General features: G+C 35.0%; 7 protein-coding genes and 1 long non-coding RNA gene across 16 annotated transcripts; 3 read left to right on the top strand and 5 right to left on the bottom strand.

Annotated features, from left to right (window-relative positions):
* Positions 1–37,319: 37,319 nt before the first annotated feature.
* LOC137719998 (uncharacterized) lies at positions 37,320–39,653 on the bottom strand. Of its 2 annotated transcripts, none has more exons than XR_015956378.1 (2): positions 38,808–39,653; positions 37,320–37,764 (listed from the first exon to the last, which is right to left on the bottom strand). It is a non-coding gene; the product is annotated as an uncharacterized LOC137719998 (long non-coding RNA). The 2 variants fall into 2 exon arrangements; XR_015956377.1 differs by having other exon boundaries at positions 37,320–37,761.
* Positions 39,654–42,462: 2,809 nt separating this feature from the next.
* LOC137717398 (vacuolar lysine transporter YPQ1) lies at positions 42,463–46,230 on the bottom strand. Of its 2 annotated transcripts, XM_088685205.1 has the most exons (13): positions 45,847–46,230; positions 45,642–45,684; positions 45,381–45,407; positions 44,809–44,907; positions 44,573–44,679; positions 44,297–44,471; positions 43,956–44,057; positions 43,693–43,788; positions 43,473–43,493; positions 43,316–43,374; positions 43,136–43,226; positions 42,978–43,011; positions 42,463–42,771 (listed from the first exon to the last, which is right to left on the bottom strand). In XM_088685205.1, the coding sequence occupies exons 1-12, from the start codon at positions 46,068–46,070 to the stop codon at positions 42,994–42,996; spliced, it is 1,062 nt and encodes a 353-aa protein (XP_088541331.1). In that variant the 5' UTR covers positions 46,071–46,230; the 3' UTR covers positions 42,463–42,771; positions 42,978–42,993. The 2 variants fall into 2 exon arrangements, with proteins under 2 accessions (XP_088541331.1, XP_068312865.2); XM_068456764.2 differs by lacking the exon at positions 42,978–43,011 and having other exon boundaries at positions 42,463–42,783.
* A 5,375-nt stretch (positions 46,231–51,605) lies between these two features.
* LOC148690768 (uncharacterized) lies at positions 51,606–52,915 on the bottom strand. The gene is made up of 2 exons (XM_088686600.1): positions 52,535–52,915; positions 51,606–52,301 (listed from the first exon to the last, which is right to left on the bottom strand). Exons 1-2 carry the CDS (start codon positions 52,736–52,738, stop codon positions 51,798–51,800), a joined length of 708 nt encoding a protein of 235 aa, XP_088542726.1. The 5' UTR covers positions 52,739–52,915; the 3' UTR covers positions 51,606–51,797.
* A 9,290-nt stretch (positions 52,916–62,205) lies between these two features.
* LOC137742872 (putative calcium-binding protein CML41) lies at positions 62,206–63,049 on the top strand. The gene has a single exon (XM_068482819.2). It carries the CDS (start codon positions 62,331–62,333, stop codon positions 62,910–62,912), a length of 582 nt encoding a protein of 193 aa, XP_068338920.1. The 5' UTR covers positions 62,206–62,330; the 3' UTR covers positions 62,913–63,049.
* Positions 63,050–83,668: 20,619 nt separating this feature from the next.
* LOC137715305 (cold-regulated 413 plasma membrane protein 4) lies at positions 83,669–88,864 on the top strand. 4 transcript variants are annotated; one of them, XM_088686956.1, is made up of 8 exons: positions 83,701–83,935; positions 84,986–85,093; positions 85,175–85,245; positions 85,351–85,500; positions 86,248–86,514; positions 86,596–87,341; positions 87,458–88,274; positions 88,415–88,864. In XM_088686956.1, exons 1-5 carry the CDS (start codon positions 83,805–83,807, stop codon positions 86,418–86,420), a joined length of 633 nt encoding a protein of 210 aa, XP_088543082.1. In that variant the 5' UTR covers positions 83,701–83,804; the 3' UTR covers positions 86,421–86,514; positions 86,596–87,341; positions 87,458–88,274; positions 88,415–88,864. The 4 variants fall into 4 exon arrangements, with proteins under 4 accessions (XP_088543081.1, XP_088543083.1, XP_068310690.2 ...); XM_088686955.1 differs by lacking the exon at positions 88,415–88,864 and having other exon boundaries at positions 83,669–83,935; positions 86,251–86,514; positions 86,596–88,274; XM_088686957.1 differs by lacking the exons at positions 84,986–85,093; positions 88,415–88,864 and having other exon boundaries at positions 83,669–83,935; positions 86,596–88,274.
* LOC148690767 (protein LYK5-like) lies at positions 87,300–88,484 on the top strand. Its single transcript, XM_088685009.1, has 3 exons — positions 87,300–87,570; positions 87,697–87,943; positions 88,415–88,484. The coding sequence occupies exons 1-3, from the start codon at positions 87,300–87,302 to the stop codon at positions 88,482–88,484; spliced, it is 588 nt and encodes a 195-aa protein (XP_088541135.1).
* Positions 88,865–90,279: 1,415 nt separating the features above from the next.
* LOC137714127 (Tetratricopeptide repeat (TPR)-like superfamily protein) lies at positions 90,280–92,656 on the bottom strand. Of its 2 annotated transcripts, XM_088686989.1 has the most exons (2): positions 90,563–92,656; positions 90,280–90,464 (listed from the first exon to the last, which is right to left on the bottom strand). In XM_088686989.1, the coding sequence occupies exons 1-2, from the start codon at positions 92,477–92,479 to the stop codon at positions 90,438–90,440; spliced, it is 1,944 nt and encodes a 647-aa protein (XP_088543115.1). In that variant the 5' UTR covers positions 92,480–92,656; the 3' UTR covers positions 90,280–90,437. The 2 variants fall into 2 exon arrangements, with proteins under 2 accessions (XP_088543115.1, XP_068309515.2); XM_068453414.2 differs by having other exon boundaries at positions 90,280–92,655.
* Positions 92,657–93,190: 534 nt separating this feature from the next.
* Positions 93,191–98,636, bottom strand: LOC137738183 (protein DA1-related 1). Of its 3 annotated transcripts, none has more exons than XM_068477822.2 (12): positions 97,927–98,636; positions 96,987–97,125; positions 96,682–96,751; positions 96,001–96,334; positions 95,237–95,357; positions 95,006–95,089; positions 94,754–94,873; positions 94,427–94,639; positions 94,277–94,339; positions 94,051–94,169; positions 93,910–93,968; positions 93,191–93,809 (listed from the first exon to the last, which is right to left on the bottom strand). In XM_068477822.2, exons 2-12 carry the CDS (start codon positions 97,089–97,091, stop codon positions 93,472–93,474), a joined length of 1,626 nt encoding a protein of 541 aa, XP_068333923.2. In that variant the 5' UTR covers positions 97,092–97,125; positions 97,927–98,636; the 3' UTR covers positions 93,191–93,471. The 3 variants fall into 3 exon arrangements, with proteins under 3 accessions (XP_068333923.2, XP_068333915.2, XP_088542022.1); XM_068477814.2 differs by having other exon boundaries at positions 96,987–97,131; positions 97,927–98,634; XM_088685896.1 differs by having other exon boundaries at positions 96,987–97,144; positions 97,927–98,281.
* Positions 98,637–144,179: the final 45,543 nt, after the last annotated feature.

Genomic DNA, 144,179 nt, shown 5'->3' with positions numbered 1-144,179 from the left:
ATTAAAATATTAATATCTTGGAGGGCCAAAGGGCAAACGAGCCTTCTGGTCAGCCTTCGGTTGGAGATGGCCTAATATCATTAGAAGTGATGGTAGAGACTCAAAAGTGAAAGTAATAAGACTATCTCCAACCAAAGGCTGGCCAGATGGCTCGTTTTAGCCCTCTGGCCCTCCAAGATATTAATATTTTAAGGAACAGTATAGGGCCATATTTGCCTCCATCTCCAATCGAGTGCCAAAGGGCCATAGGGCTCGTTTTAGCCCTGTCACAAAAACGGTCTCCAACTGTGGGCCAAAGGGCCATAGTGCTAAACATAATTTATTATTTAAATTTAAAAACAACAACTTAAATTTAAAAACTACAACTTATGTTTAAAAACTACAGCTTAAATTTAAAAACAACATTAACTTAAAATTTTTAAATTCATAAAAAAAAATTTGGCCCCAAAAAAAAAAAAAAAAAAAAATTGAATCCAACGGTATCTAGCCGTTGAATTTGAAAATTTGGCCTAGCATTCCTATCGGTTATATCTGACAGAAATGCTCAAATTTCTGGCCCAGCCCGGGCCTGGCTGGTTAGCTCATTTAGACTAGCTGGTTGGCCGTTTGGCCATTTTTTGTCCAGTGGGGCCCATGTGCCCTTTGGCCTAGCCCTCGGTTGGAGACGGTTTTGGGCGTTTTTCGGCCCTCTGGCCCTCTTGACCATTCGGTTGGAGATGGTCTAATTTACGGCTATATAGTGTAGGACACTCATGGTTTAACAATCAACATTGGTAGTACTATGATAAACATATCATTCTAGAACATCACGATTATTATGTCACGTGGAATAATAAATTTTGACAATTTGTAGACATTGAAATTTCAGTGAAATAAATGTTGACCAATGTATTAAAATTACACACTTATTTCACCTACATCACACACTTACTTCACCTACCAACTCCATTTATTTCACCTACAACATCCACTCACTTCACCAAAAAATGGATGGTGGTGATTCACTCTCTTGGCCTATAAATAGCCTTCTCCATCAAGAGGAAAAGGGAGGAATTTACATACACACCAAAAACCTTGAAGCTTTGAAACTCTAAGGCTCTCAAGCAAATCCCGAAGGATCAGTAAAATCCTCTTCGTTCTTCGTCAAATCACCCTTCAAGACCAAGCCCCGACGGCCTTTGAAGAAAGTGTTCATCGTTCATCATCTGTTCATCCTAAGATCAAGCCCCGACGGCCCTTTGGATTAACAACAAATCAACAAACCCATACACCCATTCTTCAAGATCAAGCCCAACGGCCCTTGAAGACCCATTCATCAACTGTTCATTACTAGATCAAGCTCCGACGACCTTTTGGATCAACAGCTCATCCACAAACCTACACCCTACGAAGATAGAATCAGAGGATCAAATTACAAAGATATATTTTGTACACATGTTCTTGTTTCAAGAAAATTCGTGTTTACACAATTACTATGTAATTTTATTAAAACAAAGAGTATTGGTACCCTTTTTTATGTAAAGGGTACCGTAGAATCGCGTTTATAGATAAGTTATAGGAATGTGATAATAAGTAGTCTCCTTTCTCTTCCTCTACAAACAGAAACCCTAACTCTGCAAAATTCTTAGCAACTGGTCCCTTACTTTGGCTCAGGGGTGGCAGCAACCTCTCCCCACTTCCTCTAGGGCCTCCCTCTTCCTAACCTTTCACCTTCCTAGCCTCTCCACTCCCCAGCTTCCATCCCCCCTTCCCTCGACCACTCCTCAGCGACCCTCCCTTTGTTTTTCCCTTTTCTCTCCGATCCTTGGTGTTGCACAACACCTTTTCACCCCCACCATTTTGTGGGCAACAAATTTTCGTGGCTTCAATGTAGCCACCATCCAAAACTCGAGAACTATTGCCTTGCAGGGCCTATTCCCTTAATTTGGGGCAAGATTTGCGGGTTTGGGTTGATGTATTAATTGGTTGTTGGTGGGTCGAATTCTTGCTTATGAGCGATATATGGTTTCGATTTGACCCCGCTTATGAGTAATGATTTTGATGTGGCCTCGTTTTTTAGCGATGATTTGATATGACCTTGCTTGGCTTTGCTGTAATATGCATGTCAAAATTTATGCAGTAATCAAGTTTTGGCCTTTGCCTATTGTGCGGCTAATTCAATTCGACATATGTGTTTTTATCGATTTCTGAATTGGGTTTGGAATGGTTGATTCATGTTGATATAATCATCTTTGATATTGGAATTATTGTATAGCAATGGCACCAACTTTGAATAACATACATTGACAACTCTTTTCCATCGGATTGGTTTCATAGATTGACATTTTGAATTAATATTTCGTGTAGCCCGTGAATAATCATTGTTCATACGTGAATATTTCGTCATTGTTACTAATTAATAACGATGGCATATAATTATAAGGACTTATGGGGTTAAGGTTTCAACCAACTACATAAAATAATTGAGATGTATTAGGTTCGATTTTCACCAAAAACGAATTTGAACCACATTATTGCTACCCATTGTGAGGCTAAGCCACATGTTCTCTCTTAGTGTAAGTAATATCGCTTGTTCAAAAAAAAAAAAAAAAAACAAAAATAGAGATGGATTATGTATTGGATGGTGTACTGGCATGTGAGTTTTCAAATTGCATTTGATTTGATCATTATCATTCAACCTTATTGTGGCTTCTACCATTGACACAATTTGTGGAGAACTGAAATCTATATAACACTATCCGTACAGATACTTGTCTATTTTTTTAGGCCGTACTTTAATTTATATTGATGCATGTATACAAGAAATGTATGAATAGATTTGTGTGTGCGTAAACCTACAGATACTTCTATTTTTTAGGCCGTACTTTAATTTATATTGATGCATGTATACAAGAAATGTATGAATAGACTTGTGTGTGCGTAAACCTACAGATACTTGTCTATTTTTTAGGCGGTACTTTAATTTATATTGATGCATGTATACAAGAAATGTATGAATAGACTTGTGTGCGCGTAAACCTTGTATGGAATGATATAGATTGTTGGGATGTAACCTTAATGGAAGCATGCATGATAGTGTTGACATGGAATTAAAGTCTGAGGAATTTTAATTTGGGTTACAGTCGATTTAATTATGTTATCATAGGATTAATTGACATATTATCGTTTATGATCTGTTTTATTGTATTGTGAAAATCATGGAGTTCAAGGTCTTGTCTTATGTATTGGGTTTTATGATTGTTAGGGCCGAAAAATTTCACCCTAAGCCCAAAGCCAATTGTAACATCCCACATCGACCAACGGAGAGGGGGTGATGTGCGTTATATGTACATGCCCACCTCCATATAGCACGATGCCTTTTAGGGACTCACTAGCTTCGGATTCCATCGGAACTCCGAAGTTAAGTGAGTTCGGGCGAGAGCATTCCTAGGATGGGTGATCCACTGGGAAGTTCTTATGTGAGTTTCCAGAAACAAAACCGTGGGGGCATGGCCCAAAGTGGACAATATCGTGTTACGGCGGAGCCGGCTTTGGATGTGACAGAGTGGTATCATAACCACTCTGCCATGTGGTGCAAGTGTGCTGACGAAAACATCGGGCCCCTAAGGGGGGTGGATTGTAACATCTCACATCGACCAACGGATAGGGGGTGATGTGCCTTATATGTACATGTCCACCTCCATATAACACGAGGCCTTTTAGGGACTCACTGGTTTCAGATTCCATCGGAACTCCGAAGTTAAGCGAGTTCGGGTGAGAGCATTCCTAGGATGGGTGATACAGGAACAATGAGGAGGGCAATGGCAAACTAAGGTAAGAGTGCACCATGCAGGGCAAGCTTTCTTTTACCCTGTTTGGTATTACTTTTTTTACCAACAACTGCTTTACTTTAAAGTTTAGTAATAAAAAAGTTTTTGACAAAAATGAAATATCATGCTTATTTTCAAAGCAATGCCCTCCAAACAATAGCTTTTAAAAGCAGCATGAGGGAGCTTTTAAAAGTTGCTTTAATAAAAAGCGGAGTTGAGTCTTTAATGAATATTTTCAATTCCTGTAATACCCTCTTTAATTTTCAATCCATGTGATATCCTAATTAGTTTAACCTTTCACACTGATTTTACCTCTTAGAGAACAAAGTGACCATCACTTACCATTACAAACACTCACCTTACACCACCACTGTCATTACCACAACCATTGTTGCTACCCCCACCACCACCTCTTCCACAACAGCCATACAACAGCTACGACCACCATTGTCACCACTATTGTTGCCACTGCCACTGTCCCCATTACCACCATAACCATAGTAGCCGCCACAACCACAATCAACAATATTGCCGTTGTCGCACGCTTCTACCACCATTGTTACCTTTACACACCAATCACCACATTGCACTATTGGCACTACCAACATACCTCCACTTTTGTTGGTGCCATCATCACTACCACCACCATCACCATAACCACCACCATCGCCACCAGCAACATCATCACCACTGCCCTGTCAACCATCCCCACAACCATGTCCATTTTTGTTAGTATATACATTTATATCATTTCTACAATACAATTTACAAAACCCTTTTATATTGCTTTTCATATTCATAACACTTTTAAAAATACAGTTTATTCAACACTCAACTATTTTATGTCACAGTTGATTATTATTAAACCAACATAAACATATATATATATATATATATATATTTTTTTTTTTTTAAGCCCAGCTCCCAAATTGGCCCTTAGTCTTTATAAAACCACAAAAGTATTAAAAATCCTAGATTAGCCATCGTTAAATCATGTAAGAAAGCACATACTCTCTCTCACACTACAAAAAAAAAAAAAAATATGAAACTAATACGATGGAAAATTGTGAATTTTCAACGAGTTATTCATAGGGTAAACCTCTCTCTATGTATTCTCATGAACGATTCTAGTCCTTATTGTATCAACAGAAGACACCTATCTTATGCAATATGATGATTTTCTTTTATTAGATATTAGTCACAATATATGCATGCTTGTATTAGATATTAGTCACTAAATATGTAATATGTGTTGCAATCCTACTGGATTAGGAATGTGTATGGACCTGATTTTACACTATCGGCCCGAGTAATCGAGACCGTTGAATGACAAAGTGGTTGAAATAATTTTCAATTATTATCAAGAAATAATGTTGTGATTTTAATCATCATTTTATCTCTTAATAATATATTAAATTATTTAAACTTAATATTTGTCTAAATCCCCATTGATTTGAACATATGGGATATTGGGATACGCACGGCAATAAAGCAGGCAAGGATGGGATTATGCATGCATACAACTACAAATGGATGAATGTATGTGTGAGTTAATGCGACATGATGATAGGCCTGGTGATGTAACAAGCCTAGGTGTTGTCTTTGTTTTTTTGAAAAGTCATGGATAATCATAAATGACCTTGAGATTTTGTCAGATGGGTTTTGGTAGAGAATGATTTCTTAAAGTGATCAGGTTGTGTTGCAGATAAAATGCAATTTAGTATGCATGCACGGTTGCACCTGGACTAACATGGTGGAAAAAGAGAAGTTTCAGTTGGAATGCGATGCTTTCATTTGGTGAGGTCACGTATGTAGAGATATATATTTATTTTTTCAAGGAAAATTAGGAGATAGCCTTTATCATATCTTAGAGATACTTGACAGCCAAGATGATTAGACACCAGTTCTGAAGTGATGTTCGACAGAGTTTAAGTTGCAAAGGGACTCTACACGATTATCTAGCCATGCCAAGCAAGCACGTTAGTCCTATAAATACAGATGCAATGGCAACGGAAAAGGGGCCTCCAATTCAACACATAACTGCCCCGCGCAAAACCTCTCAAAATTCTTGAGATTTTTTATTTTCTTTTTCCACCGACACATCTTCAGTTTGGATAAACAACACTGTGAAGGCAACCGACGAACACCTTCAGTTTGGATAAACAACACTGTTGCCGTAGAATCAGCCGACCAAGGAGCACCTTCAGTTTAGATAAACAGCACTGCGTCGAGGCCGACTGGTTACCTATCCAAGTCTCGGTCGAAAAGGGTTTCGAATCCTTATTGGTAGAGGTCATCTCATTAGCCTTCTCGGTGAAGTGAGGTGTTACAAGTTACTACATTTGGCACATTGAAAGTCGAATTTGATATTGAACTTCGTAGAACTAGTAGCCTTGTCTTCAGGCTCGAGAATCCAAAGGCCGAGATTTGTTTCTTCCTCGGCCGCAGTCGCAAGATAAAGAAGTCAGCAACACACTCAACGCAACGTCAACAAATTTTACTCCTCAGCCGAGCTCGACCGACAAGTTGGCACGCCCTGTATTCAACCGAAGGATGTAGTTAGCTTATTAGTTACTCGGCCTGCGCGCCACGTAGGTTTTGTAATTTTTAGGGTCAAAAGAATGTGATTGTGTAAATTCTAGTGTATCTAGGAGTATCTTTGTATATTCCCTTTAGTACTTTAATTCCTATTAGAGTTGTAATCCTAATAGAGTAAGTATTTAATCTTCCCTACTGCTTTAAATAAAGGCACAATGGGGTGATACAACACACACCTTAGAATTACATCTCTTTCTTCTCTCTCTGTTGCCACCGGCCCCGCTCCATCTCTGTCACAAATACAGTTTAGTCAAATAGGCCTACAACATGTTATCAACACACTCTTGCCAGAAGCTAAAGAAATGAAGGATCGTGGATGAGGCTTTCTTCTACAAAATCAAAGGCTTTCAATTATTTTCTGCCAATCAGGTTCTTATAAAATAAATTAAGATATTTGAAAAAACCTTGAAGCATGAAAACATTCCCCATGATGCATGAACCCCGAATATTTATATTTTCTTTCAATTACGTAATATATATATATATATATATATATATATATATATATATATATATATTGTATATGTGTTCATATATTTTGTCAATATATATACTTGTTTATGCAATACAAAATTATGCTATGCATAATTTATGAGTCAAAGCATCAAAATTAATTTAGAAGCAATTAGGGCTTTTAACCTTAGAATTCGAAAAAAAAAAATGGGATCCACTATTGAACCACCGCGCTGGCCTATAGCCTAGCCGCATGGAGAAAACTCTTGGAACGGTGTCATTCTCGACACCTTGGACTAATCGTAACAGCTTTTTGAGCTTGTTGCCATTAAAGTGCAACCAGGCCTAGGCCTGGGTTGAATTGCAAACGGACCTGAAGTCTCGGCCCACAACAGCATGCCTGAAGCTTGCTGGGCTTGTTCCCTTAACCCAGCTTGTAATACCCAGAAAAACAAATTAAAATATATAAATCAATTATTTATGTTTATGAATATGTGGAGAAAAATAAAAAATAAATCGATTTATGGTTATGAAAATTTAATTGAAATTTTTTAAAGTGTTGTTTCTGAAAAATTATAGTTTACGTTGTAAAATTTATCGATAAGTGGAAAAGATGAAGTTTCCCCTAGTTGGCTTAACGTAATTATACGAGGACGTCTTTTATCCTCAGCTATTTTATTGTATTTCTTGGCATATTTGGATAGAGCTCAGTCTCACGAGTGCGTAGGCAAAAACCGTTCGCGAAATGGAGTTACAATGAAGGAGTTATTAATGATCAAAGTTGAGGGCAAAATGGTCATTTGACCATAATCTAGAAGCCTCCAGATTTTCTGGAGCAATGAGGTGTGCCACGTGTTTGGTTGGGAGGAAAGGAAAAGAAGAGAAAGAAGAGAGATGAATGATTATGATGAAAAGAAATGAGAGAAAGGAGGAAAAGAAGAGAAGGAACGGGCCCAATCAGAAAAAAGAGGAGGGAGAGAAATGAGGGGGGAGAGAAACACAAAACTAGGCCCTTTTCTCTAGACTCGTTTTAAGGGTGATCGGGTCGTTCGACCCTAGCCTGTTTCTTGACCCGGTCGTATCTTTCCCGTTCGACGTCTATTCGAGGTGATTTTGGTGTCCATGGAAAGCTCTCGGCGAGCCCAACATCCCTATGTTATTATATTTCTCAAATTTTAACTCAATTTTACAGACCAAAGCCTTAATGTCCCCGGTTTTCTGATGGTTTTCCCATTTTTCAGTGATTTCGACAATGATTACCTTTGATCACCACCACCAATGGACTCCACTCAACCTCAAGAACAAAGTCTATGCATTGGTTAGGGCGTCGGAGTTGTTTTGGAGACAAATCAAGAACACCCAAAATCAAGGGTTTCCGGCGGTTTGAGGGCGATTTGAGGTGTTTCCTGACTAAATTGGACTTCGGCCCAGGTATGAAAGTTGTTCATCTCATTGAGGTCTACTTGCCTATAAAATATGGTAATTTTTAGTGTTGGTCGGAATTTGGGGTTTCCGTTCATTAGAAACCGCCACTGGCTGAATTGGACTTCGGCCCAGGTATGAAAGTTGTTCATCTCATTGAGGTCTACTTGCCTGTAAAATATGGTAATTTTTAGTGTTGGTCAGAATTTGGGGTTTCCGTTCACCAGAAACCACCACCGGCGGCAGTGCGTGGCTAGTGAGTCGATTCTACTTTTTATGTGAATTTTGATATTTCAATTACGTATTTGGTTTTGATGTGTTTTGATTATTAACACGAATGTTGGATATTTCGTTTAATAGAATACTTTCAGAAATGAATTTAAAGGAAATTGTGAACTATGAAAGCCTTGATCCCGGTCAAGGGTACGTAGGCAGTTTAATAGGGGTTAGATGCAGTCTTAAATAATTGAGTTTTGACCTTTTTTTTGGAATTTGAGTGAAGAGAAGAAATTGGCGATAAATAAAAAAAATTATAAACGTATGTTTTTGATAAAATGATTTTGGTTGTAGATTATGTGAGTAATTATTGAATGTTAAATTAAGAATAGTGTTTAAAGGTAGTAAATTAAACAAGAGTTTAATTGGGCCTATCATCGGAATTATTTCCCGAAAATAAATATTTCGGGGGCGGGGCGTTACACAGCCCACCTTCAGCAAGCTTTGCTTACTAGGCTTGCCAACAGTCTCAACCTTTGATCACCGTAAGTTAGCCCAGGCAGCTGGGCTTGCCTAGACCAGCCCAAAATCGAAGCCAGCTTTTGTTCGGCTTCGCATGCACCCACACCCCAAGTCAGCCCGTGCTGGGCCTATGCACCCGTGCCATTTTTGGCCCAAAAGCCAACAATTTTGCTGATGAGCTTATCCCAGACACGCGGTCCGTGGCCTGTAGCCATGTTTGGGCTGCTCTGCAGCCACCCGAGGCCCAATTTGCCCTTTAAGGCTTTGCCCTACTCACAGTACCCCGTGCCCACCGCAATTGGGCTATGATTTTTTGAATCTAATGCTATTTTTTGCATTCTCTATAATTTTAACCCGAATGTTATAATTATTTTTACTTCTACGATCGATCCCGAATGGTCCCGATCTATTGAATTAATTAAAGTGACCATCAGTACATTAATCTGACAATTAATCCAAAATTATTGGCTTTAAGCTCACTTTTTGGCAATTAACGATTCAATAAATTATTTCGTTTCTTTGAACCATTGACTATCTTTCGTCGTCTTGAAGCACTCACACTTGGGTTCCTGAAGCAATCCCTAAATCCACTACACTTTAAGGACTCACAACACCTAAAGCCATTCCATTGGAGGCTATGTGTGAAGCACGACCTATTATGAGCAAGGTTTTATCTTAAGCTATGGATAATATTGTGTTAGCTCCACTATGTACAATAATCCAGCATTGTATGAGCTCATATATTTACGCTTACAATAAATTCAATTAACCACATCATGTGGTTTTGCTAAAGTACTTTTTGTGACAAAAAAAAAATACCAAATTTGCTTTCTTTAGTTGGATTCTTCAAAAAGTTGTACTAGCCCCAGTTTAAGGGTCTTAAATAAATAATTGAGCCCTTAAAAGTTGTGTTGGCTTTAGTGAATGAATGATGATTGGACTCTCGAAAATTTGTGTTTCTTTTGTATATTGTATTCTGTGTTCTTGCAGGTACCCCTATATATGAACTGAACGTTCATAACTAAATCGAACATGTAGTTTCGAATTTAGTGCCTTTGAAACCTGAAGTTTTCATTCAAAACTTACCACATGAAACTTGTAGCTTTCATGCTTAAATTAAACCAATACATGTCTATAGAACCCGAATATTCTACGATATATATCTATGGCTTTCCATATAACTAATCATGTTTTGTTGTACCCTCTGTTTAGGGACATGTCGAACTTGAACAAGCTCGATTTCACAGCTCTGGAAGTCACTGGAAAAAACTACCTAAAGTGGGTTCAAGACATGAAACTCTATCTTACTGCAAAGAGTCTTAGAGCTACTGTCGAGGAACTAATCGACTATGAACTCGTCGACGAAGCTTAAAAAGCTACTTCTATAATCTTCATTCATAGACACATCCATGATGCACTACAGACGGAGTACCTCACATAGGAGGATCCACATACCCTTTGGCTCGCTCTAGCCGATCACTTCGATCACCAGAAAGACATTTACTTGCCTGAAACAAGACACCACTGGTAGCATTTACGCTTTCAAGACTTTTAAGTCTATGAATGAATACAACTATGAAGTTTGTAGAATCCAATCATACTTAAGTTCTGTAATGAGGACTTAACTGAATAGGATCTCCTGAATAATACCTATTCAACCTTCAATGCCACCAATATTGTCCTGCAGCAACAATATAAGGCACATAAGTTCATCAAATTTTTGGATTTGATATCTGTTTTACTTATCGCTAAAAAACAGAACCAGCTTTTGATCATAAATCTTCAAGCTCGACCCACTGGCTTGAACGTTGCACCTGAAGCATATGTGATCAATTCTAGCAGCCATAATCGACGGAAACCCCGTTGTGGCCGTGGAAAAGGGCGGCAAGCCCCACTATGGGCCCAAGGTCAACAAAACAAAGGCTCACCCAAGGGAGGAAATTTGACCCAGAAGTGCCAACCCTTTGCCCCTAAGGCCCCAAACTTCAAGAACAAGGGAAAAGCTACAATTTAATCAGTTTCCACTGAACTAGACATGTGCTATCACTGTGGATCAAACGATCATTGATGATGCATATACCGAGCTACCCTCGAGGCTATCGCCAAGTATCATTCACATCGTGAGTGTAACTTTGCGCTTGTAGAACTTCCTAAAGATACTACTACAACTCTGGTGGTTTCAGATTTTTAGGAAGCATCAGCTCCCATGGAAGAATAAAGTTTTATTTTTCTAAGACATGCTAGGGCGTTTTTACACCCCTAGTGGCCGAACCCACTAAGAGTGGCCAAACCCTCCCTAAATTTTAGAAGCTCGTCCAAGTAATCAGTATGCGTAAATTATCTAAGTTGAATTGCTTGTAGTTCTTTTATTTGGAAGTTATGTCTAACTCAGGGAGAGTATCCAGAAACATACTCACTTGATCTTAATGTATTCTTTTTCCTACTATTAGGAGCATTTTCCCCACTGGTTTTTGCTACCTAACGAGGTTTTGACGAGGCACCCATCCTGGGATGATCATACTCTGTTGAGTTCACTACTTTCGTCATGTTTGATGTTTGTTTTAGACATTATGCATACTTCTCACTTTTCTCCTTAGTTTATGGGTTTTTCCCCTGCCTTGGGTTTTACCATAGCGAGGTTTTGTGAGTTTTACTACCCATGCATACCTTCTTTTAAATTTGAGACTCGCATTCACCCGTTGTGCCAACGACTTCATCAACTGTTCTACCTTATCTGCTGAAGATTTGATGCGATGTTTTGTTTGAGTATTTACACACTCAAGGGGGAGTGTTGCAGTTTTATTGGATTAGAAATGTGATTGTGTAAATCCTAGTGTATCTAGGAGTATCTTTGTATATGCCCTTACATAGTTTAAGTCCTATTAGAGTTGTAATCCTAATAGGGTAAGGATTTAACCTGCTTTACTACTATAAATAAAGGCACAATGGGGTGATACAACACACACCTTAGAATTACATCTCTCTCTTCTCTCTCTGTTGCCACTAGCCCAATCTCCTTTTTTGTCCCAAATACAGTTCAGTCAAATAGGCATACAACAATATGATGATTTTCTTGTATTAGATATAAAATAGCGAAATGCTATAATATTTAACTAGAGAAAAACTTGGCTTCCATCACATGATAAGAAAAATAGATACAAGAGAACACACCACGAAAAATAGCTAGCTAAAGAATCTCTTCTAAGTCACTAGGTCACGCCTTGTTCTCTTTAATACATGATTGTATTTGATCTATATGTTTGATTACCAATGCTGATTCCTAGAGATTGCTAGAAATCTAGTCTGAAGACAAATTCAACTAGTTAGGAGTAGCAAAATTCCTGCACATCTTGTCGTCACTTTAATTGTCTTTGAACTCCTTTAAAATTCTAAGATACAAATATGGCTGACATGCGCGCGCGTGCACACATACATGTACATACATACATATTTATATATAACTGTACAAGAGCCAGTGGTTCATACTACTATACTATGGAGTCAATTACCAATACGATCTAATAAAGTCAGGGAGATCGGCTTCCATACACGCGTTTTCTTTTCTTTTTTTGTTGGCTTTGCTTTTTATTTTTGTTCCTTTTATCATTTTTTTATTGGAATCGTAAGAAAACATACATTCATCCGTCAACTGCATGTAATTCTGTAAGCGAGTAAATTGTCATAACATTTCACACGCATTATGGGAAAGTCACAGGAATTTTAGCTAGATATATAAAGCAAATATAAATCGAATAAGAATTAAAAAAAATAAAAAAAAATAAAAAAAATAAAAAAAAAAAAACAATAACAACAACAACAATTGGGGAAGAACCGGTACCTACATAGCAGTTTTTTACTAGTTTGATAATTACTAGAGAATTTAGAGTGCTGAAAATGAGACCACCTTAGATATATACGTGGGTTGACAGTCCAAGAAATGGTTTCCACATTTTTTTTATCGATTAACTGGATCCAGTGCATATGTTGTTCATGCCTTCATGTGTGATTTAAAAAACTATTCAATTAATAAAAGTAACTAATGATTTAGTAATTTATTTTATTGGGTTGCATAACAATCTAGCTTGTATGCGGAAAAGGGAATAGTTTTCATAGCAATAATGATAAATTCACTAATTATGTATCAGCATGCGCACATTTAGCTTGTTGAAACCGAAAAAATTGAAAACAAGATGGTAGAATACAAGCATAAATCTAAGTACTTTAGACTGGCACTTGTGATCTACATTGGTATAGAAAAGTCTTATTAAAAGATGATTACGTACTTATCCATTTGATGAAATTGATTTGAATATATATGAAAACTGATAATCTTGCCACTTAGAACTTAACAATGAGATTATGTTGGTTTTCTATATGAATTTTAATAAGAGAATCATATGGCTAGAAAAAGTGACATTTGCTCTCACACAAAGGTACTGTTGAACTAAAGCCTATTATTAGTTGAGCATAGAGCTTTCAGCTGATAGGGAAGAAAAGGACTACTTTGACCGATCATGATTTCATCTTCGTTGGCTTCTAAATGTTTGCTTCTTGTTCAATTGTTCATTCAACTCATGGCATGAATGTTTACTGTAGTTGTGATTTATTTAACATAATCTTCGATCTTGTGAAAGTTGTTTTGATATCACAGAAGAGAATTGAAGCTCCAAAATTCTAAAGCAAAACCACAAGAACGATAATGCTACTGGCTCTCAAAACTTGTGTGACCACCAACTCACAACATTTTGAAATAGGCATAAATTAAAAATAAATGATAAATAATACATCGTCGCATTAGTTCTGAACATGATTTGAGAGCAATCTAAGGCCCTTGTGAAGGAGAAATTAAATGATCTCCGATCGAGAACCAAGAACCAGTTTCTCCGGCTGCGGGATCTTGGAGTTGCAGCCATGCGCGGGACTATTATTAATTGCGTCCCTTTTATTGGGATTACATGTTTAATTAGTGAATTTGGATCACTTTTAATTAGTATATTGTAGATTGTCAAGCTTAGTCTGCTTATCAAAGTGTTTTTCTTCATCTAAAAACCACGATCTAACATGGGAGGTTAATGTGAACTCCGAGTGTTATATTTGTATATTATGAGTTACAAAGTCAATTGTCAGGTGTAGTTAGTCAAATCCTTATATTGAGTAAATCTTAATCGAACAGTGGATGGTCTAATAGAAAATGTAGAAATCAAGCTTTTTATATGCATTTGGAACATGAAATAACACTGACCACATAGCTACCAGACCCCAGTAGCTGAGTTACTACGTGTGGATGCAAATTTTCGCCGTATTCTCATTTGACGAAAATGCATCTACAAAATAATAACACCTAAGATTAACGCCAAAAGCCTCACGTGCCCACAATGAATAGGGGGTGGCTTTTGCCGAAGAATCTCAGATGTCAAAATTAGAATTTTGAAAAGAATGTGTTTAGGAGTTTGTAGATAACAAATGGCTTAGCTTTTTAGTGGGAGAACATAACTATTTATTGGGGAGTGGCCGACCCTATTTGGAGAATAGGGGCCGGCCATATATGGTCAAATTGTGAGTATAATTGTAAGATTTTATGTGAAATAATATCTTGCAATTAACTTGACAATTAAACCTAAATTGAAAAGGAAAATTGGGAGTTACCTTTTGAATAAGGATTTGATGAGAAGTGATGAGAGGGATTTGAATAAGTACCATTTTGATCATCTTTCACTCATCCTTGATTGAGCCGTTATTGTCCGTTGCATATGCGTGGGAATACCGATGTGCCTCAAGGGTAAATTTGTCATTTTCATCCAAAATTTCATGTGTCACCTCCATAATTTTCTTTCTTGTTTTTGGTTCTACAAATGCCCCCACACCTGTTGGCCTACTTGCAGGAAAAGGTAGCAGGTGTAGAGATCTTCCTATTTTGATGTAGACTCCCACATTAATTGGAAATTAGATCCTTCTAGGAAAGGGAAATAAATCACTTCCACAGTCTATTTAAGTCTACCTTAGGTAGATGATTAAACCAACTTCGGAGAGCAATTTATTCTACCCTACAAGAGAGAGAAAGCTAGAGGACATTTGTTCCTCCTTCCCTAGCAATCTTTTACACTTGCCCATGCAAATGACCGTTTTTCGTTGCTTTCTTTGCCTTCACGCCGCAGTAAGGTGAAAAAAATTAATTTTTCCTTGTCTTATTAATTTTTGGGAGCCTCGGGGCTTGAAATTTGGCTCGATGGGGGTCGAGGATGTTTCAAAAAGTGGTTTGGAGGGGCCACGACATTGTTGCCATAGGTGACTTGGTACGGCGGTGGCTCTGTGTGGGTTGAGGCCTGGGTGTAGCGACGAGTTGGGGCTCAACTCGGGTCAGGACTTGTCAGCTTGGGTTGAGACTATAAGGCACTAGGGTGCTGAGCTTTAGGCCGCTAGGCTTGGGACTATGTGTGAGATGTGAGAGAGGGAGGCGCACGGGCGCCAGCCCCTTTCTTTGGATTAGGCTGTGAAGCCTTTAGGCCAAGAGAATGGCAACCTGGCGAGCTGGGCTACCTGGCGTGCTAGGTCTCTTTGTGTGCTGGGCCGCTTGGCGTGTTGGGTCTCCTTGTGTGCTGGGCCGCTTGGCGTGTTGGGCCAATAGGGAAAATAGGAGCCAACGCAGGCTGGGCTCCCTTTGTTGTTGTCTTTGGGTTGTGGGGCCTAATGTTTCTCTTTTTTTTTTTTTTTTTTTTTTTTTAGCCATCTAATAATTATTCTTTGCGTTTTTGTAGAATTTCTTCAAGCATGTCTTCTTCAAGCCATAAGAGTGACGATGGTGTGTCGTCGTTGTATCGCCAAGGTGGGCCTTTGAGTAAAGTGGGCTACTTCAAGGTTGTTCACTTCAAAATTAATTCTGATGACTCGTTCAGAGATTTCCTCAAAGCGTATAGGCATGCCATTCTGTTGGAGGTGTGTGTGAAGAGTGTTAAGGAAGGTAGCAGCCATGAGCCATGTAGTGGGGCTCAGAGAGCCATCAAGTTTTACCCCTACTACTTCATGTTGGGATTTACTTTTCTCATGCCACATTTCTTCCAAGAAGTGCTTTACCCCATGAAGTGTGTTGCTGCTCAATATTCTCCAAATGTTGTCCGTGTGATGGTGTGATTCCTCAATATAAGCCAATTCTTTGACTTGGATCTGACCGTCAACAAATTTTGGTACTTCTTTGACATAGGCCACGTTGATGGAGTTGGGCAGGTACAATCCCACCATAGGCTTTTCGATCATTCGAGCAAGGGAGATCATGACTAGGCCAAAGAGACTTTGAAGATAAGTAGAGAGTGGGAGTTTGACTATTCCATTGGATTACGCGTTTCGACGATTTTCATCACTGGTAAGTAGACTGCTTAGTCTCTAGGTTGCTTTGTGCTTTTGCTGAGATGCTTTCTGATTTGTTGATTGTCCTCTTCTGCTTATGTAGATTCGAAATTTGGCTCAACTCCCAAGACTTTTCCATATATGAAGAAGGTGTATATTGCTTTGGGTATCCCTACTATGTACCTTGAATGGTGATGGTTGCTTAGTCCTCTTCGTTGGGAGAAATGTGGGCTGCTCCCGAGAGAGGAGATAAAACGGATCAAGGCGGAGGCATTAGTTTGTCTGATCGCTATCGTGGAATCTACAGTGAATGAAGGTGGAAAAAAAAAATCTTCTTCACCTGCTCAAGAGATGCTGGCTGAGAAGAAACTGAAGATTTCCTCCACTGTTTGTGAAGGTCTGCCTGTTGCCAATAGGCTTTTGACTGACTTGACTTCTTCCAAGGGGAAGAAAGATGGGGCTGATAGATTCGAGCTAGTGACGCCTGTCATACAAAAGGTGGCTAGTACAATTACTAATAGGATTGCATATCGTTGAGGTTATATCGTGCCCCCAATGCCAAGACGTCCGTTGAAAGCTAAGTTTGGTTCATTTTTGAAGAGGTTTGCTACTATAAAGAGTGATAAGGTGGACTCTGTTGCTAAAGTGGCACCAAGGCCCACTCTCCTTGCTGCTGAGACTGATTCGCCTGTTGAGAAAGAGGAGACTGCTTACGTGGATAGTTGTGAGAAATCCACAAAGCCTGTTTCTTGGGAAGCTACTGAGATTTGTGCGCTCTTGAAACCAAATCTGTTTGAAGACATGGACGTATGTGCCAAGCTTATCAATGGTGTTAAAGAGGTTGTTTGCCCAAGTTCATTTGCAAAGCATACGACCGAAAATAGAATGACTGCTCTGCTTGCTATGATGCAGAAAACGGCCATTCTGGCAACTGAATCTATGATCCTTGATCAAGAAGATACCAAGGCTACCAAGGAAGTGGTAAAAACTATGGTAGCTTAAGCTTATTCCTTTGTCGAGAAGATCAAGAGGTTGGAGTCTGAGCTCATCGCTGTAAAAGGATCTAATATCTCTACCTTTACTTCTTTGTAACTTGAGAACGCTTGCCAAGAAATCGTTGACTTGAAGACCAGGCTTGACGCAATGCAAGTTAAGCATGAAAGTGCAAAAAAATAGATTGGATGTTACATACCTCAGATTCAAGATCTTGAGCGTGCCGTTTCTGAGCTTCGTTCTGCTGCTTACACAAAGGATAAAAAGTTGATTGTTGCTAGTAATCTAGTGATCCATTTAAAGAAGATCGTTTATAGGCTTGAACCCCAAGTGTTGGAACTCCAAGGTGCACTGAAGATCAATGAAAGTTTGAAGAAGGAAGTGGATGAGCTACAACGCGTCTATGTTGGTCTGCTCAAGAAGAACAAGCAGCTAAAGGGTGAGAAGCTAGGCTCGAGGCTTCACTTGTAAAGATAGATGAAAAATTCCATCAAAGGTCTGCACTGTATTAATTGGATGATCCTTTTTTTTTTTTTTTTTTTTTTTTTTTTTTTTTTTTTTTGGCTTTCTGGATCAGTAATATAGGCTCTCATTCACTGTCTAATGTCATCCATTATCCAAACCCAAACCCTGAAATATTAGTATATTATTTACATGGGCTTGATACGTTTATGGAAGGTTGCCCGTTTAGGCTTGTTTCAACAAGGCTTTGAATGTCGGGCCCAAAAACTAAACTTTGCAAAATTTATTCCTAGACTTGATATGCAATCAAACGAATTTGGCTCCTCTCCAGATCTTGTTGTCCGGAGCCCAAGAACTAAAAAATTTGGGTCCTTGTTTTTGTGGAAGCTTTTGATATGTGTGAAGTAGGACAATAGAATGAGTTAATGATTAGTGACATATTCAATTTTAGTAGTCTAGATTGCCTGGTCCTTGACCTAAGGACAATACGATCTCAAAAAGATCTTTGTCCCAATCAAATAAAGAGCTCATAAGATCCTTTGTGAAAGATGGAGGCGAAATTTTTGTGAAAGATAGTTTAACTCACAATCCCATTTCTTTTGAAGCACTAGAAATGAATATTTCAGGCCATATATGTTAGCTTTTCTTGAGAAATTGAATTCTCTATAAAGTAAAGGTAAGATACAAGAAAACTACTTCATGTCTATTTAACTATATGCTAAAATCTATTTCATGTCTTACCTTTAGTAAGCTAACTGTTTTGTATAAGTTTGATCACACTATAAATCTTATTGCATTTGTAGCATGAATGTACTCATACCAGTCATTGCTAATTCCACATTTTCTCTATGAATGACATACTTTTACTTTGTAAATATTGGAGGAAACTAAAGGATTAAGGCCCTTGTACCAAAAAATTCGGTTGCGTACAATCCTCATCAGATGATACGGCTATAGGTCCAAACCCATCTCCTTCTGACCATTGTCTTCCTCGCTTGATGATTCACTTGCAAGTCCAAGCCCGTCTTTGTATCCATCTCCACTATCAGGTCTACTTGTGAAGCGATATCACCAATGTCATCTTAAAGGGTAGCTCCAATTCTTAATCTTGGGATGCTTGGTTGGCTGCTTCTAATGTTGGTGATTTAAGAATTGTGTTTCATCTACTTCTTTTAACTGAATCCTTATTGTAGATCGAAAATTTTCACATGTTGTTTAAATGTATTTTTCTTGCATACCAAATATAAAAGTTGTCAATGATTTATACTAATGATTGGATCGATTTCATTCGGGGTGAATATATGAATTGTAGTAGGTTTCATTAATTCTAGTTGTTTTCAGTATATCTTGTGGTTACAGTGACGTATATACCAAGATTATTCATATCACACACACACACACACACACACACACATATATGGGTTAATCTCAGTTTACTACCCTGAAGTTTCTTAGTTTTCAACATTTAATACATGAATTTTTTTTTTTTCATCCCAGAGTGGTACCTAAAGTCATAATTTTGGGACACTTTCATACATCTGTGAAGGTTGCTGTTAAATCAGTCATTAACTGGTTACATGGCGCCTATATGGACAATGATAAACATTAAAAAAATTAAAAATTTAAGAAATAAAAAAAATAAAAAGGGCGTTTTCTTCCTTAAGCCGCCTCCATTATCTCCTCTGCACCTACCCAACCTCTGCCCATTCATCCTTCCCCTTCCCTTTTCGACTCCACCCCACCCTCATCCTCTTTGATGGCCCTGTAAGCTCGAATGAGTATGCCCCACCTACCAGATTTAACGGCAAATCTTGAGAAAATCGACCGCAAATTTGGAGAAAAACAGTGGATCGAGCTGCATTCCCATCTCCGACTTCATTCTCGATCCCATTGAGCTTAAGCTTGATCGGATCCAAATGGTGCAAGAGGTTTTTGAGCTCGTCGCCATCCATACTAGGTCTCCTGAATCCTTTCCTCCATGATGAGCTCTTCCCCTCATTAAATGATTCCAACACTGTATCGGCAGTGACAATGTCCGTTACCTGTGAACCGGTGCAGGGAATCGAAGAGGAGATGAGGGTTAGGTGGGTGCAGAGGAGAGAAAGGAGGGGGGGCCGGGGGGGTGGGGTGTGGCGGCAGTGTATGTTACCCATGAACTGGTGTGGGGAGTCAAAGACGAGATAAGGGTTCGGTGTAGAGGAGAGAAGGGAAGGAGGGTCGGGGTGGGGTGAAGGAAGGATGGATGTGCAAAGGTTGGGTGAGTGCAAATGAGAAAAAGGATGGAGGGTCCCCGGGGAGGGGGGGTTGAGGAAGAAGACACTAATTTTTTTTCAATTTTTTCAATTATTTTTTATGTTATTTTTTTTAATATCCACGTGGGACCCATATTGACATGTGGCACACAATCATTGTCCACGTGGGCGCCATGTCACCAGTTAACGGCTGATTTAACAGCAACCTTGACGGATGTATGAAAGTGTCCCAAAATTATGACTTTAGGTACCACTTTGGGATGAAAAAAAAATCATGTATCAAATGTTGAAAATCAAGAAACTTCAGGGTATTTGTTAGAGACCTCCCTCCCTCTCGAAGAAATCAATCAAACAACTAAATGCAAATGAACGAAACATGAACAGAACCGTATCTCTGGTACCGGCGCAACTACTTTTCTTCAATAAAAGAGAACAATATTTGATTACAATTACACGGATCTGATTAAATTTCTCTCTTAAGTTACACAAGCAGCTCTGGCTTTAAGCATTAAAAGTTCGAGACTACAAAAAGAGTGAAAACAACTTAAATTGTTCACTGAATGATAATTCTTTGTCCAACTCTCAAAACCTCAGCAATATTGATTCTTCAAGGCTAATATATCTCAATATTTAGTAAAAATACTTTTCCACTTTTTCATTATTCCTAAAGGCAAAGAGTAATGCTAAGGGAGCCCAAACTCCACATCATAGAAAGACATGACCAGAGTAAAGAGAGTAGTCTAGGGTTTAGCTTATATACTAATAATCATCACATTATCAAATTCATTAATGATTACTACAGGGGTTTAATTTCTTTATAATAAAAGCGAATACATTTTTCTTCTTTTTTTTTTTTTTTCAGTCCATGGAAATTTGTAGGTATTGGGTGAGAAAACTATACTGTTAGGAACTGAGGCTTCTGGACTCTCTAGATGTGTCATGGCTCATGGTAATTGGTGAGTAAATCGAAGACTTGGTCGCTCGATCGAGGTTTTTGTTGTACATCATACAAAGGCATTAATAGACTTAACTTCTACAATTGTGTTTTTCATTTGGTTAAATTGGAAACAATTGAATCATAACAAAGAAAATTTAATAGTTTTTGTTTTTCCTTTCTTGGTTTCATGTATATGTGTAATTACTGTTATACTTATCTATTAATCACTTTTTAAAAACTATTATTAGTACCATTGGTGAGACGGTCTTCCTTTCCGCAACAGTGCTTACATTAAAAAGAAATTGTTCATTAGTATGTTGACAATCAGCTTCAGCACCCAGTTACTAAATCCAACTTCCACGTGGTAGTAAATTTCCCAAATAATCTTCTTCTTGTTTGCTTGTTTTCTTTTCTTTTTCTTTCTGGTGTTCTTTACCTTTCACGACTTGTTTGAACGCATCTTGTGCTTGGCTATTGCTTCTAGGGTTTGACCACTATTTTAAGTACTAAACGAATTATGCTCAACATTTTATTCATTGCAATCAAATGCGCCTGTTAATTATTAGTTAATTAATAACTATTTTAATTAGTTCTTTCAAACTTGTTAATACTGTGATTAAGTTCCATTTGAGAGTACTAGTGGCAAGTTTTGGTGAATGAAAAGTCGTCAGTATGCTATTTGTTGAAGGAGAATTAGACCTAAACTATAAACCAAATGTGTTGTTAGGTCAAGATGAGATTGGTGAGGTCATGCTTACACTTTCTCTTTTTAGTGAAAATCGCTTACATGATGATTACTCTCAAGTTTCTACCCCACTTCCCATTTAGATATTGAAATATATTTGTATACATAGTCTAAGGTACCTGTTAAAAATAGTATTGTACACTTCAATCGAACGGTGTTTTTATATGTTTTTATGCCCATGCACCTTGTTATGGCGTCCACTACGTACGTAAAAATTAACATTGTTATTACTATAATAACATTATGTGTTATTGGCTACAAATTAACTATATGGGCTGTGATTTTAATGTCATGTTGTAATATCATTAGAAGTGATGGTAGAGACTCAAAAGTGAAAGTAGTAATTTACGGCTATATAGTGTAAGACACTCATGGTTTAACAGTGAACATTGGTAGTACTGTAATAAACATATCATTCTATAACATCACGATTATTATGTAATGTTGACCACTCCTCCCTCTGCAATCAGAAACCCTAACTCTGCAAAAGTCTTAGCAACTGGTCCCTTACTTTGGCTTGGGCGTGGCGGCAGCCTCTCCTCCCTTCTTCTAGGGCCTCCCCTCCTCCTAACCTCTCACCTTCCTTTCCACTCCCCAGCTTCCATCCCCCTTCCCCTGACCACTCGTCCGCGACCCTCCCTTTGTTTTCCCCTTTTCTCTCCTGTCCTTGGTGCTGCGCAACGCCTCTACACCCCCCACCATTTTGTGGGCAACGAATTTTCATGGCTTTAATGCAGCCACCGTTCAAAACTCGAGAACTATTGCCTCACAGGGCCCATTCCCAGGATTTGGGGCAAAATCTGCGGGTTTGGGTTGATGTAGTAATTGGTTGTTGGTGGGTGCGGTTCTCTCTTATAAGCGATATGGTTTCGATGTGGCCTCGCTTATGAGTAATAATTTTGATGTGGTCTCGCTTGTCAGCGATGATTGGATATGACTTCACTTGGTTTTGCTATAATATGCATGTCAAGTTTGTGCAGTAATCAAGTTTTGGCTTTTGCCTATTGTGCGGCTAATTCAATTCGACATATGTGTTTTTATCGATTTCTGAATTGAAGTAATATGTGGTGCACTGCTAAAACTAATTATCAAGAGCATGTAAATATATTTTGGGTCACATTAAAAATTCAATTTGACAGTTTTGATTACACCATATATGTAATAAGATTTTGGGGTTTGCCGTATATATCAGTAATTGGGTTTGGAATGGTTGAATCATGTTGATATAATCATCTTTGATATTGGAATTATTGTATAGCAATGGCACCAACTTTGAATAACATACATTGACAACTCTTTTCCATCGGATTGGTTTCATAAATTGACATTTTGAATTAATATTTCACCCATAAGTCCAAAGCCAATCGTTGCGTATACATCACAAGCCGAGTTTAATTTCATGCACCAAAGTGCGAAATGAGGGGTATGTAATTTTACAATCACGGCATGCTAATAAAATAATAGTTTATAAATTGCGACAATTTATAAACTACTATAATAAATCTCACCAATCATGTATGCTTATCATGCCAATCATGCATGCTTATCATGCCAAGCCATATTATAATATTACTATTATAATAAATCTCACCAATCATGCAACGTGCTTAAGTGGGCCAAGCCATGTAACGGGGCTTGCTAATTGAATCGTGGTGTGGATTGTTACGTAAGTTCATTGGGCCTACATAAAATTAAGGTTGTGGAAGATTTTTGGCTGCTTTGGATCACCAAAAATCGAAGCCCATGATTCTAACTCCACATAGGAAAGCTTGAGAGAGAACTGACTCATCTTTACCTTTTCCCTTACAAACCAAATAGGACACTTAGAAAACAACCAAAACTCAAAGCTGATCTAACTAAATCAAACGTGATCACGTTTTAACCAAGAGCTACGCACCTCTTTAATAAGTAGAGAAATAACATTTCATCTCCAAGCTCATACAGGAACAACGAGGTGGGAGAGGACAAACTAGAAAAAGAATGCACCATGTAGAGCAAGCTTTCTTAGGCCCCGTACCAACAATTGTTTCACTTTAAAGTTGAGTGACAGAAATGATATATCCTACTTATTTTAAAAGCAATACCCTGCAGACAATAGTTTTTAAAAGCAGCATGTGGGAGCTTTTAAAAGTTGCTTTAATAAAAAACGAAGTTGAGTCTTTAATGAATATTTTCAATTCCTGTAATACCCTAATTAATTTTCAATCCATTTGATACCCTAATTAGTTTAACCTTCCATCCTCATTTTATCTCTTAGAGAACAAAGTGACCTCCAATTACCACTACAAACACTCACCTTACACCACCACTGTCAGTACACAATTATTGTTGCTACCACCACCAACACCACCTCCTCCACAACAACCATCACAACCGCTACGACCACCATTGCCACCACTATCGTTGCCACCACCACCGCCTCCATTACCACCATAACCATAGTAGCCGCCACAACGACAATCACCAATATTGTCGTTGCCGCGCGCCTTTACCACTATTGTTATCTCTACACACCAATCACCCCACTGCACTATTCGCACTACCAGCATTCCTCCACTTTTGTCGTTGCCATCACCACTACCACAATCACCACCACTACCACCACCAACATCACCACCACCACCCTCGCCACCATCCCCACTACCATGTCCAATTTTGTCAGTATATACATTTATATCAGTTCTACATTATAATTTACCAAACCATTTTATACTGCTTTTTATATTCATAACACTTTTAAGAATACAGTTTATCCAAGACTTTCATGTCACAGTTGATTATTATTAAACTACAACAAAAGTAGTCTTTTTTTAAAAGCGCAACTCCCAAACTGGCCCTTAGTCCTTATAAAACCACAAAAGTATTAAAAATCCTAGATTAGCCATCATTAAATCATGTAAGAAAGCACATGCTCTCTCTCACACTACAAAAACAAAATATGAAATTAATAAAATAGAAGATTGTGCATCTTCAACGAGTTATTCATGGGGTAAACCTTTCTCTATGTATTCTCATGAATGATTCCAGTCCTTATTGTATCAACAGAAGACACCTATCTTATGCAATATGATGATTTTTTTTTATAGATATTAGTCACAATATATGCACACTTGTATTAGATATATTAGTCATTAAATATGTAATATGATGATTTTCTTATATTAGATATAAAATAGCGATATGCTATAAAATTAAACTAGACAAAAACTTGGTTTCCATCATGATAAGAAAAATAGATACAAGAGAACATACCACCAAAAATAGCTAGAGAATCTCTTCTAAGTCACTAGGTCATCCTTGTTCTCTTTAATACATGATTTTATTTGGTCTATATGTTTGATTACCAATGCTGATTCCTAGAGATTGCTTGAAATCTAGTCTGAAGACAAATTCAACTAGTCAAAAGTAGCAAAATTCCTGAACATCTAGTCATTACTTTAATTGTCTTTGAACTCCTTTAAAATTCTAAAATACAAATATGGTTGACATGCATATACACACACACATATATATATATGTATATGTGTTTGTGTGTGAGTGTATATATATTACCAACTATAACCTTAGTCAAATACAAGTTGTCGACCTTTTGATCGCTGGATTCATAGGAATGCTTCATTCCTGGTGGGAAAAACATCTCACTGAACAATCTAGAAATGAAATTAAGCACGCAGTAAAAAAAGATGAAGATGTTCACCCATCTTTGATGAACACATTGGACAAAGAGTCCCAGATGCAGTCAATACCATACTATTTACCATTATAGAACAATTCATAGGTACTCCCAGTAATGTCACCTCCAGAATTCATGATCAACTTAGTAATTTAAGATGTCCAACCCTAAGTGATTTTAGATGGTACAAAGATGTTTTTATGTCTAGAGTCATGCTTAGAGAAGATAGTAATCAGCCATTTTGGAAAGAAAAATTCATCAATGGATTACCAAACCTTTTTGCCCATAAATTAGGAATGTTTTAGTTAATGAAGAAGGTATCATACCATATCATACTCTTACTTATGGAAATATAATTAATATTTTCCAGAAGGACGGATTGAAAATGTGTATTGATATGAAGATCTCAAAACAAGTTAATAAAGACAAATCAATAGCTAAATACGAATTAGGAACATTCTGTGAACAATATGGATTACCTCCTATTGCTCCATCCAACAAAAAGAAAAATCAGAAACCTATAATAGGTATACAAATAAGTACACCAGTAGGAGATATCTCAAATATAGCAAATTTAAAAATAAGAATTTTGAAACAAATAAATTTTATGAGAAACCTAGGTCCAATAAGTGGAAGAGGAAACCCTCAGGAAAAATTCACTCCAAAAAACAAGAACAAAAAGGAAATTGCTACAAATGTGGCAAATTTGGTCATTATGCAAATAAATGTAGAGTCAAGAAAACAATCAACCAATTGAAAATCTCTGAGGACGAGAAAGTCCAATTAATCCAAGTCCTAGAATTAGGAAACACAGACCATAGTCAATGCGAAGATGATTTAAGTTCTAATTTGTCTTCTTCCAACAATTCATCAAGTAGTCTTGCATCCCCCGACATCAAAATATGTTGCACTGACACTTGTTGTAAAAAGATTTCAGTATTCAATAAACAAGAAGAACAAGAAGATCTTCTTATCAAATTAATTAGCAAAGTAGAAGACCCTGAATTAAAGTCATTTTATTTAAAGAAACTTAAGAAACTAGTCTCCCAGGAAGAGACTAGTACTAATCAACCGCAAATATCCCAAAAAATTAGCCTAGATTCAATAAGTCTAAGAAAGAGATTACAGTTAAAGACTTACAAAGAGAAGTCAATAAAATCAAAGATGAAATTAGGTTTCTAAAATCAGAAAACCTAGAAATTCGTACATATCTCAGTAGAGTTCAAACACAAACACTTGTCAACAATAATGACGAAGAACACACTAGTTCTTCCTCAAGTCACAATTCAGATTCTCAGTCTGAAGAAAAATCATCAAAAAGTTTAATATTAGGATTAGTAGACTAGATAAGAATCCAGAAATGGTATTCTAAAATCAAAGTAATAATTGAAGATTTTCACTTAGAAACAATTGCTTTGATTGATTCAGGAGCAGATTTGAATTGTATTAAAAAAAGATTAATTCCTACTAAGTATTGTCATAAATCAGCAGAGATACTTAGTGCTGCAAACCAATTGCCAATGCAATTAAAATACGAAATTCTAAAAGCCCATGTCTGTCAAAACAATGTTTGTTTTAAAACCCCATTCGTTTTAATAAAAAACATTTTAGATCCAATCATTTTAGGTCTCCCTTTCATAGCTCTCCTATACCCCTTTAAGGTACACCATAATAGGATAACTACTAGAACATTAGGACAAAAAAATCACATTTGAGTTCTACACAGAAACAGAACTCAAAAAATTAAGACAATTACAAAAAGATAGCATCTCAAAAACCATCAATCTAGTTATCAAAAAATCACAACAAATTAATTTCTTAAAGGAAGAAATTAATTACAAAAGAATTGAAGAGCAATTAACAAACAAATCTTTGTTACAAAGCATTAACAACTTTCAAAAGAAACTTGTTAATGAAATTTGTTCGGATATTCCCAACTCCTTTTGGCATAGAAAACAACACATTGTTAAACTTCTTTACAATAAGGATTTTGATGAAAAGAAAATACCCACTAAAGCCAGACCGATCCAAATGAGTTAAGAAGTTATGGAATTCTGCAAAACAGAAATTCAAAAGCTTCTTAATAAAGGAATAATTAGAAAAAGTAAATCACCATGGTCAAGTCCTACTTTCTATGTTCAAAAGAATGCGGAATTAGAACGAGGAACCCCTAGGTTAGTTATCAGTTACAAAGCTTTTAATGAAGTCCTAGAATGGATACGATATCCAATTCCCAACAAAAGAGATTTAATTAAGAGACTCAGTCAAGCTGTAATTTTCTCAAAATTTGATATGAAGTCTGGATTTTGGCAAATTCAAATTCATGAGGATGATAAATACAAAACAACATTTGTCACTCCGTTTGGTCATTATGAATGGAATGTAATGCCTTTCGGTTTTAAGAATGCACCCAGTGAATTTCAAAATATCATGAATGAAATATTTAATCAATACAATCATTTCTCAATTGTTTATATTGATGATGTTCTCATTTATTCCAAATCGATAGATGAGCATTGGAAACACTTAAACATGTTTGTTAGGATAATTAAGTCAAATGGATTAGTTGTCTCAGCAAACAAAATCAAGTTGTTCCAAGTTCCAAACCAAGTTTCGTTTTTAGGATACAATATCCACCAGTCAACCATTCAACCAATCGATAGAGTAATTTAATTTGCAGATAAGTTTCCAGATGAAATCACTGACAAAACCCAATTACAGAGATTTCTAGGGTCATTAAACTATGTTGCCGAATTCTATCCCCATCTTAGACAGCAATGCAAACCTTTGTTTGATCGTCTCAAAGAAAATCCTTCACCATGGTCCAACACTTATACTTCCATAGTCAAGCAAATCAAATCACATGTTAAGACTTTGCCTTGTCTTGGCATTCCAACCCCCAATTCATTCAAAATTGTTGAAACTGATGCCTCTGAAATTGGTTACGGAGGTATTTTCAAACTGTCCATTTCTTCTGAATCTCCTGAACAAATTGTTCGTTTCCATTCAGAAATATGGAATTCAGCACAAAGTAATTATAGTACTATTAAAAAGGAAATATTATCTATTGTATTATGTATTAGCAAATTTCAAGATGATTTATTAAACTAGAAGTTTTTAGTCAGAGTCAATTGCAAATTTGCAAAACATGTTTTACAAAAAGATGTTCAAAACATTGCATCAAAACAGATTTTTGCACGATGGCAAGCCATATTAAGTATTTTTTATTTTGAAATTGAATACATTAAAGGCAGTCAAAATTGCATCCCTGATTTCCTAACCAGAGAATTTTTGCAAGGAAAGAATGACAGACAAAAGAATTGAACAGAGAAGGCTTCCAGCCACTCTACCACCACCAATTTAGACCAAATTACGAACCATCCCGTCCAAACTACCAAACGACATTAGTCAGTCAATATGATCCATATTCAATTTCAACTCACCCATCTTCATCATCTCAATCAACCAGTTACACTAAAACATTACCATATGTCAAGAAAAACCCTAGCGAATATCTTTTCAGCATCCTTTTCAACATTCACCAAGAACAAGCACCAGAGAAAATAGCCTAAATAGTTTTCCCTCCTAATTTTCATTATTAGTTTATTGAATCATATAAAACCCTCAAAAACTACCAAGTCATTCTCAGTGAGACTGAATCTATTTCAATTAAACCACTTTACAGCAAAACCCATGAAAACAAAATTCTTTATCATTCTCTGTACATTGGAAAGTTTTTAACTGAATCAAGATTGGGGACTCTCCCTTTATCAAACTAAACCACTTCATACCCAGCATGTTCTCATTCCCAATAACCATTACAATTATTTTGATTATATTCAATCTTGGACTAACATTTTCCTCCATCGAATAGAAGACTTTAGTCATTCATGGTTTATTAATTTTGACAAATGGTTCAGACTCAATTTTCCTGCATGGTTCCCAAAATGGCGGTCAGTTCACGACCCAATGGCCAGTCTTCTACCAGAAGAACTTATGCAAGTCCTCTCAGCTGGTTTCCAAAAAAATTTGACAGAAGCCGATTCAACTACAGGATTACACTTCTCCCATTATTCATGGCTAAGTACAAAGTTCCGTGGATTTTGAAGTGGAATTATGAAGTTGAAACAGGTGAAGTCTACCGTTCAAGATCAGTCAAATGGTGGGATAAGTTCAATCATTAAAAAATCATCAATTTGGTCCTCTCGGAGTTTCCCATCACTCTATCTCCAGCTATCCCAGCAACCCCAGTTCCAGCTATTCCTGTTCAATAAAAAATGGCACTGCCAACCATTCCAGAACAATCTTTATCGGACATTAGCCCGTCTTTATCCCTTAAAGGAACAACCAAGTCGTGTAAATCAGAAAGTTCAAAAAAGAAAGAAAAATCCACCCATCTTAAAGACCTAGCCCAACAAATAGTTGCAGAAACAGCGATGCTCTACACAGAAGACTCAAACTCGGAATCTTCAGATGCATCCTCGCAACAACCTGCCAAGTGGGCAAATTATCAGGATTCCCAAGACCTATTTGAATTGTAATCAGCCCATGTGATTAAACAGTTAATCAACATGTGATTCCAATAAGAAATATGTCAATCTCAGCACCGAAAACAATAGCAATTATCAGCAATCATTCCAGAAAAAACACTATTCATGAATAGTAAAATTATTTTTGCACTATTCATCAGCAGTAAAAGCAAATCATCATTCTGTTTCCCAACAGGAGCCGCGTGATTGAACAATCATAAGCTTTTATCATTATCCTTCAGCTCACAAGACAGCGGGATTCCCGGCCTCAATCATCTCATTCAATAATTCTCCAAGTCTATAAAAACAAAGCTCAAGTCTTATGAAGAGGAGGCTGAAACTTCTATGCACTCTCATATCAGAACAGAAGCAATATTCAACTATCAATTTCTCAGCACAAAATTTGTAAACACTTTTTAATTTTCAAATGTTAAGGATGCCTACGTGCACCAATACCTTTTTCATCAGTTATTCTCTCATTTACTATTCCAATCGTCAGTAAATCAATTGTAAGTTTCTAAGTAAGTTTTCAATAAAACTTAGTTTCAAATATATCCGCATCATTACTTTGAATTCATTATTTTCATCATGAAGAATATTTTCATAACAACTGATTTTAATTAGCATAAAATTCTTACTCACAGTCAATTCATTGAGTATCTCAAGTTCAAGGTAAACACCGATCAATCATTTGTCTAATTCTTTCTATTTGTTTATAACAGCTGGTTCCATGGCATCTTTAATCCAAGATATTCTCCTTATCAAATTTCATATAATTCCATGAATAATTCATTTAATAGTTCATTCAATCCTATCATCATTGCCCTTGGTATAATTGTCCTCGTCGTTATTATTTCTACTGGTTTCCGCCCCATTTGGTATCAGAGCCAAGTGAGTGGTTATTGAGTTGTTATCTATTTAATTGTCTTAATTGTTCATTACTCAGCTTTCCATTTGGTATATCATGTTCATTCATCTTCTAAGCTGTCTTGTTTCACTCTCAAACCAAACAGTGAGGCGTGGTTCAAATAATAAGTCCATAGGATTGGCATGAGTGGAGTGCATGAGCGAAGAGAGAGTTTAGCAAATACTCGAGGAAGGTAAGTCAGTAGGATTTATGTTTTGTAAGTCTGTGTTTTGAATAATATGAGTAGATTATTTAGATCCAATTCAATGGTCAGCACTAGCTCTAGATCCAGTCTAGGAACAATTCTAGATATAGTAAATAAAGAACAAAAGTTAGAATTTCAAACAGATGATAGTGTTAACTTTGGAGATTAGAATATCCCCAAGGTTTCTAGTAAAAACATTACAAAAAGAAATGGTCAGTAGCCTCTTTTAGAAACGAACATCATGTCAAAACAGTTGGAAAAGCATATGCTCTTAGCAAAGAACATGAAACTTTTCAATTATTCACACCAGAACAAATCAGAACTCATAGAAAAGATGGTTATAATTACATTCACATAGGCTTAGTCCAAATAGCAATCAAGCCCTTAACAAGAAAAAGCCTTAATACCTCTATTTTGTTATGTCTCCGAGATGCAAGATTCACTAACTTTAGTTATAGCATTCTAGGAATGATTAAGTCAAGTCTTTACAATTGACCAATTCATTTCCAGATCTCACAATAAGTCTTTCAGACCCCCTACATGCTGAAAGCACTCACATTAAATATCAAAACTTCAGGGTACTAAGTCCTTAAAGCAGTCCAACCATTAACTCTAATATTTAGGGTTTATTATAAAGTTACAGGAACAAACATGAATTTTCAAGCTTTAGTCAAAAGTCCTAAAGACCATACACACTTAATCTAAACAAATCAAGAAAATGCCAATATCAAAATACCCAGAACCATTAGGTGGTCAGATATCAATTTACCTTCAGACTGGTGTTTGATCAACAAAAGCAAACCAGTTACCATTCAAAATAGCTTGGTTAACCTAGACAACATAAAACAATATTTTGACGGAACAGTTAAAATCAACTTTGACCTTTCAGCCAGAAAATCAAATGTTCATTTACAAGAATTTCCTCAGCCCCACAAATCCTTAGCACTTAGTAGGAATTCTTTTTCAGGATCCACATCTGCTAGCATAGCAGGTCAAGATCAAGACTTAATCAATTCTTTAATCAACAAAAAGTTAAAGGCAATAGAAACAAGTTCAACTATCACTCAACAAGAATAATCAATGACTTCATTAATATCAAATTGAAATCAATAGAAACAACTTCTCAAGTTACTCATCCAGTTTACCAACCCAACACTCAAGACCAAGGAGAATAAACTTCTATAACAGCTTCGGACTTTGACGCAAGCCAAGCCAACCATCAATTACTCGTCCTCAATAAACCATTCAAAATTCGATGGAAGAAACTTAATGCTGACATCGAAGCAACATAAAACATTCATCGTAGGGACATTTTCCAAAATAAATATACCAAAGAACAAAAATTGGATATTTACGATAAATTGGCCAATTTCATGAAAACACACAGATTTGAAGTATTTTTCTTCAATTTCATTGAAAAGTATTATGAGTCTGAAAAGAAATTAGAAGTCATTACCAAAGAAAACTGGGTTAAAGAAGACAAAACCTTAATTTCTTCTAGCCATCCTCCACAAAAAACCATTTTAATCGCAACCGCCAATACACAAGTACCAGCTACTCCTTTAAAACTTCCAAAAGATGATGCAGGAGTCAAGCTAATCATTGAACAAAACAATTTCACAAACCAAAGCCTACATACCATAGGAAAACAATTAGACAAAATTGAAAACAAAATAGATAAGCTTTCCCAACCAAAACCCACACGAAGAGAAAAGCCATTGGTGAACTTCCCAGAATCTTCATCCAGCAACATTGCCTTGAAAACAATGTCCACAAGCCAAAAAATAGATCAAATGTTACATGAATTAAAACAAGAAAAAATAGTCAATGTTTTACAACATCCAGATGAGTCTCATGTAGAAACAATTTCTACAGTATGAGATTCAGAAAATGAAACTGAAACCGATTCCATTAGGAAAGTAGAACAAGCTTTTCAAAATCTTGAACTAAAATGAATCACAAACAAAAGAGTCAGAACTAAAACGAATAACAAACAAAAGAGTCAATCCAACAACTCTTACCAAAAATTGGTATCCAAGGCCAACACCTCCGGATATTCCGTTTAAGGAAAGAAACATCCAAAATCAATTCTCTGTCTCAACTGATAAACTCTATGAATGGAATATAGATGGTTTATCAGAACAAGAACTCTTGAACAAACTACAACACATCTCTATGGTTGCTAATAGTTATATTACCAATCATAATCTTAGTCAAACACAAGTTGTCGACCTTTTGGTGTGTGTGTGTGTGTATATATATATATATATATATATATATATATATAAGAGCCAGTGGTTCATACTACGATTAACTGGATCCAGTGCATATGTTTTTCATACCTTCATGTGTGATTTAAAAAACTATTCAATAAAAGTAACTAATGGTCTATTAATTTATTTTATAGGGTTGCATAACAATCTAGCTCGTATGCGAAAAAGAGATTAGTTTTCATAGCAATAATGCTAAATGGTAGAATACAAGCATAAATCTAAGTACTTTAGACTGGCACTTGTGATCTACATTGGTATAGAAAAGTCTTATTAAAAGATGATTACGTACTTATCCATTTGATGAAATTGATTTGAATATATATATGAAAACTGATAATCTTGCCACCTAGAACTTAACAATGAGATTATGTTGGTTTTCTATATGAATTTTAATAAGAGAATCATATGGCTAGAAAAAGTGACATTTGCTCTCACACAAAGGTGCTGTTGAACTAAAGCCTATTATTAGTTGAGCATAGAGCTTTCAGCTGATAGAGAAGAAAAGGACTAATTTGACCGATCATGATTTCATCTTCATTGGTTTCTAAATGTTTGCTTCTTGTTCAATTGTCCATTCAACTCATGGCATGAATGTTTACTGTAGTTGTGATTTATAATTAAGTTAATCTTCGATCTTGTAAAAGTTGTTTTGATATCACAGAAGAGAATTGAAGCTCCAAAATTCTAAAGCAAAATCACAGGAACGATAATGCTACTAGCTCTCAAAACTTTGACGTGACCGCCAACTCACAACATTTTAAAATAGGCATAAATTAAAAATAAATGATAAATAAAACATCGTCGCATTATTTGTGAACATAATTTGACAAATGTAGTGTGTTCGTTTTAAGATATGTATAATCATATTGCATGATAATTATTAATAAACAAAATGGTGGGAGTGTGCCATTTTCTAGATTCCGGCTGCGGGATCTTGGAGTTGCAGCCATGCACGGGACTATTATTAGTTGCGTCCCTTTTATTGGGATTAAATGTTTAATTAGTGAATTTGGATCACTTTTATACATAAACTAATTGCGCATGTATTAATATATTGTAGATTGTCAAGCTTAGTCTGCTTATCAAAGTGTTTTTCTTCATCTAAAAACCACGATCTAACATAATGTGAACTCCTAGGGTTATATTTGTATATTATGAGTTACAAAGTCAATTGTCAGGTGCAGTTAGTTAAATCCTTATATTGAGTAAATCTTAATCGAAGAGTGGATGGTCTAATAGAAAATGTAGAAATCGAGCTTTTTATATGCATTTGGAACATAAAACACTGACCACATACCTACAAGACCCCAGCAGCTGAGTTACTATGTATACTGAGTTGTTATATCGGCTAGTTCATCCTTGTCTAGTAAGTTATAATTTAAAGAAAAATGAATCCTCCCTCAAATTACCTTGAACATTATTTAGTACGAATAGTGTTACTGGCCACTTCATCTAGCATAAGGACTAGTAGTTGTTTGCTTTCAAAAAATGGTAGCTAAATGGCTAAAGTCCATTTGTGAGGGTTCTCTTTGATTAAGTCAAGTTATCCAAGCAAAACCCTGTTTGGCCATAGTTGGACATATTTTATATATATATGCCCTTTATGCAAAGGGATCTTCATTGTTTTTAAAACAATGGGTATATGTAGATAATTGATTAAAGAAACTAACACATCTGAAATTGTAATAATAGACAATTACGAGTAACTATTTTCAAAGAAAATGTCAAGTACTTAATATCTATTTAAACAACTGAAACTATGTGCGTGTACAAAGTACTTTTGGATTGCACATTTTCTTATCTAGGTTGAAATTGCATCTCCGTAGCTCAGAAGCATGTAAAGATAGATGAAAAATTCCATCAAAGTTCTGAACTATATTTCTTGATCAGTAATCCGCTCTCATTCACTGTCTAATGCCATCCATTAACCAAACCCAAACCCTGAAATATTTGTATATTATATACATGGGCTTGATGCGTTTGTGGAAGGTCGCCCCTCTAGGCTTGTTTCAACAAGGCTCTGAATGTCGGGCCCAGAAACTAAACTTTGCAAAATTTATTCCTAGACTTGATATGCAATCAAACGAATTTGGCTCCTCTCAAAATCTTGTTGTCCAGAGCTTAAAAATTAAAAAATTTGGGTCCTTATTTGTGTGGAAGAGAGATCAAAGCTTTTGATCTGTGTGAAGTAGGCCAATAGAATGAGTTAATGAAGGCCGACATATTCAATTTTAGTAGTCTAGATTACCTAGTCTTTGACCGAAGGACAATACAATCTGAAAAAGATCTTGTCCCAATCAAACAAAGAGCTCATAAGATCCTTTGTGAAAGATGGAGGCGAAATTTTTGTGAAAGATAGTTTACCTCACAATCCCATTTCTTTTGCAACACTAGAAATGAATATTTCAGGCCATATATGTTAGCTTTTCTTATGAAATTGAATTCTCTATATATTAAAGGTAAGATACAAGAAAACTACTTCATGTCTAATTAACTATATGCTAAAATCTCTTTCATATGTTACCTCTAATAAACTAACTGTTTTGTATTAGTTTGATCACACTATAAATCTTATTGCATTTGTAGCATGTACACATACCACTCATTGCTAATTCCACATTTTCTCTGTGAATGACATACTTTTACTTTGTAAATATTGGAGGAAACTAAAGGATTAATGCCCTCATACCAAAAATTTGGTCACGTACAAGCCTCATCAGATGATTCGACTGCAGGTCCAAACCCGTCTCCTTCTGACCTTTGTCTTCCTCGCTAGATGATTCAATTGCAAGTCTAAGCCTATCCTCATATCCATCCCTACTATCAGGTTCTACTTGTGAAGCAATATCACCAATGCCATCTTAAAGGATAGCTCCAATTCTTTGTAGAATTATCAGAGAGATGGGCCATACGGCCCACTTCTAACAACGTGGAGCCAATGGGACTCACCCTACATGCAGGGCCAAGGAACCCACCATCATCGTGGGGCCAAGGGGACCCACCCATCACATGGCAGTACGGTATGAGCTCTCCTAACGACAACCACGTGGAGCCAAAGGGACTCATCCTACACGCGGGGCCAAGGAGCCCACCATCATCGCGTGGGGCCAAGGGGACCCATCCATCACGTGGTAGTACAGTACGGACCCGCTTCCTAACTTTGATACCATGTAGAATTATTAGAGAGACAGGCCATACGACCCACTTCCAACAACACCCACAATCCGTCAGGTGTGGGGTTTTATCACAAAAGGCCTTGGTATTAGTTGGAGTGGGATTAGGGTTTAAACTTTTCTTTTGTCATTGATACGGTCGATGTGGGACATTTCAACATTCTTAATCTTGGGATGCTTGGTTGGCAGCTTCTAAGGTTGGTGATTTGAGAATTGTGTTTCATTTACTGCCTTTAACTGAATCCTTATATTGCAAACCGAAAAAATTCACATGTTGTTTAAATGTATTTTTCTTGCATACCAAATATAAAAGTTGTCAATGAATTTATACTAATGATTGAATCGATTTCATTCGGGGTGAATATATGCATTGTAGTATGTTTCATTAATTCTAGTTGTTTTCAGTATATCTTGTGGTTATAGTCAAGTATTTACCAAGATTATTCATATTGCACACACACATATTGCACGATTTAGGGCTGGTTTGGTATTGTTGTGCTTTGAAAAAAATCTTCTGTGAGAATAAGCGATTGTGTTGTGAGAATAAGCGGTTGTGAAATAAATCAGCAAAGTGTTTGGTAAACTTTTTTGTAAAAGTTCTTTTGGAAAAAAAAGCAGTATGATAGTGTTTGGTAAACTTTTATGTAAAACAACTGTGACTGTGTGAAATGACCAAAAATGATATAATACTAGATGTGCTATTAATTTAATTTTCTTAACAAATAAAAGTGAATTACTAAATATACTTTATTTTTAGAAGAAAATTATTTATAAACTTTATCTTAAATATTAATTAGTATGACAAACTATTTCAATTGAAATATTTTAGACTGAATAACTAGGATTCATTAGTACAATATTGTTAATGTATTTGAAAGTAGTCTAATTAGATGCATTCATCAAACTTGTTGCTATTCTATTTCTTAATGTCTCTATCTCATGTGATCCTTCAACTTGATAATTTTGATATTCATCATCATCATCATCACTATTATCGCTCTTTTCACAAAAGTCCCTAGGGTCATCAAAATGATGATCACGTTCAGAATACCTCCGTATTTAGTTATGAAGAGCCATTGTAGCAATGACAATCTTCACTTGCTTATTGAACGGGTAATTAGGCATATCCCTTAAAATTGCCCATCTTTTCTTCGATACCCCAAAAGTTCGTTCAATGATGCTCCTAAGAGAAGAACCGTTGTGGTTGAATACCTCTTTATGACCCGTTGGTATATGTCTGTGGTTGAATACCTCCTAAGAGAAAAATACCAACATCAAAAGATAGCATACTAAAATAAATTAGCAATTCTTAAATCCTCAAAAAGGAAACAGCCCTAATTTCTCCACGACATGGTGCTGTTTTTGGTCTAGTAATGCTGCATACATGGAAAATTTCAGCTCAAAAGTAAACATCCAAGAAAATCAAATCCCCATTTATTAAAGTTATGCAAAGGAAACAACGACTAATGAAGATTTGGGAAATTCCAATTTTCTTGAATGAAGCATCTCATGTGAATGACAAACTCAGATCTTGGTAAGAAACAATAATCTTACTAAAGGCAAAGAAAAAAGAAGGATAACGTGTGCCAATATTATAGGTGGTCTAAGGAAATGATGAATTGCATTGCGATAAATCTCGGGATTGCTCATTGTCCACCATCCCTACCTCAAACTCAAATAGAGAGAGGCACCACATGGGATATAATTTTGATATCAGCATTCAACTGAACTTCTAGAATCCCAAAAAAAATATCCTAAATTTGCTAAAAATACCCGAAACAATGTGTACAATGCAGTCCAAATTTTTCAGTCAATTGCCATTCAATCAATTCAAACCGAGGAATAGGCAACATAGTTTTGATTAAAACCAGTCAATTGAAGTATGCAACATGTAAAAAACAAAGGAAGTATAGCAAGTGAGGCAATACAACAACAACAAAAAAGTATCGGCGCGGAATTGATCAAACCAGCCAATTGAAGTAGCAACATGCAAATTCAATGTCAATACAAACATATAATTTTCCAATTCTGTCAACATATCAAGACCCAAAACAGCAAAACAAACACAACCCAATTTACCAAACGACCCAAATATACAAAAGTAAATGTAAATTTTCAACTATTTTGACCAAATGAATGACTTTCCAATTTCCATCCTAATTTCATCAATTTCTCAGTAAACAAACATGCAAAAAAATATAATCAGCAGCCAATTCAACAATTAACAAACGAATTATAGAGAATCAACTAAGAAATCAGCCTATAAAGTGATGGAGAAAACGAGAGAGAAATCTCACAGGTCTGAGAGAAAGTGAGAGCGCGCGCGATTGGTTGGATTGGAGACGAACCGCTCAGAGAGAGAGATCTCAAAGGAGTTGCAGTGAGGGGCAATAAACGTTTGGGTGAAGATGATTGAAATGAAACCACGATTTTCAGAGGGAAAAGAGAGGAGCGCATAGATTGAAAACTATGTGGGCTGAAAACATGAAGCCAAATAAGAAGCAGAGCAAAGCTTTATAAGAAATTATCCCTTACCTAAAGCCAAATCAGACGCAGACCTTCTGAAAAAATGAATAGAGAAGTAATCAAACTTCTTTCTCAATTTTTCTTGTTTCCTCCACAAGCCCTAATTTTTTCCCCAATTAATTTTTTCCACCAACCATATCACCTTCCCCAATTAATTATCTCCCCACCCTCCATCCCCAGTTGTTTTTCCAGACACCCATACCCTCATCCCTTTGCTCTTCCCACCCCTCCATCCCTTGTTGTTTTTCCCGATACGCATCCCCAAATTGAAAAATCCAAACAAATAAATAACAAATTTTTACAAGAGAAGCTTACTAAGGGAACCTGGAGAAACCTGGAGAACGAAAGAACGAGAGAGATCGTTGGTTTTTGGAACGAGAGAATGAGAGAACGAAAGAGTGGTCTGGGGTTCGGGTATGCGAGAGCTGAAGGCGAGAGGGAAGGGAGAGCAATTTTTGGTTATTGAAAAATTCATTAAACGCACCACTGTTCACCCGTGTTTTCTAAAATAGGTTGTTTTTGGAAGCTGCTATTTGCAGCTTCAGGGCTGCTTCAAGTTTTGGGCTTCTTTTCACCCCAAACTTTGAAAGAAAGCTGTTTTTGAAAGTTTACCAAACACCAAAACCCTCCCAGCTTTTTTTTTTTTATCACCTCAATCCCAAACTACACCTTCGTCTATCAGAAATACTTTATTTTGTTAGAGACATCCCTCTATCTCAGAAAAATCAATCAAACAACTAAATGCAAATGAACGAAACATGAATAGAACCATATCTCTGGTACCAGCGCAACTACTTTTCTTCAATAAAAGAGAACAATATTTGATTACAATTACACGGATCTGATTAAGGCATGATTTGGTACTGAGGTGATTCTGAAAAAAGCTGGTATCAAAAAAAGTTGGGAGCTGTTTTTGTGTTTGGTAAACATTCAACTTCAGCTTTTTTTTCACAGTTTTGGATGAAAAAAAGCCAAAAACAAGAAGCTGCAAAACCCAGCTTTGAAAACCGGCTTTTTTCACATCTGTTTTACATAAAAGTTTACCAAACACTACAATACTGCTTTTTTTTTTCAAAAACACTTTTACAAAAAAGTTTACCAAACACTCTGCTGCTTATTCTCACAGCATAGTAGAAGTAGCTTTTTTTCAAAACGGAGTAATACCAAACCAACCCTAAATTTCTCTCTTAAGTCATACAACCAGCTCTGGTTTTAAGCATTAGAAGTTTGGGACTACAAAAAGAATATAAACAACTTAAATTGTTCACTAAATGATAATTCTTTGTCCAACTCTCAAAACCCCAGCAATATTGATTCTTGAAGGCTAATATAGTAATATGCCTCAATATTTAGTGAAAATACATTTCCACTTTTTCATTATTCCTAAAGGCAAAGAGTAATGCGAAGATAGCCCAAATTCCACATCATAGAAAGGCACGACCAGAGTAAAGAGAGTAGTCTAGGGTTTAGCTTATATACTAGCTCGGATAACCAAAATAATATATCCGATTGTCATTTTAGAATCTCTAGTACTTTTCAATTTACCCTTCAAATGCAGAGTAAGTGGTTAAGATAGTACCCCGAATGCATGGGCAACTTGTTGGTGTCAAAACCATGACGGAGTCCGAATTGGATTTAACATGTATTTTTCTCAAATGTTGATTTCAGTATCAGTATCATGGAATGGCTCGAGAAAAAGAGAGAATATGTGTGCTATTATTCGAGGCTGCCAACCGACAGTGTTTGTGTTTAAATGCATGAGAAAGTTGCGCATCGACTTCTTAACTAAATGATTATGCACCGAGTGGGATGCTAATTTAGATAAGTTCTTTTTTATGCCTCGAGCGAACAAGGACTTAAAATTCAATTTAACTTTTCTGTTTTTACCTCAAATGCAAACAAAAAGTATTGGAAACTAATAAGGAAAAAGAAAAAAAAAACATAATGTAATCATTTCATGGAGTCAAGATTACAAACATTTATAAAAGTCGAATCTAGGCCGATGAGCCGAGCTACATGACTAGAAATGTAAATTTGACTGAAAATGTAAAGAAGTCAGTAAAACTATTGCAAGATTCAGGCTATGAAGGGTGAGATAATGCTAGAGGAGTCCACTGAGATTAGTGGTATCAAATTGGACTCAGTATAGAACATATGCCTCAGTAAGGAAATCAACGTGATCAGAATGTCATATCAATCAAATCATACCACGGTGTCACAAAGATATAAGAGTTTTAGATCTTAGGGAACGTAGGTAGTGTTTGCTTTGAATTAAGGCTTTGAGGTTGTAGCTGGAGAGCTAATGGTTTGTTGAAGAGCCATTGGGTTTGTATTGAAAAACAATTGAGTTGATTGAAGAACCACTTAAGGTTTTGTTTAATCGTAGAGATTGAGTTTGACAAAGGTCGTGAGCTTAAGACCTCTAGTTCTACTTATAGCGAAGAAGTTGGTCATTTGGCATGACAGTGACTATAATTCTTGGTATGTGGCCCTCAGTTGTGTTTTATGGTGGTTTGCACGATCGCAGTGATGGTATTAGCGTGTCATATGACGTGTAGGTCGACATTTAAGGAAGCGAGATATTTCCTGGGTAGGTCGTCTACAAGGCAAATGCACTTGAGGGGGGGAATCTGTCTGTGCCCTCGGACGAGTTAAAGTGGAATGAGTTGGTCGTCCTAGACCCAAGATATGATCCTCAATTGGGTTTCGAAGGTGGATAAGAGTTGTGCAATTTTGTGTAGATAATAGTAGTTTGGCTCCATAGTAGGCCTTATTTTTATTTGTAGCCTAAACACAGCTGCCATGAACACTCTTAAATTCAAATTTTTAGCAATTTTTTTATTTTGATTTAATGGTTCGATTGCTTTTTCTTTTTTAAATCAAATGTAAAAAAGATCCAACATCTGAAATTTAGATCCAAAGGTCAAAATAATATAATAATTAGAATAGATCCAGTGTAAAAAATTATCCCACACTTTATATGTACCCATTCATTTGTTCGGTTCATTGAGTGATTGGTTGGTTTCTATATTGAAATTTGATTGGTTTGGTAGGTTGAGTTGTTGATTGATGTTATTTGTTCGATATTGAAAATTGTTGGAATTTTTTTTTTTTTTTTCTAAGTTAAAACATTCAAAAATTGAATTAGGATCACACAAAGAAACTAAATCCTTGCCCAAAAAAATTAGCATTAAACAGTTTCACAACAATTAATTTAATTTAGGTATTTGAGGGTTGGTGAAATTTACTGTTCACATATATGAATTATGTTCTTTGGTGGACCTGAATATTTGAATTTAGGTCCATGGGCTTGCGTTGGTCTAACAACACAATTATGTAATTGCATTGGTGATACCCACCAAACATGTTAGGTGATGAAAATGGCTTTCCCTGGTAAATAAATTAAACAGCATCATCAATCAAGACTAAAGCCACATAAACATACTATTTATTAATGTCAACGGGGGAGAAGGCCTCAAGCCCACTACTGCTTCTGCTTGACCCGACTCACAATCGCTGTCAGCATTCTCACATTCCTAACTTATGATGATCATGCTCCCAAGAAACAAATTAAAAAAGGGAATTCCTAATTCGACAAAATTAAAATACAGATTTGGATATGATTTCAGCATGCAAGTGCTTTCAAGAAGCTGCAGCATTATTTGCTTCCTTATAGTACGTGTAGTCTTCTTCACCTCTTGTAGTCCCTTTCCTCCAGTGTTTATAGTATATGTACTGCAAAATTATCTGTTGTTATGCTTGTCAAGGGATATCATTAAATCATATGTATCATACTTACAGTTACCAATCACATTGTTGGCCACATTTCTCACATTTCACATATGTAAAAGATGAGAGAACAAAGTAATCGGTAAGTATAGTAAGTACAGTAATTACTAAATGTAACATAAAGTTGGGACTATTATAACACATGCTTTTACCTGTCATATTCACCGATCACATCTGATCACATTCCTCACATTTCACTTACGTTAAAGATGTGCCAACAAAATTATCAGTAAATATCATAGATGTTGTAATTACTAAATGTATCATAAAGTTGAACTGTTTAATATGCATGAGGACTAGCAAAGGATACAAATAAGTCAAGTGCCACACAAACTGCAGCATCGAGTAACCATGGCATGTTGGCTTTAATGCTGTCCCACTTGGTAGTTCTTACAAGTATGCTGCAAATTGGAATATTCAAAAAAATTAATTGAGAAGCATGAGGAAATGGAGATAAGAAGATGATAAGAGTAGAGAGAGTACTGCATACCTTCCCACATAAGTGACATTTGCGATCAGTGCAAAGACGAACATTAGAGGATTCAATCCCTGTACGTACAGAACCAATAGTTTTAAACAGCTGGATTATATACTGATCATATGTAATTAAATACAATTACAAAAGGAATCAAAAAGTAAAGAATTACCTCCACACTTCCTCTTTTAACCTGGCCAATGTAAATCACACAGCGACTAAGTTAGGAACGTCCAAAACAAAATCGATAAATAGGGTAAAATAAACGTTTTGATAGCGGCAGAGATACGAATGAATAAAAAACAGTAAGAAGTGCATCTCCTTTATATATCAGCTGCCTATTTAATTCAATGGCTAAGGATAACTCCTTAATTAGTAAAATATATACGCACATTTAACCAAATCTGAGGGAGTCGACCGCCCATGTATATAGCAGCCATTAGCCAGCCCAGCCATTGACCAAAGGTACTATGCTCAACTGAGTGTTCCTGTACAAACACTATATATATATGAAGACTATTTTGGATGAAAAAAATGTTCTCGTCGGATTTTTAAACAACATAACAGTGTAAATCTAGACTAATTAAGGATCATGTGAATTTTCACATGAGCGGTATTAATAGATAAATATAGTTCGTGTGACCACCAATCATACCTGCAAGAGTTTCCTCCCAGTTACTCCCAGGTACACTTGTGCCAAACCCTTTGTTTGTGAAGGCAAGTTAAGTGATGTTGCTAGAAATGTTCCGTACCCTGCCTGGAATTATAGTACACAAAGTGGTGAGCAAATCAAAACAATATAGTATAGGAAACACTTGTTAATTAATTATGTTTTGCAATTTTTTAAAGAGTAGAACTACATATATATATATAGATATGTCAACTCGTCATTACTAACCGATGTGACACAAAACGTAACAATTGTTATTAAAGGTGAACAGTTTTAGGCAATGTATAAAATGACCATAAGTCGGAAACTAGATTTGTGAGGCTCACCAATCTTGGGATTGACCTAGGCTGGGTAACAGAGTTCTTGTTAGATGTAACCGGAGCTGACTCATCCTCAGAAGATGAGTCACTGTCTATTGTCATTGCAGAAGGGCCACTTCTAGCTGCCCTCATATACGATCGAAACGGTGGAGTACCACTGCCAGCCAAAGATCTCGCTGACCTGTAAAAATTAATTAACAAGAATCTCAGTTTTATCAATCAAGTTAAGATACATCATAATTATGGAACATATATCTGTGGAAGTTGTAGGAGGTTACATACGTATAGTAGAACTCCCTTCTAGGAGTGGCTTTGGGTGAAGCACTTGGTGTTGGAATGCCTGAATCAGCCAACTTTGGATTCAATGGTTTTTTATTCTCTTCTTCATCCTAATTACATGATAATTGATCATTAGACCCTCGTATTACCCAGCCGGCCGGCTTCAGTTAATAACAATAATTCAGAAAATAATTGATGGATTGAGAGGCCAAAAATTAAAATTGAAATGGATGTTGTACCTTCTGTCTTGCTGTGATATTTCGGCATTTCCACCATGTATAGATGTAGTCATAGTACACACTTTGCAACACTAATACTATAGTACTTGCTGTGTAGAGCTATTAATTAAAGAAAAATAAAAGAGCATGTCATAAACTAAAGTTTTTTAAAAAGCGACATTACTAATATAAGGAGAGAGTTTAAACTTGAAATGTGGTGGATTGAAAAAAAAAAAAAAAAAAACAAACAAACAAACAAACAAACCTAGCCACCATAGTAATCCTTCACTCCATAAAACTAAAATTCTCATTCACAAAATTAAAGTAATTAATGACCTACTTAATGCCCACTCCTCTAAATTGATGGGAATTATTTGGACCTAAATTGATGGAAGTAATTTGGACCTAAATTGATGGTATTAATTTGGACAAATATTATAAAAAATAAAAAAAAACTAGGTCCTACTATAGATTCGGACATGGGCCTAAAGTGTGGTGAAATTTAACTTTATCATTTACTGCTACAACTGCAATTGCAAAGAAAAACAAATATATATAGAAACGAAACCCAAAGTTTTTGGAGATGCAATTACCAGAGCTGTGTACAACTGGGTCGGCAACTGCATCAAAAAAATGGCTACAATTAAAATATTTTACACCCGAAATTTAACAAAGTTAACGGAAAAAAAAATTTGACAGTATATGGTGGAGACCCTGTCATGCATCAAGATAAAGATAATGGTTTTAACCACAGCCAATCACCCACTGATGGTTTTCTGGACCACCAGACTAACAAACAACATAACTATGGCAGATAGAAAGACAATATATAGCAATTTGCTGGGTTAACTCACCGTTGCTGGTTCCAGAAAACAACCCAATAAATTAAACACATCCCTGCATGAAACCCAAAAAAAATAAATTTAATTAATTAATTAATTTTTAATAACATATTAGATAACTTTAAACCACCTTTTTCTATTTAGGGAAGAGGGAGATTTGAGCACTGAGAAATGAAATATTACTGGACTAAGAGTTAGTCGTCAGTCAAAAACTAACCCGGCGACCCAAGTGCAAAGGAAGGCGAGGGAGACTCCGTGGCTGGACTTGGTGTGAAAGTTTGTGATGATTTGAGGAACTTCAGCCACCCCCCAACACACCAAGCTGATCAGACCAAAAACAAACGAGATGTCATCGTTCAGATTGCAAAGGCAATCCTTGAAATACTTCTGAACCCAACGCGCGCAGGGTTTGTTCTCCGCCACACAATAAGAGAGAGGCATTCTCTCCGGCCGTCACTGAGTGGCTGCTGAGTCTTGTTTTGTTGGTGGTTTTTCAAATATGCAAAGCTGATGAAAATGGTTTTTTTTTTTTTCGAGAGAGAGAGAGAGAGAGGCAGCAATACTTATGAAGTAAAAAACACAACACAAGACAACGTATTACAGAGGAAGTGAGGAATCATATAGAAGCCTGGAGTATCCCCTAAAAAGTCTTGTCCGTTTATTGGGTCAAATTGTAAATACGTAAAATAGGGCAATGCTAAACACGTGGCATGCCTAGTTTTTAGCCTGATGTACTCAGAAGTATATGTGTCTGTTTGTTGGTGGAAAAGAAAATAGTATGCAGGGTGGGGGAGTGTATGGTGGTGAGCATATTTTATATAGGCTAATGCTATAGAGATTAAATTTATCAACAAAGTTTTGAAAACTAAATGACATAAAAATTGATAATTGATTTATTACTTAAACGTTGATAAACATGATTCTTCCTATTAGTGACATATTATTTAGTTTGCAAATTTAGTCTCTCATTATGCTTCTATATAATACCATATGATGTTTTTTATTTGCCTAGGAAATATTAATTAATCTTATATATAAAGCCGGTAGGGCTTTTGAATAGTGATTTTTTGGGTCACAAGCTTCACATAAAAAAGTGGACAGAAATACCTCTCAAACAAAAAACTTCAAAAATAGTCCAAAATATTGCATCATGTCAGGAATATTTTGATCATTTTAAAAGTGTTTTTAAATAATTAATTTTTTTGTATAGTTTTTTTCTATTTTGTTTTATAATTAGTATCTCACAATAACCTTGCAATAATGTGATTCAATCTGTTGCTCATTAAATATTATTTTCTCTATTTTTAAACACGTTTAAAACATCTTAAAAGGCATGTAATGTCGGTAATAAAAAAAGTTTTTTGCACCTGCATAATAATGTGATTAAATTAGTTGTCAAATGATTTTTTTTTTTTTTGTTTTTTTTTTTTTTGGAACAAACGATATTATCTACACCAAGGAGGTGAGCTTAGCCTCACAATGAGCTAGCAATAATGTGATTCAATCAATTAATTATTAAATATTATTTTCTCTATTCTTAACGTAAATTCAATATACGCCTATTTTATTATGTGAATTCAACTACTTTGATTGGTTTATGAGGGTTTCTTCTAGCATGATATAAGATTATTCATTTAATTCAAATATTTGGCTTTCCTTTTGTCAATTTATGCATATAAGTACATTTAAAACGTATAAGTCGCACGTAGCGCATCGTAATTAAAAAAAGTATCTTCTGCACGTGTGAGCGCGTGCATGAAGGCTAGTATCAATAAAAGAGAGCTCTGAAAAGTTCACACTGGTAAAGCGTTCCCATATGAGTAGTTGAAATGGACAAAAATATAGGCAAAAATGTTTCTTAGAAAGGCTCGAATACTTTATATGTGCTATTGCTTCTAAAAAAATTGCTTCAGGTGTTAAATAAGTGAAAGGTTTTAGGTTTAAATGTTTCTAGTGATATTTTATTTCATTTATAAGTAAGAAATTTTAGATTTGATTCTCATCAAAGATGAATTTGAATAAAATTACTATAACTAGTCTATTGTAAGACTTAGCCTCCTAAACGCTAAAAGTGTTTATGGAAAATTTTTATACAAATGTTTGTTTTTGAAGTATTTTTTTTAAAAAGTTGTTGAAGTACTTCCAGATGAAAGCACATGGGAGATGCTACTTTCAGAAAGCCCTTAAGTGCATACTTCAGTTAGAAATTTCTAAATTTTTCTATGAAATATTATTATAAACGTTTTTGGTGATATAAAAGTATTTTCAAATAAATCCTACCATTCTCAAATAGGTACTTGATTTATGGATAAAATTAACTTAATTAGGAATTTTAAATTTTGAACGCAAGATAAATTGGGAATAAAAAAAAATTAATAGAGAAGTCATATCTTCAACGGTTTAATTTTGTTTCTCTCTAGTGAATATTGATTAATCATTCCCCCCCCCCCCCCCCCCCCTTTTTAAAGAAATTAAAGATCTTTGAATTATATATTATATTCAAACAACAATCTTAAAATTAAACTGCCTTTAAGAATATAAATTTAGGAATCCCTCATGAATGCGAATCTTTATTTCATATGCCTCCCCTCATGCTTGCATAGCTAGCTGGAACTGACATGAATTGACTCTCGAGCTAACTTAGTACTAGAAAAGTTCAATAATGCAGATGGGTGCAAAGGAATAGGATGTTCTCCGGATCTTCTTTGTGGAGATCTAAAGAATCAATCAAACGTATCCATTTATCATACATCGTACGATTATAAATTATTTTAAATTTAAATATAAATAGAATCTAACGAAAACTGACTGAACGATATACGATGAACATATATAATTAATTGATCCCCGGATTCCCATAAAGAGGATCCGGAGAGGATCCTTGTCCGGGTGCAAAGATGTCAAGAATATGTCAACATTCTTCAATCAAAGATCAGCTGGTATATATATGGGTTTCTCTTTTTCGTTTCACCGCTTACAAATTTTTATGATATTTTATTTATTTATTACTTGCATGTAGCATGTCTCTTTGATACTAACCTTGTTTGTTTATTAAGTTTAGATCAAAGATAAGCGATATTAGAAAACGATGTGTGACAGTAAGAGTCGTAGAGTGGAAAGAAAAGTAAGAATGATTTTAAGAAAGATATCGAAATAACATGGTTACATTTTGGGGAATGCAAAAAGGGTTCCAGCAGAATAAAAAAGAAAATGATTCTAAACTACTGTTAGTTTTTTAACGACAACGACATATTTTTATCATTAAAGGGAGATTCACTCTGAATAGAAACAATCAAACTTGCCTAAAACGAATAATTAAACAAAAAACAACACAACTTCTGCAGATCGACTCATTTTAATGTTCTTTTCTTTTCCTCGTCTCCTTCACAATTTTTTTTTTTCCATATTTTTCCCATCTTTTATTTTAAAAATAGAAAGTAAACAATATATAAAAGCACTATCAAATTGATTCTAGATCAAACTTGCTGATGCATTTGGAAATATTCGATTAAATCGCATGCTTCAAAATTCAAATTTGAGTTATTTATTTATTTATTTATTTTTCTAATCTAAGTATGCTTTAAAAGCTAGTTAAGTCATCCACTAGGAATGTAATAATAATAATAATAATAATATTCATGATCCGCTCTCTTTTGTTTGAGCTGTTATCTTTGCACTGCACCAATTCCTATCGATCGTGGTATCAAAGAAATATATAGTAGAATATCCTACTCCACCTTCGTGCAAGTTGCAAACTGCTTTTGAAGTGATAAGATTATGAATATTGCGTACAGATAAATATAGTTGATGGACATGACATTGAAGAAGATTAAAATTTAATAAAAATTTGATGTTAGATTGGATATTGATTTTAGTCTTTTAATGTGTACTTAATTCAAATTTATATTATATTTTTGTTTTAATATTTAATAGATATCTTATTTAATGTCATTACATTAAAATTAAAATTATTTATTATTTTACACATATTAATTCATTATATTTATTTTACTTCCTCTAATTAGTGTACCTAAACGTCCGTATCATAATATATTTTACTAAGTTAGTGTACTAAAATGTCCATACCTAAATATATTGTAGTAAATTAGTGGCACATACGAAAATATGCAAAAACATAAGCGTACCAAAAAATTCCGTACCTAAATATATGATATTAAACTAGTGTACCGAAATGTCGGTACCTAAATATATTATAATAAACTAGTGTATCGAAATGTCAGTACCTAAACATATTATACTAACCTAGTATATCGAAATGTTCGTACCTAAATATATTATAATGAATTAGTGATACATAAGAAAATATGCAAAAACATGTGTACCGAAAAATCTTTACGAAAATATTTTTTTATATAAGATACTTACCATAATGAGAATTAAAATTGGTAATATTTTCATAAAATTTAATTTATGAACACCATAAAATTATAACTAAAAAAGAGGGACATTTAATATGGTGGCATTAAATAAAGTCTAGGGACTAAAATCAATTTTTAATCTTGTATAAGATATTTTTCTAAACTTCATCCTATTTAAAGATTAAAATCTAGTTTTCCAAAAAAAAAAAGTAAGATAAAAATACGTATAGTTATATCACGTACAAAGGAGATAATTAGTTCAAAAATTGAAAATGCAACAACTTTTTTGGTGTATCTAACATTAGTCGGATAAATTTATTTTATAGATTATTTATAGAAAATTACCTATATTTTTATTGGTGTTTCAATTTTTACTTTGCGTTCCCGTAATAATCACTAAACTGTAACTCTGCGCGCAGAAACTGTTGAAAAATTGATTTATCTTCAGCTTTTTTTCTTGCTTATATATGTAAAATAGCATATACCGACTAATTTCTTGATTTGGAAACAACACATCCATACATTAAGCGCATCCAAAATAATAACCACTGTGAATCAAACCCAAAATAAGGGCCAAATTCAATGCGCAATGCAGACAACAAAGCAACAGCAAACAAAACAGCAGATAGATTGGCCAAATACATACCCAATAATTTACTCGAACCTAGCCTCCATATTCATCCAGGTTCATCCATTTTACTTCTTCCTTATTTTTCGTTCCTATTACAAAAAAACCTTTATGTTGCCCTGGTCCACCTCATCAAATTTTATGACAGGGAGGCAGTGATGGTAATTCAGATAAGCAAGCAATAAAGTTAGTAACAGCCCCTTTTACCTTTTCATCATTTGTGTCTTTCATTTCATGTTAAAAAACAATACTAAAAAGGCCAAAAAAAAAAAATGTAATGGAAAAAGAAAACGGAGGGAAGGAAAATTTTTAAATAAATATCAAACAGCTGCGTAGATGAGAATAACCCTTTGAAATCTGAACCTTAAAGCAGAGGAAAACGATCAAAAGGAACGGCGACGGTGCGCTGCAACTTGTCTAATAATCATATCGCAAACGTGTGTCAATGTCATTTCGTTCTTATCCAATAGTACGTAGTGTGTTTGCATGTTGAGATAAAGTTTGAGTGTATGCTCGTACTCAATTGTACGTGTGTGTATTGATCGAAGAGTACGATATATATGATTGAGTTTAAGAGAGCTAGGGTTTGTAAAATTTGAGGTTAAGACGGCAACCGTACTAAGGTTTTGTTTGTACAAAAGTTGTGTATGACTGTTTAGGTCTCGTTTGGCAGCTCGGACTGTACTGACTATTTCTGTCGGATAGGATAAATAGTCATCGGATAGTGCTGACTAAATTAGTCGGGCGTTTGGTGCAGTATCGGATTAATGACCGTATTATTTATACTGTGTTTGGTACTGAACCAGATAGGACAAAAGAAAGAAAAAAAATTTAACAAATCTTTCTTTGTTTGTTGAACTTTTCTCATATTTATACCTATTGAAAACCACATAAATTTTCAAATAACAAAGAAAAATAGTAAATTTCATACATCAAATTCAAAATATTTTCCAATAACATAAAAGAAGGTTCACAAAAAACAACTACAATCGTTACGATATATAATCCAACCACATATCCAAGTTCATAAAATATACAAATGCAAGGTGGTTTCAGTAAGAAACAGTTTGTCCAAATAGCCAAAATATATGCATGCTACTTTTAACAAAATATATGCATGCTACAGCTTTTAACAAAATATATTGTTGTTGGTTTGAAATGTCAATTGGGGTTACTTTGTCTAAGTAACATGAGTACAAAGGCTTTTTTCATTGCACCATCCAAAGACAAGAATGTCCTCTCATTCTGTGGCTTTTCAAAAAGGATATTTAGTGCCTTGATTTGATCCTCGATAGACAAATTCATCTTTGACAATTCTAAAACAATCTCAGGTTTTGGATCCACTCCTTTCCCAAAAGCAACTTGTAAAACTTCACCCAACTTATCAACTGATTCAGAAAGCATTTCTTTAAATGCCACAGCAAGATCATTATCATTAGTAGATCTCTTCCTTTTCCAGGTACTTGAACTGCTGGACCGTCGAGCAACAGAGGGAGAACTAGTCTCCATCTCATCTTCATCTTCATTAATGTGCTCAGGCTCATTCATCATCTCAGTAGGAGTTGCAGCTCCTATTCCGGTTGCTCGGTCTTTCCCAAAAATAACATTCAATCTGTCATACAATGGAAACGATTTTCCTAGCCAGCCTTCTGCTTCTTTGTTAACCTGCAATGCGAAAACAAATCACACTATCCATAAAATACAAACAATCTTATTTTGTTCCCTTCAACCTATCTTGATATAATCAAGCATCCATTAATTTAATTAAGCTGTTATAATGAATGGGGCTAAAGGATATGGTTTGGTAGACACAATCATACTATTAAATTGTATGTAAAGGAACATGTTAAGTAATCAAATATGTAAAGTTAAATTCTAGTATTATGTTAGAGAATTACCTTTACGTAGGATTGCCATACTTCAGTGCTATCAACCTCAATACACTGTCGTACATCATTCCATGCAAAACTAGTTTTATTAACCATGTCATAAACTATTGCATAATCTTTTTTCCACCTCCTCATTTTGGACTCAATATGTGGAACTGCCTTTATATTGGCATTAGGACATTTTAAATTAATAGCTGTTTCAAACTGAGCCATTGTTCCGGGTTTGAAACAACCATTATCACATCACAAATTCTTAACAACTACCTCCTTAAGTATGGAGAGCAATGCATCTTCTTCATGTTGTTTCCAAACCCTTCTACTTCCTTTTGGTTGACTACTTTGTTCACTTTCCATTCCTACAATTATATATACAACATGTGGAACTGCCTTTATATTGGCATTAGGACATATAATCAATAATGCATATAATTAATAGTAAGTGATAAAAACCATAAGCAAATCATCACACTTTTTAAATAAATACATAACCAGGTCGCACTTTGTTCGAATGAAGTATCATAACCGAATACATAAGAAATCACTATTTGTTCAAATAACAAACCATAACCAAATCACAACATGCATATGTAAAAAAATTTAATCAAATCACACTTGTGCACGCCACTCATTGTACATATTCATAGCCAAAGTGTTTCTCCATGCAGTCTATTCTTGTGTAGGTTGAACACTCTTAATCATATCTTATCATCATCACTACTTTCAGATTCGTCCAAGTTTAGGATTTCATTTTCTATTGGATCAGCTGACATGTGCCTTCTAATAAGATTATGTAATAGGCAGCAGGCTGTCATAATCCTAAATTGTGTTTTAATTAGGAAAAATGATGGACCTCTTAAGATGCTCCAACACATCTTAAGTAGTCCAAAACATCTCTCAATGACATTTCTAGCTTGAGCATGTTTCATATTGACATACTCCTCATGATTAATCGGGAGTCTTCTATTTCTCCACTCCGAGATATGGCAACGCACTCCCCTATACGGTGCAAGGTATCCTGGACCATTTGTGTACCCACCATCCACAAGGTAGTAACACCCTAATACACAAAAAAATGTATATTACTATATATAAGAAAAATGAGGATTCAAATTACTAATATAAACAAATAATCTATTGTTCCCCGTGGGAACTTTTAATCCCGATGGTCTACTTATCGCATCTCGGAGTACTCTAGAATCAGATGCCGACCCTTCCCAACCTGGTTACACAAGTATAAAATTCATGTCCACATTACAGACTCCCAACATATTGGTCACAATCTCTCCCTTCCTTGATCGGTATCTTGGTTTATCTCACTTAGGGACATGAACGTTAATGTAAGTCCCATCCAATGCCCCCAAGCAATTCTAAAAAAAAATCATTAACATTAGTATGCCCAATATATTTAATTACATTAATTTTAGAAGTAATTTTTATAAAATATGAAGAATACCTCAAACCAACTCCATTTAGGATCTGGGTAGGCATTAGGAATGGGTTCTGGCACTTTCAAAAGTGTACCTTGTAGCCTTAACACTCCATGTAGAATGGAATTGAAATACCTACTTATGGTCTCCCCCGATCGACAAAACCTACTCCCAATTGTACAATTCTTGACATGATGTGCAAGTATATGCAAAAACATGCAAACTTGTTCTTCCATTGTCACTACACCATCCAATTTTACTCTACCGTGGTCATGAAGCATTTAACATAAATAATGGAACGTTCTTCTATCCATTCTAATTTGGTTCACACACTGAACATCATCATGCCCTATTATGCTATCTAAATAGGCTAACCTAACCATTCTCCTAACAAATGTGCGATTTCTAAGTGCAAGTTGTCGATTCCGCCTTCTAGCTGAATTATGATTCTTGATGAACCACATCATCAACCAAGTCACAATATTCAAGTACCACACGTTAACAATGAAGCATGCCACAATCTTTCTTTGATCCATGTCTAGTGAAAATATAAAATATCATTATTAGATAGTGGCAAAAAATTAAGTAACTGGAGCATGAATGCATAATAACACTGAAAACGGAAGGAAGCATGTTAATAAGTCCTACCAAAAAAATGTCATAGGCAGATAATAAATCCTATAGACTGTTGCGGTGATCATAAGGAAAAATTACAATGAAATCAAAAAGATGTCTTGACATTCATCAGTCAAGGAAGCATGTTACGAATCGAATTCAAAAACACACACTCTAAGGTAATTACTTTACAAACTGGAATAAATGCCAATCAACAATTCAACAACCCTAGTTCAAAATTTTTCTCACACACACACACAGAGGAATAAGGATTTCGTGCCCCACGGTATAATATATGTGTCCAATCTAGCAAACCTAGGGAGCCCCAAGCAACTTGCCTATTCTTTTCGCACACCTTTGAATGGAATAAGCTGCGCACGCTGCCCTTGGTTTTCTCTTGCATTGTAAGCGCGCGCGCGCACACACCCACACACAAACACAGAGAGAGAGAGAGAGACACACACACACACACACACTCTCTCTCTCTCTCTCTAAGGTAATTACTTTACAAACTAGAATAAATGCCAATCAACAATTCAACAACTCTAGTTTGAAATTTTTCACACACACACACATTCTAAGGTAATTACTTTACAAATTGGAATAAATGCCAATCAACAATTCAACAACCCTAGTTCGAAATTTTTCACACACACATACACACACTCATAGACAGAGACAGACACACACACACACACACACACACACACACACACATATATATATATATAAAGTAAAATTCACATAAAAATTAAAAAAATTTGGAACGAGATTTGTAGTTCAGGTGTGGTTAAGAGTTGTCACCGTCTTACCCAAGGTCAAGTTTCCGTATGGTTGCGTTGCGGCTGCGAGACAACAAATGAAACGGGAGCTGCGCCAGAGACAAAGTTTTGATTAGGTAAGTGAACCTGCACACTCCCACTCTACCCAATCATTAAAATTGTAAGTTCAACACCAACAACAAACCCTAAATTTGACCCCAATAGCAAACCCTAAAATTCAAAAATTCTAATTAAAACACAAAATTACATAATCAATTGCATAATTAGAGAGAAAATAATAACTAGATTCAATCAATTGAAAGAAAATTGCAAGAAAAATAGGAGGAGGGGGAAGAATAAAAGGAGGGGCGGAATCCTAGAAGAAGAAATCTGAAAAGACGAACTATGATTCAAACGAAGAAGAAGTTGAGAAGACGAACCTGGGATGAAAGGAAGAGAGAGCGCCTAGAGAGCACCTGGAGAGGAAGAGAGAGCGCGGAAGACTGGTCTCTCAGTGAGCCCGACTAAGTTATACTGTGCACTTGCACGGTATTAGTAAGCGAGTAAGCGTCGTGTAAAAAAGGTGGGCCCAGATTATTTAATCCGATGCCTATTTAATCCAAACGGTCACCAAACACGGTACACCGTATTATTAGTCCTATCCAATGCCTTATACGGTGTGCCAAACAGGGCCTTAGTCGACATCGAATAGGATTAGCGAAAAACTATAACTTTCTGCAAGTCTTTCTAATTTATATTCTAACAGTAGCTGCCGATATATTCCAAGTGAAGCCAGCAGCCTCGTAATCTTTTGGATTTTGCTAGCTAGCTATTGTCCCCATGCATGCATGATAGAAGCTAGAAGGGTTTTAATAACTACAATGAAATTATCATGCATTATCCTTGGTTTTAAAGTAGAACGATATATTTACCCATATAATTTTCTACGTTACTAAGTGTAAAAAACTGTTATTTTTCACCATAATCTTTTAGATCAATTTTCTACGTTAATAATGACCTTAAGCTATTGTTGATTTTTCATGCACTATGATGAAATTAGGTTATTTTCTTAATTAAATGGCAATGTTAATGTATTCAAATATGATCCCCTTTGCTTAGACTGATTTCTACACATCCAACTCTTATTTAAATTCACCCGCATATCTATCTACACTCCATTAAAATATTTTTTCTAGGTCCTCACATTTGTTTCAAAAATACCCTTACACACCAACACCATACCTACCAACAGATCACACTCAACCTATTTGTAAACCATTAAAAAAAGAAAAAGAAAAAGAAAAAGAAAAAGAACAAAGAACAGAACAGATTGCGCGACTGCGTCCAACACTCGCCAAATGGTGGTGAAGGCATATTGATGGGTTATTATGATTCATTAAAATGCATATCGGTAGGAAATGTCATGTACTGACATATTCCAAAAATTTCTGCACTTGGTACTAGGCGACTAATCACCGTCCCGATTAGTTTCTAAGACACTCATCTAATTAAACTCACCTAGATCGCGATACCCTTGAAGGCCTCCTATATATGTATGCATATATGTGTGTGTGTATGTGTGTGTGAAAATCAATAGATGGAGACAATGAGGAGATGAGTGAGAGTAGTACCTGATGATGATTGAGAGCAGGTGAGACAGTGGAGGTGGTGACGGTAGGAGCGACAGAGCAACCAAAGAGGAGGATTTAGATGTGGTTCTTCTTCCTCTCACTTCACTTCTTTTTCTTTCTCAGATTCAGACGAAAATGAGTGTCACAGGCTCAAATGAAACAGCAAGACACCAAAGATGAAAGATTGAATTGAAGTCAGTGGACCCAAGCTTTTCATGGGTCTAGAGTTTGGGCCGGGGTGAGTCTGAGGTAGCAGTAGCGTTGGTATCCAAATGTTCGTTGACAAGACAACGATCTCTCCTCTCCTCTCCTTGGGAAGGAGATCGTTGTCGTCGTGTCAGGAAGAAATGGGAGAGACAGAGCATAGCAGAGAGATCCATAAAGGAAGAGATTAAACAGACAAAGGCTACAGTCAAGGGCAAAATCGAAAACTCATTGTTTGAGCCATTTTAATTAGACTGGTTTAGTGTTGGGCTTTGTTCTAATAATCGAAAGCAATCTAGGATGACTTTCTCCTATGATCTTTCAGTAGCAGCAATGTTTGATTGCATACCAAGTCTTGAAATTAATTCTCATGGGTAATTTTCGGGCCCGACATTCAGAGCCTTGTTGAAACAAGCCTGTGGGGGCAACCTTCCACAAACGCATCAAGCCCATGCATGTATAATATGTTCTGAGGCTCTCAGCCTTTAGGCTTTGCATAAATGGATGACATAAGACAGTGAAGCCTAGATTACTGATCAAGAAAACAAAAAAAAGAGAGCATCCAATTATCTTGTTCACACTGCGCCTTAATGTATTTTTTTCATTTATCTTTACACGCGAGACGCAATTTCAACCTAGATAAGAAAATGTGCAACTCAAAAGTTCTTTATACACATATATATAACAGCATTTCTTCTATACTAAATCTCTGTTGTTTAATTGATATTAAATACTTGACATTTTTTTTTAAATGTAGTCATTTATGTTCATACTTGTTTGTGATCACAATTTGACACGTGAATTTCTTTAATAAATTATTTATGTATCTATGTCAAACTATGACTTACCGTAATGTGGGGAGGGGCCAAACTGAGTTTTAGTTGGATAACATGGCTTAATCAAAGAAAACCCTTACAAATAGCACTTTGCCATTTAACTACCATTTTTGGCATAGAACTAATGAACATGTACTATAGTAATTTTAATGATTTTATCCATAGACAACCCCTAAATTCTAGTGCTGACAGGGCAACAAAAGTTCAAGTCTCAGGGGAAGGGAGGCAATCTCTCTATCCCAATGTGCTGACATATCTTATGAATGAAAAGAGATTCGCAGTTCTTACCCTTTAGCTTTTTTGTTTTAGAAGGGTTCTATGTCCCCAACCTCCACACCCCTCTTTTGTATGTTCTTTATCAAGAAGGGTTCAGATCTATGTTTTTTTTTCCCCTAGCTTTATAAAGAGTAATGTTTACGTCCCTGGCAAGTATAATTATGTCATAAGCTTAAAAAAATTGCAAAGCACATTGGATGTCATAAGCTTGACAATACTTCACGTAATATTCTTCTTTTGGGCGTAAAGTATTCTCACAGGTCCAAACACCATTTTCATCACCCAGTTTCCCTACAATTTCCTCACTTGACCTGCAAGTACAACTAATAAAAACTGACGCATTCACCCACCCACACATTAGATCAATTTCTCCCCAATTTCTTCCTTGACCTCGACTTCCTCTCCATCCTGGTTACGCAAATAATTAGAAACACACAGTTTTAGATTGGGAGACAAAACCCAAAACCCATATCACTCAGCAGTAGATTCTTTTGAGAACTTATTTAATAATTTTAATTTTGTATTGACTGAAAACCTACTTACCTGGTAGAAGAATGATGGACTAATTGAGAGAAATCTGAATACATATTTAACAGGGAAAGTGGGTGAAAAAGGGCGAACCGGAAAAAGGGCAAGAGGCCTTTTACCACAATGGTGAAAAGGAGTTGAGTTCTTGTAAATTGATAAATAGGGATATAGACACATATATATTTGTCAAATGAGATTATTTGTACACATAGAAGAAATTAGATTTTCATTCTTTCTTTTTTCTATTCCATTGATTAAAATCTTATTCTTTTTCAATTTTTGGTCAAGGTTCTTAGGTTTTAATGAACGTCATTATTTCAACAATTTACATGTCAAGATAATTAAATTTTATTACTAAATATATTCATTTAGTGTTAGAAACGTTACTGTTTGGTATATTTATATTTAGGGCTAAACTTTGTATCATATATTTCTATTTTTAGTTTGTAACCATTTTTAATTTGCAACCCTTTTTTTTTTTTTTTTTTAATTTGTAGTAATTTTCTTTACAGTTTTAATTTGTACCCATATATTAATTTTTTTTGTTCCCATATTTTTAAAATTTTTATTTGTACTCATAATTTTTTCCACCTTCTATTTGTATCCATTTTATTTATACTGTATCCATGTTTCTTTTAAAGTGAACCACTTGTTATATCATATATGTAAAATGTGCCCATTTTTTAATAGAAAATAATATATATATATATATATATATATATATATATATATTTTTTTTTTTTAAATCTAAAATGTATTCATTGTTGTTTATAAAAATGTACACGTTATTTTCTATATAAAGTGCACCCATTGTTTTTTTATATAAAACGTACCCATTTTTTGTATAAAATGTACCCATATTTTTTAAATTTATAATTATGTGCACCATTGTAGTCATATAATTATACGGGTACATTCTTCTTAAACATTTTTTAGAGTTATTTATTAAAATATTTTTCTTTTGGAACAATGTTGAAATTGTATTCATATATATATACTGAATGTACGGGTACATTCTTTTGACATGTGAAACTATTTTATCATTCCTAACAATGTTTTCTTTTGGTCAAATTCATAACAATGTTGGATAACGTTCCTTTGGCACTTTTTTTACATTGTTTCCAATTGATTGATACATACATACATATATATATATATATATATATATATATATATATATATTGTGACATCCCACATCGCCCAGGGGAGTGATCCTTATATGTATATTCCCATCTCTACCTAGCACGAGGCCTTTTGGGAGCTCACTGGCTTCGGGTTCCGTAGGAACTCCGAAGTTAAGCGAGAAGGGGGCTAGAGCAATCCCATGATGGGTGACCCACTAGGAAGTTGCTCGTGAGTTCCCAAAAACAAAACCGTGAGGGAATGGTAAGCCCAAAGCGGACAATATCGTGCTACGGTGGTGGAGCGGGCCCGGGAAGTGATCCGCCCCGGGCCGGGATGTGACATATATGCATACTTGTACTTGCTATTTATTAGTATACATTTTCAAAAGGAATTATATTGTTATTTGATTTTTTATTCAATCAAAATTTTGAAAAATTTTCCATATTTTTTTGTTGGCCCTTTTATTTTTATTTTTATTATAGCTCATTAGATGTGAGATTTTAAATACCCTTAAATCTCAAGCTTTATTGTTGACATGGAAATATATTAATACTAATATGTTGAGGTATACGAAGTCAAAGGACTTTGATAAAAAAAAAAAAAAAAATTGAAAACCACTAAGGATTTATTCAATGAGTATTAGTAGTTAGAAACCGCATACAAAGTCGCATGTACACATATTTACAGAGATGAAAATTAGGTCGTAGATGCATTATCTTTATTTGGGGCCCATAGTTATGTTTATCACTGGTGGTCTATAGTCCTGGATTTTGTAGTTTCTTACCCATGCTCGTGACATCTTGTTTTGTCCTTATTATTTGTTTTTGTCGATAGTTTTGTCTTTGCAATCTTGCACAGTCGCTTGCTTGTATCTTTTTCCTTTACTTTTATATTATTAATAATAAAAATGGCGAAGGAGGTACGGATGAAGGGCAATTGTGTGTAATTAATGGTCCTCACGCCGGAAAGGATTGGTATATCGCATGCGATCATTGCTGAAGAGCTCCCTCGCTTAATTTTTCTCCATTTAATATAATATATATATATATATATATATATATGTGTGTGTGTGTGTGTGTGTGTTGAATTGGGCCTAAAATTTAGAACGAGAATTGGTAGCTAGTGTGAAAAAAGGACTTATGCACACTCACATGTTTAATGTGATCTTTGATTACTTTTGCCTTATTCGATTTGAAAACTATGACAAAAATGTGCAGGAGTAAAAAAGAGTTGTGTAGAAATTATTTTCCTTTTTGATATTAATCATTTGATCAAACCAATACCTAGTTATCGTTTTTGCATAAATATGTTGCATAAGTATTAATATGAATATTGTTATATTCATCTTTCAAATATTGAAAGAAGTTCAAGTTCGAATCCTTCGGGTCGATTCAGTCGGATACAAGTAAATTTGAGTTTACAATTTTATGCTTATGCTGTGGAACACAATAACACTGAGGTATCCACGTCAACTCTAGCATAAGTAGGTCAAAAGCTACAACGAAAGATCCATCAACCTTCTTGACTTTAAGACATTAAGGAACAGTAGTGAAGTATATGAAATATGAATTACATCCAAATTCCAAACAATTTTATGCTTATGCTGTGGAACACAATAACACTGAGGTATCCACGTCAACTCTAGGGTAAGTAGGTCAAAAGCTACAATGAAAGCTCCATCAACCTTCTTGACTTTAAGACATTAAGGAACAGTAGTAAGGTATATGAAATATGAATTACATCCAAATTCCAAAGTGTATAGTGATCATTACCAACACAAAACATTTTTTTTTTTTTTTTTTTTGGATTTTGGTTTAACTTTGACTCATAATTTTCAAGGCCCCCGGGAAATCGAAGCGTAAGAGAATTTGGAACTATTCAGAGTCAGTGAACCATCAATTCTTGGGACCCAAAAGGAAGTTTCCATGCAGCTTCCTCTCGGTCCACTCCACCTAAAACATAAGTCTTGTAATCGTGTTGGTTTCCTCAGACGTTCAATTTCACTGCGGGTCCCAATACTTTATGCTCATAAACAAGGAAAGGGATCCTCTTCCAATCTTTTCCATCTAATCATTTTCATCAAACAATCTGGATCTTTGAAATTTAATCAAATGATTAAAAATACGAGTTAATTTTAAAAGTTATAATAACTTTAACCGTTGAATCAAATTTCAAAGGTCCGAATGATTTGATAAGGAGAACTAGATGAAAGAAATCCATATAGGATCCTTTCCCATAAACAATTAAACCCGAATCATTTTCCTTCCTATATAAGATGTGACACACTTTGTGACTTGTATCACAGTTTCTTGCATAGAAAATATTAATTGTCTGATTCTAGGTTCTCCTTAGCCTTCATGGCTCTGTTCGCCTAATCTTTCGTTACTGTCGTCTCCCTACCAATGGCAACAACTGATAGGCCAATTTCCAAACCCTCCAAATGGTTCTCTAACAAAACCATCAAACTCAGTTTCCCTGGTCGACGATCATCAAAGTCTAGCTTCTCTACTAGTCCAAACTCTCCTTTGTCCCCAACTACTGCTCGAACCGGAATAATTAGTCCGAGATGTACAAGCAAAGAAGATGAGCTTAGAGAAGTTTTTCGCTACTTTGACGGAGATGGTGATGGAAAAATATCAGCCTCGGAGCTCAGAGCCTATTTCGGGTCCATCGGTGAGTACATGTCACACGAAGAGGCCGAGGCCGCAATCAACGATCTTGATGCGGACGGCGACAGTCTGTTAGACTTTGAAGATTTTCTGCAGCTGATGAATAGCGGAGGTGGTGACGATGAGGACTTGAAGAAGGCGTTTGAGATGTTTGAGTTAGAGAAGGGAGTCATAACCCCTAAAAGCTTGCAGAGGATGCTGGACAGACTTGGTGACACCAAGTCGTACAATGAGTGTGTTACGATGATTCAAGTTTTTGATACTGATGGTAACGGGGTGCTTGATTTTAATGAGTTTCATCGAATGATGGCTTAATGATCAACTTAACTAAGTTTATAGTTGATGATTAATGAAAGTATTTTGTAAAATAATGTCTAAGAATTAGTCGTGAATATGTATGCATGGTTGGTGTTGTCTTATGATCTTCATGGAATTGGAACATTACTATAGTATTCAATTTTCCCATTTATTTTATGCTAAGAGTTTAAGCACAAATAGAGAGTTTTAAAAGATCATTCGCAGATGTATAAAACTTGATTTGTTACTTTGTTTTCACGGTAGCTTCTTATTATTATTACTACCATTTGTCTATAAATTTTGTATATATCAGCACCTTTTATTTTTATTTTAAAGGGGAAACTTAATATGAGTTCAATTTTATGAGCCATTATTAGTTATAGTCTAATTTTATTTAATTTTTAGGTTAGGTCCAGTGATTCATTGTCCACATAAGTTCATTTGTATTCTCTTGCCAAATTTACCCTTAAATTGACCAATTAAGTAATTACTGTTTTTTTTTAAGTTTGTGATTAATGTTAATCGTATCCTTAATTATAGGATTAGGGATTTAAATCTCCTTTTTTTTCTTCTCCTTCCCCAAATCGTTCATTTCTCTTTTCTTGTTTCTCCCTCACAATATCTTTCTCTTCCTCTATTATTTTTCCCAGTAGTCTTCTACCATAATATTATTCTTTTGCTCCTCCTTTCATAAGGATGATCAATATACATTTGATTAGTTTTTTTTTAAAAAAGAAAAAAAAAATTGTATTAGTCAATCTTGTGTTTTGGGTTCTTCGTCTCATATATACATACATACATACATATATACATACATACATACATATATATATATTTTTTTTTAACTTTGAAGTTCTATCGAATTAGCATTTTCTCTAGTGTTTCCTCCCTCAATATCATTTTTCTTCACGATTTTTTTTGGTTTTTATCTACCTATATCACTTGTCCTTTTTTTATTTATTTATTTATTTATCTTTTTATATTATACTGTGCCTGTATCATGAATAATTGTATTTATCTACCTATATATTACATATTTTGTTGATAATCTATATAAGATTAATTTTGTTTATCTACCTATATATCACAAATTAACTGTGTTATCTACCTATACAATAAGTTTTTGTTCATAGTCTATCTGTATCATAGATTATTTTGTATTGTCTATCTATACAATAGGTTTTTGTTCATAGGCTACCTCTATCATAGATTCTACCTACATCACAAATTTTTTATCTACCTCTAGCAATGTTTCTTTTAATTTTTGATAAACTTATAAGATTTGTAATAATGTCTTTTTAATTAAAAAACGGGTAGATAAAGGTATTTGAAGATTCAAATTTTAAAAATTCAAATTTAAAGAATTAAAAAAAAAATTCCAGGGGCAAAACAGGTGACATAGAAAATGAAATAAAATTGGACCCAATTCAAAAACAGCTGAATTTTTTGGACCTGAATCAAAGTGCCCCTATTTTAAAATGGAAAGGGAAGAGAGGGAGATAATGTGGGTGTGAGTGGGAGGTTTTTGTTTTTGTTTTTTTTTTTTTTTTTTAATGTTAGATAGATCTTAACATCACCGAGGTTTAATAAAAAAATAGTAAAATTGGGATATGTAAAATTACATTATTGTCTTTTTTTTTTTTGTGTGATACAGGTAGTTTAGATTATTATTATTATTATTTGCTTCTTTTTTTTTAACAAATAATATTATCTATACTATGAGGAGGGGATGGGCGCCTTAGCCCCATAATAAGCTATCAATAATGTGGTTCAAATTTGCCTTTTGTAAGAATCGAATATAAGACCTCTCACTTATTATTATTGCATTTATGCATGTATTTTATTATAATTCTGTCAGGAGTGTATATTCTAAGGTTGAAGAGTTCCATGATCATGCCATCTGTAAATAAGGCTTAAAGCTGAAGCAAAGTTGTGAGGATCTGAAGGAAAGTAAGGAAAAGAAAAATTAATATGTAAGCTTTAAGGGCTTGTAGAATTGACCAGAAAACAACCTTTCAGTTCTTTCTTTTTTGTGACTTAATTATTGAAGCTAACTTAGCAGGCAGCACAGTCAGTCCGTGAAAATCATAAACAATATCATAGTGCCACCGAAAACGCGCGTGAACTTAAAACCGATCATATGTTGCTACTGGTATGTAGTTGTCAATATTGGACTAGCATTTTGCACAACATATAAGTACTTTATTCAGGACCATAAGATTGATTAATCATAACCAAACTTAAATTTAACTCTTACGGCCTGTCACGGAATGAGATTCTGAGGCTCCAACACCCATGCGGCCTTAGACTTGATCGCCCCTCGAACAAGCTAAGTTCGGCATTCACACCTACAAAATAGCTCAAAAGCCCTATTGGGATGGAGGGATTTGAAGCTTATAAAATAACATTACAGGTTAAACTGGTTTTTTAGTTTTGTTGTCAAATACAAATCGTTTCTCCAGTCGGAAGTGATGAGAGATTAGGGCAAATTGAGACTGCATTATGGCTTAGAAAATTCGAGAAGATTTGACGGGTAATATATCATGTGGAGTAAAGAAATGTTATACATCCTTATCTTAGAAAGTGACATGTATCATGCACGCTTGTAACAAAAGAAGTTCTAGCACTCTCTGATTTGAAATTGATATTTATATTGGATAAGTATTATTTAGTCCCAATCGCTTACTTAAGCAGGCAATATGAAAGGCTCGCGCGATTCAAACTATATATACCTACTGAATGGCTGGCCCCTGAACTTTTGCACTTTGTATTCAAGGTGATGCACAAATGATGTCAAAGTGAGACCAAAATAAACGCCCTCCCTTGAAATTTTGAATCAGAACAAGTGATAAGAAGTTAAGAACAAAGCCACTATTAGGCTACTCACCTAAAATGTTAAAAGAAGACATGAGATCATGCACGTAAAATAAACACCATAATTTATAATTACAAATTAATCAGAAATACAATAACATTCTTTAGCCACGAAGTGTAAATATAAATTCAGTATTGATAACTTGTCAATTAGTCACTTGATTCTCAAATAACTTATTAATTAAGTGATATGATATTCGAATAATCTTGCAGCCCCAATATATGGCTGGAATAATAGATTCTTTAACCCTGATTAACTAGTTATGAAATCCCTATTTAGTAAGATTTATTATGGTAGGAAGCAAAGTTCTGAAAAATGTTAGATGCTAGTTGGGCGGCAGGCTGGGGTCTAGCGCCTAGGAGGACTATGCGGATTTAATAAAAATTTATTATATATATATAAATAAGTGCCTACTTAAACTATACTTATATTCAGAGTTTAAGAAAGTTAAAACTTAAAACTTAAGCCATATTGCCATCATCACAGGCAAATGCAGCAAAAAATAAGAAAAACCAAAAACCAAATTTGAAAACTCACTAATTAAGTAGGTTATTCAGAAAAACCTTTAACCTGATTAAGAAAAATTAAAAACAATGGAACTGCCTAGCCTTCGCCTAGTCCCCGCCTAGCCCCTACTTGATTTTTCTCCACGTTTCAGCCTAATCACATTGGTCATCCAATGCCTAGGACAATTTTTAGAACACTGGTAGGCAATAAAATAGATTGTGATTATGAGTATCTCTCATTTAATAATAAGCTTGATTGAGAAATGTCCTAACAATTTCATATGAAGGTTGTCTCAACTCTCACAATACACGCCGTATTCCAATACTAAACCCTATTCACTAGCAGGAGCATTTTAAATTAGATGGAGTATAAGGCAATTCTGAGTTCTCCGTCGCTAACCGTTTTTGTCCGTATTCTATAGATAAGCTCATTTATATTTTATATTGATTTAGTTCATTATAATAGTGATCCTAATGTCTTGTTGTTGTGCTTTTCAGAATATCTTACATGTGGTCTTGGAGCCACACAACAAAATTAGGATCACATTAGGTAATTTGTTTAATTACAATTTGGTAGATAATTGACACCAAATAGAGCATAACTGTGTATATCATTTGGTTGGCTATCTTTGACTAATCGATCCCGTGCGACTTCGTAAACATACTTCCACAATTTTGTATCACTTTAGTCTGCAATTTTGTTTAGTGGTTTAGGTCATATATAAAAGGGAAACTAATTAATTACACGTTGAAAACCAAGAAATAGATACAATAGCTTGAATGAGGATCCTCAAATTATGTTCATTCATCGTACATCGTGCAATGAGAAATTATTTTAAATACTTTTATTTAAATTAAACATGAGCAGTATCTGACAAAAACTGGACCCATGATATTCGATGAACGGACACAATTTGAAGATCTCCGAGATCCTCACAAAGATGATCTGAAGAGGATCCTCATTCACAATAACTTATCTCTCTGCCTCTCAAACGGCGACAACAACTGCTTCATATTACAAAGCTCATCATTGTCGAGCCGTCATCTAATTATTACAAAAGCTTGAGATTTTGATGCTTTTGATAGAAATATGGTAGTTTATAGGATCGACAACGGATGTTGCTTAGATTATCGAGCATAATATGATGTGAAGGATATGAACAGAGAGTGAGTATAAAATTGAATGAATTTGACAAAAAATGATTTGACAAATATATAGAGATGGAAATAATCTTTCCGGATGAGTTGTATTCTTGAGGGAAAATAATAACTTTTCATGTTGAAATACAATTGTTCATATCCTTTTAGAATTAATTAATTAAATAAATAAATAATTATATTATTTCCTTTATTAATTAATTAACTTATTTCATTACAATCATATGAACATATTGTGAAAACCATATTATCATAATCATATTCCAACATCTCCCACTTGATTACGATGACATAAATAGTTTCCTATTTTGATTTGTTTCTCAAGAGTATTACTCATAAAGAAATTCAATGTAACATCAGATATGTGGCTTCTTTACCTGGTGCGCACCATTGCACTTTATCTAATAACATTTTACTCTTTACTAAAATGACATCATATCCAAGTAACTAGGAAAAACAATCCATACCGGGTTACAAATGATGACTTAGCCCCGCACTATACACCACAGTGTTATATAAATTATTTCTTGAAGTTTATTATGGATTTTACTTTCAAGACAATTTATTATAACCTGGTTACCTTGCTAGTGCCCTTTATCTTGAACAGACTAAGTACTAAAGAACCAGACAGAATCGCACCTACTTGTGCATGTTTCAGGCATCCCTAAAACCATACAATGATACCCGCCGCACGTCTAACACTACAACATATCTAGATGTTTTGCAAACCCATTGTAGTCATATACTCTCTGAATTTTTCCAGAGACAATCCCTTGGTCATCGGATCGGCCACCATCTCTTCGGAGGGTATGTAGTTGACCTTTACCTCTCATTTCTCCACTATATTTTGTATATAGTGATATTTAATATCAATATGTTTTCCTTTGGAACCATTTTCTCCACTCTTTATCAGAAAGATGGCGGACTTATTTTCACAAAACACATTGACAGGCTCCTTAGGTATACCTATATTTAAATTTTCGACAAATCATTTAGCCCATACTGCAGTACTTACTGCTGTGATACAAGATATATATTCTGCTTCCATGGTAGACTTTGCAACACAACCTTGTTTCTTAATTAACCAAGAAATAGTCATTCCACCAAACAAGACAATGTTACCACTTGTTGACTTTATGTTATCCACGTCGTCTACGAAATCTGTATCGCAAAAACAAACTAAATCCAGATCATTTTGTTGATCCAAATATAACGTTTTGGCATCTCTATCCCTAGTAATTTTAATTCCTAGAACATAAGATGTTTCTCCCATATCTTTCATTTCAAATTTGGATCCTAGATATGACTTAGTCTTTTCAATCATATCTATAGAGTTACCTGCAACAAGATGTTATCTACATATAGTGACAACATACATAAATTATTTTGGCACTTCCAAGAGTAAACACAATGATCCAATGGATTTAATTTTAAGGAAAACTAATGAAAATGATTGAAAACTTTGAGTTTTAACGATAAAGACAAAATAAAGTGTAAAGTGAATAGTATCAGGATTGACTTTTTAGTGTAAAAATGTGATTTTTCGTTAAAGTGAACAGTACTGAGAGCTTTTTGTTAAAGTTCCCTTTATTTTATAGCCCATTTCAATAATGGCTTTGTGGAGCTTTAAATACCATTGTCTTGATGATTGTTTAAGGCCGTACAACGACTTTCTTAATTTATAGACTTTGTTTTCATGTCCTTTGACATGATATCCTTCAAGTTGAATCATATAGATGTCTTCCTTCAAATCTCCATTTAAGAATGTTGTTTTGACATTTAACTGATGAAGTTCTAAATCCATTCTAGCAACAATTGTCATAAGAATACGAATAGATGTAAACTTTGCAGCTGGAGAGTAAGCGTCCACAAAATCTATAACGGGCTTCTGAGCATAACCCTTAGCTACAAGTCGAGCCTTAAACTTATCGAGGGTACTATCTAATTTGTACGTCTTACGAAGTACCCACTTACAACCTATGGGCTTTCTTCCATCAGGTAGATCAACCAATTCCCAAACTTCATTTTTCTTTATGGAATCTAGTTCTTCAGTCATTGCTTGTTGCCATTGTTCAGACTCAAAACTACCCATTGCATCTTTATAATTCCTTAGGTCTGGATCTCCCATTGAATGATCTACCTCCTTAAGATTGAAAACAAAATGATCTTTCAATCTTCTAAATGGTTCCCTTTTTCTTTTACGCCCACTAATTTAATCATTTCTCCCACTATTTATATCTTCCATGATAATATCATGATCATCATCCGTGCGTGTCATGATTGAAATTGTTACGATCGCCATGTTTATGTCTCCCACTTGATCATTCCCAATGTCATGATCATGAGACAAGTCTAAATCAAGATGGAAATCTTGATCATCCGTAGGAGAATTCTCTTCTCCCAAAGATTCCAATTCTTGTATTGGATTAACCAAATCAGTAGTTTCAATAAAAGTAGCATCCCTACTTTCGATCAATCATTTCTCAAGATGATAAAACCTATATCCGACACTATTATCAAGATATCCTATGAATTTACATTCCAAATTTTTTGCTTGTAATTTATCTCTTAATGGCTTTGGAATGAGAACATGCGCTTTACAACCCAAACTTTTAAGATAAATCGGGTTTTCGCCCAAGCCATAATTCATATGGAGTCAGTGGTTTCGCCTTTGTATGAACTCTATTCAATATATATAGACAAAGCTTCACCCAAAAAATGTAGAGGTAAGTCAGCATAAAACATCATAGATAGCATTATATCCATTAGAGTTCGATTTCTTCTTTCTACGATTCCATTTTGTTGTGGTGTATAAGGCATAGTATAATTATGTCTTAAGTCATTCTCTTTGCAAAAATCATCGAAGGCTTCAAATTCTCCACCTCTATCACCATTAAGGGTCTTTATGGATCTTCCTAATTGGTTCTCTACTTCTGCCTTGAACTCTTTCAACTTGTCTAAGGCATCATTTTTATGCTTCAAAAAATAGACATGTCCATAATGGGAATAATCATTGATGAAGTCACAAAATATTTCATTCCTCTATGGGTTATAGTTCTCATTGGTCCACATAAATCTGTATACACTATCTCAAGTAAATTTGTAGAAGTCCAATGCTGAGAAAATGATTTTCTAGTTATTTTTCCTTTAATACATGATTCACATGTATTAAAATCATGTGCATTTACTTGAGACAACATTCCATTTTTACTCATGCGTATCATTTTATTTTTATTTATGTGATATAAACGTAAATTCCATAAATATGACAAATTTTGAACAGTAGAGGCAAAGGCATACTTGAAAGAAATACTTTTATTAATACAAAGTACCTATCATTGACTCTTATTCCCCTTGCATAAATATAACCATTTTCCCCAATAGTGATAGCACTATTCATGAATCTTGTCTCAAAACCTTTCTTTTATAGGACAGAGACAAAGATAGAGACAAGATTCCTATATTTGGTGCAAACAGAACATTTTTAAGCACAATGGTAGATTTACTATTGTTGACCTTGCAATCTCCTTCACCTAAAACATTGGCATAAGTATTGTTGTCCATGTAGAGATGATGTTCTCCTAGTGCTTTCTCCTTGAAATTGATGAAGCAACTTTTGTCCTTGTATACATGACGAGTTGCTCCTGAGTCTATCCACCATTGTCCTTGATCTTCAGCAATGAGTGCTTTGGAGACAGTCAAAATTAGTTCTTTAGGATTTTTGTTGTGCTTGCGTCGTTTTGGGCACTTGTACCTATAATGACCAGTCTATCCACAATTATAACATGTAGTCTCCTTTTCTTTGAACTTGTTATGCTTGCAATGTCCAGACTTTGTGTAGGTTAGGTGCTTGTTACTACTATGTGGCTTGTGCATGTGTTGCTTGTTTTTTTTCCTCTATGAGGAGGTTAGCTCTGCCTTGTCCAGTTCCTTTTTCTTATAATTTTTATGAACTTCTTCAATAGCCCACATTGCAGGCAATGTATCCATCGTTAATTCCACTTGACCATAAGTCATGAAAGTAACTACATTTTCCCAAGAATTTGGGAGGCTACTAAGAAGAACACTAACTTGCGTTTTATCAGAAACTAGATGGCCATCATTAGCTAAGTCTTTTGCCATTACCTAAATTTTAGTAATATGATTAACCATAGAATCAGTTTCCTTTATTATTGTCTCATTGTATTTCTCAAGCAATAACTGAATGTAGGTTTGAGATTTAGATCATACTTCTTTTCAAGTACATCCATGATTTCTTCGGCCGAATCATATTCTTCATAGAGAGGTATTAATTTATCTTCCATGTAATTGAGAATTGTGGCCTTAGCCAACTCATTATCTTCCACCCATTTATTATAAACTTGAGAGGGCCCAAGGGGTTTCTCGTCCTTGATAGTGTACAAAGTCTTGTCATGGGTTAAAAGATAAGTGATCATTCTCTTCCTTGATAGTGAACATTAACGTTGTTCAACCTCTCTATTTTAAAAATTTCAAATTCGGAAGATTTAGTTGCCATAGCTCAGAAAATTACAAAACAAACACAATACTTAACACAAACTTAAATACAAATACTACTAGTGTACTTTTAATTATTACACGCCACAAATGCTAAATGTTCTTAATAAATTAAAGACTAAAAAGATAAAATAAAATAAAATAAAAGATAGAGACTTATTTATTTTTAGTAGCAGATACCACACGCACTCACAGAGGCTTTGTCTAATCAGTGAAAGACGAGTACTTGTTTAAGCGATCACGTAGATAGAAGGCTCGTGGATTTCTTGCTTTTATACTTGGCCAAAAGTGATAAATTATTTTTCTATTTTTGTGCACAAAAGAAGCATCTTCTCGTCTAGTGGATTCTCTTTCAATTCTCAGCAGCCTCGGTTCCCTTAAATTTCTTGCAATTGAAATTTCTCTTTGTGCCAAATCAAGATATATAAAAATGTAACAAGTATTATATTGATCCAAATGATTAAGCACTCTAACTCTTGGATCCCTAAAATTAAACCTTTACTTCCACTTTTGGTTTTTGTGACTTATTCAAAGTATTCCACAAATCAACCTGGTTTTTGTGACTGTTATTCAAAGTATTCCACAAATCAACCTTATGAGTAAAATTATTAGGGTAAACGGGATTAATAAAACCTGAATTTGGTTTGATTGTAACACCCAAACAAGTAGGAAAGAATTCCAATTGCAGCTGTCCCGAATTTTGCCTAGAGGAAGAGCCCACTTCAAAGAATCTGTTGACAATTAACTTTGTGATAGACACCAATCTCTATTATTGCACTTTGCTTTTTCACGTGCACTATCTAAGTGCTCAAAACCAAAAAACAATTCTATATTTTATTTGTTTCCCACTTGAAGCTTCCCCAAAAACAAATTCTTCTTTTTTATTTTCAAAGCAATTCCCTTTGTCTTCTTCTTTATTTTCGAAGCACTTCCTCTAGGAAAAAAAAAGGTTCTTCTTTCTACTATCTCTGGAAAAACTTTGTTGCACAGCCCCGCAAATAATCTCGAACGGCAGAGACAATTCTTCTTGGATGATAGTGGTGTTGTCGGCGTGGATTATTACCAAGAGAGCACGAGACTGCGGCTGGAAGACTTGACCACACTGGGAGAACTTGACCATGCTACTGAGTGTTATGAATATGTGGGATGCTGCCGTGAGTCCACGGCGGAAGGCGAGACCACGGCGGAGGCAGAGGGCATGAATGACTTATTTTTCAAGCCAAAAGTCGAGAGTTCAAATTCGGATTTGCATTAATCTGAGAGCAACTTTGAATCAGACTTAATGGTGCAGGTAAATCCCTTGGGCTTGGTGACCAAAGTGTAGGAAATTGATCAGCATTTGTAGTTTCAATTTCTTGTGCAGATTCGGTGTTTGCAGCTAGCAAGGCCAATTGCAATGGATTTTCTGAGTATCTAATAGGACTTAATAAACCCTTTGGATGTAATTCGTTCAAATTCTAATAATGGTAATTATATTCAGGGAGTGAACGTAGTGAATTTGAACGCTGAAATGGTTCAATGGCAGATTGAGTTTTGTTCTCTGCTGAATGAAATGGTGTGGAGGAAAATAGTTCGAATTGTTAGGTTAATTCAGGCCCAGGTTCAAACGGGTTTAGGATGGGATTTCAACATGCTAAAATGTTTGAACGATTGGGTATTTTTGTGAGTTTTGGATTCTGCACGAAAATTCTCAGATGTTGATTCTGAACTTTCATTCAAAATCGGTTCAATATTTTTCTTGTCCACCAACATCCTCTTCCCTAATTTCTTCTCAAGTTGAAACTTAGTGAGAACGTTGTTGGATTCGTTACTTGATGAAGAGGAAGTCTCAAATGTAGTTCGAAAGGTCCTCCGAAGAAAATTGGGAAAATTGTTCTGATTCATGAAAAAAAAAAACTTGTTTCTGATACCAATGATGGAAATAGGTTAGTTCACAGGATTGGAAACGGATGTTGCTTAGACTATCGATCATAATATTTCGTGAAGGAATATATAGAGATGGAAATAACATTTCTGGAGGAGTTGTATCTTCAGGGGAAGTTATAACTTTTCACGTTGAAATAAAAATTTTCATATTCTTTTAGAATTAATTAATTAATTAAATATATTATTTCTTTATTAATTAATTAACTTATTTTACTACAATCATATGTATATTAGTACACCAATGTTATGGTGTACCTTCTCACATGATTACACATATTGTGAAAACCATGTTATTATAATCATATACCAACAGCTTTTTGGTGGTTTTAGCTCTATTTGGTGTGTTCCAGTGAGAATCCTTTCCGGCAAGGTATAAATTTGCTCTTGGCAACTTAATCTACCTAACCTTGCAATGTGGTTAAATTGAAATTAAGCTTTTGGTTTCAATTGAATATCTATCTTATATCATAATTGAGAACCAGGTAAAGGTCTTGTTGAATATGAGCAATTAGGTTCTCTTTCAAACCTTTTGCTTGAATTTTCTTCTTTGATTTATTTTCTCAAAATTGATTAAACTGAGAATTCGCTTATTAAACCCATCCTTTAGAAAATTTGTATTTTGTATTTTGGTAGGTTTGCTTGTATTTTTGGGTTTCTAATTGAATCACTTTAGTTGTTTCTCATTATAATCTTACGATATTATTTTAAGTTTGTCTAACACACCCCGATCCAGAATGTCCACTTGGACTCCAAATCAAGCTGTGCTGGCTGACACCCAGAAGGTGATCAAGCCATAAAGAGTAGTGAGGTAAAAAATGTGAATAAATTTAAACCTAAAAGTGCCTAAATGCAAGAGTGCACATGTAAGCGGGAATGAACCCAATTCACATGTGATGTCAGAGCATAAGTAAAGTACAATAAAAGTAGAATGAGAATTCTACCATCGAAGGTAATTTTCTATGCCAAGATTTGCCAAAAATCCTCGTCGACACAGAAGCTTTGCCACTAAAACCTGGAGGGGCAAAAAGACAAGGGTGAATGGGCCTAAAAATAAAGCTTTGTAAAATCTTTTCGAAAATGTATAACCCCTCGCCATAAAACAAGTGTAGTTTTCAAATATATATACTACATATAGCATAAAAACACTTATCATAAACAGTAACACTACAGAAATACGGCTAGTCACAATATTTCACATATAAAACATATAACATCCAATAATCACACTATCTTGCATAAATGAACATATAGTATCGAGCGTTCATCAACATAAGCTGACACACGAGCTCATGCAGAGATCTTCTAACATGAACAAAACTGAGTGTAATAATGATTTACGCTCTAATACTACAATCACGTGCATGGGGGTTCTACTGCTCTCGACGTGTGCAGTCCATTTTTGTACAAAAACGCATATTTACGTAAATGTTTTGTTTCTAGGTGAAACACATCGCAAGGATCTTTGATGCCCACGAGGCGGGTTCGACCTGACGACATGATTTGTGAGTAGGTCTTTGCTTTTAAATATTGTATATTTAATTAGTTTCCATATTTACTTAATAAAGAACTTTCATCGTAATACCTTGATTAGACTAACGTTTTTAAGAATTAGCGTATTAACAGAATTTTTGAAATTCTCATAAATTCTATGGGATGTACAATTATGCATATTTTGACGTGATGCCATAAGTATATTTATGGTTACATATATTATTATTTTATTGTTGTGAATTATGAAATTTCCGTAGTATGATCATATTTATATTACTGCTCATCATGCATGCTACATTGGTGTTTATACTCGTCCGAGCCAAGGCCAGGCTTCAAGTGTATGTTCACATTGCACTGTATGCTCACTTGGGATCCATTGTAGGTGCCAGTCCTGTCCTAGATTGCTATAGCCAATTAGGACTCGTATGTGACGCGCGCCAATCTTCACGTGATCGTAGTACTAGAGTGTAAATCATTATTGCACCTAGTCTTGTTCATGTTAGAATACCTCTGCATGAACTTGTGTTTCAGCATATGTCGATAAGCACCTGATCGTATATGTTCGTTTGTTAGAGATTTTGTGATTACCGAATGTTATGTGTTTATTCACGAAAGATCGTGCAATTTTATATTCTCGAGATAGTACCTTTTATGGTAAGTATTTTCATACTATACATAGTATGCTATATTTTGAAACTATACTTGTTTTATGGTAAAGGGTTATACATTTTTGAAAAGATTTTTACAAAGCTTTATTTTTAGACCCACTCACCCTTGTTTTTCGCCGCTCTAAGTTTAGTGGCAAAGCTCTTGTGTCGATGAGGATTTCTGGCAAACGTTGTTATAGGAGATCACTTTGGATGGTATAGCTCTTATTTTACTTATAATGTACTTTACTTATGCTTTGACATCACGTTGAATTGGGTTAATCCCGTTCACATGCGCACTCTTGCATTTAGTCGCTTTTAGGTTTAAATTTATTCATATTTTCCACATTAGTACACTTCATTGCTTCGTCACCTTTCCGATGTCGGCCAGCACAGCTTGATGCGGAATCCAGGTGGACCTTTCAGGTCGGGGTGTGTCATTCTCAATCAAATTAATCTTACAGATGTGGTCTTTCTGATTGGGTCATTTTTTGTTGAATTATGTTGTTAACCCTTATATAATATTCTTGTTTCCATCTTATAAACAAAAACAAGGTACCTATTGATCATTGGTTTTCTTCTTTAAATCGATGTAAATTCTTTATTTCGGTTTTGATCAAATCTTCTCCTTGTTCATGTGGGTTCTACAACCTTGCTATTTTTAATACTGATATCCATGTAGTGTATATGCAAATCGACAAGTAAGTCTTGATTCTTGAATATTTCTGAAATTGATAGTCTGTTTCGATTATGATATGGTAAAGAATGAATATTACTTAAATACTTTATTCAACTAAATTTAGCTATATATATAAGGAAAGCCTAATTTTCAGAGCCTTTCAAATTTGGGATTAACTTGATTGTGTATGATTATATAGTTGTTGAGTGTCAATTTAGGTTTAATCTATTTTTGTTCCACTTAAGAATTATGTCAATATGTTTTCAGAGATACATTTCAATAGAAGGATGATACGGCTTAATATGTGAAAGGGGTAAGCAACTTAATCAAAAAAAGAATTCATTAACCTTGCCCTACACCATGTTCTATTTTGATGCTGAGTTGGATAGATGTCCCTAATTTCAAATTTTATGAAACTATAGTATATTGTAATACCAAATGGATTGTTTCCGTTGGAAGTTTCTTCACGTCTATTGGACAAGAAATATAATTACGGTAAAATTTTAATGACAATATATCAAGAATTGAAATTTTTGTAAAAATTGCAAACTAAGGTGGCGCTGCTGAAATTTTAGAATACTAGTGACATATTATGTTCTAAGGGGAATTTTTGAAACCACTCAGATCAACTATAAATCAGTATATAGCAAACTATAAAATACTTATAACATTCTTCATCAAGTCAAAGTTGTTGAAACCATATGTATTCTTTGTATTTCATGGATTGGCTAGCCATGCAAGCGTCTTTCGTGCATGATTTGTTTCTACCCAAAGGTCTAATATAATCATGCAATTATAATTATTTCGATCTTCAACAACTTTTGAATGGACGATTTGGCTTCGTCCATGGTTTGAAAACCCTGTAGATGAGTTAAACTTTTATTTTCTATGAATTAGGAATTAAAGCAAGTATGATGATTGTTGTTATACAAGGTGCTATTTTTTTGTTAGCTTTGACATTATAATTAGAACTTTTAGTTTTACATCTTCACCATATAACTCCTCTTATATTATCTGTTTGAATGTTATGCTGATCCAACTTTTTTTTATTTTTATAAACTCATAAACTTTTTAAGGTTTCCTTCGGCATAAATCTCATGACTTTATACTTTTGACACAAATGCATATATTTTATGGCAGTCTATGTATCATGAATTTTGTATATGATACATATTTATGTGTCCTGTTAAATATTTCAAGGTATTATATTTAATGGACATCTATATCAGTTTATCGATTATGAACTGATAAATGAAATATAGGTTTCGACTTATGTTTAAAGAAGGGTTAATAAGCATATTTGTTCAACAGTGTTTGCTTATTAATTTTTTTCTTCGTGTTCAAAAAATTAAAGCTGTGATTTATATATTATTGATGGATAATTAATCTGCTCAAAAGTGTTTTATCGTTCAGTCCAAGTATAAAGCAATGTATAGTGAAACATGGAATTGACAAGATTGTATATACTTCATTTGCTCAAAAGTGTTGAAGCTACGAATGCCCTTGTGTTTTATGTTTTAGCTATACAAACCTAAGATAATCAAGTTCGATCCAAAAATAATTATGCAATTATATGCTTTTGTTGCAATAAGAAAGCACTCAGTTAATTTTTTTTTTCCTGTCAAATGTTTGATGAACAAAACTAACTAAATTAATGGTTCTTTTTGTCACATGAATCACTTCTCTAAAGTTATTTGGCATAAGTTGTAGCCATAAAGTTAATAGTTGATGTTTAGCTCACAATTTTTATGATTGGAGATCTCATGATAGATGTTTTACTAGTAGGAGTATTTGAAAGGTACCTATTTGCCTTTGTAGGTGTTTATATTATTTTTTACTCTTTTAATGAGCGAGAGTAATAGTCTGCATATGTAATTTTATCTCTTTTAATCAATGTGAGTAAGAGATTACCATTTGTACTGAAAAGTTGAAGTGTTTATGGCTAATAGTTAATTTTGTTTAGGTTTTGTTCATAAGTTCTTATAGGAGACGAATTTTGTAATAGTATTATTGTATTTGCTTCTTCTCTTATTCTTATATTAGATTTTAAATGGACATAAAAGTTAGATTCTGTTACCAACATTATAAAGTTCATTTATGAGCTACTTTTGTTTTAAAGGATTAGTGTAAATGAACACTATCCTTGACGCCATAACATTTTCTGCAACATTGTATTATTGATTTGAGTGTGTGTGATTATGGTGTGAATATGTAGCTGGATATGCATCTTGTTTTCTATAGTTCTGCATTCATATTAATGATGACAGTTGTTATGAGAGTTTGGTCACATAATTTAGCAGACTCAGTGATCAGTGTTATTCTGGTTGTTTTTGTTGATTTCGTGTACAAGTTCATTGACACGCAAGTGGGAGATGATAGGATTTTTACCATCTATAAAAGTAGAGATAAAAATACTCGCAAAAGTACGGGGTAATTGTAGTATAGTCAGCTCTAGTAAGGTCGTTCTCCACAGAGATTGAATGAATAATTTATGTCAAAACTAAACCTTAGTTAATTATTTAAAACAAAGTTTGAGAAAATGTTGATTTTGTGAGTTAAAATTATAAAAACGAATTTAATAAAAATAATTAAATAAATTGACAAAATTAAATAAACTAAAAGAAAACGGTTTTTGAAAATTAAATTGTAAAGGCACTAGGATTCCACTGTTATCTTAATAATCCTACGTAGTTCTTCCAGTTACTTATGATTTACACATGCATATTTGAAGGTTAGGTTTTCCTAAAGTATGCCTACTTAGACCTGATAGAGATTTTACCACACACGCAAACGGGTTAAAAACTTCTATATTACTTGCAAGAATGACAAGGTTGTTGTAGTATAAACGGTTTTCGCAATGTCGTTCTCCACATGGATTATTAAATAATTTGAAACAAACCAAATTCTAATTAATTATTGTAAAGCAGAAAATTGAGATGATTGGTTTTATAATCTACTCAAATTAAAACGAATTTAATTAATAAAAATAAACTAATCTGCAATATTAAAGATGAAGGGGAAAGAAAACTGTTTTGGAAAAAATCAAATTAAGAAAGCACTAGGGTTCCACCATCACCTAGCAATCCTATGTATTTTTACTAATTACTTATGATCTACACATGCCACTTTGAAGGTTAGGTTTTCCTAATGTATATTCTACTTGGAACCTCCAACATAGAACGTATATCTAACATGCAACCCGTCCGGACGTTCGGATCAAATCTAAACATAAAAGACTCATTATGCTTTATGAAAACCCTTCGAAAAACCATGCAACCCTTAAGATGTGATGTTCATCTTAAGTGAAATTACAATTATTAATCACAAGAAGTCAGCGTCAATTTCAGGAAACCTTCCAACCAAAACTGCATCAAATTACTTTTCTAAGGATCCTAATGGTGATCAGGCATTAAGACAATTAGATAGTTTTAATCACAGTGATTAGTAATTCAAAGTGCACATGCAAACAATCATAAGCAATTGAATAAAAATTACATATTCATGCTAAGGCTCAAGGTTTCGCCCTAGCGAAAGGAATTAGTTGCGCATATTCATAATTGAAATCATAGAAAATATTATTAAGAATAAAAGGAATGAAAACACCTTAAAGTAGAAAATCTCCAAGAACCCTAGCAATAACTCTCTGTCTCCAAAGTTGCATAAAAAAAACTCTCCAAAACTAGAACCGGCCAAAGCCTTTTAATATCTCCCTAAAGCCAACGCACAAACCCTAACAACAAGTATTTTATTCCCACTAAGAAACTAAATAATAATGAAATAAAATAGAAAATAAAACCCTAATTAAACTAGGAGAATCTGCCAAGTACTTATCCAGCCACGTTTTAGCCTCAAATCTCCTCCAAATCCAGCCCATAATAACTTGTTTTTAGGATTTGGACGTTCTGAACACATCTCCAGAAGGCCATGAACCCGTCTGAGGTCATCTTGGGCTCCAAAAATGCAATTCAAGCCCAAAACGTCACTATTCCAGCACTGTGCATTGCTTCTTTATTTTATTGCCAGAAAATAATCGCTTGGTAGAAAAATCTGATATTTTGATACGATCAAGCCAAGTGACTCACGAACGTCCTCCAATTAGAATTACTCCAAAATTCGTCCATTTGGTCATGTTTTTCTCTAAAGGAAATCGAAAGTCCTATATTAGAAATACAATTCAAAGTATCAAAATTCTTCCAAATTATTAACCAAAGTATACTACGAATAGGGTAAAATATATAATATGAAATTGACTCATCAAGACCCCCAACATAGAGCGTATATCAAATATGCAACCCGTCTGTGGTATTCAGATCAAATCTAAACATGCAAGACTCATTAAACTTTGTGAAAACATTTTGAAAAACCATGCAACCCTTAAGATGTAGTATTCATCCTAAGTGAACTTGCATATATTAACCACAAGAAGTCTTTGTTAATTTCAAGGACCGACCTCGGACCAAAATTGCATCAAATTACTTTTCTAAATGTCCTCATAGTGATCAAGCATTAAAACAAATCGATAGTTTAAAACGGTGATTAATAATTCAAAACCTGCATGCATAATATCATAAGTTAATTGAAAATAAACTGCATATTCTTACTAAGGCTCGTGGCCTCGCCCTAGCAAAAGAGAATTAGTTACGAACAATCATAAAACATTATTAAAAACAAGGGATAGAAAACACCTTGTAAATAACCAAAAGCTCTCTCAGCCGAATTCTCATTCTTCTCTCTAAAAACTCTAATGGCTAAACAACCTTATTTATACTACTATACAATTAAAATCCTTACTAGAAAAGGTCTTTTGAAAATTAGGAAACATAATAACTTAAGAGAAACTAGGAAACATAATCTTAATCAAACATGGGAAATTTGCCTAGCCACAAATCAACCACGTTCCTGGATCTTCAAGGCTCCAAAACAAGCCCAAAACAACTAGAATTAAAGCTTGAGATGTCCTGAGCATAATTGCAAAAGGTCTCGAACCCAAAAGACATCATCTTGGATGCTAAAAAAGACCAAATTAAACAAGCCAAAAAGGTCACTTTGACAGCACTGCACGCTGCTCCTTTCTTTCTTATCCATAAATTATTCGGTTGGTAGAAAAATATGAAACTTTGAAATGAACAAGCTGAGAAACACACGAACATCCTCCGATTGGAATCATTCCAAAATTCATCCGTTTGATCACTTTTTGCTTAAGAGGAAGTCAAATGTCTTATATTGTAAGTATAAAGCAAAGTATCAAAAATCTATAAAATAACCAATACTAAGATTAGGGTAAAATATATAGCACAATATTGACTCATCAGGAGACTGTAGACATAATTGTGAGCATCAATAACTTGTCAATCAATAACTTGATCCTCAAGTAATTTATTATTTAAGTGATTTGATATTCAAGTGATCTTGCAGAGCCAATATGACTAGAATAGTAGAGTCCTAACTCCAATTACGTAATACCGATTTAGTAGACTGATTGTGGTAGGACATAAAATATGTGATTGTGATTATGAGTATCTCTCATTAGGCTTGATTAGAGATATTCTAGCAACTACATATAAAGGATTGTCCTTGCTCTCACAGTACATGTCCTATTCCAATGCTAAATCCTATTCACTAGCAATAGCATTTTAGATTGTAGAGGATAGAAGATAGTTCCGAGTTCTTCATCGCCATTATTTTTCTATGTATTCTACAAATAAGTCTGTCTATATTTTATATCGATTCGACTCATTATCCGTGATCCTAATGTCTAGTTTTTGTGCTTTCAAAATATGTATTACACGAAAGACTCACATTCAACCAACAAGAAAGATAATATTCACGAGTATTAAAAATTGCAAGATGTATAACTACCATAAAGGCATGACGAGAAAAAAAAACTGCACCAACGTTTGATAATCTTGTTAGAAGATAGGAGAAACGTGGAGGGGAATAGAGATAAAGTGCGACCAGAACCATGAAGACTTTATCGCCAAACAAAACTAAAATATAGGAGAAGCGTAGAGGGAATGACGAGCATCTTTGAAATTTTGGATTAGAAAACATAAAAGATTCAATCAATTCATAGAATGCATTTTTGAGTTTAACAATTAGATCTAGGTTCAAGAACTTAAAAACGGAAATGATGAACACATATTTTAATCTTTTACGCACTTTTCTTTATTCTTGATTGTTGATTCCATTTGATTTAGTTAATCCAATGTTTAAAAATAAAGAGAGGGATTGTAAAAAGCTAAAAAGGATGTGAGAAAATCTCTCCTCTAAAAAAATTGAGCTACTAAAAAATCAATATATATTATAATACATTTGCATGAAGACTCTTATCGCCAAACGAAACTACACCTAGAAGATTTATATATATTGTTAGAAGATAGGAGAAATGTGGACGGAATGACGAGCATCTTTTGGAATTTTGGATTAGTAAACAAAAATATTCAATCGATTCCTAGAAGGCATTCTTGAGTTCAACAATTAGACCTAGGTTCATGAACTTAAAACGAGAAAGAATAAACACATATTTATAGTTTTGACCATTGATTCTATTTGATTTATTAATCCAATGACTTAAAATAAAAAAGGGATTTTAAGAAGCTAAAAATGTTGTGTGAAAATCTGTTCCTTACAAGAATTAAGCCATTAAAAAATTAATATAATTATAATACATTGTTGAATTTAACGATTAAACGTGCGTTCAAGAATTTGAAGAAATTTATTGTGTGAAATATGAACCACTAAAAAGCTTTCTTTGGGATTGTGGACCAGATTTGGTGGTAATAAGGCTCCATCAATGGAACATGAGGCATTTGAAGGAAAATATTCGACCAAAACAAAAGCGAAAGGGAATATTCGAGCACTCTCACTTCCTGTGCGTAAGTGTAGAGATTTTTCAATGTTGCCCTCAGATTCAGGAGGCAAAGACGAAAACATGTCTCGGAAGCATGCCCAGCACGTGGAATTCAACCCTCGTTAGGTAGAAAAACACGGGTTTGCTGGATTGGTGGCTGCTGCTTCAAAAGTTTCCGACCCACCATTCCATTCCAGTCCACGGACTCCACAGAAACCATGGAGAAATAATGGTGGAGAAAAATTGAATCTTTTAGGGAGAATATGGACATGGGGTTTGCTGGATTGGCGGCTGCTGCTGCAAATGTTGGATTTGGAGAAGCAGAATATGAATTTGGATCGAGCGCGAGCAGGGCTCGAGCTGCCTTTCAATGGGGTGGAACCGTCTTTGCCTTGTGAGTCACTTCACTACTCAAAAAATAATCCTTTTCATTCTTTTACAGTTTTACTTTGTATTCAACTGTCCCGGCTGGTTGAAATCTGGAAACCCAATTCACGAATTCGAATGTTACTTCCAGTGCTTGCAGTATTAGTTAGAATTAGTGAGACGTTGTTGATTTTGGTTTGCTTGGATTGGATGCATATGGTGCAAAAGGATGGCTATGTGTTGCTGAACTCTCAAGATGTGGACTTTGTTTCCGTTATCTACTTACCATATGAATCGATGATTTGGATTTTTAATTGAAATTGCAGCTCCATTTAACAATCTGTTTAAATTCTGTATTGGGTTTGATAAATTAAACCGGAAGAAGAAACATATGAGAAAATCCTGTGAAATTTCTAGTTGAGTAATTGATGACAGAGCAAAGTAATTACCTTTCTTCCTATTATTTTTCAGTTTAAATTTATTAGTTTGTTTTGAGTGGCCCTGACCACAGTATTTTGGTTTTCGTCTAATTCCATTGTTGTCACTGAAGTTTCGCGAGTCACATTTATGAGTATGATAGATTGATAGGTCATTAGAGACTGTTAAAGTACCTGTAAAAGTAAAATCTGTAATTTGTACTTAAATTTGACTGTTGTGACATTTTTTATTGTAACTGATAGATACTTGATATATTGAGGTATATTTTCGATCAAATCGCTACCTTGTCTGATAGATTTTGTATGATGGCTTGAATAGCACATTTTCTCTTTTATTCCTTTGGATCAAATTTTGTTGTCTATTGATGTGTTCTTTGTTTCACTTTTCAATTTACAAAACTTCATATGTCCGGGGTTCAGGTTTCCAGTACATGCGTTGTATTGTTTGTGATTGCTACTTGATATTTGTCAATGATGATCACCTTTTCTTGATATTCAATTTCTACCAAAGCCTCTTTCATCAATGAGGTCTTCAGAAGGAAACTTTAGATAGACTACATCTGATTCCATCTTATTTTGACATGTCAACATAGCTCTTAGCACAGTAATTAATTCCCCAAATCCAACATTTTTTTGCACAGAATTTTGTTAATCTTGAACCGAGCAGGGCGGAGATCAGCCATGCAAAGTAACTTTCTTGTACTGTACTTGTTTACAAGCTTCCCAACAGTCTTGTTCAAAATTTTGAGGTGCTTACTGATCAATTCCTTTCAAATTTGCATAACTAATATGCCCACATATCCATCAAACTTACAAATCGAAGTATGCAGGGGGCAATTCGGTTATTGGGTTTCCTTTCTAGCTGTTGCCGCAAACCTCTTCTTTCCTCAAACTATTCCAGGTATTTTTATAATCTTGACCATGACGTACTTCTTGACTTATGTCTATGATATGATTGTATTGTTATTTTAGATTTTCGGTTTCTGATGATTATATATGTGTGCAGTTTCTCGTTTTCTCTTGTTTGTCATCACACCTGTCTGGGTTGCTAACGGACTGCGTGATAGTATCGTGGGCTGCATCTTTTGTCTAATACTTGGAGTTTCGCTGGTCATAACAGAGATTCGAGAAATCGGAGGTTTTTGTAACTGTCGATGTAATTTTCATTGCTTTGCTTATTGTCTTTGTATAGGATTTATCTTCTTCTTTACAATATTGTATCTGTGCTCAGAAATTTGGTAGAAAAGGAGAAGATGCAACATGTATTCTAGATCATTTATTGGCTTGTTTCGATGGCTTGTTCCGAACTCAACGTTGTTTATGAATATTACTGAACAGCTCCATTGCAGATGCCATATCTACTTAGGCCAGATATATTTGATTGTGTTCTTACTGTAGATCAACATAAAGCACTAATACTTGGAAAATCTTTTACATCTATGTTGGCAAAGTTTCTGCCGTGTGAATTGCAGATTTGGAGACTTGGACCTTATGTTGAGTAAGAGTCTAATTGCCCCTCTGACGCATCATATATAGGAGGAATTATTGGGTACAATTTGGGCCATGGCACGTGATAAGGGAAACACTAATAGAATACGATAGTGTATGTATCTTGTTACACGAGGGTTTGAAAATCATAACAAGTATTTAATTGTTCTTTACTGTGCCTTCCTAACCAATGTTGATAACTGCCAAAGATTAGTATTATAATACACCTACTTTTCTTAATAAGAGCAGAAAAAAAAAAAAAAAAATCTTTTTTTAATATTCCAAATCTTTCTAGTCATTTTTTTTCTTGACAGAACAACTCCAAATCTTTCAATTCAAGAAAAATGGATATCCCCCATCTCATATCTGCTAATGACTCACCATTTTTTGTTGCTCTTTTTTGATTTTTGCTCAGCAGCCTTACGAGGGACAGACCTTCACGGATTGTTACAACCCAAAAACCTACTCAAAATCTGTTCTTGGCTACACCTGCAATGGAGCAAGCAAGAGTTGCGAAACATTCCTCACCTTCAGATCCCGGGCACCTTACAACATGGTCTCTGCCATCTCCAATATGCTGACTTCTGACGTGTCTCAGCTGGCGGAGATAAATTCGGTTTCTGAGAAGCAACGTTCGAAACCAACAAGTTGGTGATTGTTCCGATTACTTGCTCCTGCTCAGGTGAGTACTATCAGCTAAACACGTTTCATGTTGTTGTGAAGGTCGATACGTTTTTAATCATTGCGAATAACACATTGCCAGGCCTTTCGACATGTCAAGCTATGCTGAACCAGAATAGTAATCTAACTGCAGAAAACTTGTACATTGGTGATAGACTCATTGTTGCTCTTAGATGTGCTTGTCCACAAAGAACCAAACTGATCTACGTTTCAAGTATCGTTTGACTTACTTAATCGCTCAAGGCGATTATGTTTCATTGATCAGCACGAAATTTGGCTCGGATACAGGGAGAACTCTTGAAACTAATGGGCTTTTGGAGCAAGACTCCACCATTTTCCCTTCACCACACTTTTATTTCCTTTGAAAAACCCTCCAAACAGTTCTCAAACCGTAGAGCCTCCCACATCATCACCATCACCTCCAGCAATACCTCCACCCCCCTCCAATAACTCAAACAAAACATGGGTTTACGCCCTTGGCGGAGGGGGACTTGTATTGGTCATAGGTGACATTATCTTCTGCACATTCTTCCGTGGAAGTACTAAGAAGGGTTTTGATCCAATTATTGCCTCAGAGAGCTTTGAGCCTCTTGAGAAACCACAAGAGAAAAAGGTGGAGGAAGAGGTCTCGGGACTTTTTAGAGGTTTATCTGGCATAGCTCAATCCCTCCAAGTTTACAAATTTGAGGATCTGCAACGTGCAACAGGTGGTTTTAGTACTGCTTATATGGTTAAGGGTCTGTTTATCGCGCCAAAATTAATGAGGATTTGGCAGCCATTAAGAAGATGAATGGAGATGTGTCCAAAGAGATAAATTTACTACAAAAGGTCAGCCATTCTGCTCTCATTCGCCTCTTTGGCGTTTTCTTTAATGTTGGACATTCATATCTTATCTACGAGTATGCTGTCAATGGACCATTAAGTGATTGGATCTACTACAGCAGCAATCATGGGAAGTTCCTGAATTGGACACAAAAAATACAGATTCTGCTGGATGTGGCCTCAGGGCTTCACTATCTCCACAGCTTCGCCACTCCTCCCCCATGTCCACAAGGATGTAAAGAGCAGTAACATTCTTCTCGACAGCGATTTCAGGGCCAAGATCGCAGACTTCAGTCTAGCAAGGTCAACAGAAGCACTGGAAGGTGAGTTTTCTTTGACAAATCACATTGTCGGAACATAGGCTACATAGCTCCTGAGTACTTGGAAAATGGCTTGATATCCACAAAGCTTGATGTCTACGCATTTGGCGCTCTCAGGCTGGAAGTACTCACTGGAAAAGAGGTCGCTATGTTTTACGAAAAGAATATTTGCTTGTCTGATGTAGTATACTCTGTGCTTAACAACGAACATGGAGGGCAGAGTTTGAAGGAGTTCATGGATCCTTCTATGCAAAAGAGTTATCCCCCAGAACTCGCTCTTGCAAAAGAGTTATCCTTCTATGCATTCAGTTTTTTTTTTTAAAGGATAAACTGTTCATGTGAACAGTTACAACCGTTCTTGAAGATAAACGTGAATGGCTTTAATTGCTTCATTACGCCATTATAAATATGGCCGTAAGATCAGAAATCGAATAACAATTCCATCGCTTCTTTTTCCATACTTCACAGAGAAACACCACAACCAATTCACCAAGAATCCAAGTTCGAGTGCAAGAACTTGTATCCTGCAAGATAGACGTCCGTTGAACTACTGCATTGGTGTAGGGGCGAATTTCTGTCTTAGGAGATTGCTACTGCAAGCTTCTATCTTCCTAACCAAGTCAGTGTTTTGTGATTTATTATTCAGTTTTATTAATTATTTATATTGTGAGATATATTTTATCCTTGTGAAATTTCTATTCGAAATAAACTATGCAATTGTTGTATATTATATGCTTGACATTTGATTGGTTCTAACAGTTTATTCGCTTTTGAAACCGATGAGCGACTAACACCGAAGACATCAGCTATGGATCCAAGATCCTTGTAGCTTGGGGGCTGGGAAATGTATGTGACATATGTTTGACATGAGGTAGGGGAGTCTGCAGAGCATGAAAGGTCAGGGCCTGTGGTGCGTAGCAATGCAGATGCAAAGTTGCTGCTCGAAAACAATACGAAAATTAGGAGAAAGATGAAAGATGACCGCCATTGGTGTTGTTGCAACTTCAACAGCTAGAGTTGCAAGAAAAACAAATGAATTTGTGCTTGATTCTGATGAATGAAGAATTACAAGGAAAACAGGCCTTTTATAGACCTGAGTTTTTGACAATTTTTCAGTTGCTGACATGGCAGTTCCTCGGCTATGAATTTGTACTTGAATATCTCATTGCATCTTGAAATTGATAATAAATTCGAGAAAAATATTAGAAACTTGATTAGGATTAAATCATGCTTAAAATAAGAAGTTAGATATACTACTTGTCGTTATCCGGCCTGGCTAATGAATATTTGACACTAGTCAAACAGAGGATTAGTCATTAATTTAAGTTTAATACATGAGCCCATGATTGAAAACGGCAAAATAGTTTCAATCTTGCCAATTCTTAATGGCTACCTTCATTAACCCCACAAATTGTGCATGAGATTGCTATTTTTTTTTTATAAGACAAACAATATTTATAATATTATAAACTACTCTAACGCATTAAATAAGCGGTCTAAAATGGATGCAAAAAATTTATGTACTATTTTGATAAACTGATTTAACTTGCATATTCCAACACTTAGCCTACCATTCCAATAAGAATACTGAACTTTAATCTCTTTTTCCAAATGTCCGCTCTTTTTTATCTCCTTCGCTGACCAGTAGGTCGACTTTGCTTCTTGGGACTCGTAGTAGTAAGGATGCTCTCTTGCAACCAAATTTACCGAGTGTCAAGTTCTTATTAGTTAGACAAAGAAGTCACATTTTGAATACATCATTTCACGTAATCATTTTATTACGTAGTAATTGTTTATTGGACGAGTAGTCCACTTTTTAAATACACGTCAGGTGTATATTGAACAGTGAAGGGACTGAAATTGAGTTTTAAGGGTTAACTTTCCCTGCAGTGAGTCATCTTAAGTTTTAAGGGTTGGAAGCTGACATTGAGTTTTAAGGGTTAATCAACAGCTAAGTTCTTTTTATAGGTAAAAGTAAACTACATGATATTTTTGTTTTAATACTAAATTGATTAATATATACTCGTGATCAGAAATTCACCGGAATTTGTTTTCTCCATTTGGAGTGGTCATTGTTCCGGATGATTCGGTGTGAAGGTGACATAGGTGCTGAAATAAAAAAATTTCATTGATCTGGTGTGATTCGATATTAAGCTTGTGCTCGAGTTGGATGGTGCTGATTGAGCTAAAATTCTGGCAGTGAAGAAGAAGAGTAGCATAAGAATACAGAGGTTTGTAGCAAAGGAAGGAGATCGCCATTGTTACGACCTGCTAAAATTCTGCAGGCTTCTCAATTAGTTATGGCAACATTTGCTTACGCGATCGTACTAGAAATCAAGCGACTCCCGACCCAATCATAGGTTCATGACCACATATTTCACACTAAACGGCTGCTAGAGAGATAAACATAACAAACTCAAAGGACGCCCGCCCAGAGTAGTTTGTTTTTTTTTTTTTGCGAAACGATAGATTATGTTAGATTAGCCACCGAGATTTGAACTCACGCCGTCGTGCAGGGCTCAACACCTTTCCACCATTGTGTAAAGGGCCAATTGTGCCCGCCCACAGTAGTTGAATGACAATAGCTATACTAAAGTTTTCAGTAGAAACAAATAATCAGACAATTTAAAGGAAAACATGTCTACAAAGCAAATGATTAATTAAGGACATGGGATTTGTCTAATTTCCATCCACTGTGAAGGGAAAAATAAATACCAGTACATAACAACACAAGCGCACACATTTAAGACAGTATCTGTAGTTGTAGATACGGTCCTTAACTTCACGATTGTACGATGCAAGTATTCCGCTACATAGTAAACCATTAGTACAAAAACTCTACCCGCCAGCTGATAAGAAACCATTTGAGTAAATAGAAAAAACTTTTGTAAGATCAGCAGAGCTTACCGTCCATAAGTGGCCGCGCAATGTGAGCGGAAGGGCGTCACTTACTTCCTCACAACTCTCTTCCACCACGGCAGCCTCTCTCCGCTTTCCTTCCTTCCAAAGACTCTTTACAAGCAGCTCTTTTGTGGCGGCGTCAGGCACCAACTTTAAATTCCGTAGGTCTTCAAAAACCCGCCATGCAAGAGCAGCTCTCCCACACTTGCAATATGCTTGGATCAGGACTTTAAACATATAAGCATCTGGCTGAACTCCACTCTGCCTAACCATTGCAAAGAGTTTCTGCACAGTTTTGATGTCCGCATTTAGTGCAAAATGATGCATCAACCCTGAAAACGTCTGGATATCGGGAACAATCCCAGACATAATCATCTCTTCAAGCACATCCAATGCGTCAGAATCCCTCCCGCACTTGGTCAATGTTCGTAAAAGAGAGGAATACAGAAGCATCAAATTAAAGTTCGATATAGGGCCACACAGGTTTCTATCATCGTGAAAGACCTTCAGAGCAGCGTCAGCTTCCTTTGAGATACCATAAAAATCAATGATCAACCTGATAGTGCAGAAGGGCAATCTCATTTGCTCAATCCTTATTTTGTTTAATAGTTGGTCAACCAATTCAGAAAGCCCATGGCGTGCTAAAAGGGTCATCATCCTTTGTACTGTGTAAATATCATGAGTAAAACCCGGCTGACAAGCGACCCAACAGAAAAAACTCCAAGCTGTTTCTGCTGATTTAAAATTCCTAAGAATCTTGCATACTAAACGAGTAGTCCACACAAATTTTGCCTCCTCCAATGCTGATACCTCATCAGAGTTCCACTTTTGCAAGGCATTTGCTAATAATCTTGGGTCTAACCATGGCTTTAACTGAACCCCATTAACATCACCAACTCCACCGACTCCACCAACATCATCACCAGCATCCTCACCACTATCCTCATCGTCATCGTCATCACCATCACCGCTATCAACACAATACTTTATGCTCTTGATTCCCTCATTCGGCAACATTTCTCTTAGAAATTCATCAGTCTCATGAACAAACCCCGCCTCTTGAATCCGTTGCAAAGACAAACGCATAGCTCGCCCGGGCAATATCCCATCAACCCGCATTTCTTTAAGTAAATTCTCAACCTCGTCAAACTGTTCAACACCAACACATGCATCTACCAAAACTGAAAACTGGTTCAAAGTTCGCTTCACCCTCATCAAAGGCAGCACATTAAACACCTCCATTGCAGATTTCCACTTCCCAGAACTCACAAGGTGCTCAATCATCACCGTATAAGTCCGACTATTCGGGATTGCCCCTTCTTCAATCATCATACTAAAAACCCTCACCGCCTCTGAATCTTTTCCCATTTGCGCAAAAATGCGCATCACAATGTTATAAGACTCCACGCACACACGTTTCTCCGAGCTGACTCTATACTCATCCCATGTTTTAACAACTGCCTCGACATCTCCAACCGCAGCCTGCCACTGCATAACATTCATGAAGCTGACGCGAACATTTCGAAACTTCCCAGCATGAACTGCTTCAATGAGGGAATTAAGCTCCGCAGCTCGGCGAGACTTGGCAAGCACTGTGGCCAAGGCATGAACCGTGTTCTGGGTATGATCGAAACGAGGGTTTGATTCGAGAAACTCAACGAGGGAGAGGGCGGAATCGGCGGAGGGCGCGGAGCGGAGGGCTTGAGTGACAACAAAGGAGTCAAGAAGCCGGTCATTTGCGAGCGGAGCGAGAGAGTTTGGGGCGTTGGACCGGAGCCGGAGACGAATGGAATCGATGAGTTTGGCGCGGTGGAGGTAGTGGGAGACCTTGTTGGGAAATGGATCGTGAGCATAGTGGCAGGTTTGTTGCTGGGTGAGGATGTTGATCAGGTTTGTCCTGCGAAATAGTTGCTTGAACTGCATGTCAAAGCGTCGAACAGTTGGTGTGCATGAAGTTATAAGCCATCGGCCAGGGGTTTGGCGGGTGCAAGCGTTGGAGGTTTTGGTCTTTTTGGTTTAAGTGCGCGGCGGGAGAACGATTTATTGGAAGCGTTTTCATTGATCTCGTCCTAAACCATGTCATGACTTTTATTTTAGAATAGGACTTCAATGCTAAGAGTGTTTAAACAGTTAGATTTGATATACATAACCGTTAAATCTTCTATTTTTCGATCTTACTCGTTCACGTTCTATACCATTCAGTATTACGTACTATTTTACAAGAGAGATTTATTATTATTTTTTTAAAATTACGAAGACATTAAAAGCAATAGTTTAGGGCGTTCTGACATGAAAAATACTTGGCTTGGCTTTCACGTAAGAAATCATCATATGCCCATAAATCACAGTTTGATAATGAGATACATTTGTGTGCATATTAGACTGTTATAAAGGTCATGAGCATCAAAGAAGCCAAATCATTCATTATTATATTCAAGCCAAGAAGTTTTTCAAAAATTAGTCTATCGAACACTGTATAGAGCCCCATTTTAATTTTTTTTTTTTTTTTTAACAATAGATAGAGGCGATAAGAAATTCAAACTCAAAACATTAAATATATCAGTGAAGGATGGTCACACTTGGTATTTGTGGATAAAAAAAACGTCACAGGCACAAAATATCAAAATGTAAACATTTTTGGCCTCTGAAAGCAATCCCTTCAAAATTGTCATCCCTCTTTTTGTTACAAATTGTGCCAAACAGATTGAGTGTAAAAATGTGGTGGTATAATTTATAAATATGTTTCATATGTCTCCCAAACTGTTTGGAGATGACAGCAATTCACACAGAAATGAGCATTCTCTTTGCTGATCTCTATATCAGTATATCTTATGATGTATATCCTATAAAATCAATATGGGCAAGGCCTAGGTATGGATTTATGCAGTAACAACTCTTTAGATCAACCCTACAAGTCACTCGGGAAAATTTCCGATCAATCGAATATGGTCGAGGGTCCTCCTCAGACCAAACTTGAGCACAGCTTGGTTACCTATCCTGAACCCTTCTCCGTAAGCTGTTGATGAATCCGACTCAATTTGGTGTTTGAAAAATTCACCGAGTCTTTTCTCAAAGTCAGAGCGTTTACCCTTCTTAGATGATGCCAAACTAGAAGAGGACGGGGAGGAGGAAGAAGAGGATGATGATGAGGCAACATCACTACCTGGTGTAGAATACGTCTCGGCGTCCAGCCACATATGTGCTAGCACTTGGCAGATACCTTCTTCGACCTCAGGGCTCAGGTTTGGATAGCCTGCACAACAACCTATTAGTAAATGCAAGCAACCAAAAGGAAATGTTACAAATGTCATAAACGGAATATTGAGTGCAGGTCCTGCGGGACAGGCACACACCGTTAAGCCTTAGCCATGCGTGCATCATCTCATGAGCCAGAATTGACCCTGTCAACAACCTGTGTTTATAGAAGTTTTAGGTCATAGACAATTAGCACATGACTAATGACATGGATAAAGAGGGAACAAGAGAAATATTACCTAGGAAGGCCATACAACACGAGAATTGCTGTTACTTCACAGCGACGAATCAACCTATGAGGCTCAGTTACCATGTCTATCATCCGGTAGCCATCTCCAATCTTTGGCCTCCTCAGAATCTGCAACATAGTAAAATATAAACATAGAACTCTTGTCCAGTGAACTGAAAGCTTAGAAAATATAAATGCCACTTTTACAGCTAAAATTTGAAGGAATAAATTCCTACAGTAGTAACGGTCTGTTCTTCTGACAAGCAGAGTCCTCTAGTCTCCGGCATGTGATGATGACCCTGCCCACATTAAAGTCCAAATAAACATCAGATTGAAGAAATGCAATGGCACGTTATTTTTCCAAGCTTTTAAGGCGTCAGTATTACATTCTTTTCTCCCTCCATGGCCTCATTTAGAGCTTGTCTCTCGACCAAGAGCATTGGAACTTGCTGCTTCACTTTCATGTTTAAACCTTCATAAAAATCTTGTATTTCAAGGTAAAGGGGTTGACACTCGTGAGTGTCCATAATTGCTGAGTCTAGACACTCCAGACACAGCTTCCGACCATCGTCAAGTAACAAATATCTTGTGTCTCGGGGCTGCAAGGTTAGAAGGCATATCATTACTAAAAATAATGTCTTATATCCTTTTCAGTTCCTTCAGGATTTATTGTTTTGTTGCAAAGAGGACAGGTTGTGTTTTCATGAACTCACCTCCATTCTTTCACAGCTACAACACCGAGGGGTCCTATCACGCTCATGAGCAGGACAGTATTTTTGTAGCCAGAAAGGATGTGCTCTATACTCAATAAGCCCAGCTGAATTTGTTGGGATCTATAAAGAAAGAACCGAAAAAGAAAAAACAGAAAATTATAAGGAGAAATAAATTTAAAAGGGCATGCTTCACTCTTTATAAGAAAATGGAAATGCAATATCATTAAAGAACTAAATAGAAGATAAACTTACGAAACTCTTGCAAACATCGCATTTTGGGTGATGCTGCTCCTTATAGCAGGATTTGTGGTAAGGGTGATTCCCAGACATAGAATACTGTCATGGATGGGAGATGCAAAATTAAATTATATATAGCTATATACAATCATGTTTCCAATTTTAAAAATAACTTGGCTGGGAATTCAAGTATTTTGTCAGCCAATTCCAAAGAAAATTCTTACTGAACAAGAACCAGATTCTGACCTCATAATCAGTAATTGGAAGATTGCAAGCACGGCAACGGAAGCATTCTGGATGCCAAACAGCACCCATGCAACTCAAATATCGTCCATGGCCAATTCCTGACTTGCAGCCAGCACATGTCCTACAAACAACAATTTTAACAACCTTCTCAGGTTGTATGCACCTTTGGAATACAGCTATAAAATTACATGAAATGCAAGACTCAATTCTCAAGTGGCCTAGTTTTATGAAACTACCCTATGTGAATTCATAAAGATTGTAACGATCTTGCACCTCTGATTCATAATAATTACAGTAAAACAACTCCAGAAAATTACTACACTCCTCTCTGGTTACGGAAGAGACATGTGTATAGCAAAGGATAAATTTATATCAACCTATTTTTCTCATGCTCAAACAAGTTACACATTTATAATTTGATTTTGTACCTTTTGTATCAATTCTTACTACATAGGTTGAAAACTCATCAGGTGGCTTAATATAACTAAGCGTGTGAGCTATAAAGCTAGTCTAAGCTTCCATATGGGCAACTCAAACTTTATTCCTTTCCCTTTACATCCATATTGTTTCACAACTTTTTAAATGTTTACTATCGAACAAAGTTACATCTGTATTGTTTCACAATTTTTTTTTGAATGTTTACTATCGAACAAAATCTAATCATTTTCAAAGTTATTGCGAACCTGTAGATAACAGAAATTGGCATATGACAGTACTTGGTTGACTAGACTAGATTCAAGAGATAGCTAAGTGTCCGTATTCACCTGTACCCAGCTGGCGTGAAGAATGAAAAGGGTTGAAATATATTGCCATTATCATGTCGAGGAGGAGAACCCATGATCAAACTTTCTTGAATAGCCTTTGCAAGTTGTTCATCTTCCTCCAATTGAACTTTAGCACTTTGTTCATCTTCCTCGTAGTGAAATTTTGCGGGTTTTTCATCATCGTCCGACTGAACTTTGGCCGATCGAGCATCATCATCTGATTCAACTTTGGCAGATCGTTCATCATCATTTGATTCAACTTCAGATGATTGTTCATCATCGTCTGATTCTACTTTAGCCGGTTGTTCGTCATGCTCTGATTGAGATTCATCTTCTGAAAAATAAGTAGGGTAATGGATTATAAGTAACTTATCACTCAAACAGAAGATAACAACCAAATTTTATGATTATGCCCCTTTAGTGGAGTAATGCAGAAGTCACGCTCTATGCTTGATAGAAAATGTCACAATTCAATTCATTACGGATTTCAAGAAGCATTTGCACACCTAAAGCATATTGCTCGATCGCTCATGTCTAGCACTAGTAGTTACTAATCCTTGTATGAAAAGTGGGGGAATTCCAAGTTATTCAGTTAGTCTATTGTATCCCAGTGAGGAAACTCTTGTGCTTATGCAGCATATGCAAGTTATCAATTGGTTTTTGCAAGTTTGTCAAACTTACCGATTACATTTTTTCCTTTTTGATCTAGTTCTGAAAGGGACAGTGCAATAGCAACATCCATGTCTTCTTCCTGGATTACAAGTTGCCAACAACATACAGTTAGCATTATACAATAACACAAAAATACAAGCATGATCAGTATGCAGGAAACTTCAGACTTAGGTTATCATGGTTATTTCTGTCAATTAACTTTGTGACGGGTAGATATCGGTCTACCTACTATGGGCATAAAACTAACCCACCACAACATTAAATGTGCAGGAACAATGAATAATTGGGTTTATAGAAGTCAAAAGAGTAATTACCACAGAATCACGAGGCTCATCCCATGTTCTATCCTCTCTAAATTTCTTCTTATGAGAATGACCCTTATGGCCAGAACCTTTAAGAATCTTAGTTAGCCAACCCATAACTAGAAATATTATCTGCCACTAGGATGGCAAACTGTTCCTGCACCAGGAGTCTATTATTTAGGGAAGAGAAAGCACAACATTAAATAGACAGCAGAAACAAAAACAAAAGGCAAAAATAATAGATATTTAGTGGCACGAATGTTAAATTGTGCTAGCCATTAAACATCGAAAGAAAACATTAATGGATGTCATGACTGACTAGCCCGATACAGACTGAGAATAAAAAATAAAGATGAAGCGAAGAAATAGGGTGGACTAAAATTGGTTCTCTCTCGTGAAGTTATCACAATGACATTTGCAAAGCAAGAAACAGCAAGAGTGGGATCGGAGAATATCTGTGAACAGCATACACACAATAAGCCTTAATCTGGGAACAATTTCCAGATTTAGGGTGGTAGCACTAAGAATAGATAAGCAACGAAATCATAACTAAGACAAGGCATGAAAACCGGAAGAAAAAGAAAAAGACATAAATTCTAGCTAAGCTAACCATTATACATTCTCAGCAAGTTTCTTACAGCATACAGGAGCAACATACAACCATTTAACAGATTCATATAATACTAAAATGACTACGAACCAACGGAATTTCGCTCTGTGGCATTCACACACTGTTCCAATAAGCACAATCCAATTCAAAGAAATTAACCTAAAAGCTTCCTTTTCCCAAAATTCCGATAGCGTGCAACAATCCACAATCCATTATCATCGAACCACATATTTGTACGATAACACGTTCAATCAAAATAAAGAAACAAAATTGAAGCAGGTGGGGCATTCAAATTCAATGAAGAAAGATAAGCTAACAAAACAGAAGTCCCAGAAAATCTACCTGAAACAAATTAAGATTCTGCAAAAACAGTAGAATCTGATGAATCCCAGATGAGATAAAGTTCCCAAATCCCCATCATACCAACAACAGCTTTTCAGTCCTGCAAATCCCTCAACCTTTCCTTGAACATAGTCACAACCAATTTGGTAAAGATAAAGGGTGGGTACTGCTTCAATACTACGCAAAATTCAGGACCAGATTTCAAAGGGGTTATAAAATATTAATAGAAAATTGCAAACAGGTGAAGCTTTTTGGAGAGCTCTGATCATCATCAGGGTACTAGAATCCACTTTTTCTTCTTAAAGCCCACCAAAAAAGACAGAAACTCGAAGATAGATGAATTGCAATGAATCTCAAAGGTTTGTGCTTTTCTTGCAATTGTTTCTAATCCCATGTGGGTCCTCTACCAATTCTCCACCACACTCCACTAAATGTCAAAAACTCCATCAAATCTTTTTCTGGTTGACAGAGAGTCAAGAGGGTGATGTTTGATCTTCCCATTTGGTTACGACTGAAAGCGAGGTGGCTCCAGAGGCAAAGCTTACCCAGCCACTGCTATTTGCTATTGCTTTTCTAAGCTCTTAAAATCCTCACTGTGGCATTCTGCCTGCCACATGGGTCCCCTCGATCTTCCCATATTTCAAGTCCGTTTACCAAAACATTGCGCATTAAATTATTAGTTGTTTGAGAGAAGAGAGCTTGAGTTATGCAACTGAGTATACCGACATGATTCAACGTTATGTATTTAAAATTCGTCTAACTTTCCAACTAATAATTTTTTTTTTTCTTCACAATGAAGGATGTATAATATTTGTGTTTGGTACAATATCAAGATATAAGTTATAACTAATTTATTGTGTGGCTCAAATCTCATTTATTAAAGTAGAATATCCTCTTAAATAGAATGTCCATGTATCACTTTTTTTTTTTTAATGACTGTAACAATTTACTTTCCGTGATATTCCATGTCTTAAATAAAATAAAATAAAAAATAAAAAATAAAAAACATACTAGACGCACCTTTTAAAGTTGGACGTTCATATTAAAAAGTTCTCTTATTAGTCTCTTTTTTTGGTAAGAATTGGATATTTACAAAGATTTTTAAAATGCACTTGAAATGTCACCACAAATGATGTATCATTGATAATAAATAGCCAAATTAAATGATGTGTTACTAATAAAAATTAAGCACGTTAGTCAATAGTATAGTAATTGTGGAGAAATTTATACACCAGGTTTTAGTGTCACATCCCGACCCGGGGGGACCACTTCCCGAGCCCGCTCCACCACCGTAGCACGATATTGTCTGCTTTGAGCTTACCATTCCCTCACGGTTTTATTTTTGGGAACTCACGAGCAACCTCCCAGTGGGTGACCCACTGGGAAGTTTTTGTGTGAGTTCCCAGAAACAAAACTGTGAGGGTGTGCTGGGGGCCCAAAGAGGATAATATCGTGCTACGGTGGAGTTGGGCTCGGAAAGTGGTCCCGCCCGGGCGGGGATGTGACGTTTAGCCATTACCTAGAGAAAAAGAAGAAACATAGAAAGAATTTTTTTTTTTTTTTTTTTTTGTGTCAAACGATAGATTTTATTAGATTATATGTTAGCTTCGTCATCGACGGGGTTCGAACCCACACCGTCATGTAAGAGCTCAACACATTTCCATCACTATGGTAAAAATAGAAAGAAATACTTTAAATATAAGAAACATGGCTTCACCATGTTCAATGATTAATTAATTTTTGGTTATACCAAAAAAATAAAAAATCAGTTTTTGTTTATTTGGTGATATTGTTGGAATTTGAAGCAAAATTAATTTCAGTCTCTCTTTGTAAGATTGCATATCCACAGATGACACTTTACCGCACTGATGAAAAACAATTATATCTAGGCACCTTACTGCGGGTTTGATCTTTACCAATTTCTCTCCTTCCTAACAATTGATAATTTAATCAACTAATGTTATAAATAAATAAATAAAGATTGCACTCTCATTCACCTTTATACATTCTCTTTCTTTCTAGTTATTCGACTGAACAATGTAAAATGAAAATAAAAATAATTCTATAAAGTGAATATTTTTTTTCTCATAAAGTACTTCTCTTTATATATATGGCATGCACGCTAAAAAAAGTGCATGGTGATGAAATTTTCACTACCTACTACCAGCTGCGCACAGTGTGCACACACAAAAATCCTCAAAAAAATCCTATTTTCCTTATATCTTGACCTTAACTAACTTAAATAAATAATTCCCAGGCACTCACTTTCTTCTCATATCACACGTCATTCTTGTGATACCACCCAACTAATCTGGATTGTTCCGTGATTTGCAACGTCAATAATCAACTAGCTTAGTGATTCATTATAATAATAATCAGTTAGATGAAGATTAATTGATAATCCTAAACGGATAAATAGTTATTGATAAGATAATCAAAAGATAGTCATCATGATAAAAAAAAAAAAAATTAAAATTAAACTCTGGTAAACTCATAGTATAATGTTTTAACAAATTTAGTTCAAAAATAATTTTAATTAAATACATGAGTAAAAATGTATTTTACATCACTCTTTCTGTCTATTCACATTCTAAGTAGAAGTTAATTTTATTTAATTACCAAATATTATCTCCAACCATTTTCGTGGATGAGAATCCCTGCAACTTGTTCACCCTTCAAACGCACAACCAAACATCCTCTTCTGTCATATCTGTCCATCTCCCAACACCTTTCGAAAGCACAATCAAACCACCCAACCACCAGCCTCCACCAACAGCCCGCACCCACCCCCGGGGTTCCAAATTGCGTGAGTAGCCATGCAACTTTTTCACCTTTTTAACTCCCTCTTCCTTCCGCTTACACCAGCCACCATGGCTGATGTGCCATCCATCATATTTGTAAAAAAAAAAAATTTTGAATACTTTTCAAGACGAACAAATGAATAAAACCTTTATGGAGCTGGGAGTCGCCATATTCGTGCTGTACTTTTATATGCAAGCGGAATTGAATTTTATTTAATTACCAAATATTAACTTTGTGGGTGAAAGTTAAAACAATCAATCTCAAAATAAAAATACAAGATATTAACGTGGTTCAAACGAAAGATGAGTGAAAGAATGACAAACAGGCGTACGAATGACTACATTAACTGAACATAGAACTGAGGATATGATGTAATAAGGCATCATCGTTTAGTTCAATTACTCTACTTGACTACAAGTCTGTTTGAGCTTAGTAGGACTTTTTTCATCACCCCTATCTATCTTCCTTCTATGATATTCTTTGGCTTCGGGACTAAGTATAGGCTATGAGGCTTTGATTGTTCGATTGTTTCATCTCATTCGGGATTCATCCCGCCCTATGAAACAAGGCTTTTTTTTTTTTTTTTTTCCAGGGTATGGATTCAGAAAGCAAGCACGATTGGAGAACTCTAACAAACATAGAAGCTTATTCCAACTTGTTCTCTAACTCACAAATTGATTCTCACCAAATTTCCAAGCGATTGAGCCATGAGTTTGCCACACACTCATGACTCCAAACGGTGACCTCCACCCCAAAACCCCATTAGAGAAAACTCTCTAAAGCAATGGTGGAGGCATACTAAATAAGCTAACCCTAAGGTCCTATTTATAGTGTATAGGACTTAGGCTACAATGAGAATCCTAATTCTAATTGGAAGTAAATCCAAATCCTAATCAAATAAGTAATTAACAAAATCTCTTCACCAAGTAAGGAATCCAACTAACAAGTCAAATCCAAACCCAAATAGCATACCAAAACAAAATAGGTAACACAAACCTAATTTATGCATCATCCTAATTTTGAGCTGTAAGTTACACACTTCGTTGTCCTTTGCACCTTTGGCAACCGCCCTCACCCACCACCACCACCTGTCATGGTCCTTCATCCCTTTCCAAGCCAATGATTAATTGTATCATGTGAAAATATGGTTTGATCAATGATTAATCGAATTCATGGAACCTATAATAAATGTTTTGGCCAGTGCACTGGTTTGGTCGAATTTGTAGAGGAAGGGTATAGATTGGTTGGATTTGCAGAGGAAAGGCGATCAGGGAAGAGAGAGGTTGGAGGGGACAAGGATGGGATTAATGGAGCGGCTGGAAAATTGCAAAGAGAGCAAAGAGAGGAGGAGGAGGAAAGTGCACACGTACATTTTCCCTGCATTTAACAGACATTTAACTGAAAAAAAAAATCTCTTTTAGATTAAATTTGTTAACAGACTACATTCAATTCTATTTTTTATTTTTATTTTTGTTACCACGAGGGTTATCCTCTGATTATCTTATCAACACAGGTATATGCCAATTGATAATGATATATACATATAAATATATATATATATATATATATATATATATATATATCATATTTTTGTACCACAATAGTGTACCATTTAACATGGTAAGTAATGTGTACATATCACGTCAATTAAACCTAATTGGATGTTGGTTGTATGTATCATTTGTCACATGAGAAAGTGTACCATTTGACATGGCAAGTGATGTATACATGTCAGGTCAATTAATGAATCTATCTGATTAATTGTTGATTATATGCATCACTTACCACATGAAATAGTATACCAATATAACCTTACAATGTAATCTACTTAGCATTACGCTAATTAATTTCGTATTGTTTTGTCATGAGCTGACAACATTGTATGCCACATTTCACCACGAATTTTATGAATGTTTATTACTTTTGCGATGATATGCCATACCACTATAACATGTAGATGGTGGACGGAAGAACATGTCTCTTTGCCTAGTTTTTCTTAAATTTTTGTTCTTATTCAAGTTTTTTTTTCAAATATTTTGTCGAATATCTTGTCCAACTAGATGAACATTGAAGAGACCTAATTGAACAACAATTCCACGTGTAGCATAAATGGAAATAACACCACTAATCTAAACTAAAACCCTTTACTGTGACAAATACTAACAAAGGAATTGTGTCTCAACTGCAGGCATTTTCTGATATATTTTTTTTTAATTTATTCTGCTGTAGTTAGGTAAATTGGTGCCAATGGAGTATTGATGTTAATATGAACACATGAAGACTTTTATTATCACAATAATTGTCATCACCTTAATGTTGTCATTCCCATGTTGCTACGGTCTACTCCACTAATGTCATTGTCAGCATCTCACCATCTTCACCCCCCTTTCATCGATTTGCACCAAATTTCTTCTAGGTAGGAGAGAATTGTGAAAAAGGAGTGGCTGGTTCAATCAGTGCTTGTGGATAGGGTGTTGAGACGAGTATACCCTCAAAAATATGTTCATGCGTACTCAGTGACGGATTAAGGATTCTAACATCCAATTATCCTAATCAAGGTTAAGTAGTAGTTGGGTGGCGGACATGGGTCTAGCACCTATGCGCCTAGATAGGGCGTAGGCAGGGTTCTCGACGGATTTAAGTAAATTTATTATATGTCATTTAAATAAATTCTTGTTTACACTTAAAAAAAATATACTTGTATGCAGAATTTGAGTTTATTATTTAATTAGGTTTATTATTATTTTAACATATAACATACAAAAATATCAGAATTTTTGCTTTAGTATTTTAGTGAATTTGATGGTATGAGATGAAAGTTCAAGTCACTACGATTTGTAGTATTTTACGAAATATTTTTTAAATGTTGTATGAGTTTATAGTGAATTTTAAATAAATAAAAGTGTCAAACATATAGTATAAAAAGTGTTGGTTGAGTAATAAATTTTTCCTTTATTAATCAAAATGCTAGGTGGGAAACCTGATTGGACAACAATTAAAAAATAGGGAGTTGGTCACATGGGAAATGGAGAGAGAAAGTCATTTTCTCTGTCTTCTTCGTTGGAATCAAGGTCCAACAACAGCAGAGCCACAGTAGTATTCTGTGTTCCTTTTTGTCTAAAATTATATATTTCTTCTTGATTCAAAGCTTCTGTTGCATAGCTTCTACACAGCTATTGTGGTCTTCTCTCTTCCACCGCATGCCCAGACCATTGGGTGGTCCTCAAATGTCATGTGTAATTCATATGTAATTGGTAAAACTACATAAGATTGTTAAGGGGACGGCGGAACCCTATTGTCCTTTTATCATTATTTTCTAAGATTGTTCCCTTTCAAATTGGTTTCTTTAATATATTTTTTAATTGTTTTAATTTAATTAAATTCGTTTTTAATATTTTAGGTCATAAAATCAACATTTTCTAAACTTTGTTTTCAAAGAATTAATTAAGATTTGGTATTTACATAAATTATTCATTCAATCCATGTGGAAACGACCTTACTTAAGCCATTTATACTGCAACTACCTTGTTCTCTCGCAAGTATTTTTATCCCTACTTTTGCAGGTGGTAAAAATTTCTATCACATATCTAGGATTCTAATGCTATGAATATGTGCGTGCCTACCCTTGTCGAATGAGGACTTACATATGTTCTAGAGTAGTACTTGTTAATTGCGATTAAGATGTTAACCAATTTCTAGGATAAGTAAGTCAATGCTAATACTTACGGTGCATTGTGATGACTCAAATTCTTTTCGTTCTTGATGATTTCTACTTGTTAAATCTATGAACACATCATTGCAAATTGCATGCTAGGGACTAAGTTGAGTTGATAACGTCATTCTCTTAACATACTACGTAAGAAAGAGTAATAGGTTATGTTCTAACATTGAACCGACCTGAGCATCTTCATCCGGAAATAAAAGGAATTTGAATGAAACGTAACATGTTTGCATGATTATTTGGTGGTGGATAGCATTGCCCCTAACTCGTTTTCTTAATTTGTGAAATATAATCTATTTTTATAATTTAAAATCTGTTTCTGTCATATTTTTGTTTGATTTAATTTAAATAGAACATCAACTCCAAAAATCCTAAAAATTTGTGTGAGTGTACCTCTGTGTGTCTAGTATCTGCATATAAAATGTTGTTGAATTTTGATAATTGTAAGTTGGTCTAATAATTATTTTTCGGTGGTTGGTCAGTAGGGATAACAGCTCAGTTTTTTTTTTATACTTTTAAGTCATTAGATAAAACAATCTTCTTCGAAAAAGACCCTTATTTTCATATGCTACATTTGACAAATCTTAGTGTTAATAAGGAAAACCAATAGGACAATTGTGAACTACTTTGTAGTGTGCTTATAATCCTATCACTTTACATGTTTTTGTAGGTTTTTATTTTTATTTATTTTATTTTTTAAATTCTAATGGGAGATGAGTAATTTTGGTATTATCCAAAGGGATCCCATTTTTTGGTAAAAATGGGGACTAGTTGTAGGGCTCACTTCACGTCGAATTTCAACAATCTGAACCGTCTATTTTGTTAATCTCAATTCGTAGATCATCCTTGCAAAAATTTGATTCAATCCGGAACCGTTTATCTATTTAATTATCATGATGAAATTTTATTGTTTCTTATAGAACAAATCAAACAAGTTTTGTGAATTTAAATCTTGAGGTTATTTGGTTCACAAAGGCCTTTGCAAGTAATTGAACATTGTGATGGCAATGACTGTATTGTGTAATACTACTTAAATGGTACATATACAGTGGACATAATTGATAGGATTTTTACCACCATCAAAAGTAGGGATGAAAACAATTAAAATACTTGCAAGAGTACAAAGTAATCGTAGTATAGTCAGTTCTAGCAAAGTCGTTTTCTACAAGGATTGGATGAATAATTTATGTCAAATCAAATCTTAATTAATTATTTAAAACAAAGTTTAGGAAAAGGTTGATTTAATGACCTAAAATAATAAAAATGAATTTGATAATTTTTTTTTAAAGAAAGTAACAAAAATCAAGAAACTAAAACAAAACAGTTTTTAAAAATTAATTCAAGCACTAGGGTTTCGCCGTCACCTTAACAATTCTACGTAGTTTTTCCAATCACTTATGACTTACACATGCATATTTTGAAGGTTAGGTTTTCCTAAAGTATGCCTACTTGGACCTCAATATAGAGCATTTATCAAACATACAACTCATCTATAGTATTCAAATCAAATCTAAACATGCAAGACTCATTCAGCTTTGTGAAACCTTTTGAAAAACTATGCAATCCTTAAGATGTGGTATTCATCCTAATTGAACTTACACATATTAACCACAAGATGCCTTCGTCAATTTCAGGGACCGACATCCGATCAAAATTGCATCAAATTAATTTTCTAAATATCCTAATGGTGATTAAGCATCAAGACAAGTAGATAGTTTAAACACGATGATTAACATTTCAAAACCTGTGTCCATAATATCATAAGCAAATAAAAAAGAAACTACATATTCTTGCTAAGGCTTGTGGCATCGTCATAGCAAAAGAGAATTAGTTACGAATAATTATAAAACAAAATATTATTAAAAACTTGAATAGTAAACACTTTGAAAATAAACTTGAATCATCAAAAGCTATGCATTCTTGTCTTCCTCAAAAACCCTAATGGCTAAATAGTCTTATTTATATTGCTACACAATTAAATTCCTTACTAGAAAAAGTCTTCTAAAAACTAGGAAACATAATAAGTTAAGAGAAACTAGGAAACATAATCCTAATCAAAGATGGGAAATCTGTGCAGCCACAAATTAGCCACGTTTCTGGATCTCTAGGCCTCCAAAGCAGGCCCAAAACAGTTAGATTAAAGCTTGAGATGTCCCAAACATAATTTCAGAAGGCCTCGAACCTAAAAGACATCATCTTGGATGCCAAAAAGCCCAAATAAGCCCAAAACGTCACTTTAACAGCACTGCCCTTTACTTCTTTATTTCGTCATCATAAATAAACCGATTGGTAGAAAAATCTGGAACTTTGATATAATCATCTTGAAAGACTCAAGAACATCCTTCAATTAGAATCACTTTAAAATTCATCAAAGTATCAAAAGGAAGTCGAATGTTCTACATTGAAAATATAAATCAAAGTATCAAAATTTTCACAAAATAACCAATAAATTATAACTAAAAATAAGGTAAAATATATAGTATAATATCGACTCATCAATAAGGCTATCCTTTTTGTGCCTCCTCATATTCTTCATTCTTTATGTGAGAATGCCTGTATTATTGTTCTACATATTTAGACCAATTTGTCCAGACTATTGTTTGTTGCTAATTATGTGAAGAAGGGAAGAGGTCTACAAGGAATCTAGGTTAAAGTCATGAACCATGAAAATATGAACATAATTTGCATTAATTCAAATGTACTCTCCCATCATGTGAAACCAGAAGAGACGTCGGCCATTATTACAAGTGATGCTTGTTTTGAGATCCTGCAGGTCTACAGCGGACAAACGCATATTTTATGCATTGGTTAAGATTGAATAAAGAGTGAGATTTGGATCGTATCATTAACAATCCACAAAACCATGGAGGGAAGACCGAACCAGAGAAGGACTTTACAATCCGAAACAAGATGTTATGAACCCAATTTGTAATTGAGGTTTATGCTTTAATTAAGAGTCAAGTTAGTTGTAATTGAGGGGTTTACTTGTTATTAGCGGAATTGGTTAGAAATGCTAGCTGGCAGTTGTCACACTTCGTGTATAAGAGCACCTGCTGTTTGGTTTGAAAACATATCAGAATTTAAAAGAAAGAAATTAAAGACAAAAATATTTGGAGCTCTGCTTCTTCTTCTCTCATTCCCTCTTCTTCCCTAGCTTTCTTGTGCTACTTGCAGGTTGATTAAGAGAATTGAGAATTAGGTAGTATCAATGGTATCATCCTTCTCCCTCCTGTGCACACCCGCCAAACCGTTGCCTCTCGTTTCTCTTCCCTGGAAGATCGTGTTGCTTCCTTGGAGGCTATCATTGCCTCTTTACCTTCCTCATCGCCGCTACCATCGCTGAGGCCTTCAACAAGACCTTCGACAAGGCATTCGCCAAGGCCTTCGATGCCTCTTTTGAAAAATTTCCTTGGGAAATGCTCTCTCGAGGTGTCGGGGATGGAACATCTGCCCCTCTTATTGGTGATCATCATGATTCTCCTGCAACTGATCCGATCCATCTACGTTGGAGCCGAATCTGTGTTGGAGGTACCCAATCATAGCTTATTCCATCGGCAATCCAAGCTTCACCGCAGCTCTGCGAGCACTGGCAACTTCGGCCGTCAAGCCACACTCGAAGGACTCTGCTGCAATTACAGTTTCACTTGCCGAATCAAAGACAAGGATTCATGCTTCAACGATGACCTCTGCTCCGCGGTTGCTTTATGAGCACTCGTTCTCTGATACTACGAAAACTGGACCTGAGGATTTTTGTGCATGAAAACTGTTTGATGAAATTCCAGACTCAAGTTGCTATGTTGTTCTTGATCGTGACATGTGCTATTGCAATGGCATTCGGGATAAGGGTGGAAGCTCCAAATTTAGGCCACTGGAGGACTGTCGAATGAAGCAGGGAGCGAAGATTGCACAGCCGGATTACGGTGACAACATTGGTTATTTCATCAAGAAGAAGCTTCATGTTTGGTGTCAACTACCTAGTGGGTTATGGGAGTTAGGAATGATACGTCGACATGCAGTATTGAGATCCTTGACTTACAATCTTAAAGATCGGAAGGCCATTTGCCATGGGCTTTTGCATTTTGTCCTTGCGTTTTCCACTAGGGTCAATGAGCTTGTGTATGATGCTTTGTTGAAAGATCACTTTGGGTGGGTTAATTGGTACCTTGTGGGTAAATTTGTGAAGAAGAATTTCTATGCATTGCATCTGTTTGATGAAATGTCTCAGAGGCATAATAGGGAGAATATGCCATTGAGTAGCAACCTGGAAGCTTTGGATATTGTTGTACTCGTATGTCGTTCTTAGCCTAAATATCTTGCAGCTAGTTTCACTGAGGAGAATGGGACTTTGGGTCATATCCATGCTATCAAGCAGTTCCTCTGCTTATCATTATTACACATCTGTGCGTTGACAGTCATGACCATTTCCCAGCTTCCCTGTTCTATTTTCATCAGCTTGTTGTTGCAATTGAATCAGGAATTGTGTAATAGGGTTGATATACAACTCGATCCTGTTTCCTTTCCTAATTGCGTGGAGAATGACCAGATTTTCCAGCAACCGGGTTAGTGTTACAAGCTCAATGATCCTTGTGACAATATATCTTATCAAAGAGTTGTCTTCAATCAGAGGAATAGTACAACATGGTTGATGGAGAAGCCCTGCATTCTCTCTTTCAAGGTAGTAGAAGCAAATGGGAAGAGAAAGGGTTTTGGGTTTGTTACAGCCATTATTAGGCTCTTGGAAGAATCTGCCAACTTAAAAGGGCTTGAAGATGGACATTTCGGACAAGAACAGGACATGTTTGCAATTCTTAGCTGTAAACACATAAATGACCCTCTAAAAATCAAGGCAGAGTTATTCCCTTATAATTTGCAGAAGCTGCTTCCTATAGTTCTTTTCCTACCCTTGGTTATTGAGCAGGATAATGCTTGGAAAATTGCCATATTATTCTGTGATGTTGCACTAGATACTATAGTATTACAATTCCTTTTGGAGATATTGAGTGTAAGAAAGGCTAGTGTGGGTATTGTTATAGGAGAGAGAGCTACAAATGAAAATGTGCTTGATATCAAGACTTGGGCCATTTTGTTTGAAGATCATTGTTTCATGGTCAAGGAGATGTTATATTTGGCAGAGATGAATCAACATTTTCTTGATGACGCCTACTTATCTGATGCCTTGCCACTTAATCCACGGAACTCACTGATTGCACAGACCTTTTACTTCAAGAAAGTCATTTCCATTGTTGCCAACAGTCTCACAAGTTCCATGAATTTAGAGATTAAGGTCAAGCTTCTTTTTCAGGAGGATGGAACAACAACAGCTTCGATCTTACTTTTCTTATTTCATGGAGTTTGGGAAATCTGGGACAAAAGAGGCGCTACAATTTGTGGCTGAAACTGAGTAGCAGTGTGGTACCATGAATGTAATGATGCAGTACTTGTGGTTGTTTGAAGAATTTCCTCTAAAAGTTATGCATGCTTATGTGGATTCCTTCAATTTTAGAGGTAATTGTCATGCTGTGCTGATTATTCAGAGACGTCACTTTGCTTCATACTTGGAAAGGGAATGGCAGTGCTCAACCTATGATATTCAAGCAACAAATGTGTCAATTAGAGCTTATGATACAACAGGGACCATGACTACAAACCATATGGCAGTGGCAAAACTTGTAGCTTTGCGTCTTAGGCCTACTATACTACTGCAGTTTAGGGTGGAGGGAATTACTTACAATCAACTTGATGGTGAAATTCTTAACTAGCCAACTGGTTAAATGGATGCTAATCTTCAAATGATCGCAAAGGTAGTTGCTGTCTGCAATAATGCTAGCATTACACAGGCAGAACAGAAGTATGTTCCCCATGGAATGCCTACTAAGGCAGCTCCAAAGTTTTTAGTTGAGAAGATGTCCATTTCCAAAGAGTCCAAGGGTGCGGAATCATCAAATGGAAAGGATTTGCTTGGTTGTTGCCAGAAGTGGAGCTAGTGAATTTGAACGCCAAATTGCAACCCTTGAGTTTGATCGTGATAAGAAATCCACAGGTGTAATTGTCAACCCTGTTTCAGGAAAGAAGTCATTGCTAGTGAAGGGTGCTTGTCACACCCTAAAACTAGAGATGTGAGATTTTGAGAAAAATAACTAGAACAGAGTGGTTAATCAAGGATGTAAAACAAATATCATCTTACAGTGCTGTAGAGAATTTGCTTGAGAAAAGCACTAAGGTTCAGTCGCATGATGGCATTGTTGTACCACTGGATGATAGCTCAAGCAACTATATCGTGCAAGCTCTTCATGAGATGTCAACTAGTGTTTTGAAACCACCGAACGATGCGCCTATTTTGAAACTTGCTGATATTGGGATTGCAATGGGCATATCTGGAATTGAGAACATGTCTATCAGAAGAGAATGTGCTACTACTTTCAAACAAGTTCCCACATTCAAGTCCATCAGAAGGGAATGTGCTGCTGCTTTCAAACAAGTTCCCACATCCAAATTCTTTAGCCTTGTGGACATTTCTGGAATTGAGGTGCTTCTGGAACTGAAGGAGAGTGCTGCTACGTTCAAACAAGTTTCCACAATTTCTTTCTTAAGCCTTGAGGACAAGGCTAATTTTCAAGGGGGGAATATTGTTATGAACCCAATTTGTAGTTGAGGTTTATTCTTTAATTAAGAGTCAAGTTAGTTGTAATTAAGGGTTTTACTTGTTATTAGGGGAATTTGTTAGAAATGCCAGTTGGCAGTTATCACACTTCATGTATAAGAGCACATGCTCTTTGGTTTGAAAACAGATCAAAATTTACATGAAAGAAATCAAAGACAAAAATATTTGGAGCTCTGCTTCTTCTCTCCTTCCCTCTTCTTCCATAGCTTTCTTGTGTTACTTGCAGGTTGATTAAGAGAATTGAGACTTGGGTCGTATCACAAGAATCAATTACGTTAGATAAGTTGCTTTATTAGATTTCACCGAATTAAAATATCAAAGTATATTAATAAAATAAAAATCACGCATAATGCAGTACGTTTTCTTTTCTTCTGTTTTATCTAGGCATTTTTTGTTTCTTCGTAGAGCTCGAATCTGGATCCTCGCCGGATCCTCTTTGTGAGGATTCTGGGGTTCTATGAATTATATTCGTTCATCATACAATATGCGGTCAGAAATCATTTTAAATATTTTTATTTAAAATTAAATACAAACAATACCTAACAAAAACTGATTGCACGATGTACGATCAACGGACATGATTTTTGAATTTCTAAGATCCGCAACAAAAGGATCCGGAGAGGATCTTGTTGGGTAGAGCTCTAGTCTTTGATCTATTTGGAATTTTTTTTTTTTTTTTCTTTTCATGTAACAGGAGAAACGCATACAAGTACATTCCTCGTACGAAAAGGAAACATAGGGTTAGGGTTATATAACCCAAGTTAATTGGAATCCTTATCGAAAACAAAAACCTTAAGTTATTAGGAATCCTTATTCAAATAGGCAAGCGCATGATCACGATATTCTATATATACACAAACAATGAAGGATTAAGGCACTCAACCAATAACTCCTAGCTAATTTTGCTTGCACAGGGCCTTCAATTATTCTCTGCTAGAAAAGATGGACGTAGCAACTAATCAAATGAGTCTGAAGAGGAGCTCTAGTCACAGTAGTAGTAGGTCCATAGACGCCCAAGTAAACCCAACAAATATTAGCTTTCAGAAGCTCTACCCGTGGCCTGAAGCAGAAAAGAAGTTGGTGAGAAGTCTAAACGTGGCTTGTGCAGCTCCTCTTTCTAATAATAACTTCCAGAGTAGTTACCATAAAAACCTGGCTTCCAGACAGAGATTCCTCAGAAGCTACACATTTCACAAGGAAGATCCGACACCAGCGAAGAGAGATCCGACACGGTCGTTGGCGAAGAGAATCAAGAATGGTTCAAGAGCGACATGGACAAGGCTAAGATCACTATTACTATAGGGCGTGCCTACAAGCATCTCTAAGACTGGTCGGCTACTGAATATTGCTTGCTTTGCTCCGGATTTCGGAAAGCGTTTTATTGTTTCGATCTGAAATTAGATTGTAATTCTAAGTTTTTTTGGTATATATGAACTTCTTATAATATCCGTACATTGATATTCATAAGTATATATATATAGAATTCGTTTATCTGAATTTATTTTTCACAGCTTACAAACTAGATCTTAGAAATGTTTATTGATGTTTTTTTAGGGAATTTTAACGAAACATTCCCGATATTGTTCACTTTCAACGAAAAACCACATTTTTACCTTTCCCTAGTACTATTCACTACACATTAATTTGTCATTTTTATTAAAACTAAAGTTTTTTTTTGGACTTTTAGTTAGTTTTCCTCTTTTTTTTTTTCTGTTTTTTTTTTTTTAATGTTTTGGGCTATGGTTAGACGATGTACCTCAAATTATTTGTATTTGTTAGAAATATATGCAAATAACATACAGATTCGTTTAGATTATACCTAACAAAATTGACGAGTTTCGAATCACTGTCTCGTTCTTATGAGACGTCTTTGTTGGGGAGCACAATCGCCATCATTTATTCTAATTTGGTTGCATTTAGCCCAATTAAATTATCTACGTGCTCTAGCACATGAATCAAACCAACGTAGTTCTCTCGCCTACACCTTGCTATAATGGAACTTGTAAGGAGAGATTAGCGTGAGGGATGTGAGAGAAATTCCACTACGGTATTTCGGCTAGGGGCTTGGAACGGCAGTTGTATGGAATGCCTCTAACCGTCTCCCTGATACCTCTACTTATAGTGGTCCAGCTAGGGCTAAAGTGAAGGCTTTGGAAGCTAAGCCAAGTCCACTATGTCAAGCATATTCTATAATCTTTTATTAATAATTAAAGATTTAATCTAAAATTCCAAATATATAACCCAGGGTGGATTATATTATTTTACCAAGTCAAATAAAATAACAGTAATGCAATAAAATTTAGGGATCTCTGTATTAAGGCATCTCTGTGTTGTCTTCTTTTCTGGTTTCTTCCTTTTATTATTTGCAGGATACAAAAAAAAAATGTGTGTACAATTTGCTAATTATGGTTTCCAATTAGGTTTCAGTTGCCGAGCCAATTAGCCGTCAATTTAAATAAGAGTCCTAGTTATAGTGAAACACAGGTTTCTCATCTATTCAATTAAATACAAATATATTTGTTGTACGTCTATTTTGAATGTATTTTAGTTATCCAAGGACTCTTCTATGATGATTTTATGACAAAAGCTAGCCCATTTATGTAAAACGTGAGAGGATATTCGAATTTAAAATCTCTTCCATTAATATATAGAGGACGATTATTATTTGATTTGGAGAAATGTAAAGGTAAATGAGAAACTAAACAAGAAGATAATATTTATGGAAGTTCTGCTTGCTTTCATTCATTCAGCTGCCGGACTTCCACAAATATTATCTTGTTGTTTAGTTTTCTCATTTACCTTTACTTGTGTTTCTCCAAATTTAATAATAGTCGTCCTCTTAGAGCATTTTTAAAGGAGATGTCAAAATCCTAGGTGAAATATTATTGTACAAATTCTGGCATTCGTGTCGTGTTTTCCGTATTCGGGTCATTTTCGTGACATACCCAATATCTTAACAGGTCGTGTCGTCTCACATCCGTTAATGTAAACGGGTAATATGACTTGGCCCGAAATCGACCGGTTAATATTATCAGTAATATGACCTGACCCATTACCTATTAAAGAAAATATATTTTAAATCAATATATAATGAAAATGAAAAACATAATTTGACCAAAAAAAATTGAAAACATAATACTAAATTGTATATGCATACTAAATTGTCACATAAATATTACTTCAAAACATAAAAAAAATACATTTGTCTTTCAAGTATTACATATCCCAAAATAAGAGTCTAACGAAAACACATTAGTATATTACTACAAAATACCAAATGTTCAATGATATGCAAAATGAAGGGAGTTGCGTTTCATGAGGGTTTGTATGGTTTTAAAAATTCAAACGATGATGTACCTGTCCTCAAAGCGTAGAGGATGCGATCACGAGTGTTTGCATATTTCTTCACACTTTTCACACTTGTAAATAAATTATTATAATTTTATAATGTTTTTAGTATTTTGAAATTACTTGAAATTTTTTTTTTAATGTGTTTTATAATTTTTTTAATCTCGCTCTTTGCTTATAGTATACTGTTTTTTAACCCATTGCCTATAGTATACTTTTTAAATATATAAATAAATAAAACTTAAATTTTTTTAATTTATATAGAATAGTAATACAATAATACATATTTAATATACAATATATACATATATACTATGGCTATTGTATTTTATAGTAAGTTTTTTGTAGTTTGAAAATTTAAAATAATCAAAATAACTTCTGTTTTTAACATGTTGAAACGGGTTGCCTATGTGTCACTCTCGTGCAAACCTATTAATGACCCGTTATTAACGGGTTCTTATCATTTGACTCGATAATGACCTGATTAGTTATCATGTTGACCTAAAGCCCATTAATTATTTTCGTGTTGTTTACATGTCTTGTTAACAGACTGTGTAAAAAATTGTCAGGTCATATTTGACATCAAAAGTCTCTCCAATTGAAGTGTTATTTGTTGACTGAATTTGAAGGTTTTGTGATTTGGAGTCAGATTTGACATCAATGTCAAATTATTTTTTTTAATTCATTTTAATGTTAGGTCCCTTATTCCACTAATATTTCAACTAGTAAAAATTTTGTTTCAACATTTTTTTTTTTTTTTACAATTACAACCATTTAAAACTCTATTTTTTTGAACAAAAAAGCTCTATTAACTAATAAAATAACATTTGACAATTCGGTTGGAGAAGTACAAAATTTAACATAAGATTTCAGATTGCCACATCAGCTATCAATTATAATTTAACTCCTATTATTTAACATTTCTTTTGGAGATGGTCGTAATGTTGCTGGAAGAGATTTCAAATTCGAATCCCATCTCACGATTTACAAAATGGGCTAGTTTGAGACAAAAATTTCTGTAGGGCCCATTTACCTGAGCAAGCCCATTTATACGTTCCTATAGCCTAAAGCATTAACGAAGCGGCCCAAGGAATGGTGTTGGTGGATCCATGAGTCAAGACAAACTCCATAAGATACAAGAAACATGAGCATAATTATTTTTTCAAAGCTAATAAATAGAATTAAATGGAGTTGTTATTATTACTCTTAGTCTTTAAGGCATTCTAAGAAACATTAGCTCAATTTCCATCCTCCAAAGGATTCACATCAAAACTACCACCAAAATTTTCATGGACAATTACATTTCTTTCACAAAATGAATGATTGAGAAAGAAATGTGTACAAATTAATAGTTGAAAACTTGAAGTTGGACATAAAAGTCACGTAAAACCAACCCAACCCCCCAAAACCCAACTTTCTCCAAACCCCAAAATTGGTCCATGTCTGTCCTGATGTCCATCCAAAAGGACTGGAGCTGTTGGAAAGATTTTTGTTGTTCTCTTTAGTCTTGAACCAAAACAAGACCGACCCTGCAAGGCTGCAAGCTCACTCTCTCCAGTATCTACCCACTTTTAACACATACAAAAACAAATAAAATGAAAGTAAAATAAGATGAAAATAAGAAAATTAAAAGCATCACTCTCACCCATGCTAAAACCAAGAGATTTTTCAATGTGACTGGCACATGAGATGGTACACTACATAACATTATACAAATAGTATGATATGTCTGTTAAGAAGTTAATAACTTAAAAATTAAAATTTTCTACCACTTACATAAAAACACGTGGTGTACCACTCGTATTCCCGTAATAAGTAAAAATTTATTGCTAAAACCCGAGAGCCTGTCACCTCCTTTTCCCACCACGTGTCACATTTCAGACATATCTCCATTTCCTTGGACCACTGCTCCCACATGGCCTTGGCCACCCCCTGCCTGCCCTGCCATGTGTACCCCTTGTTCGACCATTGGTGCCAATAGGACCACCTTACAGATATATACACACTCTTACAGATTGCCTTCAAAAATCATGCAAGGGCAGAAGCATTTCGTTTCAGATTTATCATCACTAAATGTGCACTGCCACTGCGCTAATAATTTCAGGTCGTTTTCTGAATGGGACCAACCCCATGCCCAAAAGGTCTCCAGGCCCAAAGCTGTTGCCATCCATAATTTTTAATGCTTTTTCTGTCTTTTTGTTTTCCCTTTTTATCTCCTTATTATTTCATGCATGCTTCAGTTTTTTATTGTAGTTCTTTTCGATGAGAAAATGTGGATAAATGAATTATATGAAATGAAAAAGTAAGAAAATGGAAAAAAAAAAAAAAGGGAGTAAAACCAATATCTCGAAAAGTGTGGAGGCTCAGCTCATGCTATACCATGAGAATGTTGGTCTCTTTGTGAAGTGACCCACTTGAGAAGGACATTGCTCTTTATTTTTCCTCAAGTCCCAAGAAACAAAAAACAACCACCAAACCCTAAAGATTATATTCTACAATGCCCATATTTTGCATTAGCTAATTGTTTGATTAGTTTTTTTTTTCTTTTCTAATCTTGGTTTAATTAGTTTCGTCATCTATGCTGGAGATACCATATGTTATTAAACACTCAAGAAATGAGCTTTTGGCTTTTTGCACTAATGCCTATTTAAATGAACAGAAAGCAAACGTTTTTTAAAATGTTCTTGATATGTTGTTTTGATGAATTTTATGATCGTATAGAGGACCTCGATATTGAATATAGTGACATCCTCAGTTTACATAACCTCCTCACCTTTGTTTCGTTCGATTGGACTCTCTTGCCTTTGCCAAAAAGTGAAACATATATTTAAACATGAACTATTAGGGTTTCCTATCTCTAATGACTAGGAAAGTAGAAAAAGAGTGCTCAAGGTGTCCCCATCTGTCCATATTTCAACCAACTTTTAACTTTTTTTCTTAACACAATTAAGTTTTAATCCAATTGTTTTACTTAGTCCACAATCATATCCATTAATTAGTTCTAGCTATAGTATTTACTATAATATCATATTACCAATATTTAATAGCTTGGAAAACTTTTTGGACCATAAAGGGTGATCATCAACAAATCTTTAATACAGATGACTAAACATTTCTTATGTTGCTTGTTTGTTTCTCTAAATACTAATTTGCTTGTTTCTTTCTCTAAAATAACCAGAAATCTTCAAAATTTACGTTGACATGAATGATACCTTTACAATAGCTAGACAGCCTTAGACAAAAATCTAATTTAGCATACGTTTTAATTAACCTTAATTGATTCAACTTATTCGACCAATAGGAGGACAACTTAGACATTAAAAATACTAGGGTTTGGTGAAGTGAGTGAGTCACGAGGCTTAATTTTTAAGCGAAAATGTCCAAGGGTTCAAGGAAGCAAGGAAAATGTTGGTTGGAGCATAACATCATTAGGTAAGGATTGACCCTTTTTAATTTCAATTCTTTGTTTTTGTTTTTGAATGACCGAATAAATTAACGAGCAGTTAGGGTACAACTGCAATTTAATTGGACAAAAAAAAAAAAAAAAACTACCACACACACACACACACACACACACACATATATATATTTTGCTTGGCAACATATATTAGATAATATGGCACAATAGGAGCATGGATTCCTACGCTATTAGCATATATGTCATCTTCATTTGGATACGATTGGTATCTTCGAGTGGTGTACGTCAACTTGCTCAAGTCTGTGGCTCTTATACAACTTTTGTCCTATATATTTGACGGAGGTTGCATGGAGATTTCTTGCAGTCACTGTCAAATTGTGGCAGAAAATAATAATTGTTTGATGTCATAAATAAAAATTTAAAAAAAATCGCATTTCAGAGGTGTATAAACGTCACCATTGATCAGCATTAGGCTTTGGGGAGGGAAGCTCTAGAATTCTTCAAATTATTTGCTGTTATAGCACTTCATGTTCTTTTGGTCAATTGATTAGAAACCATAGTATTACATGTTCGCTTCCAGATATAATGGATAAGATTGGGTTGGATATTATTTCTCTTGCATTTGGTTTGGTGTTGGAAATAAGTTTTGGATAGGATGAGATCAAGTTTGGAGAAGGAAAAAAAAAAAAGGTTTATTTATACGTTGTTTTTATTTTGTGTACAAAAATATGAAAAGGTTTATGGCAATAGGCCAACAACCAGACGTAACGAGAGTGGTGGTTGTCGGCAGTAATAGTGGTGGTGACATTAGTGGTGATATCGGTCATGCATCTAGCAGGGAAATTTTTGTGTGTTATTAACATTCATCTTATAATATGAATGAGGGACATAATGATATTGCAAAAATTTTAGGACATGGTATTACAACTAAACAGGCACTTTAAGGTAAGAGATTCACTTTTTTTTCAAAAAATGAGAATTAGTTGTGAGACCCACTCTACATCAAACTTCAACGATCTGAATCATTTATTTTATAAGTCTCGATTCATAGATCATTTGTGCAAAAATTCAATCAAATCCAAAACCATTTGCCTATTTAATTATCACAATAAAATTTCATTGTTTCTTGTAGAACAAAGTATTCGTCAATTTCTTTGAACTCAATTAGATGTCTCAAATACTTTCCATTTGGATAATTTTTGCAAGGATGACCTAAAATGTGCAACTTAAAAAATAAACGGTTTGAATTGTTGAAGTTCGTTGTATTGTGGGCCCCACAACTAATCCTCATTAAAAAAAAAAGGATCCCTATCCTTAAATGCCTCTTATAACTAATGACGAGTTTACGAAATGGAAATGAGGTAAGTGGAATCGGAATTGCATTCCTTCCAATGCATTCATGTGTTTACTTGTATTTGGAATGAAAATAAAGGTGGGGTCCACCCAAAATGAGGAATTCAATTCCGGATTTATCCAGAATCCGATTACCAAGATATAGCTGGTAATTGAATTCCGAAAGAAAGGGTCCATCAGTAATCAAACTTTTCTTCCTAAAGTGCCCCTGTACTTCTTTTGATATCCCAAAACACCGCTACAGCTTCAACACTCTAGCTTCTCTCTCAGTTGACCCCCTGCAACTTCGTCTCCGATTCCTCTTCGTTCCGTAACTTGGGACTGGAGCTTTCGAGGTCCATCTTCCTCCTTGCCTTCAGTCAGCTGTTGTTTATCCCAAACCTGATTCATGTCCCTATTCTTATATATTCTCATTTCGACTCTTAGATCCGCCGACTCCATGGTTAAAAGCACACTCACTACCTCAACAGGGAAACTCAAAATTGGGGTAAAAAAAATCAAGGATAGGACATGGAAAGAGGGAGCATGAAAGGTTATTGGCAAACGTGGGGTGGGTTGGCAGCATAGAAAGATATGTTAGAAAGGGTTAGGTCGGCAAAACGTCGGCAGCAAATAAAGATGGGAAAATTTTAGAAACTGTTTTAGGTCGGGAGAAAGATGGGGAAGAGAAGGAGAGACCAAGGGTCACAAAAAAAAAAAAAAAGGAAAAATGAAAGAATAAAATTTTTACTACAAAATAAAATAAAATTGTTCTCTCTACTAAAAATAAAAAAAATGAAAGAATAAAAGTTTAAAAATAATTAGCATATAAAATAGATTAGTTAAACTAGGGGTATTTGCAAACACATCAGTTTTCATTTCGATTCATGTGAATTAGTAAATAGGTTATATAGATCAATGTCATTCCTACTCCGATTCCAGATAGTTTTCATAAACAACTTCAACAATAATCTAATTATGATTCCACCTCATTCTAATTCCTTCTCAATTCAATTTCTTTCAATCTGATTACTGATTAATAAACGTGCCATAAGTTCTATAATTGTGATTCATAATTCGACGGTAAAGTAGAGATTAATATAAATATATACATACAGTTTATAAGAGAAATTCAAATTAAATATATACCTTGTCCCCTGCGGATCAACTATTACTAGATATGGATGTGTCAAACATAAATCACAGCAAGCTATAATAATGTGCTACGCATTTGTTTTCAATCTCAATCAGCGATGTGTGAGAACCAGAATATGAACAAAGTTTTGACACGATTTGGTCGTAGGGTCCATTCCCAGTCCTATAAATCACCATCGCTTGGAGCTAGCTAGTTTCACATACTTCTGCATGCAGCCTCTGGTGTGGTGAAAAATCTGAAAAGGGCCCCGGCTGTATGCATCATGCATGGACTCTGTTTTTAACATTTATATTTTGGTTTTAACCTGAAAATATTCTTTTGTATTATGGTATTCTAACAAGAATCTTATATATATATATATATATATATATATATATATATATATATCATAATAATATATGTATATATCTTATGATATTGTAAAAGCAAGATCATTTGATCAATTAAGTTGATTTTTGTCATATATGTTCTCTGAATTCATAGTCGTACAAGATAAGTATGTTCTGATAAAATAAATCCTGAAAGAAAAGGTTGCTATATATATATATATATATATATATATATATATATATATGTAACCAATGACTTATAACAATGATTCTTCAAAAAAATTACTTATAGCAATAAAAAATATATTACATTCGATTTACAAGTTGTTGGTGATATTATTGTTAGGGTAGAGGGAACACTCCCCACCCCACAATTTCATTGATGCAGAAGGTTGCAGCTGTCATGATCCCTACCCTATATAGACTACTTTCAGATGACAACAGTACTGTCCTAACTAGTTGTTGGTTCACGATCTTTCAAAATCTAGTAATTGAATCAAAATATAAATTTTAATTCTGTTTGATTAGTTTAATGTAATAGCTAATGACATCTAATTCTATTATTATAGAAATTATTAATCGTATAGTTTGTTTGAGTCGGACCCGAACCAATAATCAATTATCACAGATATCATTTTATCTACCTACAACTTGGTTGTAGTTGAGATCACGTAATCAAAAGTGCCATTATTATTTATCTTCCTGTACGTACTAATAGCGACAAGAGGATAAGGAATGAAAGGTGGGAGCTACACGTTATTTGTTAGTCTGATGTGTTAAAATTTTGAACTTACTAAATTCTTGGTAGAACTTTTAGCCTTAGATTTCTACACCATAAAACTTAAATTACTGATTGACCATCAGTGGGCATTTAGATATGTTAAGGTGTGGTTTTTTTTTATCAAAAAGTTATTTAAAAATCAAAAAATTTATCACTTATTCTTGCAGTACGCATGTTCATATTGAACTTACAAAATACTCCTTAAAAAATTTATAATATAAAAGAAAATGACACATACAAATTCTCCTTAAAAAACGTATAATATATAAGAAAATGACACATATCTCTTTACACCACGTTTTAAGAGTATCCATGTGATGTGGAGCTATTGTGAAGCAAAAAATAATCCTAAAAGTCATGGAGCTAACACGTAGATTATTTTTCGAGAAAGACAAGATTGCCCCCTATTAAATGAGCAGGGAGCGGCCTCATTCACCACCCGCAGCTGAGGTAGAGCAGGCAGAGATCAACGACTGCTCAAGACACACATGCCCATAGGAAAAGTCAAAAGTATTTATAATAGAATAATTTCTTATTCTTATCATAAATACATTCCGAGAAGATCTCTTTCTAATTCCATTTATTTATGATATTTACCTATTTATTCTAAGATATTTGTGTATTTACACAAATATCTTACAATATTCTTGTAATACCCTGAAAATTAAAAATATATGAATATGTGGAGTAAATCGAGAATAAATAGATTTATGGTTATGAAAATTTGATTAGAGAAATTTTAGAATTTTGTTTCCGGGATTTATTATAATTTAAATCGAAAAATTTATTGATAAGTGAAAAAGATGAAAATGCCCCTAGGTGACTAAATGTAATTTTACGAGGACTTATTTTACCCTCATATATTTTATCGTATTTCTTGATATAATTAGATAGAGCTCGACCCTACGAAAGCGTGGGCGAAAATCGTTTGTGAATTGGAGTTGAAACGAAGAAATTAGAGGTTTTAAAAAAATAATAATAATAAAATAAAAAAAGGAAAAAAGAAAGAGGAGTCCGGAAGCTACCAGATGGCAGCGTGAGAGAGGAGGAAATGGAGAGATGCGAGAGAGAAGAAGGAAGAGGGGGACCAATGGGCGGAGGATGAAAAAAAAAGAGAAAAAAGGAGGAACCAATGGAAAAGAAAAGAAATGAGGGAAGGGAGAAAAAAAGAGAAGCATCGAATCCCCTTGACCTGGTTTTTCCTACAACCTGACCCGGTTTCTTTCACCTCCTCCGACGGTTTTCCGTCGGTTTTTCTAGCAAACCATGTCAAAAAATCACCTGGGAACACTCCACGACCTTCCCTCTACCTATTCCACCCCAAAATTGATGAAAATTGGCCTTGAAATTGTGAAACCCGCACCAGTGGGTGAAATGGTCCCTTACCGTTGATTGACCAATTCTGAAAAGATTTCCTTCGATCACCACCACCTATAGCATCCTCTTGAGCCCAAGAACAAAGCCCAAACAACCGTCGGAGCTGTTTTGGAGTCAAATCAAGAACACTCATTTCAAGGGTTTCCGGCGGTTCGAGGTGGTTTTCAGGTATTTTCTGGTCGAATTGGACTTCGGCCCAGGTATGAAAATTGTTCCTCTCATTGAAATCTACTTGCCTGTAAAATTTGGTAATTTTTAGAGTTAGTTGGAAAATTGGGTTTCCGTTCGTCGAAAACCGCCACCTACGGCAGCTCGTGGCCAATGGGCCGACACTACCTTTTCATACAAATTTTGATATTTTAAATCCATAATTGGTACCCATTTGAGGTGATTCGATTGTGAAAGCTAATGTTGAATATTTCCATTACTAGAATATTTTCGGAAATGGATAAAAGAATGAATAGTGAACTATGAAAGACTTGATCCTACATCAAGGGTACGTAGGCAGTCTAACAGGGGTTAGATGCAGCCTTAAATAATTGAGATTAATCTTTTGTTGGGAATTTGATTGAAGAAGAGAAATTTTGGTGAATTATTTGAAAATTTAATCTTATGTTTTTGGTAAGTAAATTATGGTTATAGATTTTGTGAGTGATTAAGAAATTTAAGTAAAGAATTGTGGTTAATGGTAGTTAGTTAAACAAGAGTTTAATTTTGGCCTATCACCGAAATTAGTTCTGAAATAAAATTTTCGAGGTCGGGGCATTACAATTCTCACCCAAAATACCACATAGGGCTGGCCACCTCTAAATCCTAGAGGGCCAGCCTATGCTCCTCTCCTCTCCTATAAATACTCCATTTATCTCCAAAATTCAAGAAGCTTTTGGCCACCCCTTAAGAGGCTTTGTGCTTCCCACAAACACTCAAACATATTTTTTTTAGAATTCTAACTTTGGCAGCAAAGATTCTTCGGTCAAAGCCCCCTCTCCCCCTATTCATCGTGGGCGCGTGAGGCTTTTGGCCTTAATCTTAGATGTTCTTATTTTGCAGGTGTAGATTCGTCATTTAAGGAAAGGCAAAAATTTGCATCCACACCTATGATAACAGAAGAGGTTATATGTTCAAATGCTAACTCATTAGCAGTCCACTAAAATATTCTTATATACCAAAATGCTGCAAAGTGATGGTTCAAAGAGTGCAAAAGACTCAAAACCGCTAGAGCTTGTAGTGGTCAGCCCTAAACTTGCTCTTTGTAAGTGCATGTGCGTTCAAAAGCGAGAAGAAAAAAGGGGGAAGCATCCCTAAAAAGAAAGGAATAATTTGATTGCCATCGAAAGGAAAAAGAGAATCGAGGGACCATCAATAATGAATAAGTGAATCCTTGAATAGTCAATGTCATATGCTATACAACCACAACGAGCAGTATTATTAGGGTGCATTTCTTTTAGTGTATGTACAACTGTTTGATCTTTCATAAAATTCATCTCGCTAATAAGACATAACATTGTATCCGTACCAAAATGATAGATAAAAGAGAGAGAGAGAGAGAGAGAGAGAGAGAGAGAGAGAAAAAGGGTTGAGGGTGAGTCCTGTTTTATCCCTAACCCTTTTGCTTTGCAATTTGCATCAATATATTTCTTTTCTTTTTTTTCGTCTCTCTGTAAGTCTATACTCAGACTATTGGCCAAAGAGACAGTTACAAATTGGCGTTGACGCTTCCTCGTACATCAATGATCAATCACCTCAAGCACTACTTTCTTACCATCTTTCTTTCTCTTCCTGCATGTAATTCCTCTATCTGTTATTTTTCCTTTCTCCTCCCCCTCTTTCTTTTCAATTTTTTGTATACACACAAACAAAGGGTGAATAAATCTTATCCTTGATATCGGTTTTGTAGATAAAAGGAAAAAAATAATGCATGTTAGAGTAGGATGTGGCATAAGTAGTGGAGCAGCATGCTTCCTATTATCAGGTTTAGGTTAGGAACCGCCCTATTATATATGTACAATCTATCGTACACAAGTCACAATAACATGAATTTAGGTCACTATCATTGAAAAATAGAGTACGCAAAACAAATTAACAACTGAATGACAAAAGTAAGAATATTACTCAATTAACTGAACAGAATAAAAGAATACTACAAATTTGTCGAGACGACTTTATAACCCGTAAGACTACATTGTGACTGACTTATTTTAATTAAATTGCCATCTTATTTATAGAAAACTAAACCTAATCCTAATTGGCAAGAAATCAAAATCCTTAACTTATAAGAAAACCCTAAGTTGCAAAATACCAAAAATAATACTTCTGTAATAATAAACCAAAAGGCTAACTAATTAACTTTCCAACAATATTTTGGATAGTACTTGACTCCTTAAAGTTAAAGAGTTCACTAATTCATCCTTCAATGACGGACGTGACATTATTTTACTGTACAAATGTCATAATCGAAATTGTTCAGTTTCTTTATCATCATTTAAAGATCATTTCTATAAAAAAAATCATTCAATTTGAAAACTATTCAATCATCTATATAAATCAAATAAATTGAAGAGTAATTATAAAAAATACTGCTTGTTACCACACCGTCAATTTGTTTGACATAGATGTATAATTGTCACAATCTCTCAACCCTAGCCAGGACTCAAATCCCATATATCACTCTAGCTAGGAACAAACACCTAGACACTAATTAAATGTCACTTATTATATAAAAAGAGTTCAAAGAGAGTTCTTCAAATGCATTAGATCAATATATCAAGCTGAATATTCTAATAAGCATGCCTAATTAATCAATGAGAATTTCCAGTATCTATAGTTTCATTTCTTTTTTCAGAGTTTTTTCTTGGTTTCTCTCTAATAGAAGTCTTAACACATGAATACATACATAGGCCCAATTATATAGTACTAATATCAAATATACAAGGGTTAATTATTATATCGTCTAGTGGTTCACCACAAGGTCACTATCCAATTTGCAATAATATAAAAAAGTGGCACATGATAATTGATATATCGTTTTCCATAAAATAGTGACATGTTTAGTTGCTTCAAATAACTAGTGAGTGAGAACACAGTTTTCGCGCAGTATAGTTGCTATCTTTGATTAATTAATTAATAAGCTTTGCACTGCACTATTCAAAGAGGACATTTTAGCATACGCTGTCCGTATTATGATGGGGATGGTTCTAAGAAATGTGCTCCTATGGACGTCTCTCCCAAACCTTTATTAACTATGTGGAATCCTTTAGAAGTCACTGGGCCACTGCGCGCACACGATAACCTCAAAACTAAAAGTTGTTTTTTTTTTTTTTTTTTTTTTTTGGTCAAATCAAAACTAAAAGTTAAATTGTAATGATATATACTGAATGTAGACAAATCCGACAATATATTTTTTAATAATTGCAGAAGTAGTATATGAAAGGATTTTGAACCTCTACATTTACTATTTATGCATTTACACGTATTTAATTAAATATAATTATTAGATTAATCTAATGGATTTCAATCTAACCATGTCAGTTTTGTGGTATTACATCATGTGCACGGTATCCCATTCCTCGGTGACATTCATTTTCCATATGACAAATCCAAAAAGTTTTTCCATCTCAATTTCGGTCAAAAATCTCAATCCGTGTATCAGTTCTCCCTTCCCATTTTTTTCAAATATCAACTTCATAGGTCAAAAATGCCTATCTCTCTTTATTTTTCCTCAAATCAGCAGAAAATTTGAAGGAAATAAATGTAGCCCATAACAGAAATTAAGAAGAAAAATGGAATTGAAAAGCTTTTTTGGGTTTATTGGTTTGGGGTTTACTGGGTTTAGGAATATGGTGAACTGGAAAGATAGGAAAAGGAGGAAGACGATCTGAAGAAGTGGACTTAATGGAGGGAAGTAAAGTTCCAAATAATCCAAGGTGATGAAATTATGTGATTATTCAGTACTGTTTGGATTTCAAAACGTGGACATGATTTGAATCTAATGGAGGTCATATTGTTCATGGGTTTATGAGATTCTAGGTTTTGTGATATGATAATGTGAACAAAAGCAGGAAAGTCATGAAAGAGAATAAATTAACATGAAGGAGAGATGAGATATGGTGCAAACAGTTTAATACAATAATTAAGATTTAATTGAATGCGTGTCAATGCATGAATACTAAATACAGAAACTCGAGATCTTTTAAAAAAATAATAATAATAAAAATAAAAAATAAAAAATAAAAATAAAACTTAACTGCAAAACCGCAAGTACATAATTATGTTCAACCGGCATAACCTACATTTGTTGCAGACAAATAGTCTTTGGTGCATGAAAACTCAATCTACATGTAGACAAACTTTTAGTAATTGTTGTACAGAAGCAAAGATAACTGTTAACTTTTTTAAACAAGCAACAAATACATTTATGATAACATGTGTCAAATAAGTATTGCCTAAGATTAGTAGAAATTCACCGTGTCCCAGCTCAACCGTGTCAAATGTTTGGGAGTTTTTGTTGTTTTATATATAGTACCATTTGTTTGTGTCAAATGTTGTGATAGGCTTGTGTTGTAAAGAGACGAACCATAACCTTCATGTCCTCCATTTCTGAGTTAGCAAGGATTAGGCTCAAAGCATCCTGAAAGAAAAGCAAGTCCTAAAGAATGCTTTTTTCTTCTTCCAGTATCTCTTAGGCGCTTGGTCTAGAGTTACATTGAGTGCTCCTGATGCTGAAGTTCTTCCAGTGTAGATGAGAGGCTTCCCTCAACGCTAACGGAGTGTTTTTTTCTTAGCGCTGATGAAGTGTTTTCCTCGACGCTGATAAAGTGTTTCCATCACCGCTAATAGTGTGTTTCCCTCGGCACTAATGGATTGGTTTTCCTGACACTGATGAAGTGTTTTCCTAGGCATTGGTGGAGTGTTTCTCTAGGCACTGATGGAGTGTTTCCCTGGGCATTGATGAAGTGTTTTCCTGTGGTAGTCGAGTGTTTTCCTCACTAACTCTGGCGGCTTTGAGGAGTATTTGTTACATAGTTTAGCATAAGAGAGAAGTTGTTCTTGGCTGTATAGTTTTGGAGTAGCTAATCTCGGGTTTCAAATAGTTTTGGTGGTTTGCAGGAGTGAATGAGGCTTATTAGAAGGCTCAGAATGAAAGGAAAGCTTCTTCCTAGAGAACTAGGGTTTCCTGCACTTAGAGAAAGCTTGTTTTGCATGGTGCATTCTTGCCCTTGCAGTTCTTCTTCCTCGCGTGGTTGTGTCATCTCTTCCCCCCTTTTACAACATACTGATGCTTGTATTTACAAAAGCAATGATCTTTTAGGGTTTCAGTTGGGGAATCTCTTGGTCTCTTCTCCTCTTCCAAATCAGCTAAGTCTTCATTTCATCTTTCCATGGCTGCAGCTACAAGTTTCCTTTTTGGTATAGTGCTACAGAGGCTAGGAGCCGTGAAGCCTGCTTGAGCACATTGCCCAAAGTTTCTCATTTCCTGGACCATGTTCCACAACAACACTATCTTTAGTAATGCTTATCCATGCTTTTTCTCATACTTATCCTGTGTGAGATTGGAAAGGAAAGACTCTTTTATGCACAATAAAGAGGCGCGTGGTTCTAGGTAAACATGTGATTTGGTTCTAATTTGGTTAACTAGGCTTTGGGTTTTGGTCGCTTCCTAAGTATTATAATTGGTTTGCAAGGGAAAGGGTAAGGATAAAGTTGTTCTCTCTCAAGCCTTCCCACGTGAAGCCAAAATCATGGGCTTAAACTTTTGGTTCTCCAAACAGCCCCCAAAAGTCTTCCACAAATCTAATTCCACGTAGGCCCAACGAACTTCTGTAACAATCCACACTACAAACTACTCGGCAAGTCCCATTATGTGTATTAACAGAAGCAAAACAAAGAAAGTTTTGCAGAAAATTGAAGAACATCAATGGAAGAAGAGAGAGAATTGTATTTCTTAAGAGAGAAGTTATTACACAATGATACACCTTATGACACCAATTACATCCACTATATATCCTCCAATACACATGTCTCAATTTCACTAATACCCATCTAGCTAATTTCATCCAATGTAACTAACTTACTCAACTAACAATTACCACATGACATTTCTGTTATTACTATTATTACTTCCTCTTAAATTGAGCTTGGAGCTCTCAAAACTCATTTTGTATGAAGTAACTGAAGGCTGGATTAATTGATCTGGTACTCCCAAGCCAAGATGTCTGCAATGTTTAAGAAACATGGGACTATGCAGCCCTTTGGTAAACACATCTGCATTTTGATCTTCAGTAGGAATATATTGTACAACAAGATCACCTTTCTACACATTTTCCCTGACAAAGTGATAGTTTGTATCTAGATGCTTTATTTTGGAATGAAACACTATATTCGAACTAAGAGCTAGAGCAGACAAATTGTAGTCACAATGTAGGAATGGAGGTACTGGAATCACTTGATGCAGATCTTTAAATAATGACATGATCCAGAAAAAATCAGCTACAGAATGTGCCAATGCTTTATATTCAGCCTCTGTACTACTTCTTGAAACAGTGGTTTGTTTCTTTGACTGCCAAGATATTGGATTTAACCCCAAATAAACTACAAAGCCAGTTATAAACATCCTTATGTTACTATCAGCAACCCAATCAGAATCAAAATAAGCTGTGAGAACAAATTCTGAACTTTTCTTATAATGCAGTCCACAATTAATTGTACTCTTTAAGTATCTTAAGATTCTTTTAACCAAATGAAAGTGTAAATCAGTTGGTTGGGTCATAAATTGACAAACCATATTCACAACATATGCTATATCTGGTATAGTGAATGTTAAGAATTAAAGATCACCCATTAGACTTCTGTAATTACTAGGGTCAATTAGTTTAGTACCTTCACTTTCTAGCAACTGAGTATGTGGTTTTAATGGTGTTAATGTAGGTTTACAAGTCTCCATTCCTGCCTTTTTTCAGCAGCTCTTTGGTGTATTTTGACTGAGTAACAAATAGAGAACCATTATCTCTATATTGAATATGTAAACCCAAGAACAATGTAAGCTTGCCCATGTCTTTAAGGTCAAACACTTCTGCAAGATCTTTAATAACATATTGAATCTTCCCTGGGCTTGAACCAGTAAGAATTATATCATCCTCATATAATAACAAAAGAATAATATCATCACCATCCACTTTCACAAACAAGCTAGTATGTGATAATGATGTCTTGAACCCAAAAACTGGAAGGTAACTTGTGAATTTTGAATTCCAAGCTCTTGGAGCTTGCTTTAAGCCATACAAAGACTTAATCAATTTGCATACATGATCAGGCCACGATTTATCAACAAATCCCTAAGGTTGAGGTTGTTTCATATAAACCTCTTCCTTCAAATCTCCATGCAAAAATGCATTCTTTATATCCAACTGTCTTAAACTCCAACCAAATTGTGCAGCTAAATCAAGAATAACCCTTATAGTAGTGTGTCTCACTACTGGAATGAATGTTTCAGAATAATCCAATCCTTGTTCTTGATTGTAGCCCTGAGTAATTAATCTAGCCTTCTATCTTGAAATTGAGCCATCATGATTTTTCTTGACTTTATAAACCCATTTACTTCCTATAACAGTTCTGTTTGATGGTGCAGGAACTAATTTCCATGTTCCTTATGCTTTTAAAACATTGTACTCTTCTTGCATGGCCACATGCTATTCCACTTTACTTGCAGTTGTTCTAAAATTCTTTGGTTCTTCAACTTCTATAATATCAGCAATGAATGAAAACCCACCAGAAAAGGAATCCATTGGCTGTAAAGAAGTGAGCTCAGGTAGTGCAGCAAGAAATGCTGCATAATTTTTTCTAGTTATAACACATGTTTGTAATCTCTTATGTTGCACTAACACCTTAAGATATAAGATTGTGAAGGCTTTTAGACCCCATGTGGTTATATATTTTTGATGTAACTGATGAGGTAGACTATTCAGCATTTAAATCAGATCTTGAATGTTCATGCCCCAAAGATTGCACAGATGACTCTCTTATTGGTACTAGAATTGGAATTATCACTGAAGATGAAGTAGTAGCTTCTTGAATTGGAGAATTAACAGTTATTTTTTAATGTACAGGCTTTGCAGGAAAAACATACTCATAATAAAGAACATGTCTTGAAATAATGCATTTTTTTGTTTGCCAATTGTAACATATGACTCCTTTATATCCCATTGTATATCCTAGGAAGACACACATTGCATATCTTGATTGTAACTTATTAGCATTATATGGTCTCAACCAAGGAAATACTGTAGATCCAAACATTCTCAAGTATTAAACTTCTGGAACCTTTTTATAGAGCAACTGATATGGAGAATTGTAAGACAGTGTTTTACAAGGCATCTTGTTGATTAAAAACACAAAATGGACACAAGCATAATACCAAAACTCAGTAAATAAACTAGTAGCACTAAGAAGGGATAATGCAGTTTCTATAATATGTCTATGTTTCACTTCTGCCACTCCATTTTGCTTTGAAGTGTAGGACATGAAATTAGTTGCATATTGCCTTTACTAGCTAGAAATGAAGTGAAACCATTGCTTGTATATTCTCCCCCTCTACCTGAATGTAAACTTTTGATTGATATACCAAATTGATTAAGCACAAAATTGTAGAACTTCACAAAAATGGCATACACATCTAATTTGTTACTCATTGGAAATATCCACACAAACTTTGTATATTCATCCACAAAAGTCACATAGTATATGTATAATTCTAATGACTTTAAAAGAGATGAACCCTAAATATCAATGTGAACTTTCTCAAATAGAGACATACGCCTGTCACTTTTACCTGGAAATGGAATCCTAGTTATCTTGCCTTGAATACAAGAATTACAAATACTTTGTTTATTATCTATACTAGGTAAAATTCTAGATTGTTTTAACATGGAATACATGATTTCATCAGCAGGATGTCCCAACCTTTGATGCCAAATGCTAGACTGCACTACTTTGCCCAAATAACCCTTTAGAACCTTTGAAGTGTACTATAAACCCTTTGCATGATGAACCACTGGAATCTTAAACAGTTTGGCAGTCCTACTCTTTCCTTGATACACTATCTCCCTTGTCTTCTTATCCTGCACAAAAAACTCAGATTCATCACATATAAACCAACTTTTATTGTTAGCGCATAATTATTTGATAGAAAGCAAACTTCTGGCAATGTTGGGAACATGTAAGACTTTACTAAAAGCAAGTGAGTGATTATTGGTTTTCAATGTAGTAGCACCAATATGTTGGATTGGCAGACTTGTACCATTACGAATAGTTATTTTCTCAACACCTTCAAATAAAGTAACTTGTGTTAATGCATTAACATCAGTAGTCATGTGATGAGATGCACCAGAATCCATAATCCAAGCATTCTGAGGTATAAATTGTGTTGTTTGTTGTGCATTCATGGCAGAAATAGATGGTGGTGGTGGCTGTCTTTGGAATGCATAATGTGCTCTATAAAAGTAACCAAGAGCTACATGTCCTCTCTTTCCACAGATTTGGCATTCAACATCAAAACTAGGAGCAGAAGAAGTTGAGTTTCTGTAAAAATAGTTTGCAGTAGTGTGCCCTCGTTTGTTGCATATCTGACATTCAATGACTACATTAGACCTTATGGCAGTGCTTCCATACCATGAACCATTGCCATTCTGAGATTGTCTTCATCCCCCAGAGTAGTAGTGTGAAGAATTTCCCCCATAATAATATGATTTCCCTTTATAACCACCACTGTTATTCCTGTAACTGTTATTGTTCTTAAAATTGTTTCCATTATAAGGTCTATAACCTGCATTATTCTGCTGAGGCCTGAAATTCTGCTGATTATTGGAACTGGTTTAGCCAAGAAAACCATATCTATAGAATTCAGGAAGTGGTGAAGACATAGGATAAAATGCAGGATGCTATAGTTGAACAAAAGTACCATTAGATGACATTGAAGATGAACCATAGGGTACATAAGTTATTCCACCACCAGTTGTTGCAGGTATATGATTATGACCCTCAGGATTAGATGAAGATGTTGCATTCATTGAATTCCTACTCGAAGAACTAGAACCTTGCATGTAGAAAGTTGACAAATTCTGTGATAACATATTAACTTCCTTTTCAATTTCTTTCTTTGCACCTAATAATTGTGTCCTGAATTCCTTCAAATTGATAGTGGACTCTCTAGCTAAAATCACAATTCTAATCACAAAATACTCCTTAGATAAACCAACTAAACCAACAATCATTAAGTCATTATCAGACACAGACTCTTCAACAGCAATCAATTGATCTCTTACATTTTTCAATTTCAACATGTACTTATCAATAGTATCAGTACATTTCTTAATGGTGTGTAATTCATTCTTTAAATGATTAACTCTAGACTTGGAAACAGATGCATATCGATCAACAAGATTAGACCATGTCTCATTTGCAGTTCCACATCCAAGAACATACTCCACTGCCTCATCAATCAAAGTGGCAAGTAATAAACTCAAAATTGCCATATTTGTGGTTTCCCACTCAGTGTATGCAACAATTACTTCTTTTGTTGCTCCTGTTTCTTGATTAATAATAAATCTCGGTGGACACACAGTTATGCCATCAAAATACCCAAACAACTTATGTCTTTTAAGAACAAATTGAAACTGAAATGCCCATTTGGAAAAATTATCATCTCTCAGTTTTATGGTTAACATTCCCAACAAATTTTCAACTTTAAATGGATAAGCCATTTATATCAACTCAATATATATCAAGCAAGTATGGAAAGCTCAGCAAGAATCACAAACCACCTAAGGAGAATAACACTCCACAGCAGAAATGTCTTACTAGAAAGAATGACACTTTTGAAATCTTCTCAGAGATTGACACTCTTGAAATCTTGAAAGAGATTGATACTCTTGATCTTGAACAACCAAAATTGAACTATTTCTTAAGAAAGAATGACACTTTCTTAGTCCATAAAGATTGATAGTTTCTTGAAAGATGTATACATTGATTTAACAGAATGTAACATATGCTCCAACAAAGATCCCAAATTACAGAACAAAGAAAACTACTTGAACACACTCACAGATTGCAGATTTCAACAAACCCAGAACATAGGTAAAAGTTACAAATCACCTGATTGTTCATCACCATTTTGATCACCAATTCTTCAGGAAAACAACCCTAAGTACAAATCCAATCTTCAATATTCACAGCTCCACAAACGCAGAAATCAGAAATCCCTAATTGTAGAAGCAAAAATCAAGCACACCAAGTACTTCTAGAAGATCACCAAAGTAGTGGAAGATCACCAAAATCGATGGCAGCAAGCCAAGGAAGGCGATGATACCATATTAACAGTAGCAAAACAAAGAAAGCTTTGCAGAAAATCGAGGAACATCAATGGAAGAAGAGAGAGAATTGTATCTCTTAAGAGATAAGTTATTACACAATGATACCTTATGACACCAATTACATCCACTATATATCCTCCAATACACTTGGCTCAATTACACTAATATCCCTCTAACTAATTTCATCCATTGTAACTAACTCATTCAACTAACAATTGCCACATGGCATTTCTGTTATTACTGTTATTAACGTGGCTTGAGCTCATTTAAGCGTGCCGCATGCTTGGTGTGACTCGTACTATAATATTAATGTATTAATATCATAATACAGCTTGACATGGTAGATATGCACGATCTGCCTGGACTTGGCGTCTAATAAACTATTATTTTATTGACATGGCATGATCATAAATTGGCATATTCTTTATTTCATAATTTATGCATGGATGAACCCAAAACCTGATCTATGGCCGAATAGCAACTCGTACGTAAGCATACACATTTCAAGCAAAACTCAAAGCGATCATAGCGCTGATCCCCTTACCTACATAGCCATTCTTGTAGATCCGGGCGTTGAGACACAATTGAACTTGTAAGTGACATTTTTTGACCCCAACACCATTTAAATTGTTGTTTATTTATATTATAACATATAATTAAGAACGTATATTCAAAAACTTTTCCGACATTAGGCTGTAATAAATTTGATATGACCCAAATGTTGCACTGGTATTTTAAAATAAAACTTAGGTCTAGATCTTCACTAAGTTTAGGTTGTTGAGTAAAGAGCTAATGTTATTTTCAAATTTGTACTTTAGTCAAGGGCTCGGTATAACAACTTAATTACCGACTGAAAAGAGAGAGAACCTCAAATTTTTCACCAAAAGAACCTAGTCTCTTTGACCAAAAAAACACAACCCATGGCTCAAACGCTCTTTGACCAAAATGGCGGTGGTGTTTTAAGTGACTAGAGTTCCATGTGTAGTCCATAAACTTGAACACTCACAGGTTAAATTGAGAACAATATCACTGATATATGAAACCTAATAACACATGGCATGCGTACGTATGTACTACAAGCAACAAACCATTTTTGGTTCTAATGCCAACATACTTAAAATATTAATAGAGGCAAGTACAACATATGGATATAAGGTCTACTGTTATGTCTTTGAGTATGTCGATTTGAGTTTAGAATTTAAACTTGGAATTTCTTTATAATATGAAATTCCAAAAAATCGACGTACAATTAAGTACAAGACTAACGCCAAAATGTCAAGTACATAATTTTCATCCCATAAAGTAGCGTTTATTGTACTTGAGATTAGCCTTAAAATTAGTTGTAGCTGTATTTCACTACCACGTCAAATCAAACACATCCACTAGCTAGTACTGTAACGCAATGTCACTGTCAAAAATTGTAATTTGAAATGAAATATATAAAAGGTGGCGGATGATATATTTTTCTAGGAGAAAAATATAGCGATGCTTTGTAGTTGCGATGTGAATGAATATAATTATATTCAAGTAATGTATAGATGGTTGCAATCTATGATAGATAAGTTAGGAATTAGAAAATAAAGCTTGTTATGTATCAGCACACTGTCGGCAGGAAGTCTTGTATCAAATTATGCACATTTTTAGTTCAATAGTTTCAGATGAAACGGTGATTTTTTTTCTTAATCAAGTTTTGACTTATGACTTGTTTGGACTTCTACATGTTTAGAGTTGACATATAATATACAATAACTAATTATATAAAAAAAGATTATGTTAGGAAAATCAAACTTTTTGTATTACAATGATATATTATTTGATATGGTAAGTGATGTGGATATACCACGCCAATTAATGAGTTTATTTCATTAGATGTTAGTTGTACACATACATAACTTGCTACACCATATAATACACTAAATGATGTAAATATGTGATCTCACTAGCTTAGCCTACAAAAAATGATTCATTGCATATATATGCGCACCCTCGCTATACATGCACCACTGGCGAGATGATTACAACACAATATTAAATCAGTGTTCCCAAATGATCATATAATTTAAGTATAAGGATAATACTTGCATTTCCTCTTTTGAGGATGCACATATTCCTTTATTTTCGAATATCGTATATTTGACCTTACAAATTTTATAATTGGAATTGGTTTTAATTTTTTAACCATCATTTGACGAGCATCCATACAAAAAATCATTTCTATCGGAGATCATTTAATCATTCAAATATATAGAACACATCGATGGTATAGGTTCTAAGTAGAATATTCATGATGGACCGTCCATTTAATTGATGTATTTGAACGATTAAAGAATCTTGAATTTAAATGAATTTTTGTAGGAGCACTACCACAAAAAGGGATATTACTGGCGGTGTAAAACCGACAAGAAATACCAATTACTGTCGGATTTTTGGTAAAAATCCGACATTAAATCGTGCAGTGTCGGATAAACGAACCGACACCAATACTACCATCACCAAAAGGGTAATGACGTTACTTAGCCCCCTTAATCCGCCACCAAGAAGCAAAGTAATATAAAATAAAAAAGAGCAACAACGTCGGTTAGAAGCGACGTTGAATTCTGACATGATGACGTTGCTAACTGACATCAAGCAACAATTAAAGAATTAAAATATCAAACTTGCTGTCGTCCATAAGCAACACCAAATATATTAATAATATAAAAAAAATTGTGTTAATTTTTAATTAATAATAATTAAAAAAATTATATAAAAATAATTCCCACCACATGTTAATGAAAAAATAAACAATTTTAAGCAAACTTCGTATTAGAAATAAAATTTCTACCAACTTTTTATTAAATTTAAAATTAACTACAATTCTTAAAAATGTACAACCCATACAAATTTTTTTCGAACTCTTGCAAAAGATTTTGAATCGGTTGTGTTGTTCATAGTTTTCAATTGCCGGTTATGCTTATTTTTTTTCAGCAATCACCTGAAAAATAAAAGAATTTATTAGACAAATTTCAAGGTATAATAAAAGAAATCATGAAACGTTTACCTTTGTTTTTTCTTTATTCCACTATGCCACCATCAAAATATTTATGTAATCTCTAACCTTTGTTGCTACATGTTTCCAAAATGCACTAGAATTACCACTAATGCATTTTCCAGACGAATCAAATGAACAAGGCTGTTCTTTCCAATTCGGAATTGAGTGTCCGCGTCTCCGTTGAGTTGATCTTTATAAATACATAAAAAACAATTAAAAACCAAAAAAATAAAAAATAAATATTCAATTTAAGCATAAAACTAGTTAGAGTACAAAACAAAAACTAAAATTAATAATCATAATAATTTAAAAATGAACCACCTTCGAGCTCTTCCTCTTTGAATTGGAGTTTCTCAGAATGTTGATCTTCAAAATGGTGATCCATAGCAAATGGCGAAGGAGAAGAGGAAAAACTAAAAAGGAGGAAGAAGGGGACGCATAGATGAAATGGGGAAGGAGAAGAAGAAAGATAGAAATTGGGGGAGAAATGAAAGCAAGGATGAAATGGGAAAGATAGGGGTTTAAATATGGGTACTTAGTTTGCGTCGATTTAAACCGACATTGGTTGACTGACGTCGAATTAAAAGTACATGGCGTCGAATTAAATGTACATAGTGTTGGTTAAAACCGACGCCAACCTGACACACTTTCTGACACTCTTTATTGAAAATACAACGCCGGTTTAAATTAAAGTTGGTGTCAGTTTTAACCGACACCAACTTTTGACACACTTTTTGAAATTCACATAGCGTCGGTTTAATGAAACTCGCATCAAATTAAAAGATGATAGTGTCGGTTAAAACCAACACTAAGTCTCTCCATCCATTTCCTCGTGCAAAACAATCAAGAAATTTCCCGCCTAATATTTCAAATTAACCCAAAGAAAAAAAAATAACCAGCTCTTTGTTTTTGTGTTATCTCGTATAACATTTTAAGATTTTAATAAATAAAATTTAACTTGAATAAAATGTAATAGAAAATAGAAATATAATTTTATTATAAAATATCATCACATACTAATTGAAACATAGTCTGATTAATACTTAAAATACATAAAATAATTAACATATTTATTCCAAGTCATCATCTGTTAGGTCGTCGTCGGTATTGGCATGATTAAGTTATTAACGAACTCAGTAGGCAACGGTAATGATTCATGAAAATGAGTTTCTTCCACTCCAAGCCTTGCATGGAAATTTTCATTATCAAGAATTTGATCATCCAAAATATTAATTTTATAATTTTATAACCCTAAAAAATACTATAATAATTATATATATATATATATATTAATTTAACAATTTTATACCCCTAAAAACTATAATAATTATATATATATATATATTAAATTAAATTTTAAAAATTGGTGACCATTGTATCGGCTTAAATATACATACCATTCAATTTCTTAAGTGTTATACGTACAAAATAAATAAATTTAAATCTACTTAATAAATATATATATTCCATTGAACTTGATGGGATACGAACTCTATGAAACTAATTTCAATGATCCAACCGTCAAACTTGTTTGTATATGCTTCAAGATCACATCAGCAAAAAATCGCAAAAAAAAAAACATTTAGAGATCAAGTAACGGGACAAAACTTTTCGACGGTTATAAAATGAAAAATCACGATTTAATGGTTATTTTAACTCCGATTTTGATTATTTTTTATAGCTACACTCCTTGATCCTATATGAATACAATGAATGAATTCGATCTTCAATTTAAAATATTTACACCAATGGATACCACAAAATCTTATGTTATACTTAATGAAAGTATAAATGAACTCTAAGTGTTAGTGAATTTATCATTTTTATGGGATACGCATTCTACGAAACTAATTTCAACAATCCAATCATCAAACTTGTCTGTATATGCTTCGATATCGCATACACCAAAAATGGCAAAAAAAAAACATTCAAATATCAAGTAACGGGACAAAACTTTTTGATGGTTATAAACGAAAAATCAAGATTTAATGGTTATTTTAACTCTGATTTTGATGATTTTTTTACAGTTACACTCCTTGACCCTATATTAATACAATGAATGATTTCAATCTTCAATTTAAAATATTTACACTAGTGGATACCACACAAATCTTATATATGCTATACTTAACGAAAATAAACTCTAAGTATTAGTGAATCTATCATTTTGATGACATACGCATTCTACGAAACTAATTTCAACTATCCAACCATCAAACTTGTTTATATATGCTTCGAGATCGCATAAGCCAAAAATTGAAAAAAAACAAACATTCAGAGATCAAATAATAGGACAAAACTTTTCGACGGTTATCAACGAAAAATCACGATTTAATGGTGATTTTAACTTCGATTTTGATGATTTTTTACAGCTACACTCCTTGACCCTATATGAATACAATGAATAAGCTCGATCTTCAATTTAAAATATTTACACTAGTGGATACTTAATGAAAGTATAAATAAACTCTAAGTATTAGTGAATCTATCGTTTTGATGGGATACGCATTCTACGAAACTAATTTCAACGATCAAACCGTCAAACTTGTTTATATATGCTTCAAGATCACATACGCCAAAAATTGAAAAAAATAAACATTCAGAGATCAAGTAATGAGACAAAACTGTTTGATAATTATAAACGAAAAATCATGATTTAACGGTTATTGTAACTCCGATTTTGATGATTTTTTTACAGCTACACTCCTTGATCCTATACAAATACAATGAACTAATTTGATTGTCAATTTAAAATATTTACAGAAGTGGATACCACAAAATCTTATTTCATGATGATCGATGAAAATTGAGGATTTTGTAAAAGAAATAACATGCAAGCTTTGAGTTCCATTGGCAAGGTTTAAACTTTTGAGAAAGGCTTCACAACCTTGAAAACAAAAACTCTTTCATTTTGTATATCCTCGCACATTTAACATTTTGTAATAGACTAATAGTGTATGGATGATTGTTTATTAGGCTCTTATTTTCGAGTGTAGATTTAGTACTTAAACGACAAATGTGTTTTAATGTTTTGAAGTAATCTTTATGTGGCAATGTGTGGTATGTGTGAATTTAACAAGAAAAAAAATATATTTCTTAACAGGTCGGGTGACTTTACCCGTTGGGTAAAGTGACCCGACCTGTTAAGGACCCATTAAGATAATGGATGAGACACGACACGACCCGTTAAGATAACAGGTGTTACATGAAAACCACAAACACAACTCGTTTGCCAGGACTAGTTGCATGCCACCTCATAAACTCATCCTTAAGAAAGATGCAAGAGAGGAAGAAGAAAACACGGGGAAGAGTATATAAAGACCATCAATCTGTCACTTACAACCGACACTGGGTTTCAAAATATTAAAAAAAAACTAAAATCTATGTCACTCGGAATCAATGCAGGCTTTAAAATATTTAAAAACAATAATTAATGTCGGCTCGAAGCAACACCAATACTTTATGTTGCTTAAAAGCAACACTATTTTTTTTTTTTTAAAGCGACACCATTATTTAAAATTATTAAAATGTATGTCGGTTATAAGCGACATTAAATGTTTACGTCGGTTAAAAGAGACATAGACAGTTTATGACGCTTACAAGCGACAGTAAATCCGCCGTTATGTTCAGTAGGTGTCGCAAATGTCTTATCCGCCACTATATTATATTAAAGCGACATCACTTAGTGAGACAATAAGTCCATTTTGTAGTAGTGGAGTAATCTTCAAATGAAGATTAATAAATTAAACGGTTCTAATTATTGATTTTATTTGGTTAATTAAGATACAATATTGGCAAATAAAGGGATATGTGCATCCTGACAATGGGAGATGCAAGTATTATCCAAGTAGAATTACAATCGTCAGATTTCTTAATGTGATGAAAAATCCCATTTAAAATGACTAGACACACTGATCGAACTTTCTTAGTTTATCATGGTGCCGAACAATAAATATGTGAATGTTGAGAGTTGTTGGCCATCCTCTCATATAAAGTTTCATTTTAGAGCCAGTCAAAAACAATCAATCTGAATCACACTGCTCACCTTGCGTTAAGTATATATCAAGATGTTGCAATAATTTAACACATGCATTATGGCTAGACAAGCTAGTTAATGTGATCGACAAATTAAATCTTGCAATAAAAATTAGAAAATATGAGCAACGCACATTCTGAACTTTCACATTTGTTTGTTACATTATACATATTTATGTGTAAGGTCCAAATGATTAACTCTGCAATCAGTTGTTAGAATCAATAGGTCTATTCATTTTTGTACCTAGAGAAGGACGACCCTTTTTGTACATAGAGAAGGACTACCGAGACAAAAAGGCTTCGCATTCTCCAAGTGGTTGATCTTAGCGTGCTAGCCGCTGCTTCATTTCATATAATGATAACACTTTCCCTTTCCTTGCACTCCACCCTCCTGTATAGTAAGGGGAATTTAGGCTGCACGATTTTTTCTTATGGGTCTATTTTCTCTGACTTGACTCAGCTTGACCTACTTGACTCAGTGGTTTAAGTATCGCTTTCATACGGCAAGAGTCATTGGTTTGAATCCAATAGTAGGTAAAACCGGGCAAAACCCCTGCTTTTGCCAGCATGATAACAAGCACTGACTGGCAGCAATGAGTCAACTAAATGAACAAAGCATCGGTTGCTTCTACTTGTGGCCTTTTTCGATCGCCTTACTTAGCACGTTGTTGAGAATGAATCTCACATTGATGGGAGGAGGGACCTTACATGAGCTTATAAGAGGTTGGGCTACTCCCCATATGGCCAATAGGTTTTACGGTGGAACCTTAACTTTTTTCGTGGTATCAGAGCATATTGTCCCACTTGTGAAGCCAAACAGCCACATGCGCTCCATGTCACATGTTGTGTTGTTCACGTGTTAGGCTTTAAAATTCGCGATACGCGAGGGGGCGTGTTAAGAATGAATCTCACATTGATGGGATGAGGGGCCTTGCATGGGTTTATAAGAAGTCGGGCTACTCCCCATATTGCCAATTAGTTTTAAAGTGGAACCTCAACTTTCTTTGTGGTAATCATCACCTATGTAATTGATGAATCAATCATTTCATCTTATTAATACTAACATTAATATTACATATTTCATGAATAAGCTAGCAAGAGATGCTTACACACACACACACACACACACACACACACACACACACACACACACATGATGATGAACTTGTGGGGTATATATGATTTAGAGAGAATGTGTTTTAAGAGAAAATGCACACACATCATATAAATGGTCTCTTTATATTTAAGTAGCTCCAAGGTTTAATTGGAGAAGCTGGTAGAGTGTAGTTGGAGGAGCTCTGTCAAACGATGCTGGCTTTTCTCCATCATGTAAACCAATATTAGGTGCTTGATGTTATCTGGTTAGAGTGTGCTTGTTGTGGGAAATTTTTAGGTTGTTGCTTGAAATGAAATCGAAACAAAGCTCACTAGCTAAAGCCAAACCAAAAATGTATATTTCTCTTGCACAAGACATTAGTTACTAATCATTCGCTTATTATGAAGATATATAGTAATATTTCTTATTTTACAATCGGGCTGGCTAGCTTGTAACTTAATATATTATATATATATATAACACTAAACTATTTTGAGGAAGGATTAAGCACGTACGCGCAAGTAAAAAATGTGAAAGGACAAGTCCCACATCGGGCAAACTCTAACCAGATAACATAAGGAGTTGAGCCACTTTCCACATTGCTAATTGGTTTTTATGGAGAAACCTCAACTTCCTTTATGGTATCAGAGCACATGTTGACCCATGTATGAAGCTCAATGGCCACATGTTCTCCACGTAACCCAATTTGGATTGTCCACGTGTTTGACTTGAAATTTCACCCCAAGTGAGATGGCGTGTGAGAATGTGAATAGAAAAAATCCCACATCCTTGACCTTGCAAGGGTTTATAAGGAGTTGAACCACTCCTTATGTTGCTAATTGATTTTATGATAGAACCTTAACTTCCATCAAAATCATCTTGGTTATTCCTATTTTGTAAGTTCCACAAATATATATGGAGTTAGCTTCACAATTTTATCAATTTCCAATAATTTTTTAATTCAATGGTTGTTGTCGACCTAAAGTTTATATTTGATATTGTAATGTTTTACAGTCGAATAATTGATATTATTGTAGGTTCAAATATAATCGAAGCCATGTCATAATATAATCGAAGTTATGTCACAAGATTAGACAAACGTATCTCATAAGTTGTGGCGAATTCTAGATTCTCTCCATGCACTCGCTTAGGAATATCCGTAAGCATGAGATGTTCTTGCTTATGTTATGTAGCTAATGGTGATCACAAGATTGTTGCTATTCGAACTTGGAATTCTTCCTTTTACTTTTCAATTGTCAACAAACTCTTTTACGATTCAGTGTGGTTGTTGGGTGGCTTAGATGGTTTGCGGTTGAGATTATTTTTCATGTAAAACAAAATCAAAGCCAAAAATAAAGCCAGAACCATAACCACCCAAGCCTTAACCTTCCACAACCACCTACGCAACGGGGTGGCTTCTATTCTCTCTCGTCTTCCTCTTTACCCTTTACCACATGAACGTGAACATAAGAGAACAAAGCAAAGAGAGGACAAAAGTGGTGTTTTTAGGTATGGCGACTGGCAAGTTGCATGCAACTAAAACATAAACATGTAGGATTTAAGTATGATATGGTGGTAAGTATATATTAAAGTACATGTACACGTGCATAGCCGACTTTGGCACGTGACTTGATGAATAATTGGGGTCTTTTTCTATTGATGAGGAAGTAGGGCTAGGGTATCAACTAATGTATACAATATATCAAGCGTGTAAGGGACTAGGAGGGTGAGGGAAGGTGGATTCACGTGACATCACCCCAAGAGACGACAGGTGGGAGAAGAATCTAGTTCGGATGTCAATTA

The sequence above is a fragment of the Pyrus communis genome, chromosome 15, assembly GCF_041283825.1.
Source record: "Pyrus communis isolate YQ-2024b chromosome 15, ASM4128382v1, whole genome shotgun sequence".
NCBI classification, from domain to species: domain Eukaryota; kingdom Viridiplantae; phylum Streptophyta; class Magnoliopsida; order Rosales; family Rosaceae; genus Pyrus; species Pyrus communis.
This window is presented reverse-complemented; position numbering and strand designations above follow the sequence as displayed.

Excerpts from the sequence above, each read along its gene's own strand:
- LOC137717398 (XM_068456764.2), bottom strand. The coding sequence starts at position 46,070 with ATGCCTCTCTCTTATTGTGTGGCGGAGAACAAACCCTGCGCGCGTTGG. Across the intron at positions 44,908-45,380 it reads CCCAGTTGTACACAGCTCTG|CTCTACACAGCAAGTACTAT; the intron begins GTAATTGCATCT and ends TTTAATTAATAG. Across the intron at positions 44,058-44,296 it reads CTAGGTCAATCCCAAGATTG|GCAGGGTACGGAACATTTCT; the intron begins GTGAGCCTCACA and ends CTATAATTCCAG.
- LOC148690768 (XM_088686600.1), bottom strand. The coding sequence starts at position 52,738 with ATGGCTCAGTTTGAAACAGCTATTAATTTAAAATGTCCTAATGCCAAT. Across the intron at positions 52,302-52,534 it reads TATGGCAATCCTACGTAAAG|GTTAACAAAGAAGCAGAAGG; the intron begins GTAATTCTCTAA and ends TTCGCATTGCAG.
- LOC137742872 (XM_068482819.2), top strand. The coding sequence starts at position 62,331 with ATGGCAACAACTGATAGGCCAATTTCCAAACCCTCCAAATGGTTCTCT.
- LOC137715305 (XM_088686956.1), top strand. The coding sequence starts at position 83,805 with ATGGACATGGGGTTTGCTGGATTGGCGGCTGCTGCTGCAAATGTTGGA. Across the intron at positions 85,246-85,350 it reads CTTTCCTCAAACTATTCCAG|TTTCTCGTTTTCTCTTGTTT; the intron begins GTATTTTTATAA and ends ATATGTGTGCAG. Across the intron at positions 85,501-86,247 it reads AGGTTTTTGTAACTGTCGAT|CAGCCTTACGAGGGACAGAC; the intron begins GTAATTTTCATT and ends ATTTTTGCTCAG.
- LOC148690767 (XM_088685009.1), top strand. The coding sequence starts at position 87,300 with ATGAATGGAGATGTGTCCAAAGAGATAAATTTACTACAAAAGGTCAGC. Across the intron at positions 87,571-87,696 it reads TCCCCCATGTCCACAAGGAT|GCTACATAGCTCCTGAGTAC; the intron begins GTAAAGAGCAGT and ends GTCGGAACATAG. Across the intron at positions 87,944-88,414 it reads GAACTCGCTCTTGCAAAAGA|TTTATTCGCTTTTGAAACCG; the intron begins GTTATCCTTCTA and ends TGGTTCTAACAG.
- LOC137714127 (XM_068453414.2), bottom strand. The coding sequence starts at position 92,479 with ATGCAGTTCAAGCAACTATTTCGCAGGACAAACCTGATCAACATCCTC.
- LOC137738183 (XM_068477822.2), bottom strand. The coding sequence starts at position 97,091 with ATGGGTTGGCTAACTAAGATTCTTAAAGGTTCTGGCCATAAGGGTCAT. Across the intron at positions 95,358-96,000 it reads TTCACGCCAGCTGGGTACAG|GACATGTGCTGGCTGCAAGT; the intron begins GTGAATACGGAC and ends TGTTGTTTGTAG. Across the intron at positions 93,810-93,909 it reads CGCATGGCTAAGGCTTAACG|GCTATCCAAACCTGAGCCCT; the intron begins GTGTGTGCCTGT and ends GTTGTTGTGCAG.